The sequence below is a fragment of the Ictidomys tridecemlineatus genome, chromosome 1 (assembly GCF_052094955.1).
Source record: "Ictidomys tridecemlineatus isolate mIctTri1 chromosome 1, mIctTri1.hap1, whole genome shotgun sequence".
Lineage (NCBI taxonomy): Eukaryota > Metazoa > Chordata > Mammalia > Rodentia > Sciuridae > Ictidomys > Ictidomys tridecemlineatus.
The window spans coordinates 51,270,610-51,396,964 of NC_135477.1; the positions used below are offsets into that span (position 1 = coordinate 51,270,610).

General features: G+C 54.4%; 2 protein-coding genes and 1 long non-coding RNA gene across 9 annotated transcripts; 2 read left to right on the forward strand and 1 right to left on the reverse strand.

The window, feature by feature from the left end:
- The first annotated feature begins 14,361 nt into the window (after positions 1-14,361).
- Positions 14,362-18,376, forward strand: Prf1 (perforin 1). The gene is made up of 2 exons (XM_005325944.3): positions 14,362-15,324; positions 16,459-18,376. The coding sequence occupies exons 1-2, from the start codon at positions 14,783-14,785 to the stop codon at positions 17,585-17,587; spliced, it is 1,671 nt and encodes a 556-aa protein (XP_005326001.2). The 5' UTR covers positions 14,362-14,782; the 3' UTR covers positions 17,588-18,376.
- Positions 18,377-33,338: 14,962 nt separating this feature from the next.
- Pald1 (phosphatase domain containing paladin 1) lies at positions 33,339-96,455 on the reverse strand. Of its 7 annotated transcripts, none has more exons than XM_078040964.1 (20): positions 96,323-96,455; positions 67,285-67,498; positions 64,998-65,100; positions 63,828-64,007; positions 62,274-62,438; positions 61,359-61,519; positions 61,156-61,231; positions 60,371-60,522; positions 59,949-60,048; positions 59,719-59,817; positions 57,928-58,023; positions 57,511-57,639; positions 56,827-56,970; positions 56,591-56,746; positions 56,132-56,314; positions 54,990-55,130; positions 54,733-54,804; positions 53,989-54,129; positions 36,628-36,783; positions 33,339-35,060 (listed from the first exon to the last, which is right to left on the reverse strand). In XM_078040964.1, the coding sequence occupies exons 2-20, from the start codon at positions 67,467-67,469 to the stop codon at positions 34,908-34,910; spliced, it is 2,592 nt and encodes an 863-aa protein (XP_077897090.1). In that variant the 5' UTR covers positions 67,470-67,498; positions 96,323-96,455; the 3' UTR covers positions 33,339-34,907. The 7 variants fall into 7 exon arrangements, with proteins under 7 accessions (XP_077897090.1, XP_077897091.1, XP_077897089.1 ...); XM_078040965.1 differs by lacking the exon at positions 96,323-96,455 and adding an exon at positions 95,684-95,807; XM_078040963.1 differs by lacking the exon at positions 96,323-96,455 and adding an exon at positions 95,302-95,570.
- Positions 96,456-97,737: 1,282 nt separating this feature from the next.
- Positions 97,738-109,524, forward strand: LOC144375557 (uncharacterized). Its single transcript, XR_013435617.1, has 2 exons — positions 97,738-99,057; positions 109,360-109,524. It is a non-coding gene; the product is annotated as an uncharacterized LOC144375557 (long non-coding RNA).
- Positions 109,525-126,355: the final 16,831 nt, after the last annotated feature.

Here is a 126,355-nt window from a genome sequence, read left to right on the forward strand (position 1 = left end):
TTAGGAAAGAAAAATATTTTTTTTCTCTTTTTTTATCAAGTTCCTTGTGAACATTTTCAAATCTTCCTTTTGTCCAATAATCTCATCTCTCCATTTTTATAATCCTGACTTAGTTTTACAGATTCTGTCGTTTTAAAATATTTTTACTTCATTTTGAAATATTAAATTAAAATTTCAATTGTAGGCATGTCTTTCTAGAGAATTCCATTGCCTGATGACCTGTCACTTGTGTCTAGGTAAGTTTTCCTGACTCCTCAGTGGGGAGAAGGGACAAGGATTTCTTGGCCCAGATTCACGACTCTAGAGCTCCCTCTAGAGTTCCGAAAACGTCTTTAGAAGACGCTCTGGAAACTGCTCCTTACCCTCCTGCTGCCCTGCACAGTCTTGGTCCTCGCCCAGACATGTCTCCTCGGTGTGAAGCTTTGCCCCAGAAGGGATATTCCACAGGATACTCAAAATTTTATGAGGAGCCGGGCACAGCGACACACCCCTATAATCCCAGCAGTTTGGGAGGCTGAGGCAGGAGGATCGCAAGTTTGAGTCCAGCCTTCGCAACTTAGTGAGACCCTGTCTCAAAATGAAAAATATTAAGGGCTGGGGATGTGACTCGGTGGCAAAGTGCCCCTGGATACTATCTCTAGTACAAAAAAAAAAAAAAGATTTCATGAGGACATTTCATGGGTTGTTGGAAGGATTCATTCAGATTATGGAAATTAATTTACATATTCAGATTATGTGAATTAATTTGCTGACTATGGCATTAATTTGTATAATTTAAGTTACTTCTCCAAATGCCTAGAAAAGAGTGAGTATTCATGCAGGATGCTCATAATAATCACAATTACCAATTTCCACCCATTTGCACCTCCATGCTAGTGTGGCTCACGGGCACCTGCTGTATTCTTGGGTTTGTTGTTGTTGTTGGTTAACTGGTTGATTTTGAGTTTTGATTTTTGAGACCCAGACCTGCTATGTTGCCCAGGGTGGTCTTGAATTCCTGGTCTCCAGTGATCCTCCTGCCTCAGCCTCCCAGGAGCCAGGACGCCAGGTGTGCACCATGTTCGTAAGGTGCTCTGCTTTTTCCCAGCTCTCTGCACATCCAGGCGCTGTGGCACACACCTGTGATCCCAGCGGCTCAGGAGGCTGAGGCAGGAGGGTCATGAGTTCAAACCAGCCTCAACCACTTAGTGAGGCCCTAAGCAACTCAGTAAGACCCTGTCTCTAAATACAATACAAATAGGGCTGGGATGTGGCTCAGTGGTCCCTGAGTTCAACTCCTGGTACCTCCCCCCCCCAAAAAAAAAGCCAAACAAACCATCAAAAAACCCTCTGCACAGTCTCTACCACCTGCCAAGCCTCAGGAGCATCTTATTCTGATGATATCAGTGGATTAACCCAGCTCAAAACAACGCCTCCCCTCTCTGGACCAAAACGTCTCCTTAACTGAAAGCCTCGCATCCCAAACCTGTGTGATCTTATGCCAGGGACTTGATTTGCCTTTAGATGCTTCCTTCTGTGCCAAGCCCTTCACGCGCATGGCCTCACTAATCTCCACATCCACACCCTGCGTCACAGGCACTGTTGGGTGGGTACGACTGCTGGTCTCACTTTACCGATGAGAACATGGAGCTTAAAGAGGTCAGGTACTCATCCAAGGTTGACTATTAGTGGGAAGTGGCACAGCAGGGATTTTGATCAGGCATTCCGACTCGCTCACCCCTTAGGGCAGGAACCCTGTCCCGTGTGTCTTTGTGGCCCTCCCCATCAGCACCAGTAGTCGGGTGTAGTAGGTGCTCATTAAGCTTCCTCAGAGAGCAGTGTGCACACTGCACCATGCTGGTCAATCACACAGAGCTGTGAGCCTCCAGGGGTGCCTTCTCCAGCTGAAAGCACATGGGAAGCTCTCAGGCCCTGCCCCGTGTCTTCCAAGGAGTCATTAGTCAGCCTCTGACTCAGAACTTCTTCTTCTTTTTTTTTTTTTCCTTTTTAATTTCTTTCCACTCAGTTTCAAGTTCAAGGACACATTTATGTTTTCACAAGCCCTTGGCCACTAGTCATCTACCAGGAAAACCCCCAGACGTGGCCAAGTACAGCTGGACAGCCAGACCAAGGCAGACCTCAGAACATTCACAAAAGTCTTGAACTCTGCAATCTGAGGTGCCACTGTCACGGAGCGGTCACAGACCTACTGTGCCCTAACAAAAACATGGGAAGCTTGGGAGCTGAGCCATGAGTTAGAAATCCAGTTTTTCCAGGCATTGAAATTTCCCTTGAATGTGGATTTACTAGATGGTTCTGTGTGCTGGCCTTCGAGGCGAACACTGGCCCCAAGACAGAAATCTGAGCTTGGTCCCTGCTCTGCTACTTGTTGGCTGTGTGATGTTGGACAAGTACCTCTTGCTGGGTCTCAGTTATTTCATTAAAAAAAAAAAAAAATTAGAAGCCAGGCACGGTGACACATGGCTGTAAATCCAGCTAATGTGGAGGCTGAGGCAGGAGGATCTCAAATTCAAGGCTAGACTAGCAACTTAGAGACCCTTGTCTCAAAATAAAAAATAAAAATAAATAGAAGGGGGTGGGGTCTGGGGCTGTGGCTCAGTGCCTTGCATGTGTGAGGCACCGGGTTCCATCTTCAGCACCACATTAAAATAAATAAATAGACAAATAAATAAAATAAAGGTACCGTGTCCATCTAAAAAGTACTTTTAAAAAAATAACTGGGTGGTATGGCTCAGGGACAGAGCACTTGCCTAGCATGTGCGAGGCTCCTGCGGCGTTCAATCCCTACAACCACAAAACAAATTACAGATAATGACATTCTGCCCGTGTCACGACATAGTTAAGCAGAGGTGAAATACTGTAGGCAAAGCTCTTGTAAAATGTGAATTCTGTGCTCTGAAGTCAAGACAGGAAGCACGGGAGCCAACTGGGAAGGCTTAGGCTGCCTCTGTGTGTGTGTGTGTGTGTGTGTGTGTGTGTGTTAAGAGATTAAATCCAAGGGCGCTAAACCTAGCCACACCTCCAACCCTATATATATATATATATATTGTCTTTGAGCAGGGTCTAAGTTGCTTAGAGTCTGGCCAAGTTGCTGAGGGTGGCCTCAAACTTGTGAGTTTCCCGTTCAGCCTCCCAAGTCGTTAGGATTAAGGTATGCACCACTATACCTGGCTAGGCTGCTTTTTTTTTTTTTTTTTTTGGACCTAGAATTGAACTCAGGGGTACTTGACCTCTGAGCCACATCCCCAGCCCTATTTTGTATTTTATTTAGAGACAGGGTCTCACTGAGTTGCTTAGCACCTGGCATTTGCTGAGGCTGGCTTTGAACTCACAATCCTCCTGCCTCAGCCTCCCAAAGCACTGAGATTACAGCTATGCACCACGGCCCCTGGCTTAAGCTGCCATTTTAAAAAGCATTTCTTTCTTTCTTTTCTTTCTTTTCCTTCCTTTCTTTCTTTCTTTCTCTCTCTCTCTCTCTCTCTCTCTCTCTCTCTCTCTCTCTCTCTCTCTCTCTCTCTTTCTTTCTTTCTTTCTTTCTTTCTTTCTTTCTTTCTTTCTTTCTTTCTTTCTTTGCCGGGGATTGAACCCAGGGCCTCATGCAAGGGAGGCAGGTGCTGAACCACTGAGCTCTACCCCAGCTCTAGGCTGCCATCTTTAAGCAGCTGTGAAGGAACCGGGCAGCAAATGGGTAGGTGGAGAAACCAAATGCATCTGAGGTGGAGAAGAAGAAGAGACAGACGTCTGAGGTTCGAGGAGGAGTAAGAAAGGACAGGAGGAGGGCGGCCTGGTGTCTTTCCGCTCGCCTGAGTACCAGCAGCAGTCTGGAGGTTCCTACAGCAGGACGTCCTTAGAGTCTTCCTCGCTATTTCCACTCATTAAAAACAGACCAAAGTTGCTGGGGCAGCGGCACACACCTATAATCCCAGAGGCAGGAGGATCAGGAGTTCAAAGCCAGCCTCAGCAACTTCTCAAGGCCCTAGGAAACTTGGCAAGACCCTGTCTCCAAATAACATCACAAAAGGGCTGGGGTGTGGCTCAGGGGTTCAATGCCTGGTACAAACAACAACAATAAAAAAAAACCCTAAAACAAACGCAGGTCTCTTAGTCTCTTCAGGCTGCTGTGACAATGAGTACCAAACAATAGGACTTTGTGGGGTGGGACAACAGGCAATAGAAGCTAAGACCATTCCACATAAAACTGAATAGACACTCAAAAGGCTAATATTGTCAACCAAAGGATAGACCGTAAAGAGGACCTGTTTACTGGAAAAGGGAGTCAAGAAAGAAACTTGTTTGTTTCAGTCTCGAATCTGAGGGGAAGCAGTGTCCCCTAAACATCACACCCACGGCCGCCTTGTCACTCATCTGAGGTTAGAATTTACACCACCTGCATTGGTCACAACGTGCCAAGCCAAAACTCGAGCATAAATAGGTCTGTGTGTTGACAAAGCTGGGCGGCGCCTCACCACGGCAGATGCAAACCTGCACGTTCTCCTGCACTGCGGAAGGGCAACCAGGAATGAGCTCACAATCTAAAATATGAGCAAAACATTCAGGGAACCCAGCCACGGATGGGGGGAGTCTGCCAAAATAATAAGATAAAGAAGTGGCTGCACCAAAGAATCCAGATGTTGGCCTGACGAGGTATAAAATCTAAAACAAATATGCTTGAGTGATTTTAGATTTAAAAAATACATACAACATAATCATGAACTTTGGAAAAGAAGGATACACACAGTTTGCAAATAAAAGCTATTCATTGTGCCAGGTGTGGCGGCACACACCAGTAATCCCAGTGACTTGGGAGGCTGAGGCAGGAGGATAACAATTTTGAAGCCAGCCTGGACAGCTAGCAAGATCCTGTCTCAAAATAAAAAGTAAAAAGAGTTGGGGATATAGCATAGTGGTAAAAGTTTCAAGCTTAATTCACACACACACACACACACACACACACAATATTCATTGAAAGTAAAAATGATTTAGACAAAAATCTGGAGGTTTGGCCTTGTAGGTGAAACTGAGGGGAAACACTCTCACAGGGTAGGAGTGAACTAGTGCCAGCCCTATGAAGCCACTCACAGCAAACTTATGCACAAAATTGAAAATGTGAAGGATTCTGACCTAGTAGTTCAACTCCTGGGAACTCATTCTACAGATATGCCTGTGCGTATCCAAAATAAGGTATCTCCAAGGTCATTCATTGCAACATTGTGTTCAAGCACAAAAGACTAAGGACAATCCAACAACCCTCCACCGGAGGCTGGGATGATAAATTATGATGCATCCCTACGATGAAATACAATGCAACCATTTTTAAAGAAAAATAAGAGGATGAGGAAAGTCTGTGTTGATAAGGAAAGATCTTCAGACTTCATATGAAAAAACAAAATCAAAGCATCGAGCCAAAATATATGCTTCCTTTTGTACGAGAAAGGGGTAAACTAAAAGTTATTTATACTAGTTACTATTTATACTTACATCTGTATGAAAACTCTGCGTGAGGACACAGAAGAAACTAGAAAGAGAAAAAGAAGAGCAGAGGCCCCTGCAGAGGTTCAGGGGGGAGGCAGGTTCGGGGGGGCCGGGGGCGCCCTTCACCGGGTAGTGTTTACATTGTTTTGAGTTTTGCATCTTTGTGAATGAATTTCCTGATTTTAGATTTCAATGGATAAATTAATAGCAGATCAGATGCACTGGAAAGGAAGAAAGTGCCACTTGGAACCAAGAACTGGAGAAAAATAATGATATTAGTGAAAGAGGAAAAGTCGAAAATAAGAAAAGAGTCCAACAGACCCAGAGGGGAGCACGCACAGGCCCTGCGTGCTTCTGCTTGGTCGTCACAAAGGCCGAGACACAGGGTGCGGCAGACAGAACACAGGAAGCCATAACGGCCAAGGTATTTTTCCAGAATGTTGCATGATGAGACTCCTCCGATTCAGGAAGCACCACAAATCCCAGACAGAATAAAATTAAAGAAATGCATCACTAGATACAGTCTTTGTAGTTGAATTTCAGAAGACCAAACCTGAAGAGATCTTAAAAGCAGCACTGCCTCCACCAACCCCTCAAAAAGCAAGAACCCCAATTCTCCATGAAGGAGTGATAAACCACAGCAATAGAGGTACAGCAACATCAAGGTGCTGGGAGGTGTGAGCCAGGAACACCTTCAAAGTGTACAGCCAAAATCAAGATGCAAGAGCAAAGGTGAAGCCGGCCACGCCGCTGACACCTGTAATCCCAGCCACCAGGGAGGCTGAGGCAGGAGAATCCCAAGTTCAAGGCCAATCTCAGAAATTTAGTGATACCCTGTCTCAAAAAAAAAAATTGAAAAATTCACTGGAGATGTAGCTCAGAAGTAAAGTGCCTTTGGGTTAATTGAAAGAAGGAAGGAAGGAAGGAAGGAAGGAAGGAAGGAAGGAAGGAAGGAAGGAAGGAAGGAAGGAAGGAAGGAAGGAAGGAAGGAAGGAAGGAAGGAAGGAAGGAAGGGAAAAGAAAAGAAAAAGGGGTGAAATGCAGGTATTTTAGGCAAACAGGAACCGAGAACGGGAGCTCCCACAGATACTCAATGAAAACGCATCTAAGGGATGTGCTCTAAGAGACAGGAAGATGATTTGAGCAAAGACATTGGCAAATGTGGGGAGTTACAAACCAAGCTCTAACTGTGTCTGGTAACAGTATGAATAATTGATTTCGTGGAGGAAAATTAAGATAGAACAAAAATAACTCTCAAAATGGAAAATTTGGTTAACAATATCCTGGGGGGTCTTCTTATCCCCAGGCAGGAGAACAGGGGTACATAAATTTAGATTTATATGTTAGCATTTTTATGGGTAACCAAAATAGAAAGAGAAAGGATGGAAATTTTTAATTTTTAAAATGTTCAATGGAGCCGGGAGCAGTAGCACACGCCTGTAATCCCAACAGCTAGAGAGGCTGAGGCAGGAGGATCACAAGTTCAGTGCCAGCCTCAGCAACTTAGCGAGGCCCTAAGCAACTCAGTGAGACCCTGTCTTTAAATAACTTTTTTTTTTTAAGGGGCTGGGGACTTAGCTCGGTGGCTAAGCACCCTGGGTTCAATCTCTACCAAAAAAAAAAAAATTTAAAAGTTCAGTAAAACAGAAGGCAGGAAAGGAAGGAGGACACAGAAAGAGAAAGAAAATGAGGAAAAAAATGATGGTAAAAAACAAGTTCTGAGAGAATAATAAGTACCATAAAGTTAGATGGACTTAATGCACAGTTCTTTTGGCCACTCCAGACAAAGGACAAAACAAAATCCTACTAAGTTTAACAGAGACCCAGCTAAAACCGAAGAACACAGAGGGTTTGGCAGTAAGAGAACTATCTCCATGGTGAGGACTAATCAAAAGAAGGTTGGTACACTTAAAAATGGTTAGGGTGGCAAATTTTATGTTATGTCTGCTTTATTTATTTGTGACACTGAGGATTAAACCTAGGAGGGTTTCACCAGCTGTTTCCTATTGTTTATTTTAAGACAGGCTCCTGCTAAATTGCTAAGCTGGCTTCCAACTTGAGATCCTCCTGCCTCAGCCTCCTGAGTTGCTGGAATTACAGGCCTCTGCTGCCATGCCCAGCTATACTTTATCACAATGAAAAGTAATAGTAGGGGAAAAAAAGTTGGGATTGTGTTATTAACATCCGTCAAAATAGAAATTCTAGCAAAAAGCATTACTTGAGATAAAAAGGGCCACTCGTAATGATAAAAAAGTTCAACTCACCAGGAAGCCCAAACAACACTAAACTTACTTAGTAAAGCAGCCTCGTAATTCATAAAGCAAAAATTGACAGAACTACAGCTGTAGGAGAAACCAGATGCTCTCCCTTCATCGTGGAGAACTGAACATGACTCTCTGGGTAACGAACCTATTAAGAGTATTTAGATTTGAACTTAGAACCCTCCATCTAAAAACTAGCAAATATATATTCCTCTCAAGGAGCACTTTAAAAAAAAAAAACTGAACACTCCGTTGATCACAGAGAAAATTTCTACAAATATCAGAAGGGAGGTCAGAGAGACCACCTGCTCTGAGTATCGTTAACTGTTAGAAATTCACAGCCAAGAGGTAGTGCTTAAAATTCCCTGTGTGTGGCAGTCACTGGGGAGGCTAAGGCAGGAATATCACAGGTTCGAGGCCAACCTAGGCAACCTGATAAGTCTCTGTTTCAAAATAAAAAATATAAAGGAATGGGAATGGAGCTCCAAGGTAGAGTGCTTACCTAGCATGTGCCAGTCCCTGGGTTCAATCCCTAGGATAACAGAAGTTCCACAAGAATACCAGAAAAAAGAAAGAAAGAAAAAGAAATTAGTCAAATGGGAAATGATGCTAGAATAGAAGGGATCCGTGAAGGCAAGAATAGGCTCTTTGATAAAACTAATCCAATGTATAAAAATCTTTGGCAAAATTATTCTAGAAACAAAAAGAAACATCATTAAAAATGTATCTGGGATCAAAAAGGGAGCATGGTGCTGGGCACAGTGATGCACACCTGTAATCCCAGCAGCTTGGATACACACCTGCAGCTCTGGAGGCTGAGGCAAGAGGATCACCTGTTCCAGGCTCAGTAACTTATCAAGGCCCTCAGCAACTTAGCAAGATCCTGTCTCAAAATTAAAAATAAATAAATAAATAAAATGGGCTGGGGATGTGGCTCCGTGGTTAAGCACCCCTGGGTTCAATCCGCGGTACAAAAGAAGGAGCAAGCACCACTACTGATTCAGAGTTTTTTTTAAGACAGAGAAAAACCATCATAAACAATTTTAAGCCCATAAGTGTGAAGTTCAGACAGACCAGAAAATTTTCTAGAAGACCATAACTTGCCAAAACTAATAACAGAAAGAGAGAGAGAGAGAGAAAGAGAGAGAGAGAGAGAGAGAGAGAGAGAGAGAGAGAGAGAGAGAGAGAGAAAGGGAACCTTAATAGAATTATAACCATTGAAGACATGGACTCAAAATCTACCCAACTACCAGCAGAATGCCATCTTCTATAAAACCTTCCATGGAATGGAAAGAAGATTCTTCAACTTCTTCTGAGACTAGGGGGGAATGGGCAGAATGTGGGTAACACCTAGGAGTGGGGAAGAAGAACATCTAAGCTTCAGAAACCTGTCAAGAAAAGGGACCAAAGAGTTATCTGGGGTGAAGAAAACAGCATTTTCACCACATTTGGGGTCTTTCGGGTGTGTACATTAGTTACCATCTAAACCCTTTGTTTGCTAAAGGACCCCTTGGTGACAGTTCCCAGATGTGGTTTACGTCGTAAGCAGAGTCCACACAAAGAGATGCGATCCAGATCAGTACGTCCCTCAAGCGTTCTATGGATTGTCTCATTCTGTTGTTGCTATTGTAACAAAATACCTCGGACTGGTGTTTTAGACCATTTTCTGTTGCTATCACAAAATACGTGAGGCCAAGTAATTTAGATAGAACAGAAGTTTGGCTCACTGCCGTGGAGGCTGGGAAGTCCAAGTGCATGATGCTGGCATCCACTCAGCATCCGGTGAGGGCCTCTTTTGCTCCAGCATAACGCAGCAGAGGGCACCTTGTGGCAAGGCAGAGCGAGGGCATTAACTTGGGTCTCTCCTCCTGTTCTTAAAAGGCCACTAATGTCATCATGGGGGCCCACCATGAGGACCTTATCTAATTCTCCTTACCTCCCAAAGGCCCCACCTCCAAGTACCAGTGACATATGACTTTGAGAATTAAATGAATTGCTATGGTTTGAATGTTTGCTCCCCAGCACATGAATCTGGGAGAACAAACATTTAAAGCCTAGTAAGTAGGTGATTTATAAGAACACAAGTTTATTTCTCACAGTTCTGGAGGCTGGGAAGCCCAGACCAAGGCACCAGCAGGTTCAGCTCCCAGGGAGGGCTCACTCTCTGCTCCACCAATGTCACCTCGTGGCCATGTCCTCACGTGGCCCAAAGCAGAAGAACAAAAAGCAACTAACAGATTGCTTCGAGCCCCTTTTATCTCAGATTTATCTCCTAAAGTCTCCCCACTTATTATTATTGCATTGAGGATTAAGTTTTAATATGAATTTTGGAAGATGTCAAAGCCATAGCCAATATCTGTGATTTTCTATCAAGATAGAAATGCTGGGGCTGGGGCTGGGGCTGAGTGGCAGAGTGCTTGCCTAGCACATGTGAGGCACTGGGTTCTATCCTCAGCACCACATAAAAATAAATAAATAGATAAATGGTTTGTGTCCATCTACAATAAAAAACAATTATTTTTTTAAAAATTGAAATTCTGAGTGATGTGGCTCAGTATTAGAACTTGCCCAGCGTGCTCAAGGCCCTGGGTTCTGTTTTCCCTAGCAATATGCACACACACACACACACACACACACATACACACACACACACACACATACACACACACACACACACACAAATTGCAACCTTAAAAGGATCAGAACCATTTGGAAAACCACATGGAAAAGAATGAAATTGGATGCTTTTCCATACACAAAAATGAACTCCAAATGGACCGTAGATCTAAAACTGCAAAACGGTTAGTAGAGAACATCAGAGTAAATCTCCATAGCCTTGGGTTAGACCGAACCTTCTTAGATATGACTAAGAACTACAAGAAAAAAAAAAAGAAAATAGATACATTGGACTTCATCAAAATGAAATATGTTTATGCTTCAAAAGGACACCATCTAAAAAACGAGAATGCCACTCAGAATAGAAGAAAATATTTGCAAATCATATATCTGATAAGATTCTAGAATCCAAAACATAAAAAGAACTATGAGAGCTCAACAATAAAAAGACAACTCACTTCAAAAATGCACTTCAGGAGACATTTCTTCAAAGAAAATAAACAAAAAGCTCAAAAGCACATGGAAAACCATGTGCCATTAACTGTTAGAAAATTCAAATCAAAACCACAAGGAGATACCACTTTATACCTACTCAGATGGCTGTAATAAAAATGACCAATAAGAGTGGGAAAGGAGGTGGAGAAATTGGAATCTTCACATGCTGCTGTTAGGAATATATGGAAAATAGTTTCTAAAACCGTAAAAACCCAAGATTTCCACGGGACCCAGCAATTCCACTCAAGGTACAAGCTCAAGAACAATGAAACAGGTTCGTTCAGCTGGGCACGGGGGCACCTGCCTTAATCCCAGCAGCTTGGGAATCTGAGGCAGGAGGATCTTGAGTTCAAAGCCAGCCTCCACAAGTTAGCAAGGCCCCAAGCAATTTAATTGTTGCTAAACCCTGTCTCTAATTAAAATATTAAAAAAGGGTGGGGATGTGGCTCTGTGGTTAAGCACCCCTGGGTTCAATCCCTGGTACCAAAAAAAGGAAGAAAAAAAAAAGAAAGAAAACGTATGCTCACGCAAAAACTTGAACACCAATGTTCATAGCAGCATGATTCATCATGCATAATAGCCAAAGAGTGGGAAAACCCCAAAACCCATCAACTGATGTGTGAATGAACAAAACGTGGTCTATTGGAACAGTCAACCGTGAAAAGCAATGAAGTACTGACAGAGCTACTGCACGGATGAAGCTTGAATGTTCTGTTAAATGAAATAGCCAGACGCGAAAGGTCACATGTCATAGGATTCCATTTAGATGAAATGTCCAAACTAGGAGAACCCATGGACGTGTTGGGGGGAAATGAGAACTGACTACCAACAGGAACAGGGGAATCCTTTCAGGAGTGATGAAAATGTTCTAAAATTGATTGTGGCCATGGGTGGACAGCTCCGGGAACAGGCTAAAAACAATGCATTGAGTCGGGGACTATAATCGGGTGAATATACGGTTTGTGAATTATATCTCAGTAGAGTTGTTTTAAAGGACATGTGGATGGTGTCTGGCAATGGACAAAGTGTGTCCTTGTTGAAACTTGTGTCTCTGAGGGTGACTGTGTTTAATGCACATTTCAAGCACAAGGTTGACCTGGACAGGACGGCCGTCACCAGAAGCCAAGCCCACTTATCATCCTGGATGTCAATGGGGCTCTTGGATGGGCAGCATCCACACCATCATAGACACCAGCCACTGGACACCTGCCAAACGCACGTCTCGTCATGAGTTGGAAGGATTCCTGGGGATCTCCATGTTCTCCCTTTGATTTGATAGGTGAGGAGATCCAGGCTCAGCAAGGGCTTAAAGTGTCTTGTCCCACAGCAAGTTGCCCGTGAGGCTGGGACGAGAGCCTGTTTCGAGCCTCGCTTTCGTTTCCTATAGATTTTGGCAGGGTTTTCACGGGCGTTCCCGCGGCCCTCCTCAGATGTCGGAAATGAAACTCCTCCCAGCCCTGGTGTCTGAGCCAGGCCACGGGCCGGAGCTGGAGGGGGTCAGGAAGCCGCAATCTCTGGGAGAAAAAGGGGAGAGGATGGGGCCAGTTCCGAGAAGGCAGTGTGAGCCCCTGTTCCCGTCAGAGCGGGGATGCAGGGGGGACAGAGACTCAAGGGATGAACCCCAAGACGTGACCCATGACACACGGTGTCACACGTGGTCTGAGGCTTGTGGCTATTTTTTCCTGTCACATACACAATTGGAAGTACTGAGAACTGACCCCCCCACTCACCCCTGTGTCCCACCTCAGAACCAGTGTGCTTTGGCCCCCCAGAAGGTGACCTGTGAGTCACTTGCCCCATGGAAACCTCCCCCGCCCTGACCTCAGGCAGGGCAGAGTGGAGGAGCCGGGCCCCAGCCTTCCCCCTGGGATCTCGCAGCAGGGCCTGCTGGGCCCAGGACAGGGCTGGCACGAAGGGGTGGGCAGGAAGTGGCACCAGCTTTGGACACCTTTTCTCCTCCCTGCTCCAGGAGCAGGGGACAGTCACATATGTGGACACCTTCTGAGGGCCAGGCACAGTTCTAAGCACTTGACACGGATGGACTTGCCTCTTCTTCACGGAGGCCCGAGGCCAGCCGGCCCTAGGCACCTCTGACGCAGGTCAGAAGGGGCAGGGCTCACTTGGCGTTGAGTACAGAGCCCTGTGGTACCTCCCCGGGTCCCGTGGCCCAGGCTTTTGTGGCAGATGAGCCTCTGGCCTCTCGGCTTGCTTCCTGCGGGCTGTCAGCAGGGCCGGATGAGGAGGTGATGACAGGGTGGGTGCTGGGGGACCTGTGGCCACAGCTGGAGGTGGGACAGGAAGCTGAAGTGATGTGACGTGGCTGGGGCAAGCCTGCCTGGGGGGCTGACGCCACTATTTCAGGAGACTCCGGTGGCGGGGAGCACGGCGGCCCCGCGGCAGTTTCTCGCAGGATTCCAGGTAGGGCGGAGGCGGGGTAAGGGCTGGGGGTCCTGGGTGGGAGGGAATGGCTGCTGCTCTCAGGGAAGCCAGGGGAGCAGGAAGTGCCCTGACCCGTGAGATACGAGCTCTGGGCCTCAGAGGGCCCGGCCTCCCCTCACTGCCTCCCTGGGCAGCCTTGGACCCACTCTGGCCTCAGTTTCCTCATTGTGGAGTCGCACTCATGGTCTCCAAGAGCCCCTCAAGCAACAACTAGAGCTTCTGAAAACAAATGGCCAAGAGGACAAGCCCGGGTGGAGACCGAGATCCGGGCTAGGGTCACGACAGAAGCCTGTGGTCCCCTGAGCGGGGTGCCTGGGGGGACTTGGGAAGCTCCCCTCCCCTCTGCACCCCCTGAGCCCTGCACGGTCCTGGAATTCCACCTTCAAGTCACCCCTTTGGGTTGGGCATGGAAGGCTCCACGTAAGGGACATTCCTGTCCTCTATGACCCCCTTTTCTCAGAAACTGAGGTCCCTGCAGGCACCAGAGAGAAAAGGCCCCTGAGGAGCTCAGGTCACAGGGGGATAGAGAGGAGATTCCAGCCAGCATCCCAGCAGCTCAGGAGGCTGAGGCAGGAGGATCGTGTGTTCAAAGCCAGCCTCAGCAACTTAGGGAGGCCCTAAGCAACTCAGTGAGACCTTGTCACTATATAAAATATAAAAAAGGGCTGGGGACGTGGCACAGTGGTAAAGTGCCCTGGGTTCAATCCCCAGTACAGAGAGAGAGAGAGAGAGAGAGAGAGAGAGAGAGAGAGAGAGATTCCCGATCATAGGTAGGCACCAAGCCATCTCAGAAGGAGGGAGAAACTTCCAGCCAATGTAGACAACAGGTAGGTCTCTGCCAGACGTCCAGGAGCTTGGTGGGGAGTGCCGGAGGGGAGACCCGGGCACCAGGAAGGGTGTGCATAGCAAACCCAAGGGCGTGGGCACACACAGCCCCCATCCGTTCCCCCGTCTACCCACCCCCACAGCGTGGCACATCATGCCTCTCCAGTGAGGCTCGGAGGGAGACCCCGAAGGGAAAATGGGGAGCGCCAGGGCATGCATGGCCTCATTTCTTTCCCGGTTCTGTTAAGGACTCGGTGGGAGAGACGGGGACGGGAGCTGGAGACACAGAGTGAGAATCAGGTGGAAGAGGGCCAGCAGTTCCAGAGCCCAAGAGGAATCTTCTCCGGAATCCAGACTTGGCAGGTCCTCAGGCTTCCAGCTACTCTTCCCTCTTCTGAGACCAGAGCCCCGTCCTCACCAGCAGCAGTTGTGTCCTGGGGACACAGACATCCATCCAGATTCCCATTAGGGAGCCCTGCTGGATGCCGGGCTGGGCAGACACACTCCCTGGGCCTGTCTGCACCGAGCTGTAGAACTGACGCAGCTCCGGCATTCCGTCATTTAGCAGAATCCCTGCCCTTCCAGGGATCCCCACTGGTGGGCAGAGAACACAGCCACCCTCCCTCCCTCTGCCCGGGGTCCCAGAGCTCAAAGCTCCCTGTTCCCACAGCTCCATGGGCACCCAACTTCTCTTCCGAGGCATTCTCCTCCTGTTGCTGCCCCGACCTGCCCCAGCCTCCTGCTACACAGCTGCGCGATCAGAGTGCAAGCAAAACCATGACCCCGTGCCTGGCGCGCTGCTGGCTGGGGAAGGTGTGGACGTGACCAGCCTCCGCCGCTCCGGCTCCTTCCCCGTGGACACACACAGGTTCCTGCGGCCCGACGGCACCTGCACCCTCTGTAAAAACCCCCTGCAGAAGAGCGCCCTGCAGCGTCTGCCCCTGGCGCTCACCCACTGGCGTGGGCAGGGCTCCAACTGCAGGCGCCAAGTAGCCAAGGCCAAAATCAGCTCCACCGAGGAGGTGGCCCGGGAGGCGGCCTCCAACATCAACAATGACTGGCGGGTGGGGCTGGACGTGACTCCCCCCGAGCCCAGCAGCAACGTGCACATGTCTGTGGCCGGCTCGCACTCCAAGGCGGCGGACTTCGCCGCCCAAAAGACCCACCAGGACCAGTACATCTTCAGCACGGACACGGTGGAGTGTCGCCTCTACAGGTGAGGGCCGGGGGTGGTGCAGGTGATGTGGACGAGGACGGGGAAACCCCGAGGTCCATCTAGGAGCTCTGGAATTGCAGGATGGGGACTTGGAGGCTGCTCCCACCAGGAGGAAACCAGAGACCTGGTTCTCAGGCTTCAGGTGACAGCTCCTGGGCCTCTTCCCATCCAGGAGGGCCACTGAGAGCCCAGGCAGAGGGAAAGTGAGCAAGACTGTGCCTGATGCCCTAACGTGGTACCAGGGAGGTGTGCCGAGAGCCCACCCACCTCCTTCCTGGGCACTGCCAGCCTCCCATGGGGTCCTACCTGGATAGGGACAGAGACCTGAGACCTGGCTGGGTCCTCCCTCCTTATTGCTGTGTGATCTTGGGCATCTGAACTGGGCCTCATTTATCCATTTAACCAATATTCACACCTGGCTCATGTGTCAGGGCGACCCGACTAAGCAACAGCGGTCCATACTCCAGCCCCCATAGAACAGGGAGCCTGGGACACAAGTCCCACACCAAGCAATGGCCACCCGAGTCACTCCTCTGATTTCCCGGGCCATGAGTCCTCCACAGTGAGGCAGGGCACCTCCTGCCTGCATGGCCAGAGCAGTTGGGAGCCCAGGCCCATGAGCCTGAGCCAGAGGAACGGATGAGTGAAGGTTCAAAAGCAAGATGGGAGCCGGGCGCGGTGGTGCACACCTGTGATCCCAGCAGCTCGGGAGGCTGAGGCAGGAGGATTGTGAGTTCAAAGCCAGCCTCAGCAACAGCGCAGCACTCAGCAACTTAGTGAGACCCTGTCTCTAAATAAAATACATATTAGGGCTGGGGAGGTGACTCAGTGGTCGAGGGGCCCTGAGTTTAATCCCCGGTACCAATAAACAACCATAAAAAAGCGAGGTAGAGACCATCCATGCTTTTATAACCAGAAAATACAATGCTTCATTTAATGAGGCAAGACCTATGTCACGTAGCTCATCACCAAGGAGCGATAGTGCCCAGAGCTTTGGCATTGGAGCCAAGGGCACTGAGTTCAAGTCCTGGTTGTTCCCACGCACACTTGAACTCGGGAGGTCTTGAAGGAGTTATTGAGTGGGGAAAACACTACCCACCCTCGGGCTCACCTGATGTTCCTCTCTCCCCACAGTTTCCACGTGGTGCACAGACCCCCACTGCACCCTGATTTCAAGAGGGCACTTGGGGACCTGCCCCCGCACCTCAACACCTCCACCGAGCCTGACTACCTCAGGCTCATCCACAACTACGGCACCCACTTCATCCGGTCCGTGGAGCTGGGTGGCCGCGTCTCAGCCCTCACGGCCCTGCGCACCTGTGCACTGGCCTTGGATGGGCTCACGGCCGACGAGGTGGCGGACTGCCTGGCTGTGGAGGCCCAGGTGAGCATCGGTGGCCATGCCGAGTCCTCATCCGAGTTCAAGGCCTGCGAGGAGAAGAAGCAGCGGCACAAGATGGTAACCTCCTTCCACCAGACCTACAACGAGCGCCACTCCGAGGTGGTCGGCGGCCGCCACGCCTCCTTGCGAGACCTGCTATTCGGGAACCAGGCTGGGCCCGAGCAGTACTCAGCCTGGGTGGCTTCGCTGATCAGCAGCCCCGGCCTGGTGGACTACAGCCTGGAGCCCCTGCACTTCCTGGTGGATGGCCAGGACCCGCGGCGGGAGGCGCTGAGGCAGGCGGTGAGCAACTACCTGATGGGCAAGGCACGCTGGAGGGACTGCAGCCGGCCCTGCCCGCCTGGGCAACAGAAAAGTCCCCATGACCCGTGCCAGTGCGTGTGCCACGGCTCAGCAGTCACCAACCAAGACTGCTGTCCACGCCAGAGGGGCCTGGCACAGCTGGAGGTGACCATCGTCCAAGCGTGGAATCTGTGGGGAGACTATGGTAGTGCTACAGACGCCTATGTGAAGGTCTTCTTTGGTGGCCAGGAGCTGAGGACCGGCACCATATGGAACAATAACAACCCCAGATGGATGACTCGGCTGGACTTTGGGGATGTGCTTCTGACCACAGGGGGCCCCCTGAGGGTGCAGGTTTGGGATGCAGACAACGGCTGGGATGATGACCTCCTTGGCTCCTGTGACCGGTCTCTAAGGTCTGGCTCCCACGAGGTGCAGTGCCACATGAATCACGGTCACCTGCAATTCCTCTACCAGGCCAGGTGCTTGCCCCACCTGGCTGGGGGAACCTGCCTGGATTATGCCCCCCAGGGGCTTCTGGGAGAGCCTCCAGGGAACCGCAGTGGGGCCGTGTGGTGAGGGCTCAGGCTTTATCATTGAGGTGGCTGAGTTTACAGGTCAACCCCGAGGTCCCTGGCCCAACTGTCCCAGCCCTCCGACCTTCCAAGCCTGGCAGTCACTGGTCCACAGACTATAGCTCCGGCAGGGGTTGGGCAAAAAGTCAGCAGACTGTCCCACGGGCTGCTTAGAGCTCATCTTTTAAAACCCTCCTTGCAGCCATTTATTTTTTACTTTTTGGTACTGGTGATGGAACTCAGGGGCACTTTGCTGCTGAGCTGCATCCCAAGTCCTTTTTCATTTTGAGACAGGGTCTTGCAAACTTGCTCAGGGTCTTGCTAAGTTGCCAAGGCTGGCCTCAAACTTGTGATCCTCCTGCCTCAGCCTCCCAAGACACTGGGATTACAAGCGTGCACCACCACACCTTTGCTCTTTGTCTCCCTGCTTTATCTCTAAGACCAAGCAAGGATCGCCGCGACCTAGCTCGCTGCACACGTGAGGCCAATAGATAGGATATATATGACGGTGACCGTGATGGTGGTGTTGTGGCAGAGGAGACAATGGGGACAAAACCACCTCTAGAGCCAAAATTCTACATCAGCAACCCATACGAAATGGGCAGGCAGGTCATGTAAACTGCTTTTCTGCTTTTGCTGGAAATGTGGAGGCTTGAAATATTTTACTTTCCTTGTAACCCTCCGGCTTGAGAAAAAGCAGCATGAACTCAGTGATAAGTGGCCACAGACATTCAGTTCCCATCTGGAAGAAAACAGGGACAGGTGAGGACGGTGGTGAATGAGCAAGTGTGAGTCTTATTTATGGGTGGGGTGGGGGCGGGGCCGTGCTGCAGCTCTCCTCCAGCCAAACCCTCCCAGGTGGAAATGTGAGCCCAAAACTTCCGGGTCTTCTCATTTTCTAAAGCAATCATAAACTCCAACTTGATTGCTCACTGTGGCAATTCATCTCACTTTGTACGCTTTGTAAAAATAAACCTCTCTGGGCAAATGTGGTACAGGTCCAAGAGACCATATTCTCAGGCCATCACGGAGCCGGGGATTTTCATTCAGAAAACTCTGCTTCCCACAGAGCCCGTTCGCGCAGGCTGAAAAAATCTCACAACGCAGGCGGGCAGTGCAGTCACTCCAACAGGGTGGTCTCTGAGGGCTTCCGGGCCTTGCTGTGCAGAAAACCTGATCTCAGGGTCTGATGTTAAATAAAGTGGTCTTTTTTTGGGGGGGGTGCCTAGGGTAAAGGCCTCAGTACACAGGCCCATGGAGTTGGGGGGCAAGGTGCAGGGCAGCTCTGTAGCTGTGGTAGGACGTGGCAGAACAGCGTCAGGGGGACTCAGGATCGGCCAGAGCTCCCCACGCTATTTGATACTCCTGACAAATCGCTCTCTGAGGTTTGTGGAGCACCCATAACTCAAAAGCCAAGTAGTGACCCCAAACCCCCAGGTTGGGCAGGAGGAAGGAGTGAGGCCTAGAAGCCTGGTAGAAACCACGGTCCTTCCACGTTTCCATCCACAGCCACACACACAGACAAGAACACAGGAGGGACCTCGAAGTGTCACTCGGGCTGTGACTGAAGCAGAAGTGTCGACCCCACCCCTGGGGGAAGGTAGAGCCGTGAATCAGGGTGGGGCCTGCTGGGCCAGCCCGGCTCCCTGGGCCTCAGGGTCTCCACGAGGACCCTCTTCCCTTCCTTCCCTCCTCTCAGGCCTGCTCTGCAGGTGCTGGGGAAGGGGTGCTGAGCGGTGGACTGGCTGGCCCTTCAGTCTCCCAGGTCGGGAAACCACAGCCCGGAAGCAAGAAGGGGTTGCCCAGTGGTCAAGGCGGAAGTTCGTGGCAGAAAGAACCAGGTGCCTTTGAGTCCTGGGCGCGTCCCTCTGAGCACAGCTTCAGAAAGGACGATGGGGCCGGGAAGGAGGGTGGTTAGGGAAAGGGACTGAGGAGGCCAAGGAGCTGCTGTCGTGGGGGCGCAGCTACGATGGAGCCCTCAACCCCGACTCAAGACCAGCAGGACATTTCCAGCTCCGTCCCACAAGGGTGTGGGGCCGCTGGGTCACACCCAGAGCCCAGGTTTGTTTGAAAACTCGGACACCTTCCATTCGGCCCCGTGAATTCACTTGGTGAAAATAAACCCCTGCAGAAAACACGGGAGAAGCCAAAGAGAACTGGGCTGCGGGTCCCCACCCTGCAGCAACCCAAGGGGCAGGCCTGAGCCCCCTCCCTGGGCAGGAGACACGGGGGAGGGGAGAGACCAGGGTCTCTGTTTCCCTGTGTCCTCTGCAGGTGGACTTGGGCCTCCTGCTGGAGTCTGGGAGGCTGCTGGGCCTTTATCCTAGTTCCAGGAACTTGCCCTCAGCCCGCCCTTGTCACTCCAGGGGTGACGGAAGCTCTGCAGCTGCAAACCCCAAGTGGCTGCACCACTACCCCTCTGCTCCCACGGTCCCCGACTCCTGTCACTGCCATCTCTGTAACTAAACCCTGTGCAAATTGCTGTAGTGGAGTCTGCCACTGGCTGCCCACGGGGACCCTGAGTGTTAGTCCACTCCCTGAGCCCCGGTGGAAAGTAGAGCCCGCCTCCCACAGAGGCCGACAAGGCCCAAGTCTTGCCTCCCTGCACCCGAGCTCCCCTGTAAGTGGGAAGTGACCCAGGGCTGGGCCACCAGTCTGAGGCTCTGCTGCAGGTGTGGGATGTGCTCAGAAGCAGGTGCTGAAACCAAGGAATCTGTGCAGAGACACAGTGAGGGACAGCGGAAGTGTGCCAGGAGGGTGGCGGATCAAAGGCACGGTATCCCACCACTCAGCATGGGGGGCCACTGGAGCGGGGTCCCCCTGGGGAATTCCAGGCGCTGATGGAGAACACGTACCCCAGAGCGCCCCACGAGGGCAGGGGAGCTGGGGTACTGACACCCCTTGCCCTCAGTCCTTGTGAGGGGGTTCTGGGGGAGGCATTCATTCCCACAGACTCCCGGTCCACCAAAGGAGCAGGTGGAGAGGGTCCAGCAGCCAGAGAAAGCCCTCAGCCCCGCTGAGGGTGTGAGTCAGGGAGTTGTGCTGGTCTTGCTTACGGCCATGAAGGCAGGCTGACATGGAGCCCCTGGAAGCCAGAGCTGGAGCGTGGCAGGAGGAGTTCCTGGGCCAGGGGCTTCAGGCCGCTGGTGACAACGCCCAGAGCTTTCTGCTCATCAGTGTCCCCACCAGAGCAGCCCTGAGGCAGGATTTGGTGACACTGTCCTGGAGGCTCGGGCTGTGCAGACATCCTGGTGACGGAGTGCTCAGTCCATATTCTCGGTGACTATTTGTCATTTAAACTTGACTTCTATTGCCAGCAACTAAATTCCTTGCTGCTTCAACACTCCCATCCCTTTACACTGGTCCTCCTGCCACCATGGTGGGCCCATGTCCTTAGAACTAGCACTTACCTGTCCCCAAGCACCTTCCTCCCCAGGGCATGAGCACAGAAGGGAGGGAACCATTTCTAGGTCCCATCATTCAACTGATGGCCACTAAGAGCCTCCCATGGGCCAGTTCCTAGGCCCCCAGTGACCAGCACATTATGCAGAGCATGCGCCCTTGAGCCCCACGTTGGATGGGGGAATGGATGAGGACATGTAGGAAGATACCAGAGTCAAGGTGACATCCTGGGAGGGAGCTCGGGCTGAGTCGCTTTCCTCTCTTTTCAATCACACACGAACTCGCACACAGGTCAGGGACATCTCCTAGACTCGGGGCCGGCATTGATGACAGTGTTTGTTTTTTATTTTTTTACACATATAGAGCACAATTTTTCATCTCTCTGGTTGTGTACAAAGTATATTCACACCAATTCGTGTCTTCATACCTGTGCTTTGGATAATGATGCCCATCACATTTCACCATCATTTCTAACCCCCTGCCCCCTCCCTTTCCTTCCCACCCCTCTGCCCTACTTAGAGTTCGTCTGTTCCTCCCTTGCTCCCCCTCCCTACTCTAGTATGAATCAGCCTCCTCATACCAGAGAAAACATTCAGCATTTAGTTGTTTGGGATTGGCTAACCTCACTTAGCATTGTCTTCTCCAACTCCATCTATGCCATATTTTTTTTTATCCATTCATCTATTGAAGGGCATCTAGGTTGGTTCCACAGTTTAGCTATTGTGAATTGTGCTGCTATAGACATTGATGTGGCTGTGTCCCTGTAGTATGCTGTTTTTAAGTCCTTTGGCTGAAGATCTAGGGGTGGGATAGCTCGGTCAAATCGTGGTTCCATTCCCAATTTTCTAAGGATTCTCCATACTGCTTTCCATATTGGCTGCACCAATTTGCAGTCCCATCACCCCTGTATCAGTGTACTTTCTCCCCTATATCCTCGAAAACTCTTATTGTTGTCTGTCTTCATAATAGCTGCCATTCTGACTGGAGTGAGGTGAAATCTTAGAGTAGTTTTGATTTGCATTTCTCTAATTGCTAGAGATGATGAGCACTTTTTCATATATTTGTTGATTGATTGTATGTCCTCATCTGAGAAGTGTCTGTTCAGGTCCTTGGCCCGTTTATTGATTGGTTATTTGGGTTTGTTTTTTGAGTTCTTTATATACCCTAGAGATTAGTGCTCTATCTGATGTGTGAGGGGTAAAAATTTGCTCCCAAGATGTAGGCTCTCTATTCACCTCATAGATTGTTTCTTCTGCCGAGAAGAAACTTTTTAGTTTGAATCCATCCCATTTGTTGATTCTTGATTTTAATTCTTGTGCTATAGGAGTCTTATTAAGGAAATTGGGGCCTAATCCCACATGATGGAGATTAGGGCCTACTTTTTCTTCTATTAGACAGAGGGTCTCTGGTTTAATTCCTAGGTCCTTGATCCATTTTGAGTTGAGTTTTGTGCATGGTGAGAGATAGGGGCTTAATTTCATTTTGTTGCATATGGATTTCCAGTTTGCCCAGCACCATTTGTTAAAGAGGCTATCTTTTCTTCAAAGCATGTTCTTGGCACCTTTGTCTAATAGAAGATAACTGTGATTCAGCATTTGCTTTTTAACTGGTTGCAGGGTACCTTTTTCTCCCTCACACACCTTCATGGTCTCTGGGGGCTGTGTCAGTGTCTGACGAGCAGCTGACAAGCTGGGACAGTGAGCCCGCCCCCCTGACAGGTGGACAGAGCTAGTCTAGGTTGGGGGGAAGCTGGGGATGGAGGGGCTCCTGCAGCTCTGAGAGGCGGCGGCTTCTCTTACCTTCCTATTACTCTAAGCCTGTCTGTAGTGTTCTTCATTCCCCCACATCTGTCACTTCTACACTATTTGTCCCCCTGTCCTCATAATGATGGCTTTTCCAGCCCAGGTCACTAACATGGCTTGCTTGGACTCATCTGCCTGGGGCCTGCTCCCTGATCTCCAGGCTCCTGTCTGCCCCCACCTCCACCCGACCCAGGGATGCCTGCACTTGCCCCTCTCCCCTCGGGGCCCATCCAACTCCATCGCTGCCTGGAGACTGCCCCCTGGGGCCTGTTCTGCCTGCCCCCGGCTGGACGTGCTGGGATAGCCTGTGCGCCCCATTAGGCCTCCCGAACCTTCGACTGACCACTGATGAGAGTTGGCATAGCAACACGCAGCTCCCACCCCGTCACCAGGAGCTAACTCCAGGGCAGACCCCACCCTGGCTCCCAGAGCCCTCCACTCCAGTTGCCCAAGCGGTGACCTGCTGGACCATCCCTGTCCAGCTTCCGCCCCCTCTACTGGCATTTTCTGGAATAGCCTCCTGCAGAAACGACTTGCCCTGGAATTCCTGACCCGGGCCTGGCCCTGGGGAAACCAGCGGTGGCCCACAGTGACCACGGCATTGCTTTGCTGAAAATTCCTGATTCCTGTGGCTCTTGGGATAAACCCCTCATGTGAGCCGCAAGCCCCACCTGTTGACCCTGGCTCTCAACCCCACCTCCACCTCACTGAGCCCAGCCTCACTGAACTTGTTGTATCCTCCTTTGGTCACACCCTTCACACTCTGACCCTTTGATGATGTCTTCCTCCAGGAAGCCTTCCCTGACTGCCAGGTCTAGATCATGGCCCCCTTCCCCTGCTTCTGCAGGCCCCAGCATTTTCCCTCTCAGCACCATTTCTGTCTTATGTGTGGTTGAATCAATTAGTCCAGCATAATTGATTGGCATATATATATATTTTTTTCTGGTACTGGGGATTGAATTTAGGGCACTCGACCACTGAGCCACACCCCCAGCCCTATTCTGTATTTTCATTAGAGACAGGGCCTCACTGAGTTGCTTAGCATCTTCTCATTGTAGAGGCTGGCTTTAAACTCATCATCCTCCTGCCTCAGCCTCTCGAGCCACTGGGATTACAGGCGTGCACCACCGTACCCATCTGATTGGCATAAATTTGATGAATGAAAAATATTGTGTGGATGACCAATGAGTGGATGAACAACCCCACCCTGGAATCTTCCAGCCTCTGCTTGGACCCTCCTAGAGAGAGCGCATTGCCTCCCCAGGTAGCGGGTTTGCATTTGGAAGGTTCTGGCCCCTGGAGGTGCTCCGGGGTTCTGTCTGCCCCTGTCTCCAGGAGGGTGGGGCAGGAGGAGCAGCAGGCCGAGTTCAGTCCACGCAGCGGTCTCTGCTGGCTGTCCTCTTGTGAAGCAGTCCCAGAGGGGTGCACACCCCTTGGCTGGTGGGGCCGCCCACCCCCTTCCCTGTCACAGTAGAAATGAGAACTTCTCGTGGAAGGAGATGGCTTCCCTTTGTGGCTCCTGACTTTTCTCATTAGAATCTGTCATGGACGGGAGTCAGATCCATCTGGGCTACCTCTTTCTCTGGGCAGAGCTGATGTCCACTTGGCCTCGCAGGTTCTGACCCCGGGGGGGGGGGCAAGATCCACCCTAGCTGTTAGTGGGCCCTCCCCTCTCTCCTGCACTGCCTGATGAGGTCCTTCCATGGCCGGGCTGGCCACAGCACTGCCCAGGTGGGTAGGCAAGGAGAGGGAGGGTCTGGTGTGGTTGGGACCAAGGTCGCAGGCAGGATTCTCCTGGCTGGTTGGGGTTAGGGTTAGCTGCACAGAGACCTCTAGCGACTCTCTTGAACACCTGGCAACCCGTCGAGGCGCTCCTCCAGACCCCAGGGCCCAGCCCCAAGTTGAGGGGGTGGGAAGAATGGTTTCCATGCGGCTTCTAGTGGGCCCCAGCCCCTGTTCTCTAGCCGTCACATACTCATGAGCAGGGCCAGTGACAGCATCTGCACCATTTTCTCACTGGCATGGTGGGCACCAGGCCATCCTCCTGTGCTGCGAAGGCCCCAGGTCCTTTGGCCTTTCTCTTCCCAAAGGCCACACACTGGACCCCAGCCAGCCAGGACCAGAACCACCCTGGTGGTTTTGCCAGCTAGAATCAGACTTGTTTGCCGTGGAGCCTCCACAGCACATCTGGACTCCCAGTTCATCTCCACCACAGCTGGTTCCTTGTTTCGTCTTAAAAGGACAGTGACGTCATCTCGCTGGCAGGACACTGGATTTTCCCCTGGGAAACCCAAGCTGCTGGTGAGACTCCGCAGTCGTGGAACGAGGTCGACCCGGGGAGGCACCTTGTCTCCTTCTCCTTGCTCCTCGCAGGAATCGGCACCACGGGGTACTGGGATCTCTGCCCGAGGTCCTGCCACCAGCAGGAAACAGAAATTCAGTGAGGACATCCTGGCAGCCCGTGTCCACCCTCCACCAGGAGACGGGAGTTCGGGGCTCCATGTGTTTTCGTTTTGTGAAGCACTTTTCCAATTTGCAGGAATTGTGGGCGCCCTGGCTCCTCCCCGTCCCCTCCACTTCCTGCTGTTTCTCACAAACAGCAGAAGAGACAAACCAGCAGCGTCTCTTGAGAGGGTTTTAAGCACCATTTAGGTCTTACCTCCTCTAGTCTTGCCAGCAGTGCTCTGCGGCAGGTGCACATCTCTCCTTCCTGGAAAGGAAGTCGCCCAGGATTCTGAAGCTTCCCCTCGCATCTTGGTGGCGAACCTTCTCCACCAACCCCTGGAGGAATCCAGAAGTTTCCCTACCACATTTTGCACTGCCTCCCCTAGGGCTCTCCTTTGTAGGTTCCATGACCTTTTTCAAAACGATGCTGCAGGGTGACTGCAGAGGACCCACCTCTCAGGGGGAGCAAGGTCCCATGCCACCTGGCCACTTGCTTCTCTTAAAAATGTAAAATATAGGGCTGGGGTGGTGGCTCAGCAGTAGAGCACTCGCCTAGCACATGTGAGGCCCTGGGTTCGATCGTCAGCACCACATAAAAATAAATAAACAAAATACAGGTATCGTGCCCAACTACAACTAAAATAAATAAATATTTTTAAAAAGAAACTTAAAAAAATGAGGATATAGCTCAGTTGGTAGAGTGTTTGTCTTGCATGCGTAAGGTCCTGGGTTCAATCCCCAGCACCAAAGGAAAAAAAAATGTCAAGTACGCATAACATTTACCCCAAGTGTGCAATTCAGTGCCTTAAATGGAAAATGCTGTAGCCCTCACCTCTATCTAGACCCCAAATTTTTCATCATCCTCAAAACAAAAAATGTGTACCCTTAAACTTCCCTCCAGCCCCTGGTGATCTATTCTATTTTCCTCTCTGTGAATTGCCAACCCTGGATACACCATATAATGGAATCATTCGGTATTTATCTTCCATGCCTGGCTTATTTCACTTAGCATAATGTTTCCAAGATCCCTCCGCATTCTTGAATGCATCAAAATTTCATGTGTTTGGCTGAGTAATATTCCACTGTGTGTCTACTCCACATTCTGTCCATCCATTCACCCTTGGTGGACACTGGGCTTGTTTCTCCCTGAGCTGTAGTGGATAATGCTGTCATGAACATTGTTGGGCCAGTATCTGTTTCAATCCCTGCATTCAATTCTTTTACACATATCTCTAGGGGTGAAATTGCTAGGCCCTATGGCAGTTCTGTATTTAGAACTTTGAGAGTCCACCAAATTGTTCCCTGCCACTAGCTTTTGAGCTAAGCTCTCCGTGTCTGTCTGTGCCCACCATCGCCCTGTCAGATCGGGGCCTGAACACAGGTGCAGTCCTCTGGCACTCCTGCCAGGGCGACAGCGACTCCAACCTTCCCAGCCACGCCCCACCCCTCCCTCACACCCCGCCCTGCAGGAGGGAGGATGGAAAGCCGAGACCTCAGGATTCACATAGTAGGTGCTCAATAAATGTTGCTAAATGAACGAGTGAATGTTGACAGGTATTTCCACCCCCACTCTGCACAGGACCGTGAGCTCACAGAGAGCAGGGACCATGGCCTGTCCACCTCAGTGGCCCCACCAAGCTGGTGTGAAAGGGAAATCCAAAGTGAATTCAGGTGACTGACAGTGGAGGAGAGAGTGACCAAGGTTGGGGGAGGTGCAGGTGCTGAGGAAAGTGCGAGGGGAAGGAACAGCAGAAGGAGGGGAGGAGGACGGGGTGCAGACCCGGGGACCAGAGCCCTGCTCCTGGTACAGGAAGCCAAGAAGAGCTGCCCTGGGCTCCAGCCTCCTCACCTTAGGGGGCTTCCCTTTGCAGACGAGCAGCTGCTCTCCACCACCCAGAAAGGCCAACTCTTCCCCCCTGTCCCTGGAAACCGTCCCACAGCTTAGGGAGCTGGTGTTTGGGGGAAGCAGGACTTGCTCTGAGGTCCCTGCCCCCGAGACTCATCCTCCACGTCATCAAGGTGGGGAAGGGGCTCCCGGTGATGCTCTGTTTGTTTTTACCTTCATCTCCCTTTGCTTAAGTGCCGGCCGTGGGACTGGACCTGCGTCAATATGCATTATCTCATCTGAGTTTCCCGAGAGCCCCATGTTACAGATGAGGAAACCGAGGCTCAGGTCTGATCACTTGCCCAAAGTCCCTCAGCTATTTAGTTGCTGAGAGAAGTGGGATGTGAAATAGTGGTGTCTTGTGGCCAACGGCACTGAGTAGGTCTGCAGCCTGCCCCAGTCCACAGTGCCCTTCGGTCTTCCCTTAGCCTTGGCCCCCATGCTGCAGGACTGAGGTTGGGCCCAGGGACCCTAGATGACTCTCCTTCCTGTAGCCAGGGCAGGGGGCTGTTCCGCCCTTCCCTCTGCCCTTCCCTCCACCTGGAGGTTCCTGGCCCCCTGCTTCAGGCGTCGGGAAGTGACCCCTCCCCACAGTGTGCAGCCCACAGCTCTCCCGGGGTCAGAGCTGGGGCACCCTGTGAGCAGCCCCAGTTCCTGTGCCCTCTCCTGGGCCACAGGAGGTGGCCAGGTGGACCTGGGAATCCCAGGGAGCCTAAAGGAAATGTCACCACCATTTCTGGCAGGCTGACCCTCCTTCTCTGTCACTCTGACTGCTGGGTGACAGGAGAGTGTTGTGGTAGTTCTTTTTGGGTGCCCAGGGCAGTAGAGTTGTCTGGACGTATGACACAGGGACGGAGTAGAACTCACTCCAACTGGGACCCCATTCAGGAGGGCATCTCGCTCCGGCCATGCAGACTGGACCAGAGGCCCCTCCCTTCTTTCCCACAGCCTCCCCTGCCCCAACCTGGCTGCTAAGAGCAGCCAGCGGTTAGAGGCCGCCCGGGAATGCCCCTGCGGAAGGTGTCCAGCGGGCTGGGTGCCCCTTCCCACTGCTGACAGAGCAAGCTGGACCGAGGAGAGACGGGCCTGTGTGTAAGCCAGGCCGGCCGCCGGCACGCACATCTGCTTTTGATTTGGAAAACCAAACCAAACCAAACCAAGGTTTGCAGAACCAACCACCAGTCAGACGAGACGGCCAGGAACCACTCAGCTCTCTTAAGAACCCAAGAGGCTTCCAAGCCCTTTGCAGACCATTTTGACCATGCAAATTTGTTTATTAAACAAACCATGCAAATGGGTTGGCTCGAAGGCCAGGAGTGATCACGGGGCTCCTTATCTGAGCTCTAGGTAGGTGCTGCAGGAAGCCAACTTCGAGACAGTAGCCGATTCCCATCATCCTGTGTCAAGTATCTGAACATAACGTCAAGACTTGACTTGGACAGATTGAATTTCTTCCCCTTGGCCCTGGGGATTGAAACCAAGGGCGCTTAACCACTGAGCCACATCCCTGGCCCTTTTTGTATTTTTTTTAGAGACAGGGCCTCACTGAGTTGCTTAGGGCCTTGCTGAGTTGCCAACACTGGCTTTGAACTCGTGATCCTCCCGCCTCAGCCTCCGGAGCACTGGGATGACAGGCGTGCCCCACCCTGCCAGCTGCTTGCACAAACTTAGTGCCTTAGATTTTCCCTGCATTTCTTCCCTAGTCATGTCTCCCAACTAACCCGAAAAGCATTTGCCTGCTCTTTGTCTTCGTTGTATCAACAACATGGGGCAAAAAGATCCATTGGGAAGACGGGCCTTCGCAGGCCCAGGTGTGTGCTGGGCGGTACTTGCTGGGCGCCCTGAGGCAAGGGGCTTCCTCTTTGAGTCTCGGTTCCTCAGGCACAGCTTGGCCACAGGAACAGCAAAACAGGTGAGGGGTGCAGAAGCACTCGTAGGGAAGAGGCCTGACTGGAGGCAATACCCGGGAAATGGCCACTGCTCAGGGGGTGACACCTGTCACTGAGAGCTGAGAAATCCTGCCCTGCTCAGAGGAGGCAGCGGGAGGAGGCAGTATCCACTCCATGTTGGAGCTGAAGAAGCAGACGGGGAGGGGTGGAGAAGGTGTCCAGTAAGGCTCTGTTCACCCAGGAAACACTGGGGACCCTACCGTGTGGGGTGTGTGGGGACACAAAGACGGACACCATTAGTACTCTGCTGCACCCGCCACCCCACCAAAGCCCCACTCCCCTCCTCAGCAAACCTTCCTGGAAAGCTCTTCAGGGTGTTTTCACCTGAGTGGCCTCATGAATACGGAAGAAACTGAAACCGTCATAAAGATGCCTTCCTAAAACCTGCCTGCCCATTGCAAGGGCTCCATGAACCATCCAGCCACAGATGAGCCAAGAGATGGAAGCACGGTTCCAGAACACTGAAATGATACAGAGCCGCCCCACACCTGACTTATAAGGCCACCACAGGCTGACCACAAAACTCAGGATGACAAAAGGGGGAAACACTTGGAAACATAGATGCAAAAGTTCTAATTAAAAAGTTCTGATTCAGCAATATGTCTAAAGAATAAAACATTGACCAAGGAACACGCATCTAGGAATATAAGGGTTATTCAACCTTGAAAAACTTGTTAATGTCCATTTCAATATTAACATATTAAAAGAGGGAGCATATAGTAGTCCCATGAGTGGTAAGAAAACATGGGTTTTATTTTGTTTTATTTTTTTGCAGCGCTAGAGAGTGAACCCAGGGCCTTGCACATGCGAGACATGTGCTCTATCCCTGAGCCACAGACCCACTCCAAGGTTTTTTAATATTAACAAACCAGGAATTAGAGGAAATTTCTTTATCATAAAGGCATCTAAACTAAGTCTAGATCAAGAATCAGAGTCGGTGATGGAGCATTAAAAATATTCTTATCATTAGACTTAGGAGTGAGGATGATCATTATTTCATATTGTGCAGGAAGAATGAGCCTACATAACAAGAAAAATACTGAATATAAATAGCAGAAAGAAATTAAACAGCTGAGCATGGTGGCACATGCCTGGAATCCCACCTGTAGAGAGACTGAGGCACGAGGATAAGTTGGAGGCTAGCCTCAGCCATTTAGTGAGACCCTGCTTCAAAATAAAAAACAGGGGCTGAGGTTGTAGCTCAGCTGTAGAGAGCTTGCCTCGCATGCATGAGGCTCTGGGTTCAATTCCCAGCACTACAAAATAAAAATAAAAATAAAAAATAAAAGGGCCTGGGGCAGTAGTAGAGTGCTTCTGCATTCAATCCCTAGTACCACTAAAAAAAAAAAAAAAAAAGAAAGAGAGAAAGAAAATAGTTATTATTTCCAAATAGTACAATCATCTAGTTCCAAATTTCAAGAATTTTTTTTAAAAAAAACCTGTTAAAGTTATTCAGCTTAGGAATATGGCCATATTTAAAAAAATTTTTTTAAATTACCTATCTCAACAATAATGAGTTAGAAACTGTAATAGAAGAATTGTAATCACAAAAAATCAATTTTAAAACCATAAAAAACTCCATGAGAAATCAGCAGGACTTATATAAGAAGAGTGTTGATAACTTTCCCCAAAAGACACAAAAGAAACCTTAATAAGCACAGGTGGGGATGGCCACCTTCCTGGGAGACGTGATATTGGCTGAGCCAATAGATATTGAATCGTTTAATGACACCATTAACATACCAACGGGATTTTAAAATACAAGTCAGTTGATTATTCTAAAATCCATTTGGAAATGACAGCACCTGAGAACAGTAGGGAAGCACAGAAGGAAGGGAGTTGCGACAGGAAGGCGGAGGAGGGGAGGCCGAGAACCTGAGGACGCTGGTGACCAGCACAGGGTGTGGACGGCTCCTGGCCTCAGAGACCCCGAGCAGCTCCCCTGCGCACTAAGACAGCGGCTTGTCAAAGGTTCCTGGGGCCCAGGGGCGCCCGCTCAGCTGTGGTGGATGTGGATGCAGGCATACGACGTCATTGTCCCTCAGCTGGTTGTCCCCTTCTCGAGCTGCAGCCATCTGTAGCCTCTCCCTTAAGTTCCCTAGTACTTAGGACTCTTCTGGTCACTCACTGAAACACCCAGCGTGAGCTCGACGGGGCCTCGCGGCTGGCTGAGTCTCTGCCCAGCCCTGGGGGTCAGCACGCAGAAGGATGGGGTGCGCAGGCTGGCTCAGCCTGGGTCCTGCCCCTCCAGAGCACCGAGGGGCACACGGTCCCTGCGAGGATGACGAATGCTAGGGGCAGTGACAACTACGCATCTACACTTCGAACCCATGGATGGGGGGGGACCCCAACACAGGACAGAGGCTGTAGTTCAAGTAGCGCAGGATGGTGGTTACTAATGATGGGCTAATTGCAGATCCACTTGGAAAAAAATCATATTTTCTATCTCATGTCATTCACAGGAATCTATTCCAGAAGAATTAAGAAACTTCACACACACTAAGAAAGCATTCAAAGGAAACGCAGAATATAGGTAAGAACTTGCCAGACTATCCCCAAAATGTTTCCTCTTGGGCCTCTCCCCAAATTACCCCAGCTCCCACATTTCCTAGAGGGTTTGACAGTCTCTCCCCCATCACTGGAAATGGCAGAGAGGCTCCCCACACCTGGAGTTGGCTCCAGCAGCCGCCCCTGACTTGAGCAAGGGCTGGGAACCAGAACTCTAGCTGCACAACAGGATGAGTTACTCGGGTCTCGTCGCAGGTTGAACACGAGGAGGACTGGGAAAGAAGTGCAATACAGAGCTGGACAGACACGTGCTTAACAAAGAACTTCACGAAATAAGCCAATTGTTGATCCAGAAATGGGTCAGCCCCAGGGTGGACTGGAATGGAGGGGTGGGCTGGAAGGGAGCACGTGTGTCTGATGGTGTTTGTCTGTTTAGTTGCAAATGAACACAATCAATACCTTTATTTATTTTTTATGTGGTGCTGAGGATCAGACCCAGGGCCTCACACATGTGAGGTGAGTGCTCTAACACTGAGCCACAGCCCCAGGACCCTGGTGATGTTTTAAAGCTAAAAATAAATACAACAAACAAAATAAAGTGTCGCCATCCTAAAAAATCAATAAGATAAAGGGAAAAAATAGCAAAAGATCATATGACTCAAGAAAGAGAAAATATAAATGACTAATAAACATAAAACACCTGTGGACCTCACCACAGCATCTGTTACAAAGAAATACAAATTCAGCCCAGCGCAGTGGCCCACGCCTGCTATCCCAGCAGCTGGGGAGGCTGAGGCAGGAGGACCGTAAGTTCAAAGCCAGCCTAGGCAACTTAGTAAGGCCCTAAGCAATTCAGTGAGACTCTGTCTCTAAATAAAATACAAAATAGGGCCGGAGATGGGGCTCAGTGGTTGCCTGCCCCCCAAGTTCAATCCCTGGTACCAAAAAAAAAAAAATTTGTGCATTTTTGGTAGCTACATTTTATCTCAGAAGTAAAAAGTCTAAATGACCACAAAGTAAACGAAATGCCCTAGAATAAAGGGATTAATTTATCAAAGTTATTAATTATCCACACAATAAAATTTATAAAACCACAAAAATGTTTCAAAGGCAATCGGGCACATGCCTATAATCCCAGTGGCTCAGGGGGCTGAGGACGGAGAATCTCAAGTTGGAGGCCAGCATCAGAAATTCAGTGAGATCCTGTCTCAAAATAAAAAATAAACGGGCTGGGGCTGGGGCTCAGTGGTAAAATGCCCATTTTCAATCCCTAGTACCAAAAAATAAATAAAACCAGAGAGTAGGGCATAGCAATGGGAACAGAGAATGAAGAGGAAGTGGAGGCTAAAGTCCACCTTCCTTTTTTTTTTATATTTATTTTTTAATTGTTGATGGACTTTGATTTTATTTTTTATTTATTCATATGTGGTGCTCAGGATCGAACCCAGTGCCTCACACATACTAGGCGAGCGCTCTACCAGTGAGCCCCAGCCCCCACCTTCCTTTAAAGGAAGCTTGTCGAGTGGCTTTATGGAAGCATGACAGCCTGGGGTGTCCAGTGTGAGATGGGAATGAATGATGGGGGACGGGAAGGAGGGAGAAGGATACCTTAAAAGCCACCTTCTCTAAGATCAGGAGTGCTAATGGCAGTCTCTGCGCTCAACTCTGTGCAGCCAGCCTCCCTTTGAAGAGGCAGGGTCCCCAACTTGTGTCTCCTCTACAATATCTGTTTCACACTAAAGATAAACCAGCAGCTGGGCCCACTTCACATTTAAGCTGTTTTTAATGCCAAAAAGCTCTATACAAAAAAAAAATAATAATAAAATCACAAATGATTCCTCACAACACCCCTGTGAGGTAGGTAGGCAAGTATTATTCTCCCATTTTACAGATGGGGAAACTGAGGCAGAGAGGTGAAGTGATCGGCCAGTGGTCCCAGCACAGCTGAAAGTCAGGGTCAACCATGAGAACACAGAGATCCCTCCCAGTGTAGCCCCAGTCTCTGACTCCTCAGCTAGACCTTGTCTGCAAAGAAATTAAAATTTTTGAGTACATGCAAAATTATAAAACAAATCTGAAAAGGTAGTGAGCAGACATACAGTAGTTTTGCAAAAATAATTCAGCTAACAGGGTCCCCACTTCCCAACACTGGGCACAAGTGGACAGCTTTGGCCTCCTCTCTCCCTTTCATATATGGCAGCCAACGAGAAGGGCACCTCCTAATTTTCTGCAGATGGGCATGAGCTCCCCAGAGAGGCCTCCCTGGCCCCATGGCCAGGTGGGAGGATAGGCTCCTCACTGCCCAGGGCCTAGATTTCAGCAAACACCAGCCTCCAGACAGAGGAGAGGCAATCTCAACCCACACGGCCCTTTCTGTCACTTCTCCGTGCCGCCTTTAACTGGGCGAGGTAGCTCCGGTGACCTGCCTCAGCAGTGTCTGGCCCTTCCTGTGGCTGGGGAGACAGCTCAAGGATCTCTGCGAGGACGGTCTGGAATCAGGTGACCCTCCTGCATCCTTGGCCCAGTCCCACATTCCACGGTTCACCAGGGCTGCCCCGGAGCCTGTTGTGGATCCGAAGTCCTTGGGGCTCCTGCAGCAGCAGGTGGGGCCATCTTGCATGGGTGGGACAGGAAGGAGGAGCAGAGGGGCCGCAGCCCCAGGCTCTGGCTCTTCCGCACCTGCAGCCCAGGCTGCTGGGCAACGGAGCAGAACTTCCTGCTGTGCTGGAAACTTCTTCCTCTCCTAAAAGGGATTTCAAGCTGGTTGGGGACCTCCACCATCCTGCCAGCCCCAGGGGAGTGGGAAGGAGGGAGAGGAAAGGCCCCGGCAGCCCAGCGTGGCACCTTGTCCTCCCAGTGCCCCAGGCTGGGGACAGGCAGGAGACACAAGAAAACTGATCAATCACCTGGAGCACTGTCCCCTCACCTGGGGCAGCCAGGGACCCGCAGCCAGGGACCCACAGCCAGGGCTCAGGCGGCAAAGGGGAGGGTGAAGAGAGCCGAGAAAAGAGGAAGAAAGGAAGGAGCAGCCCCGCAGGGCTCAGAGCCACTGAGAGGGACTGGAGAGGACGGAAGGTGGCGGTTAGCTGTGGGCCCCGGAGGGGCGCTCCTCGGAAGCCGAGTGCCAGCAGCCTGCAGGTGTCCACCCTGTCGTTCCCTGGAGGCTCCTCCACGTGCCTCTGGGTTATGAGGAGCGGCTGTGCCGGCTGCATGTCCCACAGGAAGCTCTCTCCCGAAAGGCTCCCGCCCAGGCTCTCCAGGCAGCCCCCAGGGCCAGTCCCGGCCAGAGACACTCAGGGTCCCCCCAGCCCTGCAGGAGAGGCAGGGAAGCCCCTACGGGAAGTCCCCAGCAGCAGAGGGCTCAGGACCGAGGTTCTGCTCCTGCCACCGGTGTCGCAGCCTCGAGAAGGGCTGGTCCTCCAGGCTCTCCAGCTCCGGGAAGCCCAGCCGGTCCAGGATCTCATAGATGCCGGCCTTCGATGCCACCTGGGGAGGGGCGAATAGGGCAGTGTGTCACGCCCTCCTCCCCTCAATGGGCCCCGCGGGTCTTTGCGCCCCTCTGCTCACTTCCCTGAGCCTGGCTTCCGCCCAGCAGCTCAGTGGCCTCTACTCGGGAGGGCACAGGGGGACAGAGAGCTGCCCGGGTGGACCTCTGGGCACCCCAGTTGGGCCCAGGGAGAGGCTGGAGAAGGCAGAGGAACCCCTGGGCTGCATGTCGGGCTCCAGGCCTCTGCACCCACAGCTCCCTGGACACTCAGCATGCGGCCCCGCCACCGAACACCAGGTCAGGCCCAGGCTAAACACCCAACAGCCTTCCCCTCCTCTCTGCCACCACCCTGGGGACTTAGAGTAAGTGGAATACGGTCCTTCTTTCCTCTCCCTGGGCAATGCTCACCCCCAGGCACCCTCCCAGGAGAGAGGGGCTGAGGGGTCCTGGGGCTGGGGCCTCGGTCCTGCTCAGACCAGCAGCTCTCCCTCCTCGGCATCCCTCCCCCGCACCCAGGCTCAGCTGGGAGGGGCTCCAGCTTCCTCCCAGCTCCTGAGCCCCGATATCTTCTCCCAAGCAAAGCCCAAGACAGAAACCTCCTTGTCCCCACCCTCACGCTTCCACCCATCTCGGGGGCTATAAGAGGAAGCTGAGCCCAGGCACGTCCACAGGGTGGCCCTGGTGTCCCTCCAGCTCTTGCTGACCCAACACCCACCCAAGGGCAGGAGGGCTCACTTCCTGTGCTTCCCCACCACCATGTCCCAAGGACCCCCAAAGGCCTGTCCTCAGCAGTCCCCCTGACTGCCATCTAGGGCTGCAGGGGTCTCCCTGCCTCTGCGCCCCCGCAGCTCTGAACCTACCGGCACCCCTGCCTGAACCCCCACACCTTCCTACCCACTCTGGCTGGATGGCCAGCAGCTCCAGTCCTGAGTCTATAAATTAGAGTCACCCGGCCTCTCTGGTGAGCTCGGGTGGCCTGGCTTCCTAGCAGAGGGTAACTGTAGGCTGCTCTGCTGAGGGGGAAGGAGCCCGTCTCCTGACCTGGGGGTGCCAAGGCGTGAACAAAGTGTCTGTCCTAACGATGACCTTAAACAAAACTCCTGTGTGCTCGGTCTCCTCCTGAGCACACGTGGTGGGCTTGGGTCTGGCGGATGGCACTCAGTGTACCCAACGCCACCTTCTGAGTGGATGCCAACCACTAAGGTTATTCCCACTTTAGTGCTGGGACGGCAGGCTTGGAGAAGCCACCAATTTGTCCAAGGTCACAGCAGAAAGGAGGTGGGGGCAGGGACACCACAGCCCTGCCCTTCACCCAGCAGGGACCAAGCGAGGGCTGAAATGATAATGGGCAATAATGATGTGCCCAAGGCCCTAGCCAGCCAGCCACGGGCCACCCGGAGCAGGCTCCCGGCCCAGCAGGCGGCCGCCGCTGCCTCCCATGGGACCTAACTCATGCTGCAAGTGCAGAAGACCCGGGGTAGGACAGATGACACAGTGCCCCCTCCTCGGGGTAGCGGGCCACCAGGTCCCCACCGGCAGCACACAGGGACAGGACCGGCCTCTCACCTCCCGCATCCACGTGCTGAAGGGCCTCTGCCAGGAGCCGGCCTTCTCCAGGTGGAGGTAGGCATTGAAGAGGATCAGGTAGACGTAGCGCTCCAGGTACTGCGCACTGCGCAGCCGCAGCCTCCGCGCCTCCTGCTCCTCCTTGGCGGCCTTTGCCTGGAGGAGAGGGCAGGCCGGAATCAGCATGGGCCCCACTGCCCCCCACAAACACGCACGCCCCATGCCCTGAGCCCCGGGCAGCTGGCCTGGCACCCGGCCCTCTCACCCCCCACAGGCTCCACCAGGCCTGCCACAGGTCTCTGATCCAGGAGAGGATGTGACACAGCAGTTGTCCCTCCACACAAGCCTCAGGGGCCAGAGGGGTGGGGTCTCCCAACAGCTGGGCCACAGCTGAAAGTGCTTCCACTCCAATCAGAGCTGGAGTGGGCCTGCCCAGGGCCTGGGGACCAGCCCAAAGCTCCCAGGGTCCTGTGAGGCAGAGGGCGTGGCCAAGATGGCTCCCAACCCCACCGAGGTGCTCGGGCCCTGGGGACGGAGGCATGGGGGAGGGCAGGGTGTGCCAGGAGGAGCCAGGGGGACAGGGCCGCTGCTGTGATTCTCTGAGTAACTCCAAGACCCGCAGGCTGGGCTCTGGCCCCAGTCCTGCCATGTAGGCCTCAGCCCCTGAGATTCCAGGGGGAGGGTCTCTCAGTAAGGGGAGGAGCAACAAAGCACCTATAGCCCTCAGAGAGCCACCCGGACCCCTCCTTCGCAACAGGGCACTGGGACGCAGGGACAGGCAGCAGGCCCTGCCTGCCCCCAGAGGCTCCTGGTCTGGTGGAGGAGGTGGGAGCCCCTGAACTACGAGACAAAGGGTGTCCCAGGGGAGGTGGCACCCAGGTGGGTCAGGAAGGACAGCGGGCACATGGAGGCAGGAAGAGGACCCAGAATATGTGCCCACAGGGTGGACAGAGGAGGAGTGGTGGGGGAGAGGTGGGATGGGGCCAGACAGGAGTGAGGGAGACAATCCAAGACTGGACCCAGCACACAAGGGGCTGGAGCGGAGTCAGGAGAGGTGGCATGCCTGTCATCCCAGCAGCTCAGGAGGCTGAGGCGGGAGGATCAAGAGTTCAGAGCCAGCCTCAACAACAGCGAGGCCCGAAGCAACTCTGCGAGGCCCTGTCTCTAAATCAAATATGAAAAAGGGCTGGGGATGTGGCTCCGCTGCTGAGCGCACCTGGGTTCAACCTCAGGTGGGCTGGAGGTGACTCCGGGGTTGGGAACGACCCCAAGGCTCCCTGAAGGACAGTGGCTGCAGCAGCGAGGATGCTGAGTTCTAAGGATGGACGGAGCCTGTGCTCGAGAGTCCATTTTGCATAGAAATCAGGCAATAGACCCAAAAAAGGAAAAAAACAATGTTGTTTTCCCTAAATGCAAACCGCAGCCACCACAGGACCACCGCCACCTTCATCACAGCGCAGTGAAGAGGTGAGCACACCCCCCCTCAGGCTGCCTCTACCCTTCCCCAGACGCCACCCCAGGCCTGGAGCCCACCTGGAAGCCCTTTCTTAGAAAAGGGAGGAAGCCACCCACAGCTCCGCTGGGCAAGAGCCACTTCAAACCACTTTCGATGAAAAAGCCCAGAAGAAAGGTCCTGTGGGCACAAAAAGCTCTAGGTCTCGGCTGGCGGTGGACACAGCCTGCGCCCTCTGTGGCCTGCTCCCATGGGGACAGAGACCTGCCTGTGCCAGGACTGGGCCTGAGGAGGATTCGGGTGGAGGCGACAGGGGCTACTTCCGGGTCCTACGGCAAGGGTAGAATTATCCTAAATCCAGAGCTCTGCGCAGAGAGGTGCCGGACACCCAGGGAGTGCTGTGGGCACATCCTGTGCAGTCACAGGGCTGTGATTTGGACCGTGACCGTCTTCCTATCAGAGCTCACGCTGCCTGGGCAGGAGTGGCAGCCACCTCCTGGGGATCAAAATAGCGCACATGTTTTAAGAGTTTTCCAGTTCTCCAGGCTGTCATTAGCTGCACTGCAGTGGGACAAGCTTCCTCGTCTGCTGAGACGGAGCCTAAAATAGAACAGGGTCACCAGAGGCAGCCAGGACTCTGAGCACTTGAAGCCCCTCACCCCTCGGGTCTGCCTGGCCTGAGGCAGCCCAGCACTGCCAAGGTGGCTCTCTTGACGCTCTGCTCTTTGCTGGGCCACCAGGAAGAGGCCCACCGAGCAGGGCTGGGAGCCCCCAGGTTGACACGCTGAGCATGTCACACCCAAATCGAACGATCGGACCCTGACATTCTCTCAGAGCAATCCCATGCAGGAGGAGGGCCTTCCTGTTTTGCAGCTGGGGCTCAGCAAAGTTAAGAAGCTGCCCAAAGTCCCAGAGTTCTGCGCTGCTGGGCATGAACCACACGTTCCAGGTTCTTACTCTGACCTCTTTACCAGGGCCAAGCCAGCCCCTCTTGCCCTCCATCCTCTGGGCCTTCTCCCACTCTGTTCCTCCTCCCTGGAATGCCCTTCCTCTGCCTGGCCGTGCCATGTGCAGCTTGTCCCTCCGGGCCTGGGGCAGGGCCCCTGAAGCCTGTTCTGAGTCCCCCACCCTGACCCTCCACGGCCCCTCGCTCTCAGCCTGAACCTTTTCATCTTCATTCCACAGTGAGGACCGCGTACCAAGGCAGGCTCTGCCTCCCTAACCACAAACCCAGCGGCAGGCGCTGGATTATAACCACTGCCCCCTCCGGGGCCAATCTGTAGCAGGCGCTCAGGTGGCCAGTGACACCCCTCCCTAGGTCATCTCCTGTCCACAGCACCCAGTAGCACCCAGAATTGGGATCCTAGGCAGATGCTGGGACCCCCGGTTACAGCTCCACGCAGCCGCCTGGGAAGCACCTCTGTGGGTATCGGTCAGGCCCCAAGAGACCCCCACACACTCCCCAGATCCGCCACACCAGTTTGCCCATCTCAGTGGAATGATGTCCTCTCAGCAGCTGGGGTTGAGTCGAGACCCCTCCTTCCCATCTCCCCCCGGCCCCACACCCACAGTCAGGGAAGCCCACTGGCTCCCCTTTGAGAAGTTCCCAAGGCCTGCCTCCCGCTGTCCTGGTCCATGACAGCCCCCGCCTGGCCGCCCTGCACCGACTCCACCCCGTTGTCTATTCTCAACACGTTGGCGAGCATCTCTGCTCCAGACCCCACAGCGGCTCCCCTCTGGTTCCCCTGTGCTCGGAGTGGAAGCTGAAAGCCCACACGAGGTCTGCCTCCTGGCAGTGAACCCTCTGACCTCCTGCCCTGCCCTCCGGCTCCCTCGCTCTGCCCCTTAAAATCACCAGGCTGCTCCTGCCTCAGGCCCTCTGCACACGCTCTGTCCTCTGCCTCAGATGGTGGCATGGCTCCACCCTCACCTCCTCCCAGTCTGTCCAAATGCCACTGTGGTTGAGCCCTGTCTGCCCACCCTACACAAAACTGCAATCCCCTCCCCACCTCCTCACTGCTTCAGCTCCCGCGTGACGTCGCTGTCCACCAAGCCACAAGTCTCCCCCCTCGGAGCACAGACTCCCCCAGGGAGGGACTGTCTTCTATCTGTGGCATTCCAGCACTCCGCAGTACTGACACTTGGAAGGCAGGTGCTAAATGCTCAGTCGATGGCCAGCGAGGGCTGGGTCTCGTGTCTCCGTGAATCCCAGCCTCGCAGGGTGCTGGGCACGGCCCGGCCCACACCACCCCTCTGCTTTCCAGAACAGGGGAGGTCGGGGGTGCAGTCCTGCCATGGCCACCTGGAGAGCCGGCAGCAGAGCCCACACAGGAGCCACAGCCTCCTGCCCACGCGTGGCTTGCCTGGCCAGAGCGGGCCCAGCTCAGGCTCGAGGAAGCAGGAAGGCCAGCCAGCGAGGCCAGGCCCAGGTCCGTGCCAACAGCCAGACTCTCCCTTCCCCATCCCGAGCTCCCCCGTCCCCCACCTCACCTCCTGAGTGGGAGGACACAGGAGCTGGTGGCCTCTGCTCCCAGCCCTCAGAAAGGGCCAGGGCTGCAGGGCAGGTCCCCGCCTTCCCCCAGGACCAGGCCAGCCTCTCCTCGGAGGGCGAGCCCCCCCACGCCATCAGCCCTGTCCTGGGGGCTTCCTCTGGCACTGCCTGGCACCAGGGCCTGAAACAGGAGCTTGCTGTACCCGGGCCTCAGCCCACGTGGGCACGGTTTTCCAAGGACACCATATTCTGTTTCTTACTGACAGTGAAGTCACCGACCTGGAGCCAGGCCTCTCTGCCTGCTGTCCCCAGAAAACCCCGCCCAGAGCACCCCCCCCCAGGTACACGGCTCCACCCAACACGTGACGCCCCCCTCCTTGTGAATGACCCCTCAGTGAGCCTGGGGTCGGGCACCCTGCCCACACGCCCTTACCCACTCCCGCCTCACAGCGTCAGGGCTGGTCCTCGCCTCCGCTCTTCACAGTGAAAGAGCAGGGCTAACGACCCCAGGTGACAGGGGAAAACAGGACCAGAGGCCACAGCAACATGCCAAGGCTGCTCAGGGAGTCACCGGCAGAGCTGGGCCTGGAACCCAGGTTTCCAACCACCCCCGGGGCGCGTCTCGTCTCTGGAGAAGAACCTCGTCTTGGACGACCCACAGCGGGGAACCAAGAAGGCACCAGGCAGCCCAGGTCTCCAACACCCTGACCAACCTTCCACCTGCTCCCTGCAGACACCTCTGGAGCCCCGGCTGCGCCAGGCAGGTCCTGGAACCAGGCTAGGGGAGGCTGCCTCTGCAGCAGAAGGGACAGCAAGAGCACAGGAGGGTCTTCCTGGGTGGGGGTTGGACCCAGGGCCCCAGGGGATGCTGAAGTGGAGTCTAGACCCCTCCAGTCCCCAGCAGGAGGGGACGCTCCTGCTCAGCCCAAGACTGGAAGGCAGGGAAGCCAAAGGGCTCGCAGCCCACACTCTGCACATGCATGGAGGAGCACACACATGCGCACGCACACGCGCACACGCACGCACACGCGTGCACACACAGATTCTGTTCCAGTGGCTGCCCTGACCCACTGGCTCTGTCCTGGGCCGAGTGGGCAAGCCCAGGAAGCAGCCTTTCTTCTGTCACTTTTGGTGGGACCCTCACAGCACTCCAGGGCTCCTCTAGTTGCCCAGGACGGGCCCTGGAGACACGTTACCTTTCGGAAAGGTGTCTCCAGGGAACAACTTTGGCCACTCCAGGGTCTTTTGTTGTTGTTGTTGATAGACTTTTATTTTATTTCTTTATAACTCCAAGGTCTTAGAGAGGCTGACAAAGACCCCCATGCAGAGCCCATCTTGCTTACTTTTTGGGGGATGGGGGAGATGCCAGGGATTGAACTTGGAGGCACTCAACCACTGAGCCCCATCCCCAGCCCTATTTTGTATTTTATTTAGAGACAGGGTCTCACTGAGTTGCTTAGTGCCTTGCCATTGCTGAGGCTGGCTTTGACCTCACAATCGTCCTGCCTCAGCCTCCTGAGCTGCTGGGATTACAGAGTGCACCCCGTCCGGCTTGCTTATCTCCTTCAAGACCTTAGTCCTGTGGCACTGGGCCGACTCACTGATGCCCAGCAGCTCCTCTGTGTGCAGACCCCACACCAACCCTGTGGCGCACCCGGGAGCAGCTGGGGGCTTCCCCGCTAACCCTTCCTCTTTATGCTACCACAGAATGGTCCCTGGCCACAGCAGTGCAAAGAAAGGACAGGCCAAAGTGTTGGCAGAGGGGCTCCGGTCCTGTGCTCAGCCCTGCATTTCTGCCCAGTGAACTGGCCTAATGAACCTGTCCCACTTCACCAGCAGCCTGAGGCCCAGCAGGAACAGAAGGTGGGCCTCAGGAAACTGCTCCCAGTCACACAGACAGCCTGCACACACTGCCTCTCGGACTGAGGGGCGGGTTCGGAGGCAGGGGGCTCACCGGGCAGGCGCAAGGGCCCGGGACCTTCCACCCCTGCCCTGCAAAAACAAAACCCCCCAAACCTACATCTGAGACCAAAGGCCATGCCACGCCCCCTCCGTGGCTCGTCCTCCGTGGCTGCCTTCACCTCAGCTCCTCCTCAAACTCCTCTGGAGGAAACAGGGGACTCAGAAAGCTGCTTCAAACACAGAACACCGAGAATTCACGCCCCGGCCCACACAAGGGAGGTGAGGCGGGCATCACCGATCCCAGCAGGGCTTCCTCCAAGGGCCCTGACCTTGGTTTATGCCACAAATGTCTCCCCTTCCCAGGCCCAACAGGAAACGACTGCTCCACAGACTGTGTCACTCTGTGGGCCTGTGGCCGTCTTGGCCTCCCCTCAGCCTGGCCCGTCCGGCCCTACCTCACCAAATGGCTTAGTCCAAAGGGTTTTCTTTCTCTCTTTTTTCCATTTGAGGCAGTTCTTAAAATTCCCTGAGAACAGCACAATGGCACGTGCTTGTAAGCCTGGCAACCCGGGAGGCTGAGGCAGGAGGACCATAAGTTTGAGGCCAACCTGGGCACCTTAGAGAGGCCCTATCTCAAAATGAAAAATAATAATGATAATAAAAAGGGCTCGGTGGTAGAGTGGCCCTGGGTTCCATTCCCAGGGCCACCCCCCACACACACACACATTCCCTGAACATTCTGGTTCCTCACACAGCCAGGGTGACCAGGCTTGGCCATCGCCATGAACAGTGGAGAGGGCATCACTGTTGGCTGCAGCCCCCAAAGCCAGGCAAGCCTGAGTCAGGATAAAAGAGGGACAGAGACTGTCATCCCAGGGCGGGTCCATCCCAGTGAAGACTGTCTGCGGGTTCAGCCTGCCACCTCCATGCCAGCCCTGTCCTGCGGCCTCTGCTCTGCAGCCTGAGAAGAGCCAGGACCGTGGCGTCCCCCCCACGACAAGCTAGGGGAGGGGAGGAGGAGGTGAAGCTGGCCCCCCGGGGACAGGGAGGCGCAGAGAGGGCCGCATCCGGGAGCTGGGTCTGGGTCTCACCTTCTCCCTGCCACCCCCAGCTGTGTTCCTGGGCACACTCGGCCTAAGGACGGAGACCTCTCTCCCCCACAAATGCAAGACCAGAGCTAAGGGGAGCCTGCCTGTCGTCAGACACCAGTGCAGAGTGAGGACCCGGCTGCGAGCACCCGGGACTGGTGCTGAGCTGCTGGGAGACGCCGGGCCCTGGCCTCCAGCACTGGTCTGCAGCCGCCCCTGGCTCCCCCTTCCCTCACCATCCAACGTCTTTCCCTGTCCTCTGAAGACAGGGAAATCCAGGGGAAAAGCAACCACCTGCCTTTCTGCCCCAGAAAGGGTGGTCTCTCAGGAACTGTCAGTTAATTGCCACAGTTAATTAAAGAAGAAACGAGGAATGAGCCGATCACCATTCTGCAAATTACGAATGGCCATCCCCCCATTTCTTTTTAAAGCAGTACTAGAAATTGAACCTAAGGAGACTAGACCACTGAACTGCAATCCCAGCCCTTTTCTGGTCCCGTTAAGTGGCCCAGGCCGACCTCAAACTGAGATCCTCCTGCCTCAGCCTCCCAAGCCACTGGGATTATAGGCTGCACCACCACACCGGGTCCTGCAAATTCCAAATGAAAGAAGAAATTCAAGTGACGTACACCAAGGACACCAGTCACAACAAGTGCAAGGGCAAGGCCTCCAGGCCCTGGCGCCACCTGTAACTCTTCCATCTATTCCAGACAAAGATGGAGCAGGAACTGGTACAAGCCTGTGACTCCAGAAGTCTACAGGAGACAGAGGCTGAGCTAAACCCAGGATGCCACTGGCAAGGTCAGCCTCAGGAAGCCTGGTGGGATGACCAGCTGCTCCCAACAATGTGATCCAGGGGAGAGGGAAGAGAAGAGCTTTTGAGATGAAAAGGGCCTTAGGCGGGGGAGGGCTGAGTGGTAGATTCCTTCCCGTATTTAGAGGCCCCCGGGTTCCCTCCCAGCCCCCAATAAGTAGGCAAATCCACGAGCCTTAAGGGCCAACCGACCATGTGTAACAGGTGGCTCTCGTGTGGACCTGCTCCCAGGACAGACTCAATGAGGCCAGTGAGCAAATCTCAACACTGACTCAACATCTGATGATAAGAAACTGCTGATTGTTTTAGGGGAGACACTGGTGTCCTGATTATCCTTTTTCAAAAGATCACCTTGTCTCTTTTTTTTTTTTCTTTTTTGGTACCAGGCATTGAACCCAGGGGCACTTAACCACTGAGATACATTCCCATTCCCTAGCCCCTCTTCATATTTTATTTAGATCAGGGTCTCACTAAGTTGCTTAAGGCCTTGCTAAGTTGCTGAGTGCCGGGTTTCTGTTCTCCCGACTAAAACTCAGGGGTCACTCCAGGTAAACTGGGCTAACTGGGCTGCGCAAAATAACCACACAAGAGACACAAGTACCTTTTTCTCTGGGGTAGCTGTGACGGCTCCTCTGACCTTAAGGGTCCGCAGAAAGAAAGAGAGCGAGAGCACGTGCTGACCCCTTTTATTGAGGAGAAGCTATTCAAATGAGGCACGGGGTCAGGTTTCAGGGGCTGAGTCTATCTTCATGATGTCCACTGTCAGCAGGTTGACTGACACCTGGGTAGGCCACACCCAAGGCCACAGTAAGAGAAGGGAACACACACAAGGCACTTCCATGGAACGTTTTATCCTAAACAGGGCAAGGGGTTATATTACAAAGGAACAGGCGAGCAAAGCTTCACCCATGGGGCTGTAGGAAGACAGTCACTGGAACCCTAGAAGAGCGGGGCAGTCTAGCAGCATGGATGCCTGACCTCACATTGCCCAGCAGGGGAGTTAACTCAGTCACGTGCAGAGGCTGGTCTCCCATACTGAGGCTGGCTTTGAACTCTGGGTCCTCCTGCCTTAGCCTCCGGAGCCACTAGGATTACAGACATGTGCCACCACACCCAGCAAGATCACCTCTTTAGGGGCACATGATGAAATATTTACAGAGGAAATGCTGTGCAGGCAGGCACTTGCTTCACAGTGACCCATGCTGAAGAGGAGGTGATGGGGACCTCCCACAGCCAGGAGGTGGCATACTAGGGCCCCTGGGGCTTTCCACTTTGAAGTTTTCTGTTTGAAAATTTCCAAAATAACTTTTTAAAAATAAAATAAGTTTCTACCTTTCAAGGTAGTCAATAATTATGACTACTATATGGCTACTTTTAAAGGATCAGCCTTCAGACATAATCCCCGTGGGGCTGGGGCTGGGGCTCAGAGGTAGAGCCCTTGCCTAGCACATGCGAGGCCCTGGGTTCCATCCACATAAAAACAAATGAATGAAAATAAAGGTATTGTGTCCAACTACAACTAAAACAAAATGAATAGATAAATTTATATAAGAAGGAAGGAAGTGATCGCCACGGGTAAAGGAGCAGCATGTACTTGGACACCCCACCCCAGGAAACACCTGGAAAGGCCATCCACAGAGGAACCGCAGGGGACACAGGACATTCCCACAGGGCTGCAGGTTACGTGGATGTTAGTATGACACAAAGACCCTGCAGGGAGAGACCATTTGTGCACCGCCCCTCCCGGCCCCCAGAAGGCAGGCTCAGCTGGCCTTCCTCGCAGGCCCAGGGCAGGCGGGCAGGGGGTGGCCACGCTGGGGAGCCGTGTTGAGTGACACCACCCGGGTGCGGAATCCCGGGGCCATCATAATCCCGCCCACCAGAGAAGGTACGCGCAAGCGCACAAAGACCAGACAAAAAGGCAAAAATTGGATGCCCACAGGCCCCGGGGCCCTGGAGGCCCGGCTCTCCAGGGCCTCGCCACGCTTTCCGCAGGCTTCGGCGACGCTGCACTGCCCACAGCTCTACGCCAGCCGCCACCCGCCATCCGCCGGCCTCCCTCTTGCTCTCCTTGCAAGCCCGCCTGGAGTGGGGTTCCCCTCTCCCACGGGGCAACAGTGGCCGCACCCCCACTGCCTGCCCCCGCCCTGCGGGGCCTTCACTGCTGGAAGCAAAGGCCAAAGGCCAGGGGCTGTGCTCCCCCGCTCCTCGCCAAGCCACCTTCACAGCTGCTCAGAGGTGCTGAGGGGCGGAGGGCCAGGGAGCCAGGAGCTGCCTGCAGTTAGGGGCTCCGAGTCCCTAGGCTGTGATCTCTGGGGAGGACACTTCAGGCGGACAGTTCCCAGGCAGTGGAGCTGACGGAGGTGACGCCCAGGCCTGGGCTCAGGGCCACGGCCATCCCGAGGCTGCAGGGAACCCCAGAGGGCTGACCAGCACCCCGGCCACTGTGTCCAGAGAACTGCAGACCCACTGGAGGTCACCTAGGGACCTCCGGTTTGAAACCAGAGACAGAGGTGTGAATGAATAGCCAGACACCTGGGGAGACCCAGGGCTGTCCACTTCTGGAGGAGCGGTTCCCTGGAGGGCAGCCGAGCTGCTGCCCCACTAGAGCCTCAGCAAACCCTTGCCGCCCACGAGAGCAACGCGGAGGAGACCCCAGGGTCAAGAGCAAAGTGGACAGGAGACAGTTCGGGGGTGAGGACCTGGGCCTCTCATCCTGCTCTACCACCAACTCGCAGGGGACCTTGGGCACTCTGCCCTCCCACTCCAGGCCCCCGGCCTCATCTTTAAACAGACGCCAGGTCTCTCCACAGCCTTTCAGCACTGGATGCTGAGGGTCAGCGGGGACATTGTGAAACCAGGAGGGACCCCCCTGGGGCACTGGCCTGGGGCACCCTCAGAGCCCTCCGTGCTTAGCACCTACTAGGCATGAGGCAAGTCCTGCTCCTCTGGTCCCCAAGGACTTCCTCATGCCACCCCATGGGAGGAGCAGTATCGCCAGCAGGTGGGAACACAGGCGGTCAGAGGGTCTCCCCTCCCATGTACAGAGCTGGCCTGAGGCCCCTTCTAACCTGGAGGCAGCTGGGACCACGCAGGTCATCACCCTCACCTCAGGCAGGACCTAGATCCAAGCTGGGACACGCAGGTCACCTTGGAGGAGGCATTCGGCCTTTCTGGCCTTATAAAGGAGACAGAAGCCTTGTGGCCGGAACAGCAATCCCCAAGCCCAGGCCCTGGACCGGTTTTCCTGGGGCCACCAGAAATTAGAGACATAAACATTTTCAAGGCTTCTATTCTGACATGACATCCTTCTAACTTTTTTGTTACTAAAATATCCTTTTTCTCTTTTGGTGGCAGGGAGGGTACTGGGGGTTGAACTCAGGGGCACTTGACCACTGAGCCACATCCCCTGTCCTACTTTGTATTTTATTTAGATCACAGGGTCTCACTGAGTTGCTTAGTGTCTTGCCATGGCTGAGGCTGGCTATGAACTCACGGTCCTCCTGCCTCAGCCTCCTGAGCCACTGGGATTACAAGTGCCAGGCAAAATATCCTTTCTTTTATGATAAAACACCAACTGTATTAGATGCTAACTGGGGTTTTAAATGGTTGATTCCTCTAGGAATCCCAGTGACTCAAGAGGCTGAGACAGGAGGATTGTAAGTTCAAGGCCAGCCTTGGCAACTTAGTGAGGTTCTGTTTCAAAATAAAAAGGGCTGGGGGGTGTAGCTTAGTGGTATAACATCCCTGGAGAGTACCCAAAGAACATGTTTGTATCCTCCTTTTCTTTAAAAGGACGTATTAAACAAAATTAGACACTAGCAATCCTAAGGAAGTCCTTTCTTTAAAAAAAAAAAATGGTCTGGGATAATCAGGCCATGGCTCAGTGGTAGAGCATCTGCCTGGCTCGTTACCAGAAGAAAGAAAGAAAAAAAAAAAGTAAGCTGCTCTGTGAGACCCAAGCCCTGGGCTAAGGTCCCTTCCAGGTCCTGCCTTGTTCTCTAGCAGCACTTCCAGAATCTGCGACTGGGTGACCGCAAAGATCTCCCTGCTAAAACTCCTTGGATCAGAACCATATGGAATTTCTGTCCCCTTGTCAAATGTTGGCAATGAATTAGTGACAGCCTCAACAAAGTGGCCTTATTTGTCCGGCCCCAAGCCAGGTCTCCTGCCCTCCCCAAGCCCAGGCCTAGAGGGCGCTAGTGAGGAGAAAAACCTCCTGCGTCCCTGTGCTAGTTGGCCCTGGCACAGAAGGGCGAGGCTGAGCCCTCCACAGGCCCAGGGACATCAGCAGGGGCCTGTCAGGGGAGGAAACCAGGACTGCGCTCCAGAGGGCCTTGCCTGACCCCCAGGGGAACTCGAGCCTGACACAGCCTTGGGCGAGACTTAAACCTGGAGCTACAGGAACAAAACCCTGGTTAGACCTTAGGGCCTGCTGCCTGCAGTGGCCTGTCAAGGGTTTTGAGATACAACCAGCTGTGACTACTGGAACCCAGAGCTCTAGTCCAGCTGGAAAGTTAGTCACATCTTTCTTGTAGAGCCCCAGCTGACAGCATCCCGGAGGAGTACAGAGGACACGGCGCCATGTTCTGGGCACACAAAACCATTCCCAGGGTGGGACAGAGAGCTGGACTCCAGCACCTCTTCACCACGGCTCCCAGCTGTGACGGGAAGGGCAACAACAACAACAGCGGCCACTGTGGCCAGCAGGAATCGTGCCCGAGTAGTGGGAGGCATTCACGCTCCTCACCCGGCCTCACCACGCCCCCGTTCACCAGGTGCCACGATGGTCCCACCTCGGGGCCAAAGAACCTGGGCCATGAGTGTTTCCAGAAGAGACTCAAACCCAGATACTCCAATTGCCCAGCCTCCTCTCTCTCCATGTGATCCCAGAGAAGGTTAGGGAACTCCCAGAATTGAAATATCTTGTCGACATGGAGAGAGGATGCCAGAAAGAGAACTGTGTTACCCTGATATCAAAATTAAGCAAAGGCTTCACAAGAAAGGAAAACGCAGACCAATAATGCTTATGAATATACATACAAAAATCCTCAGCCAAATGCTAGCAAACTGAATCCTGCACGTATGTGTTCAGTCACAACGCCACGACTACAATCACTTATCCCAGGAATATAAGGCTGGTTTAACCCCTGAAAATCAATAAACCAACATGCTGTGTATCAATAGAATAAATGACAAAAATTATATGTGGCCCACCCACATCATGGAGGGTAATATGCTTTACTCAATTTCTGTTAACTTAAGTGCTAATATCACCTAAAAAAAATATTTTCACAGAACTATCTAGAATAGTATTTGACTAAATATCTGGATATCATGGCAATACCTAAAATTCTGATACATAAAATTGAGCATCACAAAAACATAGGCATAAATCTTCATGACCTTAGAGTAGGTATGACATCAAAGCACAAGCAACACAAGAAAAAAACAGATGTTGAACTTGGTCAAAATCAGAATCTGCTGTGCACTAAAGGATCTTATCAAGAGAGTGAAGACGACTCACAGAATAGCAGGAAATTTTTGCAAATGATACCTCTGATAACAGATTGACGCCCAGAAGATGTAAGAATGTCTAGACTAATGAACAAGGCCTACTCAATTAAAAATGAGCAAAGGACCTGAACAAACAACTCACCAAGGAAGCTATACGGAATGATCAATCAGCTCATGAAAAAATGCTCAACCCCAGTGGTCAAGGGGGAAACGGAAACCAAAACCATGACACCAGTTCACACTTCACACCCAGGAGAATGGCAAGAATCAAAAAGAAAGACAAGGGGTTGGGGTGTGGTTCCGCGGTAGAGCGCTCACCCAGCAGGCACAAGGTCCTGGGTACCATTCCCAGCACCGCGAAAAAAGAAAAAAAAAAAAAAAACCACAATGACTAATGTGTTGGCAAGGACAAGGACAGGGAGACATCAGAACCTTCACACAGGGCTGGTGAGGATGGGAAACGGTGGAGCCACTGTGGAAGACAGTCTCAAAGTTCCTCCAAAGGTTGAACTTAGAGTGACCACAGGATCCAACCAATCTACTCTGAGGCTGTATTATTCTGATTCATAGTTTTGCTTTCCATTTACAGTTACTGGGTCATAATTTGCACTCCAAAGTGGGCTACAGAAACTAGAATTTCTTCCCCAAGGGAAGTCATAGAAACTATATAGAAATCCTAACCTACCCTTGATAGGTAGCGGAACACAAGAGCCTTCTCGTTCCAGAGGGTGTCTGGAGGAGTGCAGCCCAGAAACATCAACAGGAGAGCAGAACACACAGCGCTGGGGTCCCCTCCCAGCCTACAGCAATGCTGCCCGTGCACTAAGGCCTCCGGAAAACCCCAAGGACAGGCCACTGAGCACATGGACACTCCTGGAAGGTGATGCCCACGGAGGACCCGGAAGCTGCATGTTCTTTCTCCCAAACCTCAGCCCGTGCCTCTCTGGGCCCGGGAGCTGCTCCAGCCATTCATTAAGCCCAAGGAGGAGGTTGTGGCGTTTATTTCCTGTCCATCAAAAGCTCAGTTGAACCCCTGGGGCTCATGAGTGGCAGGAAGGGGAGGGGACAGTCTTGGAGCTGAGCCCTCAACCCGTGAGATCTGGTATCTCCAGGTAGATCAGAAGATGCCTGGCTGGTGTCATCTGCACCGAGTGTCGTGGTGAGAACAGAGGGGAAAATGGAGCTTTTTAATTTTTCCCCCACACAGGCGTATCTCCAAGATAAATGAAAACATGCCCACACAAATACTTTCACACAAATGTTCACAGCCCACGACTCAAAACAGTGAAAAAGCGCAAACAACCCAAATGCCTGTCAGCTAATGAGTGGATAGCCAAAACACGAACCTTCCACACAATGAAATGTTATTCTGCACTAAAAAGAAATGAAGTAGCCAGGTACAGTGGCACACGCCTCTGATCCCAGCAACTCAGGAGGCTGAGGCAGGAGGATAAGTTCCAAGCTAGCCTCAGCAACTTGAGAGACCTGACTCAAAATTTAAAAACTTTAAAAAGGGCTGGGGGTGTTTCTCAGTGGTTATGCACAGCTGGGTGTAATCCTCAGTACCAAAAAAACCCAGAAACCTAACTAGAGTAGGCAAATCCACAGAGGCTCAAGTAGACTGGAGATGTGGGGCTGGGGGAGGAGAGACTGCCAGCAGGTAGGAGGTTTCTTTCTGGGGTTCTGGAAATGTTCTACACTTGATAGTGATGGCTGCAAAATTCTGTGAATGTACTAAAACCATAAAATGGTAGACTATAAATATGCGCATCGCATGGTGAGTGAACCGTACCTCAATGAAGCTGTTATAACAAAGAGGAAGAGCAAGAGACTAGGGCAGCTGGTCCCCAGTGAGGTCCCAGTCTCTGGGAGCTGTCAGACATCCAGTCCTAGAATCAGAGACCCTGGAGTGGGCCCAGCTTAGCACGGGGCCCAGGGGCCTCTGAGGGGCACTGAGGGTGGAGACCCTGCATATGGGATGTGGTTCTCAGCCTTAGTTACAGCTGGGGAATTTGAAAACAAGACCTATGCTGGCCTCACAGCAGACCAACCAAACTGAACTCTCCTGGGATGGATCCCAGGCCTGGGTATGTTTTAAAGCTCCCAGGTTAACCTCCTGCGCAGGCAGGCAAGGCCCCGGCACTGGGGCATGTCTCAGGCTCCCCTCGCTTCAGCACCTTGAAGAATTGACCAAAATTTAGCTCGCTGACACCACCTGGTGGTTACACCAGAGAATGACTCCACCCTTGGCCTCTGACCCCTCCAGGGGCCCCGGGATGAGGCTGGGGATCCCCATCCTCCCACTGCAGAGGTCAGCACCACTCTGGAACTGGGAAGGGGGTGGGTGGCCTGGTGGGAAGGACCCACAACACTCCCTGCTCCACCCTGTGTGTCTCTCACAGTGGACATCCTGGGTGGCAGGACTCAGAGGCCTGAGTCAGGGATATAGAGAAGGGGACTCTTGGCAGAGTTCAGCCAGCATGGGGCGGTGTCTGTGGTATTTTGAAGCAGGACTAGGTATTACCCCCAACCCTCCCCACTTTTCCCTAGTACTAGGGATTGAACCCAGGGCCTAGCACATGCTAGGCAAGCACTCTACCCCTGAGCTGCATTTCTATTTTATTTTGAGACAGGGTCTCAAAATTACAATACAGGCATCCACCGCTGTGCCCAGTTTTAGCCACCCCCTTTGGACTCCCTGGGCCTCTAGCTGCAGAAACATCTGGAAGCCTGAGACCTTTGCCCTCTGCCAGTGAGTTCTTCAAGTGAAGGAGCTCAGCCTCTTGACTCGGTGCTGCCACCTGGTGGCAGCATGAGAGACCAGGGCGAGTGGGACCCAAAAGTCACCCAACAGAAGCCCCGGGGTACAATTTAACCACAGGCTCTGGAGGAAACACGTGTGTCTTACCAAAGTACACCAAGTCCACTCCAGAAGCTCCTTATCCACCTTCCCCTCCCCACACTGGCAGCCCCTGAAGTCTGCAGAACCCTCTCCCAGCTGACCTTTGATCTTATCTGACTCCCCATGCTGTGCCTGCCCCAGGACCCTGAGCAAAGTCTGGATCACTCTGCTCATGTGTCCCACCTGCAGGCTGAGGCCCGGGGCTGGCTTGAGGCTATGAGTGGAAGCTGTCCCTGAGAATCACAGACCAGCAGCACAGAACCCGAGCTGGCACCACCCACGGGAGCTCTCACCCCACCTCTGGTGGCCCCTCCCACCCGAGCACCCCACTGTCTCGGCAGCCAACCCAATTCCCAGGCCGGGGGAGCACAGAAGTGGGCAGGTCAGTGCACCCCACTGAGGCCTGAGGCTGCAATGCCCAAGTGACCCCTGGTCCTGTGATGGCAGGTGGGTGAGCCAAGTGTGCCCAAGCTGGGAGCATGGGGTCCAGAGGGCTGGACACAAGGGCACACTTAGATAGGATGAAAATCCATATTTTTACATGAAATCCAAAACTGTTATAGAAACTTCATTTTTATAATTTAGTGAGTTGTTCAAAATTAATTTGTGGGGAGGGAAGGGACTGAAATGGAGTTGGATCAAATTCCATGCCTGAGTGATTCTGTCTAAGTGAACCCAACTACTCTGTGTAACGCTAATGCTCTAAGGAAAAATTCATTTTTAACTGAGCAGACCAAAGAAAGAGGCCAATGGGGGCCAGGCCCAGTTCCAGGGCAGCACAGACCGTGTCCTGGGGGAACTGGTGGGTAAATGCTGACCTGCTGGGCCCGACAACCACTCCCAGGCCCTGAGGACCCTGCCATCTACCCGACTCTGATCCAGGCACACGGGGGTCCCCATATCCACAGAATACAGAGTCCACACGGGGCCCGGGTAGGTGCTCTGCCTGGCCTCATTCTCCATGGGCCCCGGGGCAAAGCGGTCAGGTGTTTTCCGTATCACCCCTGCACACGCCCCAGGGACAGGATCAGGGAGGTTGGGGGTTTCCCTTTCAGGGATCACCTCTGCTTCTGGAAGATGGAAACGTGACCAAGAGCAGAGGGCGAGCCTACCATACCGCCAGCCACCTCACACCCCATCAGCCCCATAGGGGCTGGGCACATCTGGAAGCACACCTGGGCAGGTGAGGCTCACCTGGCGGTAGGTGCAGATGATGATTTCCCGCAGGTGATAGTGCATGGGTGTCATGGTCTCGCTGACTGTGTCCAGCGCTGCATCCACCTCCTTCTTCATGTGGTGCCCATCAGGCAGCAGCTGCACCACGTCCATCACCACCTGGGCCCGGGGAGCGGGAGGAGCACACGAGAGACAGTGGGGTGGGGTCCCCAGGCTAGGCAGCTGGCTCAGCCCCCTCTGAACGGCCACCCCAGCCTGAGGCCAGGCCCTGGCTGCAGAGCCCTGCTGGCCCTCTCTCAGGCAGGGACTGACAAGGTGGGGTCCTGTGCCTCTCAGGCCAGGCTCCCAAAGTGTTGTGTTTTGACCTTTGGTTTCTGCTTAGGGGCTGTGCCCAGGGCCTCGGACCTGCCGGTCAAGCCCTCCACCACTGGGCCGCAATGCATGCAGCTCACGTTGCAATTTCTGCACAGTTCTTAACATGGGTACCGAGACTCTAAAAGGCCACGCACTGTGATCCTTTTTCAGCACCCCGACCCGAGGCAGGGGAAGGACCAGGGCAGTGGGGCCCACGCTGGGTCCCAGGCGCCTGATGGCGGTCTTCAACCTCACCCAGACGAGGACATGTCCAGTGACCCGCCACAGGGCCCCGGAGCCGAAAAGAGGAGACAGCAATGGGGAGAGCTCTGAGGAACACCCCCAGACCCACCGCAGGCCTCCTCTCCCCTCCCCAGACGCCCCCGGGACCCCGCGGGGCACACTCACCTGAAACTCTCCCTTGGTGAACTTGGCGTCTGGCACACTCACCAGCTCCTCCTCACCCACCTCTGGGCAGCCCTGAGGGAGCACAGCAGCTGACCTGGAGCACCCAGCCTCCCTCCCCCCGGCCAAGGCCCTGCGGGGGTCTGCCAGGACCCAGGCACTGTCTGCTCCCTGTGGCTTCCTGCACGGGCAGCGTCCCCAGGACTCCAATGCCCACCACCGCCAGGCAGACCCGTCCTCATGCAAGAGGCCACACGTACTTGGATGCTCCAGAAGGCCAGCACGGCCACCACCATGGCCGTTGTGGTCCGGCCCTGGCCACTGAGGCAGCTGAACACGAAGCCGGAGCCTGGGTCCTTAGCAAGAGCAGCCCGCAAGGCCTCCAGCAGGCGATCGAAGTCCTGGGTGGGAGGGCATAGCTGAGGGTGGGGCCTCCCGGCTGCTCCGACTCCCGGCATGACACCCCCTCAGACGGCAACCCCAGGAACGGCCCGGCCCACAGCTTTGCAAGTGCGCACATGCGGCTCACTCGGCACCGGAGACCGCGTGTGTGTGAACCGCTGCACCCTGGTGCAGTCACACCGTCCCCACCCCAGGGACCGGATGTGTGAGCAGACACAGCACCCCGGGGGCTCCACCTGCCCACCCCCACCCAGCAGGTCATGCCAACCCGGGTCCTGCACCCCTGCCAACCCAACTGGACGAGGCCAGGCCCCCATGCAAGGGCAAGGTCCTGAGCTCAGACTGCTGCTGCCCTCAGCCACCAGGGGGCCACACACGACAGGCAGGAGCCCTCAGCAGGGACATGTGAGCCCGGGTAGCTTTGAAGCGTGTCCAGAGGCGCACTGTGATCCCTTCACAACACACGTCAGGCACACACCACGAACACACCCACGTACCTTACCTACAGGCTACCCCTCCTAGGAACACACATCTGTCACGAAGCCACAGCGGCCACACAACACTGCTTCAGTCACACTAGCCCGTCACGATGTTCTCCTGCACGAACCCCACGCAGCTCCCCTAAACCCCACCTCTGCCTCCCAGATTCCACAGAACCTGCCAGGCACACGTCGGTACCCTCCACAGGGGCCCCATGCCCCATGCACACGCCCATCAGACACCTGCACATCCTGTAACACGCAGCACACACGAGAACACTCACTGCAAAACGTGATCAGTATGTATGTGTCCACACTCACACACACACACACACACACACACACACACACACACACACCGAGAAAACGGTGTGAACGAGCCTCTTGGGCTAAATCTCAAGGCCTCAGGAGACAATGTGAGGCCCAGTGCTGACTGGGCTGGTCTCCCCTCCCTGAGCCAGGCGTGGAGGCAGGGGTCACCTGGTGTGCCCCCAGCGGCCTTGGCCTGCCCGGCCCCTCACCTCCTCTCGGGGGGCACAGAAGTCGGGCACGGGGATGCGGTGGTAGGTGAGACCGGGGCAGGCTCCGTGGTGCTGGCTGAAGACCTCCCGCATGGTGAGGCACGTCTGGAACCGGGGGCTCGGTGGGCCCTTCGTGTCGGGGGACGTCGAACTCAGGTGGGCCTTCAGCTGGGTCTCCAGGGCCTGGCACAGACAGACAGAGGGAGAGGCTGCTGAGGCAGCCTGCAGCCAGCCACCTTGAAGGGCCACAGCCTGCTGCCTCAGTGACCAGGCTGGCGGCCAGGGGCTTCCCTGCCCCCCAGGAGCCCTGGGGCAGGAGTCCTCAACCAGCAGCTCCTGAGCCGCCCCTGAGGCCCTGGTTCTCCATCTGTAGCAGGAACAGGGGGCTCCCGAAGACCCTCCTCAGCCAGTTCCAGAAGGCTCCAAGGCAGGGAGTCAGAGCAGGAGCAGGAAACTCACCTCCAGCTGGTCGGGGAGCAGCGCTGGCCGGGGCAACGGCAGGCTGTGGGTGTGGCCATCACACTGCAGCACGGCCTCCTGCCGCAGGTTGACCCAGACCACCTGCCGCAGCTTCCTCTTGGCGTCAGTCAGGTAGGCCAGGATGCTGCCCAGGGCCTGGGGGCGGAGGCCGTCAGTGAAAGGCCCAGCCACACCCTGCCCGCCCCCATGTGGGGCCCAGACCCCAGGAGCGTCACCTTGGCGCTGGGTTGGGCTGTGCCATAGATGGGCATGCGGGGCACTCGCCGGAAGTTGGCCACGTCCATCTCCCTGATGGTGCTGAGAGCATCCGGAGAGACCAGGTCATCGGCCTCCTGTGGGGAGGGCACCGAGTCTGGGACCTACCGCAGCCAACCGCAGCCACTGAGGGTCAGAACCCGCCTGTGGCCCAGAGGGGGGCTCCACCTCCCCCGCGGACAGAGCCCCTCTGCACACCCAGAGCTCCCCCAGCGCCCCAGTGGGGACAGGAGCCAGGGCAGCCGCTCCCCAGAGGAGGAGGCTGAGCTCAGAGAGAGGAGCTGGGACCAAGGGACCGCGGCCCAGCACCCCGCCTCCCTCCAAAGTACGCAGGTCTGAGACTCAGAAAAGGGACAGAACAGTGGCCTGAGGGGCTGCGGTCATGGCTCGGAGGTAGGGCGCTCGCCTGGCGCGTGGGAGGCCCTGGGTGAGACTCTCAGCACCGCCCATAAATAAATTAATTAATTAAAGGTCCACTGACAACTGGAAAATAAAATAAATAAAAAGGAAGAGAGGCCCGATCCTGGGGCCTGAGGAGGCTCCTGCTCCCAAGAGGATCCTGCCACCCCGTGGGCCACGCTTGCCCCAAGCCCGCAGGGTCCCCCAGCCAGGCCCACTCCCACTCCCTTCCGCCAGCCACTCACCAGGGAGCCCTTGGCCATGAGGTCCCTGGGGACCGCGGGCCCTGCGGGGCTCAGTGTCACAGGCAGGCGGTAGAGCTCAGGGTGGGCGCAGAGCCAGCGGCTGAAACTGAGGGCAAGGGCCAGGGGGTACTGCGGCCCGAGGCGGAGAGACGGGCACTCAGGCGCAGCGCCGGCCAGCTCTCCGCCCACCCCAGGAGAAGGCCAGCACGGGGACCAGAGCGCGGCGAAGGAGGCCGGATGGCGCTGTCACCACGGCAGAGGCCAGAGGGGTCAGGCCCAGGAACCACCCTCCCACGGGTCCCTGGCTTCCGCCTTCCTGGGGACCAACACAGCACCTGCGCCCCCACCCAGCTCCGTGGGGTCCCTGACACCCATCACTCTATGGGGGGGGACATGTGGAGGAGCCCCCAGCCCCACCTGCTCGTGGAGATAGTAGTTAAACAGGATCAGGTAGAAGTACCGCTCCAGGCTCCGCAGCGCCCTCTGCCGGACGTCATGCTGGCCACCGCTTCCCTAAAAAAGGGCCAGCAAGGGAGGGCAGGTGCTAAAAATGGGGTTTCTCAGGAGCCCACTCTCCATGCCTGGAAGGATAGGAGGAGTTCAGCCTGGGGAACCCCAGAAGAGAGTCTCCCTGCTTCATACCACAGTTCTGCCAGGTTGGAAGTTCTCCTGTATGTCTAACTCTATCTCATTTGCTATGGTTACCGGTGGGGCCAGGAGAGGGGCTGGCAACCACACCAGGCCCCGCAGCTCTGGTGCTGACCTGCTCTCAGCCTGGGGGGGCGTGGGGGCTACCGAGCTCTCCTCCGAGGCCACCCCCATCATGTCCATCCTGTTCCGCGTCCTCTGTGCTGCAGGATCAAGTGTTCAGACCCTTTCCTTTCTCCAGAGGGGGCCTTCTTTAAGAACCAGGGACCTGAGCCGGGTGCAGTGTGACCCGTAATCCCAGTGGCTCAGGAGGCTGAGGCAGGAGGATCGTGAGTTCAAAGCCAGCCTCAGCAAAAATGAGGTACTAAGCAACTCAGTGAGACCCTGTCTCTAAATAAAACCCAAAATAGGGCTGGGGAGGGGGCTCAGCGGTTAAGTGTCCCTGGGTTCAATCCCTGGTACCGAAAACAAACAAATAAATCTCAAGACAAAGACCAGGTAGCCCCACGGGGACCAGCTAACGCTGTAAAGTTACAACAAGCAGAAGGTAAACTGTGTGTGAGGGCAACTCAGGCCCGAGAATCCAGACACCTGCTCCCAGAGCTGTGCCGAACGGTGGTGACCTCTTCCTGACTTCTCAATTCTGTCAGAGAGCGCCCAGGGCCCAGCAGCTTCCAGAAGCTGAGACAGGACCACATCCTGGTCTTGACAGAGAGACCCCAGGAGCTTCATTCCTGAGGGGCGCTGCCGTATGCTGGATCTCCAAAGCCCCCCACAGGCCCCTGTGCTATAGGCTCGGTCTCTTCCACGTTTAAGAAGTGGGCCAGGCCAGGTGTGGGGAGCCTTGTCCGTAACCCCAGTGACTCAGGGGGCTGTGGCAGGAGGAGCGCAAGGTTGAGGCCAGCCTCAACCACAGTGAGACCCTGTCTCAAAATACAAAATTAAAAAGGGCTGGGGCCATGGCTCAGTGGTAAGCTGCCCTGGGTTCCCTGCCCAGCACAGGGCGGGTGGTGAGGGGGTAGGGAGGGCTATTATGAGTGGGAGGTCTTTAGGTCACGAGGGTGGGACCATGGGACCCCCCCCCTTGGCTCCCAGGCCATGACATAAGCGGTTTTGCCCCACACATTCCTCCTGACTCGCCACAGGTCCAAAAGGAACAGGGCCCTTCCATCATGGACTGAAACTTCCCAAATGATGATCCAAAGTAAACATTTTCTCTTTATAAGCTGATCGTCTCAGGTATTTCATCATAGCAGCGCGAGGCCAATGCAGGAACTTGAGGGATCTGGGAAGTGTCCCAGCTCAAGCCCCAGCCCCTGGCAGCTCCCTCCATCCTGTTTATCCTCACAGCTCAGGGACCCGGTCAGGGAAAGTAAACTTCCCCTCTTCCTCGGCCTTCCTGCAGGCCAGCACCCCACCTCCCCTTCCTCTGGAAACTCCTTTTATTGTGGGAGAAGCAGCCAGAGAGGCCGATCTCAAAGAAGCGGGTCACAGCGCTAACCAAACCTGGCTGCGGCCTCCCAGGAGGCAGAGGCCCCGAGCCGCCTCCCTGGGCCTCACCTGCGTCCTGCTCTGGGTGGCTCCCAGCTGTCGCTGGCCCTCCAGGACCTCCTCCTTCAGATCATGCAGCTCAGAGCAGGCGGCGATGGCCCTGTCTACCTGGAGTCAGGGACGGGCAGTGAGGAGGACAGGAGAGAGGACAACGTCAACAGAAGACCATGGGCAGGGAGAAGGCGTGAGGAGGGGAGGCCCCCTTGCCCGCTGCCCGGCCCTGCCCGCCCCTCACTCACCTCCTCCACCACCTTCCTCCCCTGGGGCGCGGTGCAGAGGAAGCTCTGGACCACCTGGAACTGCTCCAGGGGCAGCGGCCTGGTCTGCGGAGGGACGGCCCTGACAAGGCGGGAGGTTAGCCACTACTCAGGGCTCCCTAAGGCTCTGGGACAGCTGTGCTGCCCACTGTCTCCCCTCCCACTGCCACTGGGAAGCAGGGGACTGTAGGCTCCTCCTGGATCCCCAAGGGCATTTCTCCCACTAGGAAACTGAGCCCAGAGAGGTCAAGTTCCTCTCCCCAGGTCACGCAGCAAATCTGTGACCAGCCCCAGCTCTGCCCCTAGGTTCCTGGATGTGTCCCATCATCCTGGGCAGCCCTGTCCCCTCCTCTCCCCTGCTCATTCCCACAGCCCCTGGGGACTCCGGGTCCCAAGCCACTCACTCTGGCTGTGAGATCGTCCCACTGTGGTGAAACAGCACGAGGGTGCCCAGCACCATGCCCAGGTTGGTCCTGCCCACGCCTGACTGGCAGCTGAAGAGGAGGGCCGGGGGAGGCCCGTGGGCGTCGTGGAGCCGCAATAGGCTGGGGGTCTCCTGGGAACAGACCGTGGACAATAGGCTACAGTGTGACCTGGAGACCCTGAGGCTGCCTCCTGTGCAGATCCACAACCCGACCTGCCCCAGGAGGATGACCCCTTAGAGGGACTCTGGAGCAGGGCACAGGGGGCAGGTGCAGGGGCTGGAAGCGAGAGCTACTCAGAGGGCATCGGGCCTGTGTGGCACCCGCTGTGCCTGCAAGTTAAATAAGGCAGCCTCTGAAGGGCTGACCAAGGCCACCGAGCCCATGAAACCCCAGCTAAGAGGCGGTGCAGCAGGAACGGCTGTGTCCCCCAAGGCCATGAGGGACCTGCGGGCTAGAGAGGCTGGGGGGCTCTCCAAGGCCACACGGCAGTCAGCAGCCAGGCCCCCGGGCTCTGTCACTAGAGTGTGTGCAGATACACACCCACACACAGGTGCACACACAAGCAGAGACCCAGAGAGTGTGCACACTCACCCCAAAGGGACAGACACACACAGGGTGCTGCCCCGTGCAGCCCAACTCACTGGGTCCCCACACAGCTCAGGGCGAAGCCCCCCAGGGAAAGCCAGAGATCCTGCGCCCTCAGACCCCAGCCCTCAAGGCCCCTGTCCCCACATGTCCCCAGCACTGCCTCTGCCCCCATTTACCCTGATGACACTGACGAAGGCGTTGAGCTGGGCTTCCAGGGGGGCACCCTGCTCAGGCAGGGGCAGGCGCTGGTACCTGCCAGGTGAGGAGGGCCTCATCAGGAAGGCCACCCACCCGCCCTGGGCACCCCGACCCCCATCCCCATGCCCGACCTGCAGATGGCGAAACTGAGGCCACAGCTGGAGGACTGGCGCCCTGGTACCTGTAGGTGGGCTGCAGGAAGAGGGGCCGCTGGTACACCTCCTTGGTCACCTGCACGTCATCCTCAGCCCGGACGGTCACGGCGTGGGGCTCCCCCTGCAGGTCCCCCGTGCTGTGGTACACGTGGTAAGTGTTCCCGCTCAGCCGGGCAAAGTCGTGGATCTAGAGGGCAGTGTGAGGTCACAGGGACAACCTGACCTTCAGCCCCTCCTGGATGTCCCAGCTGACCTCTAGAGTGACCAGCTGCACAGGCCTCTCTTCATCCAGGAGGGAACCCCATGTACCCTGCCTGGGCGCCTGAAGGGCTGGGGGCAGCCAGCTGTGCATCAAGCTGCCAGGACGGGTGAGGTTTGCTCAGCTGGGTGGGTGGCTAAGGCCCGGGGAGGCAGGCGGCCAGGAGGGGAGGCAAGAGGCCGGGAGGGGAGGCAGGAGACCATGTCACCAGTTGGGCCTCGCCTCCTGCCCTCTGGAGCCTAGGGGCACGTGACTCCACCTTCCCCCGACACTCTCCTGTGGTGGGCCCACTGCCTTAGAGACCTGCCAAGTCTCTGTGCTGTGGAGGGCAGCAGGAAGACTTGGGTGTCTCAGAGATGGGCCAACAGAGGCCCAGAGGGACAGCGCCCGCTGGGCCCCACAGCACAGGAGGGGACCAACTCTGCTCGTGGGCTCCCTAGTCCAGGGCTCTTTAGGGCCCCCAGACCCTTTTCTAAACAGGGACGTTGAACACAGGGGAGAGAAACAGGCTGCAAAGGGACAGCCACAGAGAGGCCCGAAGAGGAAGACCTGCCTCTGGACACCTGGGCACCAGCCTTACAGACAGTCCCCCCACCCAAGCAGAGCACAGAAGCAAGGCGTGGGGCCGGGGAGAGCCAGGCGGCCGCCCCAGGAGAGTGCCCCCACCCCTCTTCCACCTCACCTCCTTCTGGATGGTCAGCTCCAGCCTCTCCGCCTGGCTCCCAGGACCCAGGCCCCGGAGGTTCTCATGAAGGTTCTGCTTGTCGCGAGGTGTGTAGGACACGAGGTCCTCGCCAGCACGCAAGAACAGCACGGGCTCCTCGCGCACACAGAAGATGACGCACTCCTGCCGCGAGACGGCCACCCGTCACCAGGCGGGGACCTCGCCCTGCGCAGCCTCTGCCCGGCCGCTCCTCTCTCCTCCAAGGCCCAGCACCCACCCTGGACCCTGCCACCCGAATCCTCCCCGACAGACAGCTCAGTCCAGTCGCCTGCTCCACCACCCAGTCAGCAGGAGCCCCCCAGGGCCAGCGTCCTTTATGGCTCTCGGGCTCTCCAGTGCAGAGGCCTGCTGTGTTCCAACAGGAGAGCCCACAGTGCCTGGACAGGACCCCAGATAAATCAGGGGCTCGATGACATCAGCTGAAGAAATGTCTGTCCCCACCCCGTGCCATCAGCCATCGAGCACCCACAGGCAGAGAGGGTGGGACTTCAGTCAGGTTGGGAGGGGAGCCACGGGAGCCACGGGAGCCCACCCGGCCCTGGTTCACGGGGCCTCCCCACCTACAGGGCCGCTCAGACGCTCCTGTCCTCTGTCCTTGCAGCCAGAGTGCTGCCCTGCCAGCTCTGTCCTGGAGAGGCAAACCCCACCTCCCTCAGGTAGGCAAGGGGAGTCGCTGAAAATGAGCACTTGAGCTGGGCGCAGCGGCTCACGCCTGCAATCCCAGCAGCTCCGGAGGCTGAGGCAGGAGGATCAAGAGTTCAAAGCCAGCCTCAGCAACTCAATGAGACCATGTCTCGGAATAAAATATAAAAAGGGCTTGGGGCTAGGGTTGTGGCTCGGTGGTAGCATGGCCCTGGGTTCTATCCTCAGCACCACATAAATATAAAACGAAGATATTGTGTCCACCTAAAACTAAAAAATAAATATTAAAAAAAAAAAAAAAAAAGGCTGGGGACGTGGTTTAGTGGTAAAACACACAGGCTCAGTCCCTGGTACAAAAAGGAAGGAAGGAGGGCGGGAAGGAGGGAAGGAGGGAAGGAAACAGGCACTTGGGGTCTAGCTGCCTGGGTTTGAGTCTTGGGGCAAAGCTGTGTGACCTTGAGCAAGTCACTATTCTCTCCAGGCCTTAGTTTCCTCCTCTGCAAAATGGGCCTGGCAGCTGCTCCCTTAGGGTTGACAGCACGATTCATGTCAGCTGCGATCATCTGGCATCTCTTGTGTTATGACCGGGCCCATGTCACCCTGTCACCCCCTCCCTTCCTCCTAGGCTCTCGGAACGGCTCGGAGTTCCCACATCCACACAGGACACACGATGAACATCTGGCGGAATTCCCAGCCGTCAGAATCACCCACCACAAGGACCACCATGGCAGGCAGTCGAGGCCTGATGCAGGCCCCGCCGCCTTCCCGGGCCTGTGGCCAGGCCCCTCCAGAGCCTCAAAGCTGCCCCTCCCTGGAGCCCTCCCTGGAGCCCTCCTAGGTCGGGGCTGGACTGGAAGCGGCCTACTTTACCTTGTGTCCGTCCTTCTGAAGTTTCTGGAGGACGCGCCTGAATCCCAGGAGGCTGGGCTGCCCCATGCCAAACACAGGGAACCCGCCGCGCCCTTGCCGGAAGTTGGGGGCCCCGCAGCTCTCCGAGGTGCCCAGCACGTCCACCTTCTCAGGAACATCCCGCACCAGGAAGTATCGACCCTGGCAGGGGACAGCCACAGCAGAGTCACTCAGGGACCCGGGGAATCTTCCACAGGCAGGGCTCTGCCCTGGACTCCAGGGGACACGGAGCAGGGAAGAGGGGGAAGGGACATGCTCTGCCCTGCATCCCTCTGTAGGCTCCCAAGACATCAGTGTTGGGAAGGTGTCCCAGGGCAGGGGAGAGGGAGAGACCACCCTCCTGGGAGCATCAGGAGGGTCCGGGGCCAGGCTTGGAGGAAAGACAGGGAGAGGGGTGGCTTAAGGGGGCTCCCCCAGAAGAGGGCAACGTCCCCGCCTCCCAGGGGCACATGTGGAGAAGGGACTCCAGGAGGGGGTCACATCTGTGGCACCTGATGAGCCAGAGCTCAGACCCTGCCCGGCCCGGCCAGCTCTGGGGTCCAACGGGAATGGCCAGCAGAGGATGGAGGAAACCCGGCCCAGCCCCCGGGCGAGAAGCAGGAGGAGCAGGAGGAGCCCTTCCCTGGGCAGAAAGAGCCCTGGACCTTCCCGTGCCTCCCGGGCCCCCAGCAGGCCCTGGCCTGGGACAGATGGGAAGGGGAGCCGGCACCCCGGGCTAGCCAGAACGTCCCGGAGCCGCTGTGGGCAAGCGCAGCCTGTCCCCATTCCCGCGGCTCAGCACCCGCTGCGTCCACCCCCTCCACCCAGCCAACGGGAGACCAAGACATCCGCCCGTGGCCTGGCTCTCTGGGCCATCCTTTACCTGGGCCCCCTAGTCAGACAAGTCCAGAACTTTGAAAAGAACAGAGGAGGCTCTCAGCTGGGGAGCCTGTGGCCACTAGGCCCATCTCCACTGCCTGGCACTGAGGAGGGAGGAAGGGGCCTGGCAGGGAGCGAGTGGGAACCACGGGGCGCAGACGGGGGGCAAGCTGCTGGCCTCTGGGAAGGGGTGAGGCCCTGAGGGAGGCAGGGGGGGGAGGAGGGCAGAGGAAGATGGGGGAGGGACCCCGAGGCGGGTAGGGCTGGCCTCACCTGCACCAGGTAGTGCTCCGGGGTGGCGTCCGAGAGGCGGCCCAGCGTGTAGTGGGCCTTGAGCAGCTCGTCATGGATCTGGAACTCCTCCCTGCAGTTGTACCTGCCAGGGGTGGGGTGCAGCCAGGTCAGACGTTTGTCCACTCCAGAGCCACAAGAGGCCACCCACCCCTGGCCCGCAGCTTCCCCTCTGGGGCACAGACTGCCCATCCTACCCCAGTGGCCACTGTCCCCTTCTTCCTCAGACACAGAGCCCAGAATTGTGGTGGGACTGGGCCGCCCCACTGTGGACTGACGTCCAGCCCCCATGCAGCTGGCTCTGGTCACGGGATCGGCCCTGGCCAGGGAGGAGTGGGCAAGTCCGGGGCCACCCCCAGAGGGAAGGCCTTCTGACCCAGAGGCGACAGCAGAAGCAGAACAGCATCCCGGGCCACAGGACAGAAGGTACAGCCCAGGACACTGGTGCAGACAGAGGGAACCTGACGGGCCGCGCAGCCACACCAGCCCAGGGGTCCAACGGGAATGGCCAGCAGAGGAGGGAGGTCCCCCTGGGGGGTCACCTCGGTACAGTGGCCTTACCCCCACAGGGGCTGGTCAGCATCACCCCAAGACCACACTCCCTGGAGGAACCACGCCTTCGGCAGACACAGAGACACTCGAGGGCCCCCGGGTAAGGCCACCCAGCATCCGGGACACAGAGCCACAGCACTGATGGTGACAGCACGCAGCAGGGCCTCCCAGAGTCTTGGCCTGGTGCTGGGGCCCCCCTACCAGAGGCCGGCCTTCAGGAAAGGCTGGGAAGGGCAGGGCAGGGCAGGCAGCACTGACAGGGGGTCTGGAGACCAGCCCCTGCTGCTCTGCCTTGGAGCCACCCGGCGGGGCAGGCAGGCCACCTGCATCCAGATGGGTCTTTGGCTCTGCTCTGGGAGGCATCCCATCGGGTTCTGCAGAGCTCCTCTCCAGAGGACGAACAGTGAGCACGTGGGCTCTGGGCACGTGGCCTCAGGGACAAGCGCTCAAGCTGCCATTGAAGTGACGAGGAGGAACAGTGTCCAGTAACAATCATGAAGAGGTGACGGGCAGAGTCAGCCTGCAGGGTGAGGGTGCCAGTCCTCCACCGCATGACCCCCAAGGGTCCTTCAGCCTCCAGCACTCCGCTGGCCAAGGAGGCAGTGCTCAGAGGGCCCCAGGCCACACACGGTGCCTTGAGCTGGGTCTTTACAGCTGGCCAGCAGCCATTCAGGGCCCAGCACTTGGTAAAATATTTGATATCATCTCTGATTACACTGATAAGAAAACTGAGGCCCAGAGAGGGCGAAAGGCTTGCCCTAGGTCACAGAGCACAGGATCTCGCTAAGTTGCTGAGGCTCCTGTCAGAACAGAGACTCCCTGCATCCCTCTCTGCATCCTCCCTTTATCCCAAACACAGTAATGTATTGTGATGACACCCTCCTGCCAGGCCCTGGGCCCCAGGCAGGTTTCAACCCTCATAGAGTCTCCACCAAAATTCTACGTGTACAGCGTATTTAATGCTCTGCTCATGGGGTCCCCTTCCCCACCGCCTGGGAGGCCCAGCTGCAGAGGAGCAGGGTGGACAGGCGTGGGGAGCGCACCTTGTCCAAGCCGCCCTTGGGGACAGCACGGGTGCCCAGCACAGCCCTTGCACAGGCCTTTCCGTTTATTTTCTTTAATATACTTTACCCTTTAGTTGGACACAGTATCTTTATTTTTTGAGGTGCTGAGGATCGAACCCAGGGCCTCCCATATGTTAGGGGGGCGCTCTACCGCTGAGCCACAGCCCCAGCCCTTTTCCTTTCTTATTTCGAGACGGGGTCTCCCTGAGTTGCTGAGGCTGGCCTCGACCCCGCCTCCAGGGCCAGAGCTGCCGGGAACACAGGCCCGCACCGCCACCACCCAAGGCCCCGCGTTGACCCATCCTTTACCGCACTTTGGGCCATAATTACCGACTTTGAAAGAAAACGTCTATATTCCATGTATCTAAATATATACACTTCCTTGGAAAATGTTTAGTCAAGTTATTTTCAAAGGGATGTCCCCTCCCGCCCCTCCCCTTTCTCCACACTCTGACGCGGAGGAAGTGGTAACAGGGGCTCAGGGAGTCACAGCAGAAACCCAGCTCTGCTGCCTGCTGGCTGGGCGTCTCCAGAAAGACCGCTTACCCTCTCTGGGCTCAGTGAGTTCGCGGGTATGAAACGGAAAGCCGCACCTCCAGGGGTTCCCGGGGGCGGGTCCTCCAGGACCATGGCCACGCCCACCCGCTACTCACGTGATCACGACCGGGGCCACCTTGTTGGGGATGATGGACTTGGCCTTGCTGTTGTGCACGCTCATGGTCTGGAAGGAGTGGACGCTGAGTGAGGGCCGCCCGTCCACCGCGCCGCCGCCCTGGAGGCCTTCGAAGGGGGCACCTGCCGGGACCGTCTGCTGGGCTGTGCTGGCCGTCGTACCCATAGTCCGCGGGCAGCCTCAGGACCCCAGACCTGCGGGCGAGAGGGTGTGCGGGGTGGGAGGGGCCTGAGGACTGGCAGGAGGGGACCGGCCGCCCAGGCCCTGCCACCTCCAGGGAGCAGGAGCGCAGACGGATGGGGCTCGGAGTCACAGGCTCACTGACCCCAGCCGTCAGCGGGCCTGCTGGTGCCTCAGGGAAGTTACAGACAGGGACAGGAGGACCGTGATCTTCACACTCCCCTGGAAAAAATAAGGCAATTGGGAGGGATTATCTGGGGTCAGCGGCTGAGGGGAAAGTACCAGGGCAGAGGTGTGCCGAGGCGGTGCCACTGGAAATGAAGGGTTTGGGGGACAGGGCGCAGGAGGACAGTCTCCTTAGGGGGTGGGGTCGCAGCACGAATCCACAGGTCCTCCTTGCACAGAGACAGAGGCCATGTCACCCCCTCTGTATCATTCCTCCAAGGGAGTGAGCAGGGAGACACCCAGACAGCTGCTTTAGTCCTCGACTTCATTTCATTTCATTGTAAGATTGCATTTCATCTTTGCAGCCGGAGGGCTGGAACCCGGGCCTGGCTAGTGCGCACTAGGCGGGTGCCCTACCACTGACCCACACATCCCCAACCCCTGTTATTTTTTATTTTGAGACAGGCTCTTGCTAAGCTGCCGAGGCTGACCTCAAACTTGAGATCCTCCTGCCTCAGCCTCCTGAATGGGATCCCAGGTGTGCGCCACAGCCCAGCTCTCTACACCGTGAACGTCATAAAGGGAGGCCAGCGTCACCCAGACCAGCAGAGCTCAGCAGGTCAAGGCTCCAAGGAGCATAGCCCCGAGCTTGCAGCAGCACCCAAGTCAACACGGCCATAGCAGAAGCCAAGGCCAGCACGCATGGGGCACTCTGTCCACAGGAGAGACCTGGGCCTGAGTCCCAGGGGCCGTTGGGCGCTGTCTGAGAACAAAATGCTGGAAAGGCCTGCCGCCCTTAACCCCCAGGTGCCCGGTGCTCCCCAGGAGGCGCTTCCTTCCCCCTGTGCTCCCGTCTTCTCCTCTGATCACGGGGCAGGGCTGGCATCTAGAGCAAGAGGACAGGGACAGCCCTCTGGAGCCGGGGACAGGGCTCAGCAGACAGAGAGCCAGGCCCTGGGAAGGAGGTGCTGGGAACCTCACAGAGGGCAGGAGACATGGACGTTCCAGGAGCTCAGCAGCCGCGGGCACCCGGGGACAGCCCCACTCTGCAGCCTTACAGACACTCCGGCTGCTTTCAGTGGGGCCCAAGGCCCGCGTCCCCAGGGGGGCTCTGTGCCCCAGCAGCACCTCCAGTCACCAAGGGGGTCACAGACCCGCACAAGGCCAGCCGCCCCAGAGCCACCCCTGACCCTGGGGTCTCCTGTCAGGGGTCTCCTGTCTCTCTGGAGACAGGACACTGACCACCAGGCTCACGGGCCCTCCCGGAGCCTGAGCCAGGCCAGCTCCTCTCCCTGAAGCCCTCCCCGTCTCCCCTCACCCCTGAAGCCCCAGGACAGCTCTGTGGAGAGCGCACCCCGGTCCCCAGGAGCCGTCCCCCTTCACCCCCAGTTCTCCCCCGCCTTTATTTTCCTCAAAGATGGTAAGAATGAGCCCCCACGTCCCCACACCAAAACACACGGTCAGAGAGGAGGAGGGGCTCGGTGGACCCCAGCTGGCTGTCGGCAGAGCGGACGGGTCCTCATGGCGGCTCTCACGGAACCTCCCAGACCCCTCCCAGCGTCCCGGGCCAAGGGGCCATGCATGGGAACGGGCTCAAACAGGGGAGGGGGCACAGGGAGAGGGCCAAGGGTGGACGCAGGAAGGGCCTGCAGGAGCACAGCTGGCCACAGCTGTCACCACTCCCACAGGGCGGGGCCCAACACCTCCACTCCCTGCTGGCCACATGGCCTCCCTTGCCCCCAGGCTCACAGGCAGTGACAGGCCCCGGCTGTGCCTGGAGGGGCAGCCAGGAGACCACACAGATGTGCCCAGCTGTGCTGCAGGGGGCGGGGCAGCCCGTGTCCCCTGAAAACTGACCCACCTCCAAAGTGTCGGGAGGAGGACACAACCCAGGGCCTCTGGGCCAGCCAGAGTGAGCCTCGCCAGCAAAGCCCTGCCTGCCGGTCACATGCTACAGGGACTCTACAACCTCTTCCCTCTCTCTGGGCCTCAGTGTACTAGCCACGAGTAGACAAGGAGGGACGGAGTGGTCTGAAGGCCTCTTCCAGCTGTGCGTTTGGTTCCTGAGACTGATGGTCCTAGTGGCCGTACCACTGCTGTCCACTGCCAGGGACAGTGGTCAGTAAGCTCAGGGGTGTGGGTGGGCACCCTAGTGCCCAATCCCTTGAGGGGATACTGGAGTGGCTGGAATGAGGAGAGATGTCAGAGGAGGGGCCACAGGCTGCACGGTTTGGACAGTATTGTCTGCCAGTCATCTCGTATCACTATAACAAACTACCTGAAATAATCAACTTAAAAAGAGAAAAGGTTTATTTGGGTTCCCAGATTTGAAGTTTCAGCCCATGGTGGGTTGGTCCCACTCTTTTGAGGACTGGGGTGAGGCAGGACGTCACGGCAGGAGCCCACAGTGAAAGAGTGCCAAAAGGAGGGTCTCTTGACCGCCAGACTTTCGTCATGGACTATCCCATCTAATCCTGACTGGGCCCCACAGATGCCGACTCTTACAACTCCATACCAAGTTCACACAAAACACCATTTAAACATGGACAAGACTCGAAAACTCATCTGGATGCCAAACAGGCTCATGAAAGGCCACTGAGCACCAGGAGCAGGGGTCACCTAGAATCCCAGCAATCAGGAGGACTAGGAGTTCAAAGCCAGCCTCAGCCACTGAGCCAGGCCCTAAGCAACTCAGCGAGACCCTGTCTCTAGACAAAATATAAAAAAGCTGGGGAGGGGGCTCCGTGGTCGAGTGCCCCTGGGTTTAAACCCCAGCACCAAAAAATACGGTAGAAGAAAAGGTCAAATAATGTGTTCTTAAAATCAGCTCCACCCACTCTTCCTGCCCTTTCAGTGTGGCTATTTGAAATGGCCCACGCGGCCCACGCTCCCTTTCTACTGGACAGTGCTTGAGTCTCCGTGGCCGGAGGGCAGCCCGGGGCAGCTGCAGGTCGTGGGCAGCTGCTGCGTGGGAGAACCTATCACAGCCTGTGACCACTCCCATTTTACAGAAGGAAAGGCAAAAACAGGATGGAGAGTGTCTGCAGTGATGTTGAGTGTCCAGCAGGGGCTGCGGCTGGGGGGTGGCCCTGGGGGTGGCCCTGGGTTCCTGTGTGTCTCGAGGGGCTCGTGGAGCCGGAGAGCAGCCAGAGAGCCAGCGTCGACCATCAGGCTCACTCAGGTGCTCACTGCTCGTTCAAAATTCTCCAAAATAAAAATATTGGAGTCAAAAGTTTTTTCAGAACTAAAGTTTTAAAAACCGATTTGGTTGAGCTGCCGTATAAAGACCAGGCGTCCACGGATCCCTCCTGGCTCCGCCTGGCGGCCTGAGAGGAAGCTGCGGGCCCCCAGGAGGCGCCCGGGAGCCAGGAGCCTGACCTCTGGTTGGTGATGTCCCCGCTGCGGCCACCTGGGCTTAAGAACCAGGGCCTGGATAAACACCCGGCTCCCGGCTTCTCCTGGAGGAGCCCAGGAGGGGCAGCCACGGGGCCGGGCCTCCAGGGACCCACCTGGCAACCCTGGCCCTCCCTGGCCCGAGTCCTGAGGCAACGCGCCCTGGTCCTGGACGGGCCCTGCTCCCCGTCAGGTGCCCTGGCGCCCCCAGCGCTTCTTCATTTTCCTGAGGCCTCTGAGCCCCCAGCCTCTGGCCACTCTCCTGGGAGCGGGCCTGTCCTTCCCCAGACCTGGGCCACACTTTCTTGGCATGCTGTGACCAAAGAGAAGAGGTGACCTGCCTCCTGTCCCAGCACTGCCCCTGAGCGGGCTCCTCCTCCCTGGGCCCTTCTCCTTTCCGGCCTGGGCTTGTGGCTCTCTGGCCCCAAGGCAGGACGTCCTGTTGGGGAAGGTCCCTGTGAGACGCTGCAGGCCCTGGTCCGGCCCAGCTGCCCAGCCAGGACCATCCTCTATGCCTTCATCCCCCAGAGGAGAGACTGAGCACATGGCCACCTTCCCCAGTCCCTGCAGACACTTGGGGCCACGTGATGAATCCGAGTAACAGGACATGCGAGCAGTGTCACATGCCAAACTCCAGAATCCTTCCTCATGAGATCTTTCCTCCCTTCTTCCATCCTGTGCCTGGAACCCAGATGTGATGATGGAAGGTTTGCAGCCATCTTGAACCACGAGCCCATGAATCCACGCCCCAGGAATGGTGGAGATCAAGTTCCCCAAAAAAACCGTGGAGCAGAGCCATCGCACCAGGCCTGCAAAGCTCTGGGCTCGGACAGGACAGAGAAATAAACTTCCATCTTGTGTAAACTACTGCTGCTTGGCTTTTCCTATTACTTGCAGCCAAATCTAATCCTGACTAATGCACCCTGTTATTTTTAGGTTTGACCCTCAATGACCACATGCCGCATGGCCACAGGACAGGGCTTACTCCTTTCCCCTCATGCAGAACGTCGAGTTTCCCTGCCAGTGGACAGGCCGTGCTGTGGGCGGTGGGCCACACGCGGGCGGAGAGTCCCCAGGATCCAGGAGCCAACTGTGAGGAGGCCACAGAGCAGAGGAGACAACCCTGGACGCCAGGGCCTGGTGGGCAGCTGAGGAGGCGCAGCTGCGAGGCCATGAGGGCACCATCCACTTCTAGGTGTGGCACAGGGGCTCTACCCAGGATGCCCCAGAGATCTAGAAAGTTCCACGGAGCAGAACATCTGCTCCACGCCAGACACAGACATGGCCCCCACCACTCCACAAGGCAGAGAAAGGCCCCAGGGTCTCCCCACCTAGGACAGAGCCTCTCCTTCCCTCTAGGGACCTTCCGAAGCCAAGGGAGGCCCCGGGGAGCACGCAGGTGCCACCTGGCGGGACTCCCCCAGGACGGAGCAGGCGAGGTGGGACCCCCGGGGAGCACGCAGGTGCCACCTGGTGGGACTCCCCCAGGACGGAGCAGGCGAGGTGGGACCCCGGGGAGCACGCAGGTGCCACCTGGTGGGACTCCCCCAGGACGGAGCAGGCGAGGTGGGACCCCGGGAGCACGCAGGTGCCACCTGGTGGGACTCTCCCAGGACAGAGCAGGCGAGGTGGGACCCCCGGGGAGCAGGCAGCCAGTTCTGGGGAAGGCGCTCTCTCCTGAGCTTCGGTCCCCAGGCAGGCAGCTGGGACCTGGGGACCCATTCCCGGGGAAGGGGCCGGAGAGCGTCCCACCAGCTCTCTCCCGGCAGCGACCAGGTCTGGGTTCTCGGTGGCCGACGGGAACTTACCCTTGAACCCACTGAGGACCTGCAGCCTGTGTTCAGTAAGTGCCCGCCTCGCTCCCCCACTCCAGAGGCTGCCACTCCAGGTGTCCGTACTGAACTAATCTCAGTCCCCGTCTCCAGAGCAACCCTGAGGAGGCAGCAGACCAGCTGTTTCCCCATTTAGCAGGTGGGAAAACCGAGGCTCGGAGAGCTCACCTCCTAACGCGGCGACGCCCGGGGCTCTCCCAGGGCATCAGCCCTCGGCCCCACCTCTCCCTGGGAGCCTCCCCAGCTTGACAGACAGACACCACGGCCTAGAACAGGGGCTGGCAGAAGGCGGACAGGCCCCCACAGGCCCCTGACATCCAGATGCACAGGGTGGGTAACAATGGAGCTAAAAATAGGCCTATCTCGGGGACAGTGGGGGAGGCGGAGTGGCCAGCTGCAGGAAACATCTGCCTGGGCTCCAGAGCACACTAGAGGAAGTCACCGTGCCGCAGGGGTCCTCACTGGCCCGGGGCTGGGCGGAGGCACGGAGGCCCTGCAGGGCTACACCAGGGCAGGGCCTCAGCTGAGCCTCTCTGCCCCGGTCTCTCCCCCCACCCCCAGTGCAGGTTCCTGACCCCTTGGGCACCTTGGAGCCGCCAGAGACAACTGACAACTGCCGAGACGCTCGTCTGCCCTGTTCCTCCTGTTCTACAGAGAAGGAAAACGAGGTCCAGAAGTCCCCAGAGAGCAGCCGACAGTCACAACGGAGGGGTCAGGGCCAGGCGTCCCCTACCTGCAGGGACCTCATGGTCCCCTGCACTTCAATAGGTGTGGCCTCCAGGGTCCAGGAAGACCCCCCAGGACCAGGCTCTCCTGCTCCAAGGAGAAGCTCACCAGGCAGGGGACACAGGTTCAGCATGAAGGGCTACTGCTTCCTCCGCAGGGGGCAGCCCCGTTCTGAGCCTGTGGGTCCCCTGTTCCCACCCCGTGCAAAACCCCAGCACGGAGTTAGGGTGAACTTCTTACTGCTCCTGGCAACATCAACAGACCTTTGCAAATAATTAAAAATAATGCTGGGCTCAGGGTGCACACCTGGAATCCCAGCAACCCTGGAGGCTGAGGCAGGAGGATCACAAATTCTAGGCCAGCCTCAACAACTTGGTGACTCAACAACTTTGAGACTCTGTCTCAAAATAAAAAGGGCTGGGGATGTGGCTCAGTGGTAGAATATTGCTGGGCTCAATCCCCAGTAGCAGAAGTAAAAATAAAAAATGTTTTCGAATAATAAAGCAGAAGTGTATCTTACTGGGCCACAAGTGGAAGTGTCTGTATAAGGCAGCCCTTTGCCTTGAAGATCTCTGGAATGTCCACAAACAACAACCTGGGCAGCCCCTCTGCGGGGCCAGCCTGGCCAGTCTTCTTCCAGAATGGAACAGATGCGCGGTTACTTTTGCTGCCAGGTGGCAGATGAACCAAATCTTCCCGCCTGGCCCTTCCTCCTTGCCCCTCCTCTCCACCCAGCCCACTCCCAGCCTCCCCTCCTGGCTCTGGCCATGGGTGTCCCCAAGGCTCTCCAGGTTAAGGCTGAAGCTGGTCTTCAATGGCATCCTGTAGCTGGGCCAGCGCTTGGTACAAAGTAGCCACTTCCAAAAAACCTGGAAGCCGTTTCTGTTGTTCCCTCTTTGGTCCTGGGGACTGCCCCAAAGGCACGCTCCCCGGGGCTACCTTCCAGTCCTTTTGATTTTTTAGTTTGAGATAGGGTCTCACCAAGTATCTGAGGCTGGCCTCCAACTTGCAATCCTCCTGCTTCAGCCTCCCAAGTCGCTGAGATTACAGTCATACCATACCCAACCCAAACTGGGAAGGTTAAAGAACAGATGAAAAACAGATCCACCTTATAGATGGATGTGTTCTGAAAATAAATGAGACCACACCACAGTTCCTGGGTGGAACTATGCTGCCCAGGGCCTAGATGGCAGCACCTGCTGACCAATGGCAACTGTGCGGGGACCACCTTGTAGAAACGCTGGATGGGGACGCTGACCCAAGTCCCACACCGTGGAGAGGCGGGAAGGTCAACGAGGAGAACACAGGCCAGAGGCTGTGAGTGCTAGAGACAGGGGAGCAGCTCTGGAGTCTCCCAAGAGCAGATCCCACGTGGGAAGAGGGTCGCCTGGCGCGGACCCTCCGGTTTCTTCCACTGAGTCACGCCCTCTCAGAGGGGCCCAAAAAAGGCACCTCCAAGGTCCCTGCCCCTGGCCCACTGCTGAGGCCTGACCATGGCACTCTGAACAGGGTTTCAACCCACAAGGGATGGGTGGTGGTTGTTTTTTGGCACCGGGGATTAAACCCAGGGCCACTCAACCTCCAGCCACACCCCCATCCCTGCTCACGGAGTTACTGAGGGCCTCGCCAAGAGCTCTGAGCTCACGATCCTCCTGCCTCAGCCTCCGCAGCCCCTGGATTACAGAAGTGTGCCACGCGCCCGGCCCAGATGATGAGTTCTTACCCTAAATGGCTCTCGTCTCCACTCTCCACATGGCGCTCCCCGGGGTTTGTTAGAGTGGAGGACAACAGTGGCAGCAGGTGATGTGCACCGGGCCCAGAGAGGACAGGCACCCGCCCGCCAGGGCCAACCACGGTCTAACTCCAGATCCGCGCACCCCAGGGGTCCCCAGCACCCTCCCGCCAGGGGTGCAGGAGGCCAAGACACCACCTTCCCAGTGGGATCCCACTTGATGGCAGGAGAGTCTCCACGAGAGACCCTGCTGGACACATGGCAGGGCCCCAGCAGGACCGGTGACACGGGGGGGGGGGGGGGGGGGGGCTGCACTTGCCGTGGAAAACGTCATGCGAGGGTGACCTTGCAAGGCAGTAAAAATGATCCGTGTCACGGAACCTCAGCCCCAGCCCACGTCTGTTTGGGATTCCAGGCGATGGACCGGGGGGTGCAGGAGAGCACTCTGGGGTGACCGAGGGTGCCAGGCGGGGGGGGGAGCACCACTGGGCACCGCTCCCCTGCTCCCCCACTCCCCTTGAGATGCCTTCTCCAAAGGGCCGCAGTGAGCCTGTCCCTCAAGGTCAACCGGGTGAGAGCTTTCCGTGGGAAGTCAGAATTCTGGAAAACCTGGGCAGCCGCTGCGAGTGTGACGGCACCCCAGGACAGGGGTTTTCAGTGACAAGGGTGCCGGTGCTAGCAGTGATTAGTGGTACAACTGCTGGAAACGGCGGCATGGCGTGTGTCCACACGCGGAAAATCTGCAAAACCCCGTGAGCCGGTGTATTCCCGACAACGGATGTCTTGTGTTAGAAAACCATCTAAAAGAGACAGTTCAACTTAAAATCAGCAGACTACAGTGACGCAGCCACATCCATGTCTACAGCAGCTCAATTCACAATAGCTAAGCTACAGAACCCACCTAGGTTACCGTCAACAGATGAATGGATAAAGAAAAGTGTACATATACACAATGGAATATTACTCAGCCATAAAGAAGAACGAAATTATGGCATTTCCTGGTAGCTTAAAGAAGAATGAAATTATGGCATTTGCTTAGCATGTGTGAGGCACTGGGTTCAATCCTTAGCACCACATAAAAATAAACAAAATAAAGGCATTCTGCCCATCTACAACTACAAAAAAAAAAATTTAATTAAAAAAAAATAGCACATCACAACATCCTGACCACCCAATGCAGAGCAGATGTGAGCACCCAGCTGGTACTGGGCAGACATTAGAAGGACTTGCAAAAATGTAAAACAAGGCCACTCTTCACCCTCCTCTTACTGTCCAGGAAAACAGTTATTTTTTAAAAAATGTTTTATGTCAACGTATGTGTTTAGCTTTAGTGTGTTCTGCCACACCGGGGATCAAAGCCAGGGCCTTTCACGTGCAGGGCAGGGCTCTATCACTGAGTAAAAATAGAATTACTATTTTTAAAATGACTTTATAAGCCAGGGGCAATGGTGTACGCCTGTGATCCCAGCGGCTCAGGAGGCTGAGGCAGGAGGATCAAGAGTTCAAAACCAGCCTCAGCAAAGGCCAGGCACTGAGCAACTCAGCGAGACCCTGTCTCTAAACAAAATACAAAATAGAGGTGGGGATGTGCTCAGTGGCCAAGTGCCCCTGAGGTCAATCTCTGGTACCCTAAATAGATAAATAAATAATAAAATGACCTTAGAAGTGTTCTCCTGTGTATGCAGTTTTAACCTTCCCCCTGGGCTGCGGCTCCATCCCAGGAGCTCTTGTGTGCTGGGCTACTCTACCTCTGAGCTACATCCCCAGCCCTGAACGTGTGCTCTTGACCTCGGGCTGCCCTTGTCTGGCATTTGTTCCCAAAGAAAATATAGAAAAGTGAAAGATGATCTATTATAATGGAAACCAGGGAACTGAAGGAAGAGAATGTAAGTAAATATTTGTATAATCTCAAGCCAGAAAAAAGCTTTCTACTGAAAATGCTAGAACTTAAATATCAAAAGACAGACTACATAAAAAAAGGGTCCTGGTCCTGGTCCTGGTCCGGGTGGTTTAGCTCAGTGAGAAAGCACTTGCCCACCCTGTGGGAGGTCCAGGGCTCAGCCCTCAGCACCCTTAAAAAAAAGAAAAAGGCTGAGACTGTGACCGATACAGAAATCTAACAAAAACAAACTACACAAACATGCTTTAACATATTTGCATTATGGAGCATACTCAATAGATGGCTTTTTCAAGTGAACGGGAAAGAGTGCAGCTGTCCCTTGGACTCTGTAGGGAATGAGCCCCAGGACACCATCCTCCTTGGGGCTAAGATCCACGGAGGTGGGACCCTCACAAAGTGGCAGTCTTGCCTCGTGTGCATGGGGCCCTGGGCTCAAGCCCAGACCTTGAATCCTGTCTAGATCCAGTTTTCCTGCTTTACCACGGCTGTGTGAATCCATGAACGTGGAACCTTGGACGCGGAGGCCGACTGTGCATCTTCACAGTAAAATGGAGCAGAAAAGCCAACCAACCAACAAAATAAAGACAGGGTGGGGTGAGGTCCAGGAGTGGAGGAGCGTGCTCAGCAGGCTGGAGAGCCGGGTTTGATCCCCAGAACCACAAACCAACACACAATTTTTAAAATCTAAATGAAAAAAAAAAAAAAGAGGGAGAGAGAGAAAGAAGAAATAATGACAACGAATGTGAAAACAATTTGTCACGTGCAGTTTGTCAACTGCAGGGAGATGCCACGTGTCTCCTATCATCATATTAGAGGTAAACCAAGGCAGAAATGCCCAGTGTCTGCCTGGCGTTGGGCAGGGCTCTCCCAAACATCCAGTGGGGCATCAACCCGCACAGCTCTCTGGAGGCCAATCTGGTGGTGATTCTAAACTACGTTAAGATTGTAGGACACTGGGGCTGGAGATGTGGCTCAAGCGATAGCGCGCTTGCCTAGCATGCCCGAGGCACTGGGTTCGATTCTCAGCACCACATAAAAATAAAATAAAGATATTATGTGTCTACCTAAAAAAAACTAAAAAAATTAAATATTAAAAAAAAAGATTGTGTGACACTCTGACCTAGTCACTTTTCAATTGATTTATTTGGTGTGGATGGTACCGGAGATGGAACCCAGGGGTGCTCTAACACTGAGCTATATCTGCAGCCCCTTTTTATTTTAATTTGAAATAGGATCTCTTGAAATTGCTCAGGCTGGCCTCAAACTTGCAATCCTCTAATCAGGCTTGGTACATGCCTATAATCCAAGTGACGCTGGAGGATCACAAGTTGGAGGTCAGCCTCAGCAATTTAGCAAGATCCTATCTCAAAACAAAAAGGGCCGAGGATGTAGCTCAGTGGTAGAGTGCCAAAGGATTTATTTCACCCCCAGTTCTGAAGGAAAAAACCACTTGTGATCCTCCTGCCTCAGCCTCCTGAGTAGCTGGGACTGCAGGTGTGCACCACCACGCCAGACCTCAATCAATTTACTCACAAGAAATCATCAAAGATATGGCCACACCTAGTCCAGTACAGTTTGGTTTGTATTTAGTCAAACACTGGAAACATCTTTTATGGACACACTGCAGGCGTCACTACGTAGCCATCTGATAGAGCCGCAGACGCAGGTCCCTGACAGAACCTATTACAAAAGACGGCCAGGAGTCCACCTACCCAGAACTCAGACACAGGCAGGCAAAGCTCTTCTGTGATGCTGAGTCGGGGAAGCGGTCAGGTGTGCAGCAGAAAGGAGGGGACACTGGCGCCAGGGCCTGGGGCACTGATGGGACTCTTCTGAGGGGTGAGCCCTCCACACCAGCCATGTATACTTTGCACAGTCACCAAGCTGCACACCTGTGCAGTGTGTACCTTCCTATAGATGTGGAAGTTCAATTTCTTTGTGTGTGTGTGTGTGTGTGTGTGTGTGTGTGTGTGTGTGTGTGATGCTGGGAATTGAACCCAGGGCCACGTGCATGCAAGGCAACCTACACCAACTGCACTATGTCCCCAGCCCCTGGAACCTCAATTCAAAGTTTCAAAAAAACAAGCTCACAGTTTATTTACCAGCACATTCTTTTTTTTTTTTTTTTTTTTTTTTTTTATTATTTATTTTTTAGTTCTCGGCGGACACAACATCTTTGTTGGTATGTGGTGCTGAGGATCGAACCTGGGCCGCACGCATGCCAGTCGAGCGCGCTACCGCTTGAGCCACATCCCCAGCCCCTACCAGCACATTCCATGTATGTATTTAGTTTAATTTAAAAAAAATGTCAGGAGAGGTGGCGCAGGCCTATAATCCCAGCAGCTCAGGAGGCGGAGGCAGGAGGTTCGCAAGTTCAAAGCCAACCTTAGCGGGGCGCTAAGCAACTCAGTGAGACCCTGTCTCTAATAAAATAAATAGGTCTGGGACGTGGCTCAGTGGTGGAGTACTCTGAGTTCAATCCTGTACTCAAAAAAAAAACCACCAAAGCATTTTAGAGTTTGTCCCATTAGAAAGGGTGGGGGAGGTGTCTTGGGTACAAGTGAGTACAGACAGTGGGAAACATCTGGAGGGACGACTCCCAGGGCACCGTGGGGCAGGGGTCATCTCTGAGCAGGCAGATCAGGACGATGTCCTCATTTCCCTGACCTTGTTCTGCTTTGCTCTGTTCTGTTGTGGGGCTGGGGACAGAACCGGCCGCCTGTGCGAGGGAAGCGCTCCACCCCTGAGCTCCACCCGTGTTTACTGAACTCGCCAGCGCGGCCAGCGAAACCAGCCACCACGGTCAGCACCGACCTCACAGCCAGAGACAGGGCCCCACGGGGAGGACGCTCCCAGGTTTCCAGGGACGGAATGCTAAACCTCCCTCCGTGGGAAAACCAGGACGTTCCTGGCAGAGGGCAGGGGACAGGTCACCAGCGCGCCCCTGCCCCAGAGGCCTGGCCTTGGCCTTTCTGAGCCTGGTTTCCTGCAGGACAGTGAGGACCAAAGGAGGCCGTGCTGGCCCAGCCTGGCCAGGTCAGTTCTGTCACATGCAGATAGTCCCATGTCCCCAAAAGAAATAAAGCCCAGGGAGGTCAGGCCACTTCCTCACCTTTCACCCGATTTGTCCCCAGAGGTGACCCCAGGACAGTCCTAGCACACAGAGCCCTCCACATAATTGGAGTGTGGCCAGAGAGCTGGGCCCTGGTCACCCCTGGAAAGTGTCACCCCCTTCTGGGCCTTGGTGCCTGGAGTGAAAGGAGCAGGCCGCCCTTGCACTTGACCTCAGGTAGCCTCCCTCAAGCCACGCCCATCAGCCCCACCAACTACCCTGGACCCCAGCAGGAAAGTGGCTGGCTTCTGCAGACAGGAAGTGGCCTTGCCGGATGAATGACAGGCACATTCCACCCGCAGCCCCCACCTGCTGGTGACCTGCAGGGTCCTGGGAGCCAGGACTGAGTGGGCACAGAGGCCAAGGAGGAAACAGGATCTGCTGCGGAAGGCCAGGCACACGGCAGACCCCTGGGCAGGGAAGTGACTTCATTTCACACTCTGTCCTCTGCGCTTCCGTCCCTGGCACTGGAGGGACTTAACCCTGAGGGGGCCGCGCTCCCCAGGCTCTGGCCTGGAGGCTCCAGGCAGCCAGGGAGAGGAGACCCAGGCTTCCTCCTCCGCCACTGTTTCTCCCCAATCCACAGAGGAGGGAACTGAGCCCCCCAGGCTGCACCAGACAGAGCTGCAGCCTCCCCACTAGACGGAGCTGCACAGGGAGGGAGAGGCTGACCTGCCACCAGGAATGCGGGGAGGGCTTCCTGGGATCAGAGGCAACCATGCGGGGCCAGGAAGGATGAGCAAGGCTGGGCAGACAGGAAGAGAGGAACAGCATTCTGCCCACAGGGAACAGCGTGGAGAGAAATGCTGCACACTGTGCAGAGGCGCCTCGGATGCAAGAAGGGATCTGTGAGGCCAGACGTGAGGAAGGGGTAGGCTGGGCCGAACCTGAGCGCCTGGGAGACCACGCAGGAGGTTAGGGCTGCTCTGCAGGGGGTGACGTGCCACCCTGGCCATGGCAAAGAGGCGGTCATGACCATGGCCGGTGTCAACCAGGATGGCATAGAGGAGGCAGCAGGTAGAAAGCTGCCGGGAGATTCCTCTGGGGCCCAGGGCTCGAGGCCTCACCAGACCCCCACCAGGCCCACGGCCCCCACCAGGCCCACGGCCTACACCAGGCCCACGGAAACTTGCTTTCTCTGTAAAAAAGAAGTCTGTGTCGGCTGTCAATCACGAGGCCAGGCGCCGAGCGCCAGGCTGCCCGGTTCCAACCTGGGCTGCAGCGCCAGCAGCTCTGCGACCCCGACGGCAACGCTGGGCCTTTCTGTGCTTGAGCATCCTCCCGCCACGCAGGCTAGGCGGCCGCATCCCAGAGCATAGCCAGGTTCGGAGGGCCATGTAGCGGCCCAGCTGACCCTCAGGGAGGCTGAGAGAGGACGCCAAGACCACGTGGCAGAGAAATCATGGCACCAGGAAAATTCAGGTGAGCCCAGATGCCAGGCCCCCCCACCCACCAGGCAAAACAAGCCTGGTCCTGAGACGGCAGCCTGCCAGGCGGGGCCCAACAGAGCAGCGGGGGGCAGCGCAGGCTCCGGAAGGGAAGCAAACGTCTCTCCCTCTTCCTGTTGCCACTCCCCGCAACCCTGAAGCTCCCGATGCTCTGTCCAGGGAAAGTCCTGCCGAGAGTGGCATCCTGCCTCGCCCACCCTGGGCCCAGCTGCCCTGCCAGCCCTGTGCAGAGGCCCAGACCCCTGCAGATCCCGGCTCAGCCAGCCCGGGCAGCTGGGGCTCTCCACAGAAGCTGCCCGGGCAGGGCACCTGACCCAGGAAGATGGGCCTCTGCTACTGCCTCAGCACCCATCAGCTCCACACTCTGGCTGAGGAGTCGTGATAAGCAGGATCCCAGGAGATGACTCCGAGCAGGAGGCTCAGGGAAAGGCCAGCCAATCCTGTGCTGGGGTCAGGAACACAGAGCCAAGGCCATGCAAGCAGGCAGACCTGGCATCCAAGTCTGGCTCACCACTGACCTGCTGTGTGACCTTGGCCAAGTTATGAACATGTCTGAGCCTGGTTCCTTTATCTGTAAACTGAGGGTAATGTTGACTTCTACATCCTAGGGACATGGCAAGGATTACAGGAGACAATGTAGGGAAAGGGCCAGTACTTAGTAAACATCAGGAAATCTTATTTATTCCCCTCCCACCATCAAGCCGACCCCCTCTCTCAATCCTGAAACGTGAGATGTCAGAAGAACAATTACATCCCTCAAAAGAAGGAAATTCTGACACGTGCAGTAACAGGGGAGGGTCTGGGGGACATGCTGCCCAGTGTTCCAGTAAGTCAGACACAAGAGTAGAAAAGAGGTGAGTGGGGACAGTGAGACAGGCCCCCAGAGTGGTCACTCCCCCCGGACTGAATCAGGAGGGCAGCCTGCGGGAGGAGGAAGGCCGGCCAGCTCTGCCGGGTCTGGAATCTCAGTTTGGAAAGATGAAGAAGTTCTGGAGGTGTCGCCATGGTGACGGCTGGCACGCTAATGTAAATAAATATGCTGGACGCACAGATTCAGTGTGAATTTTTTATGTGTTTTATACATAATAAAAAACTAAGATGTCATTTTAGGACTTTTCGTGATGCCCATGCTATGCCTGTGTCCACCCTTGGAGAGTCCAGGGCTGAGGCGGGACAGAGGTGGCGAGGCTAAGGGCACCATGGGGCAGGGGCTGGGGCCGCTGGGGACCCAGAGCTGCCTCGGGGGCTTTGTGAGGAGGTGGCCCTGGACCAAGCGGGCACCAGCCAAGGCGTGCCCGCGTCCAAGGCAGCCACCTGCACCTGCGCCCACCAGGGACACAGAGAGCAGCCCCGCTCGGACCCACACAGGTGCACACACGCTGCCCCAGGCCCAACCAACACAGCCCCCCGCAGCCCCCCGGCACCCACCAGGGAAGGCAAACTGCGGCTGGACACCGTCTCTGGGACAGGAGTAGGGACAGGCGCAGGGGAGGAAGAGGGGGAAGAGGGAACTGCTGCTCACTGGGCACACGGACAGCCACGGGACCCCGAGACATGGCCCTGCGAGGCCCTCGCGCTCCAGCTGGCCCACCTGACTTTCCCTAAATTTTGAGACAGAATCTCATTAAGCTGCTTAAGGCTTTGTACGTTTCTGAGGCTGGTCTTGAACTTGAGGTCTTCCTGTCTCAGCCTCCCAAGTGGCTGTGCTTACAGGCGTGCACTACCACACCCAGCTCAAATCTAAAATTTTTTGAGCCCCAAGTGGAAAATTCCACCACAGATCTCCTGTGACGGGCTGAAGTCAAAATGTGGGCGCATAAAAATACTTTGGGCTCTGTGCACGATGTATATATGAACTCAAGTGAATGTCAGGCTTAGATATGATTCCCATCCCCAAGTTGTATGCAAATGTTTCTAATCTAAAATCTGAATTCTTCAAAGGCTTCAAATCTAAAACTTTTTTTTTTGGTACCAGGAATTGAACCCAGGCAGTTCAGATGATGAGTGCTGGAGCGGTACATGTGGCAAAGGAGCACTACACAGCAAAGAAAAGGAAGAGACTGCTGACACATGCAGCGGCACAGGTGGGGAGCGGACATGGGGTGAAAGAAGCCAGGTTAAAACAACTCACGTGTATTACCCATTTATACCAAACCCAAGGACAAGCAGGTGTGGTCCTCAGAAGGAGGTCGGAGAGGCCACTTATGGGGAAACAGTTGGGGAACAGACTGGGAAGGGACACCAGGGAGCCTCTGTGCTACCGGAAATGCTCTACAACATGACCTGGATGAGGGTTTCAGAGACACACCTGTAACCGTTCATCAAGCTTCGACCTGATTTACAACCTGAAATTACACCTCAGTTAACAAAATAAAATAGAAATAGCTAAAAACCCCACTCTCCTTCTCTGAGGATGGTAGCGAGGTGACTCTGGAAGGCTGCATGTGGCAAGGCCCTGGCGCAGGTCAGGTGGCGGCTACGAACAGGACTGGGAATCAGAAGGACCAGGGCTCACATCTGAAGCTCCTTCGGCCTAGATATGGGATTTCTTCCCTTTTTCTGATTTTGCTGTTGTTGTTGACCAGATTTTTTGAATTAAAAAAATAATCTGTCCTTACTGTCACAAGTCACAGATGTAGAAAGGTCTGCACCCTTCCCGTCACCCTCCATCCACTCCCCAGGCTCCTTCTGCACCTTTCCTAACCAAAAGGCCGGCCAGGAGTGTAGTGCACACCTGTGACGGGGCCGGAGGACCCGCAGCAGCCCAGCGAGGCCCTGTCTCTAAATAAAATGTGAAACAGGAACCCCTAGGTCCAGTCCCACACATGGGAAAGGTGGGGGTCTTGGGGTCTCTCGGTACCCAGGGAGGTCTCGCATTTGAGCAAAGTTCTGAAGAAAGCGACGTGGCACGCTATGGGGCGTCCCAGGTGAAAGGGACAGTCGAGGCCAGGTCCTGGGGTGCTCCTGGCGCACTGAGCAGCGGGTAGGAGCCTGAGTCTGGATGTCGGGTGGGGCTGTTCTGGAGGACAATGGCTGACACAGCAAATAAACAGGGAGCCACCGGGCGGCCTGGGACAGAGAAGTGCCCTGATCTGACCCTGTGGCTCGAACAAGATCACCCCAGCTGCTGGTGAGAAGAGGTGGCGGGGACAAGGACAGAAGCCCCCAGAACTGTTCAGCACCTAGTGCAATAAATACAGGTGGCGCTGGGTGCTGGGGTCAGCACCTGGGCCCCGGAAGGGGCTGGGGCTCGTGCTAGGTCCACTGGGAGGTGAGACCAAGGGGACCTCCTGACCCCTCGGTGCTGCAGTCAAGAAAGAGAGCCGCCAGGGGCAGCGGAGAGGGAGCGGGCGCCATCAGCCCTGGCGGGACAGGCGGAGGGAGGAGGAAGTGTGGGCAGGGCTGGACAGACAGACGGAAGGCTGCGGTCTCTACCCGGCTGCAATCACAGAAGGAAGCGGCAGGCGCTGCGGTCCCCGCAGAGAAACAGGAACCCGGCTTGAGGTTCGCGGGGGTCGCTCTGGAAATCAACGCCAAATACAGAGGGGACAGTGGGCCCAGAGAGAAGGGCGGACACTCTGCAGGCCTCACCGCCCACGGAGCCCAGGCCAAGGCCAGGCTGTGGGGCTCACAGGCCCCTCCCCAGACACAGAACTGAGTTCTGCAGGAGCACCTCGTTTAGAACCAGGAAGGCCACATGGGCCCGGGAGGGGGCAGGCAGCCGTGACCCTGCCTGGCCTACGGCTCCCACCTGTCACCCCGAACACGGTCTATGGGCTCAGGGTCCCCACCCAGCCTGGGAGTCCCCAGGATCCCCAAAGGGTGACACAGAACTCTGGGTTTCTAGAGGTAAAGCATGACTCAACCCAGAGGCCACGGATGTCTGCTTAGAGGAGCATCTGGTCTTTTTAAAGTGAGCTGTAATTCACATACCATAAAACTCACCTTTACACACACAACCCGACGGGCCTTAGTATGGTTCAGAGTCATGCACCCTCACCACCATCTAATCCCAGAACATCAAACTCAAAGAGCAAAACACAGAACACACGACCCAGCACATTCACCCTGAGATGTCCAAGAGCACTGAAAATAAGCACCCAGGGCTGGGGTTGTGGCTCAGCCGTAGAGCGCTCGCCTAGCACGGGCAGGACCCAGGTCCGATCCTCAGCACCACATAAAAATAAAGGCATTGTGTCCATCTACACCTAAAAAATAAATAAATGTTAAAAAAAAAAAAAAGAAAAAGAAAATAAGCCCCCAGTCGAGTTGGGCTGGGGATGTAGCTCAGTTGGTAGAGCGCTCGCATGCACAAGGCCCTGGGTTCATTCCCCAGCACCACAAAAATAATAATAATAATAATAATAATAATAATAATAATAAGCACCCAGATACTACCATGTGATGCCATAGCGGCCAAACACCTACTTTGAACAGCCCAAAAGTAGAAATACGCCAATATCCAGCAACTGATCAAAAAATGAACAAACTGGGATCTATCCACACAACGGGCAGTTAAGGTCCACCAAAAGGAGCCAGGTCCTGGTACCCTGTGGCTGGACCTTGAAAACACTATGCTAAGTGAAAAGAGCCACATAAGAGCCAGCCACAGGGGCACATATCTATAATCCCAGCAGCTTGGGAGGCTGAGGCAGAAGGATCTCAAGTTTGAGGCCAGCCTCAGGAACTTAGCAGGGCCATAAGAAACTTTGCAAGACCCTGTCTCTAAATAAAATATGAACAAGGGCTGGGGATGTGGCTCAGTGGTTAAGCACCCCTGAATTCGATCCCCGGTACCAATAAGAGGAAAATAAAATAAAAATGCTTCACTGTACCTTGTATGGGTTTCCAAAACCAAAAGGTAATGAGACAGTCCTTGGCCACCACCATGGCACCTCACGCACCTGCACTGCTGAGTGGTGAGGGCCGAGTCTGCTCCTGTGTTTACCATCCAGCTCCTTCTCCATGAAGGCCACATGACACCATCGCATCCAGCACAAAGAAAGGTGGTGGTTCAAATCAGAAAAGAGCGGGCGGGGAGGGGAATCGGGCCACCTCATCCCCAAGGAGCCCGGATGTGGCCACTTCAAAGGGCAGCCTCCCGGCCGTCAGGGCCGCACTCGTGTTGAGAACTGGGAGGGTCCACCTCTGTGCCAAACTGCTGACTCCCACAAGAAGTGGGTTTAAGAGCTTCCCGGATTTCAACAGTGCCACTGTGCTGCCCGTATCTGCAAACCAGCCACAGGCTTCCAGGTTCCCAGTGAAGCCCGTTAGACGGACACCGGGGACTCCACACGGGCAGCCTGGGCTCAACCATGAGATCCAATGACCCCGGGTCACCCAGTCAGCCCAACAGGGTCAACACTCCTGTGCAGTGGGCAGAGGAAGCAGAGGCAGGGGCAGGAGAGGCCCTGGGGCAGGAGAGGTCAGGGGCAGGAGAGGCCCAGGGGCAGGAGAGGCCCAGGGGCAGGAGAAGCCCAGAGGTCGGGTCCTCTGATACCAGCCTAACACGGCCAGTCAGCTCAGGCACGGTCCCTCCAATGACACCAGCACTGTTCACTGGAGATCAGCTGACTTTCTAGTATTTCATCATGTTTTGATTTTGCTGGTTTTTGCAAGGTGGGGGGGTGGGCCCCAGGCCCCTGTATGCTAGGCAAGCGCTCTAACGCTGAGCTCGCCCCCAGCCCCCTTGGGTATTACAGTTACACAAAAACTGTGAGTCTAAGGCATCTACACTAGTCTTCTACCTATTTAGCTTATATTCCAATATAAATAATGTAAATCAATGAGTTAGGGTCCCCCTGTTTAAAAGGGGATCCACAAAAATCACACACACACACACACACACACACACACGCTGCATTTATATAAAATGTGGAAACTGTGCAAACCTATAAAGACAGAAAGCAGACTGGTGGGCTTGGGGGGGGGGGCTTTTCTCCCAGGGAGCTTTCTTCCTCTTCCACCTCCTCCTATAAGGTCCCTGAGCCCAAGGTGAGACCCTAAGTTACAAGACGACCCCACCCTGGGTGAGCAGAGGACTGCCCTGGAATGTCACAACACAGGATTCCTATCTCCTGGTCTCCGTTCATACAACGGTACTAAGAGACACTACTTTGAATTATTACATTTGGAAAAACCATGAAAACAAGCAATGTCAGGAGTGGCAGGAAATGGGTTTCGCTTATACACCATGAAATGTCAGAGAATATGCATGACAATGTCTGTTCAGAGTCTGGCCCTGACTGGCTGGGGAGGGAGCCTAAAAATCTAACACGGTGGTGCATGCCTGTAACCCCAGCAGCCCTGGAGGCTGAGGCAGGAGACTCGAGAGAGTTCAAAGCCAGCCTCAGCCACTTAGCAAGGTCCTATGCAACTCAGCGAGACCCTGTCTCAAAATAAAATATAAAACAGGTCTGAGGATGTGGCTCAGTGATTAAGTGCCCCTGGGTTCAATCCCCGGTACCAAAAAAAACAGTGTTTTAAAAACAAACAAAAAAAATCTCAGCACAGCCAGGTCCCTTCCTCCAAAAGCCCCAGACAGGCCAACCCTCTGCCGTCCACAGGCCAGGCAGGACTCTCCAGGAGGCCGGCGGCACCACCAGTAAGGGACTGGCAATGCAGTATTCTCCAGGCTTCAGAGGGCGTGCAGCACGGTACTCTTTTGCCCTTGCACAGGGCAGTCCCAAGACTCCTAACAAATCGCTCTCTCCTGGGGCCTAATTCCTGTGTCACTTCACAGAGACAGGAAGAGGAAGCCCCTGCAGCTGGCTGCTGCCTGGGGTCAGTGGATACACCAACAGACCCCTAGCCACACATTCACCAGCCCCCACCTGTAGGGGCTCCAAAGTCCAGGAGCTCCTGCAGCAAACTCTGCCCTGAGGGTGGGGAGGGAGCCCCACAAACACGGACACCACGCCCCTCAGGGTCTTCCAGGCCTGCCAATCAGAGTCCTGGGGCTCCGATGGAGGGCCACCCAGAGTGGGGTCAATACCCAGAAATACCAGAAAGGACAGGTGGATGCCTTCTGTTCCAATGTCTCCTCCCTGAGAAGCCTGCTCTACTGACTAACCACCTCCAGGAGGCTTCATCCTCCTCCCCCAAAGCCTATGGAGCCAAGGCTTGGGGCGGGGGAGCTGGACACCTGACCACATGCCCTCTGCACCCCGAGCATGGAGAAGCAGCCCCCAGCATGTGGGTGCAGACCTCCAATGGCAGGGCGGGGGTCACTCCCCAAGACAACGGCCAAATGAAAAGAGCAGGTTGCACAGCCAAACCCTGTGTGACCTCATGTACACGCTAAAACCAAAAATCACACAGATTCATGCAGAGGTACAGGAAAAAAATACCAAGGGCTACTGGACAGACTGCTGACAGCATGTCCTCTGGGAGAAGAGGGCAGAGAGAAGAGGGCAGAGAAGGAGTCTCACATTTTACTTTTGTCTTCCTGAAGCTGCAACTTGAATCTTTTATAAAGACAATTATTCTACAGTTTTAACATAATAATTGCACACACTGGAAAACTACTCAGCAATTAGAAAGTGGATGGAGAAACAAACAGGCAGCAATGTGGACATACTAAATGCCACCAAACTGTACACTTTAAAATAGTTACTTTTGGGCTGGGATGTGGCTCAAGCAGTAGCGCGCTCGCTTGGCGTGCGTGCAGCCTGGGTTCGATCCTCAGCACCACATACAAACAAAGATGTTGTGTCTGCTGAGAACTAAGAAATAAATATTTTTTTAAAAATAAATAAATAAATAAATAAAATAGTTACTTTTGCCAGGTGTGGTGGTGCACGTCTGTAATCCCAGCTACTTGGGAGGCTGAAGCAGGAGGATTACCAAGTTCAAGGCCAGCCTCAGTCTCAGTAACTTAAACCTTGACCCAAATTTTAAATTCTTTTAAAAAGTGAGGCGGGGGGAGGGCTGGGGATGTGGCTCAAGTGGTAGCGCGCTCGCCTGGCATGCGTGCGGCCCGGGTTCAATCCTCAGCACCACATACAAACAAAAATGTTGTGTCTGCCGAAAACTAAAAAACTAAATAAATAAATATTTTTTTTAAAAAGTGAGGGGGGGTGAAGGGTGGTGCCTGGCATGTTGCTTAGTAGTAGAGCACCCCTGGGTTCAACCCCCAATACCACCAAAAAAATAATATGTAAAATAAAACGGCTAATTTTATGTTAGGCAAATTTTACCCCGATTTAAAAAAAAAAAAATCAGGCAGGCAGGGAAAAATTATTGTGCCCATTTTGCAGATGAGAAAATTGGGTTCAGAGCAGGCAGTCAACTGCCAGACCAAGGCTTCACCCAACGGCTCAGGCCACGCTCAGAGTCTCATAGAGATCTGCTCCCGAGGGATCTGCAACTCCAGGGCAAGCTCCAGGGGGGGTCCTTCTCTCTGGGGCTACTGCAATCCACCGCTTCCCAGCAGGCCTTGGAGTAACCGGGCAGAGCCTCCTGCAGGGGCCTCCAAAGTCCATGAGCTCCTGCTGGAGACTCTGCCCTGAGGGTGGGGAGGGAGCCCACCCCCCTCAGGGTCTCCCAGGCCTGCCAATCAGAGTCCTGGGGCTCCGATGGAGGGCCACCCAGGGTGGGGTCAATACCAACCTCTGGGGTCCTAGGATAAAGGGTGACGTCACCACAGGGTGGCCATCAGGATATATCCACTCTTTGGGACAGCAGGAGAGGAGTTACTTCCTTCACAAGGTTCTCCAGTTCCAGGAAAAGAAACAGAGGAAGATAAGTTTCCCTCCATGTTTTCCAAACACAATCTTCCAGAATGCTCAAGGGTCCTCCACTCTGGGACAAGGCAGCGGGACACACAGCCTTCAGGTGGACAGGGCCTGCGGCTCAGCAGGATGCAGAGGCTGGCAGGATCCCAGGTTACCTGAGGACACCAACCCCTCTCCCCCAGCAGGGCCGCGCCTTGCAGTCTCTTGGCCTCAAGGCCATTTCCAGGGGGACCCAAAGCCCTCCCACAGCCCTCCCAGCAATGCACCTCCCTCCTCCCTCCTCCCTCCTCCTGAAAGCCCAGTTCCCAGGAGTCCAGGGACTTCTGCAGTAACACAGCCTGTTCCCGAAGTCCCAGGAGTCTGCAAAGGTGAGGGGGGACCTCCCTGCAGAGAGCTCATGGGGCAGAGCGGGACAAGCCCAGGCTGTTCATGGATTTCCTACAACTGGAATAGGAACGGCTACAGCTCAGCTCCGAGGGGTGCCAGCCTGGGCCGGGGCACTCTGACGAGAGTCACAAGGCATCTGGGTTCACTGCACGCACAGGTCCTGGAACGTCAGGTTACGGCCAGTCCACGTGCAGACTGCAGGCCCCCGTTCCAAGCCTCCACGAGACATCACCCTTGGCACGCAGGTCCCTTCCCCAAGGCCAACACAGGCATAGGCAGCAGGGACACCAGCACACGGGGCAGCAGCAGGGTGTGACATAAGGTTGGCATGCGGGGAGCTCACCTCTGTGAGGGGAGAGGGGTGAACCCAGGGTCAGGGACCCCAAATCTAGATGCCATCCAGGCTCCTTCCCCCACATGGCACCACACACGTAGTCCTGTCCCTCGGGTGTCACAGGTCTCTCCTCTGCTGAGAAAACATTCCTCACGCCAATATCGGCAGCACCTAGGGCTGGGGGTGTCGCTCAGTAGTAGAGCTCTTTCCAAGCATGCGTGCGTCAGTCCCTGAGTTCAACTTCCAGTACCACCCAAATACCACCAATAACCACAGCACCCACTGTCACGCCTAACGTCTAATGAGCACACCCTGCGCCAAGTAACCCAGGCCTCTCGGCGCACTACCTCCTTTCACCCTTGCCACATTCCTCTAAGGGAATTCTCATCAGGCACAGAGAGGTTGTTTGCCACCCGGGGCCACACAGCTAGTGAGGGAAGGTGAAGGACTCCAGACCCTGGTGGTCAGCCAATGCTCTTAGGTCACTACAGGTCTCTCAAAGGTAGAAGATGGGGAGGGGACGCAGCTGTCACAAGTTCCGAGTGCTTCCTTGGACTACATCCCCACAGCCACAGGCCTAGGGAGGGAAACAGCCCTCTCCCAGGCTGTCTGCAGCTCCCAGGCCCACCCCTGTGCCGTGTGCCAAGTGCCCAGCTTTAGGAGGCCTAGAAGGCCAGTCTGAAGCCCCTGGCCTAGACCGGGAGAGGCAGGAGAGGCACAGGAGAGGCACAGCTGCCCGCTGGGAGCTCAGAGGCATGATTTGGGGCTATTCTTAGCGCACCACTGGCTCCTCTCCCGGAGGCCCAGCAGGCGGCAGGCCCAAGCTTCCCCACGCCCGGCCTGCCATTTCCTGACCCTATGTGGAGGTCCCCCTGGGCCAAGGAGGGGCTGGTGGGCCCAGAGAGAGGACAAAGCACACCAGCTTTCAAATGAGAAGTCCACACAGCTGCCAGCCCACCCCAGGCCTGGGCCAAGTCCCCTGGGCCATGCATCTGGCTACCAAGGAAGCCCAGGGGAGGCTACATTCAACACCCCACCCCGTGATGACTGGGCACCGCAGGCTTTCCACCCTCCAACATCCCCCCACCCCTGGGGCGTTACTGGTCCCCCTGTAAAGACAGACAACTAAGGCCTTCAGTGATTTGTCGAAGGTCACACACGGAGTTAATCTCAAACCCAGCGAGCGCCCAGGGTGGACAAAGACACTCAGCTGCCAGGTTAGACCGAGGAGACAGTCTAGAGGTTAGACCAGCCAGGGGTAGGGGGTCTGTCCTCACCCAGGGTTGGGGGAGGAGCCCATGCGGGGCGGGGGCAGGCAGTGGCCCTCATCACTGACCTGCAAGCTGGGTTTCAGGAGGAGAACCCCACAGTCAGGTTCCTCCTTATACTGGGAGAGCAAAGAACCGTTGAAGCCGCTCACCCAGGCCAGGCAGCCACACTCAGGAAGCTCCCAGAGGCCCAGGGAAGACGGGAACCAAAGGCTCAAGGAGGCTGGCGCAGTGGTACATCCTGGAATCCTAGCAACTCCGGAGGCCGAAGCAGGAGGACCTCAAGTTCAAAGCCAGCCTCACAACTTAGCAAGACCCTACGTAACTTAGAGAGACCCTGTCTCCAGATAGAACATAAAGAGGGCTGGGGATGTGGCTCCAGGGTTGAGTGCCCCTGGGTCCGATAACTGGTACTAAAAAATAAATAAATAATGGTTCAGGGCTGGGGTGTGGCTCAGTGGTGCAGTGCTTGCCTAGCCCGCGTGAGGCACTGGGTTCGAGCCTCAGCACCACATAGAAATAAATAAAGGTCTATCAACAACTAAAAACAAATAAATAAAATAAAGGCATTCTGTCCATCTGCAACTAAAAATATTTTTTTTTCTTTTAGTAACAAGTGTTTTTTTTCTTTTTTTTTTTTTTTTTCTAAAAATATTTTTAATAAATAAATAAAGGTTCAAGGAGGTGCTGCAGGTGCCCCTGGCATAGACCCTGCCTTTAGGGAGTGGGAGGTCAACTGTGGATCGCAGTAAAATAGGAAACGGAGCTTTTAGGGTCCTCAAACCCCAAAGTGGGAATTTAGAAAGGAAACCACACCACAGAGCGCCGCTGTCAGACCTTGGTCTGCGCTGTCAAGGGCCACCCCTGAAGGCCCACAGCTGACTCTACATCAGCCAAGGTACTCAAGCCCCGTGTATGTGCCCCTGGGTCCTGTATCTGCAAATGTCAGCTCACATCCACGTGCTCTGCTAGGCCCACCTACTTGTCTGCTTCCCATACAGGTAGGTTCAAATCCCCGCAAAGACAGACAGGCAGCGTCTGTGTCCCTGGGTCGCTTGCTCATCCCACAGTCGTCCTGGCCTGTTCTCCTGTACCTGTGTCCACTTCCTGTTTCTGAACCTGGGCATGCACACACGTCCCATGCCCACACAGGCGTCCCCACCTGTGCCTGGGAGACCCAGGTCTGTGTATGCCACCTGTTGGAGGTGGGTGAGTATGTTCACTAAGTTACCACAGTGCTGGCCAAAGGCGTAGGGTGAGCTCAGCAATCCCCGTTCCCAGAACAGCACCCGAGGCTGGGCACACACACTACCATCTCGGCACAGTGTTCCAGAAAAGCAGATACCTGCCAGGGATGATGAGGGGGTGCAGAACCCTAGAGACAGCAGAACCTCACAAGAGGGAGGGCAGAGTTGCCCCAGCCCCCATCCGCCGCCATGCCAACACCAAGGAAGGAGAGCACCACAGACACACCGTGACCCGGGGCCTGTCTGCACTCACCGGAAACCCAGTCTGGCCCAGAGCCTCCCAGCCTCCCAATCTCCCCAGCCCCCAGCAAAGGAGGCTTTTCAGAAAGGAAGTGAGGGCTTCCTCCCATGTACCTCTGAACCTCTCCCAGGGCTGGCTCTAACCCCAAACCTCAGGAGCCCCAGGGCAGCTGTGAGAGTCCTGTGCCCAGCCTGACCAGAGAAACCAAATGGGTTTCTAGACCCCAAAACAAAATCTGGAAATGAGGGTGGGGCATAAACAGACAGAAGGATCTCCCGGACCCTCCCCCTGCTCCCTGTCCAGGCAAGAGTCCTGATCACCAGCAGGTAATCAGGAGGGGAGTCTGTCCTGGGAACTCCAAGGCACATCTGCATTGGCTGCTTGAGAAAAGCCATCACCCTAGTGACCCTGCAGCTGAAATCACTCCCCTAGCCATTACCAGTGTGGGGCTTCTGGGCATTTCCACTGTTACTGGTCCAGGACAGGTATCCTTCTGTGTACGGTGACTAGACTACCCAGACCCTCCCACCACCTACGGCCTCCCCAGCATAGCCCAGAGCCTGGCACCTAACAGGTGCTGGGTCACGGGGTTCCGGTTGTTCTGCAGAGAGCCCAGGAGATGGTACCTGGACCTCTGGTTGGGACAGCAGAGATGCCCAGAAGCTTTCCGAGGCCAGGAGGCATTTCCTCTGTCTCTGACTCCCCCCAAGACAACCATGCTGGCCACTGAAGGGGCACCACCATGGTGGCCACTTTAAGAAGCCCTCCACCAGGCTCCTTCTGAAAGGTCGCTGCCACTTCAGGAAAACTCTCTCAAGTTGAAAATGGACCCTCCTAGGAGACTCAAGCCCTCAGAGGAAGCGGGCCAGACGGAGCCAAGAATCAAAGCCTGTGCCCACAGCAGCCTGCGGACTCTTCCCCTGTGTGTGGACCTCAAAGCCCCTAAAGATGAATCGGGGACGCCATCTCGGGGGATGAGGGGCTTCTCTCCCTTCCACATCTCAGGTCGCTCAGCTCGCAGGCCCAGCCATGAAAAGCGGAGATGTCGCCTGTCTACTGCGACTCCAATCCGAGGGAAATCTCAGGACAGGGGACTGGCCCAGTGACCAGACGTACAAAACGACCGGGTCACCACCAGCCCCCCGTCGGCCTGGGAGGCATCCATGCCGCGGGGCTGGGTGGGGGCCCAGGACCCTCCTCTCCGGCATGGGGGGTCTGAGCAGCCCCGGGCTGGGCTGGGGCACGGGGGACCCGGGGCCGCCCTCCCGTCGCCACCCCCGGCCAGCTGCGTCGCTACCTGCCAGCCCGCGGCTCCAGGGGGCATCCGCGCTCCGGCGGCCGGCTCGCTGCGCCCGCACTGGGGGCGCCGGGGCAGGCAGCGGCGGGGGGCGCCCGGCGCGGGCTCCGGCTCGCGGCCCCCGACTTCCCCGGCCCATCCGCGGGCCCCGGAGGCTCCCGAGGGCAGGCCGCGCCGGGCCGAGCAGGCGACACGGGACAGCCGAGTCCGACGGCCAGCGGAGAGCGCAGCCAGCGCGCCGCGCGGCTCCCCGCGCCCGCGTCCCCCACGCCGAGGGGCGGACCCCGCCGGCCGCCAATCACCGCCCCGCAGCCGCCCGGCCGGCGGGAGCCCGCGCCCCTCCGCGGAGGGGCGGGGGGCTCCGATTTAAAGACACACTCACCCGAGCAGGTCGCGATGGGCAGCCCCGAGGCGCGAGTCCGGGGCGGGCGCGGAACGGCGGCCCCACCTCCCCTGGCCTGCTTCCTCCCTCCGCCCGCCCGCCCGCCCACCCTCGGCGGGAGGGAAAGTTTGGGGCGGGGGAGTCTGCCCGGGAAGCCAGTTCCTCTTCCCTCCTGTTCAGCTCGATTCCTTCTGGAAGATACGCCACCCCGACCTACAGCCTCCCTGGCTCTGGGAGAAAAGCAAATGCTACGGGCGCCACACCCCCTCGAAAACCACAGCTCCCCAGCAGACCGGCGTCTCTGCTTTTTAAAGGCAGGCCGAGCCTCGGCGGAACCGAGACGAACATCTGGGCTACGGAATCAGCCTTGCTGTGCTGTGCGACCTGAGCCCGGTGCTTGCCCTCTCTGTGCTTCAGCCTCTCTAGGTTTCTCAGGATGAACACATAAAGAGCACACCGTCGGCTCAATCGTGGTTTTCTCCTAAGCTCTGGACTCCCGAGGAAAGACGCCCCCCAACCCCTAGAGGCGAAAGAGAAGCAGGAATTTGGGGAGGGAAGGAACGCTCCTCCCTCACTCGGTGGCTCCAAACGCTGAGGTGCCCAAGACCCGGACTCCACCTGCCGCGCCGCTGGGCCCACCTGCATGACCCCTGGGCCCAGGCTGGAGCTAAGCTCTCCAGCCCCCGCGGTCACCCACGTGCGTTCCCTCTCACCATGGCTTCCTCTCCAGGAGTCTGGGCTTTGTTGTGTTTGTTGAGTCACTTCCTCCCTCTCTCTCTCCTGCACTCTGGGGAAATCCTCCTTCCTCACCTGTCACTACCTGTCTTACCCCCAATCAGAGCCCAGGACGAAGACAGTGCAAGCCCTGGAGCTCAGGGAAGGGGGACACACAGCCTTGGGTCTTACCAGACTTCCAGCACCTAGGGCTCAGGCTTCCCTGGGCCACGTAAAGAGCTAAATATTTTATTATCCCTGTTTTTTGTTTTTTTGGTACCAGGGATTGAACCCAAGGACACTGAATCACTGAGCCACATCTCCAGCCCTTTTTTATATTTTATTGGAGATAGGGTCTCACTCAGTTGCTTAGGGCCTAGCCAAGTTGCTGAAGCTGGCTTTGAACTCATGATCCTCCTGCCTCAGCCTCCCAAACTGCTGGGATGACAGGCGTGTGCCACCCTGCATGGCTATTATCCTTGTTTTTGTTTTTATTTTTTTTTAATATATTTTTTGGTTGTTGATGGACCGTGATTTTATTTATTTATTTTCATGTGGTGCTGAGAATCAAACCCAGTGCCTCATGCGTGCAAGCCAAGCACTCTATACCACTGAGCCACCACCCCAGCCCTTATCCCTGTTTTAATGGATGAGGGAATGGACCTGAGAAGATCTGACCTCAGCTCAGGCCTTCTCCAGCATAAGAGGTGGCCGAGAGGCAGAGAAAGCACAAGACTGGCCTTGAGAAGCAGACCTGACCTTCACGGTCCAACAGAGCTGGGCTCAATTCGGCTCACAGTTCACCAACTGTCTGGTCTGGGGAAAGTAAACAGACTCACCGACCTCCAAGTTCTTCACCCACCAGATGGCTCCATCCTCCTGCAGAGAGGTGTGTGAGGAGCTGGTGAGCTGGGCACCTGCGGTCCAGGTGCAGTGTGTAGTGCGGGGTAGCGCTCCATCTTTGGACACAGTTCCCTTCCTTCCATATCCCATCTCAGATGCCCCAACTGATGCCCCTGCCATCCTATGGATGCATTCCAGAATAATGTGCCCCTCGTGGCCAGGACTAAGATAGGAGCAATCACACACACAAGCCCACACATTCTCACACACACACACACACACATACAACATATATGCATATACACACAAACAGCACACACATGCACATACACAAATGTGCATAGGCAAACAGGTACCCCAGTCCAGTAGATGTTGGGGGGGGGCCTGTGGATGTTTGTCTCTCTAGACTGAGCTCCTGTAGGATAAAAGCACATCTGACCTGTCGTTGGGTCCCCTGAGCGTGACTGGCACATTTTCATTCCTTTGTTTGTATTCACCATGCACACAGTAGGCCTTCTTGTTTCACCCAGCAGAAAGGTCGAGGGCAGAGATATCCTCAGGAAAACCAGCCACCTCAGGCCTTCTGGTTCCAACAGAAGCTTCAGGGCTCGGCTGATAGGCCGAGGGACAGGTCACAGATTGCATCTAAACCACACTGCCCAGCCGTCCCAGCACCTCCACCCCCAGGTCCCCAGAGTTTGCCAAGTCACTGCTCAGAGCAGAAAGTCCCGCAGCCCTGGCTGTGGGGCTGGAGCAGAGTGGGGCAGAAGGAAGAAAGCCTTGGGGACCAGATTCCCACCCGGGCCTGAATGTTGGGAGCTGCCCGGGACAGGAGAGTCCTAGGAACTGGGGCAGGTGGTTGAGATCATATGAACTCTGTCCTTTCTTCTGGTACCAGGCCAAAGGGGAGATAAGTCAAGCCAACTGGAGCCTCTCAAACTGGAGCCACGGCTCCTAAGAAGAGCTCAGAACAAAGCCCCAAATCCCAAGAAAGGGCTGGGGGTTCCAGAATAGGACACAGAAAGCAGAGGGCTCAGGACCCACTCACCTGCCCAGCACCCCCAGCCCCCAAGCACAGCACTGAGACCTCCCTTATCACCTGCAGAAGGCCGGGGCCGCGGGTAGCTCTGTGCAGTGCTGTGCTGTGCTGAACACGCCTGTGCTTGTGTGGCTCATGTGCAGACTCGGTGCAGGGATGTGACTAGGGACTGCACGTTTGTGCAAGGATTCAGTGAGAGTGGTGTGGATATGTGAGCGGGCGTGTGTGTGTGTGTGTGTGTGTGTGTAGCACACACAAAGCAGCCCACAGTCCAAACCCAGTCCAACTGCGGCTGCCAAGAATGAGGTGATAGGGCACCTCATCACCACAGTGACAGAGCACTGCCCGGCATGCACCAGGCCCTGGGCTCCGGCAAGGGGGGAAGATGGGCGATTCTAGTCCTCCGGCTTCCAGGAGTCCCCTCAGCCCAAGCAAGGTGCTGGTGCTCTTGGGGAGAGCTCTCTAGTTTGGTCCTTTGGCAGAAACAAGAGCCGTGGAACTGCAGATCCCCTCGTGAGAACGCTCAAGCTGAGCGCTGTCACCTGACAGGCGCAGACGATGCACAGGAAGACAGGAGCTGCGCTCCAACCTGCAGAGATGGGACCTGGGAAAGACCAGGGACAGGCCCTCCGCTCTGCTCAGCCCCTGCTCCTCCCCACGCCTGCCAAAGCTGGGGGACTCGGGACCAAGGAATGGGTGACGCTAGGGCCAGAGCTGGCCGTACCCTGCTCCCTGAAACACAGTACTGCCAAGGACCGAGACCACGTGGGCCCTCCAGGTGGGCATCTTTTTATTTATTTACTTATTTGTTTTCTGATACTAAAATTGAGCCCAGAGGAACTTAACCACGAGCCACATCCCCAGTCCTTTCGAAAAAAAAATAAAATAAAATAAATAAATATATATATATATATATATATGTATGTTTAGTTGTAGTTGGACACAATACCTTTATTTTATTTATTTTTATGGGGTGCTGAGGATCGAACCCAGGACCTCGAATGTGCTAGACACTCTACCACTGAGCCACAACCCCAGCACCCCCAGCCCTTTTTTAAAAATTTTTTATTTAGAAAAATAAAAAAATTAGGCTCTCACTAAGTAGCTTAGAGCCTCACTAAGTTGCTGAGGCTGACATTGAAACTTGCCATCCTCCTGCCTCAGCCTCCAGAGTTACTGGGATTGCAGGCGTGCGCCACTGTGCCCAGATCAGCTGGGCCTCTTGGAGCCTGTTGTTTCCCCCTGAGCCCAGTGGTCTCTGAGCCCCAGTTAACTTGTCCCTGCCACCTGATTCCTGCCCCAGACAGACCCCTGGCTGTCCAGGTCATCCTCCTTTCCAGGAGGACCACTGCCCCAGCTCCAGGATCAAGCCCCGGGGTTTACTCAGCCCCAGTCCAGGGCAGGTGTGGGCCTGGATCCAGCCTCTGCAGCCCCATGGAACACTGTTCTTTAAGGACCTGTGTGCCTGATCCTGGATGGGGGGCACAGAGGGAGCTGGGCCTGGCCCTGCCCTGCCCTGCCCTGCCCTGCCCTGCCCAGCCCTGCCCAGCCCTTGAGGTGCTCAAAGACAAGTAAATGGACCACTTCAGAGCAGAATCTTCCTGGCAAGCAAGCGCTCACCCATTCCTAGGATTGAAGGAGGGGAGCTCCTGGGACCTGGGAGTTTGTGATATGAGGACCCCTGGGAGGCCTGAGATGAAGCAGGTCAGCTCGAGATGGAGTAGGTGCCACGCAAGGGCCCTGCCAACTCCACAACATGAGGGGGTTTGTTCAGGTTTCTGCATGCAGCAGACTTGAGTTTCAGTTCAGTTTCTGCCATTTAGCTGTGTGACCTCAGGCAAGTCATTCAACCTCTCTGAGTCTCAGTTTTTACATCTACAAAATGGGGATAGTTATACTTACCTTGACTGGATTTGGAGATTAAATGAACTGACAAATGCAAAGCCCTTTACAAACAGCTGCTTTCAAGGAAGCCAGGCAGAGCAGTATCCGTGCTGATTATGAGCACGGGAAGACTCCTCTCTGAGGTGCCATTCACCCCCTTACTTCCTCTCTCCCTAGGCAGCCCTTGCTCGGTGCCCCCTGGGAACATGCAGACAATGTCCCACCCCCACTGCTGTCAGGAAGGAGTGCCCAGTGGCCTTCTGCATGGTCTCCTTGGGAATCCCAGGCCCCGGACACTGAGGATAATGAGGAGGTGGGAGGGGGCTGCCAAACCCTGCAGGGGAGCCCATCCATCCCCGAGTGAACAGGCTCCGGCCCCCCACCCTCCCTCTCCTTTAAATAACCCAGATCTGTTGCTCAGTTGTCTCCAGGCAACCCCACGGCAGCTCCCAAGGACGCCTGGCGCTGCCAGAGCCATTTATGAAGATGCTGCAGGGAGGGGGGGGGTCAGGGAGGGGGTCGACGGAGCCTCCAAGGGGCCTTCATGTGACAAGCTCCCAGTCCCCAGGAACGGAGCTCCTGGGTGACACCCCCCTGAGCCATGGGCAGGGGTGAGTGTTTGCTTGCCAAGAAGATTCCAGGGGGGTTAGGCCCCCCCAAACTTACAGGGAAGATCCTGGACGATGTGAGACTTGGGACACACAGGAGCCCACGCAGTGCCTTGGGAAGGTCACTGGCCAGGCCACCTCCCTCTCTGAGCCTCAAAAAAACCTTAGTGCTACAAGATGGCTTTGGGGAGGGTGAGAAGGAAACACCCCCACCCTTTTTGGTAGCACGTGTCCATTTTGAGAGGTGGAGCCTGGCTGGGCCTTGCGGCCTGTGCCTGTAGTCTCAGCCACTCAGGAGGCTGAAACAGGAGGCTTGCAAGTTCAAGGCTAAGTTCAGCAACTTAGTGAGGCTGTGAGCAACTTAGCAAGGCCCTGTCTCAAAATAAAAAATAAAAAGGGCTGGGGGTGTAGCTCCAGGGTTAAGCACCCTTCGGTTCAATCCCCAGAACCATTATAGAGGAAGAAGAGGAGGAGGAGGAGGAGGAGGAGCAGCCTGGGGAGGCACACGCATGTGTGCAAACTGACAGCTGGACAAGGCTCCTCCGTGTTTTCTGTGGTGAGCGACTGGAAAACCGAAAGGTTTGTCCACCGAGAGAGGACTGGCCACAGTATGGAGCCCACAGAAACTAGAAATATCACACGGCTATTTTAAAACAGAAGGCAGATGTATGTGGGCTGGGGAAAGCTATCTCTAGCGTGGTGTCAGGGTCTGGAGGTGGACATGGGGGACGGTCAGGGTGGTGGAGTCCAGGATAGTGGAGTGCTGGAGGCTGCCAAGGTGCCTGTGTCGAGGAGAGTGGACGACAGGCCTAACCACCCAGCCAGGCACACACACAGAAGGTGGAGCGGCCGTGGAAACACTCTGGGGCGAAGGTCAGCCTCGCCGCCACTGGTGGAGAGACACCACTGGTGGAGAGACACGTGCAGAATGCCAGCATCGCTTTTTTTTTTTCTTTTCTTTTTTTTTTTTTTTGGTACTGGGGATCGAACTCTTTACCACTGAGCCACATCCCCAGCCCTATTTTGTATTGTATTTAGAGACAGGGTCTCACTGAGTTGCTTAGGGCCTGGCTAAGTTGCTAAGGCTGGCTTTGAACTTGCAATCCTCCTGCCTCGGCCTCCTGAGCCACTGGGATGACAGGCAGCCACCACCACATCTGGCTCCACAATTGCTTTTTTTTTTTTTTTGGTGTGTGTGTGTGTGTGTGTGTGTGTGTGTGTGTGTGTGTGTGTGTGCTGCTGGGGATGGAACCCAGGGCCTGGTGCATGCCAGGCAAGCACTCTACCAACGGAGCTATTTCCCCAGCCCCATCAGCCCTTTTTATTTTTTTATTTTGAAACAGAGTTTCACTAAGTTGCTTAAGGCCTCACTAAATTACTGAAGCTAGACTTGAATTTGTGATCCTCTTGCCTCAGCCTCCTGAGTTGCTGGGATTACAGGCGTGGTCCACCAGGCTTGGCTCTATTTTTAAATAATAAAAAATTAAATCATATTTAGATTCATAGGCTCAATTAAGTTATATTCCAGATCAACCTCTGGAAGTTTCCCAAGAGGACCTATCCCTAGAAGGGGAACTTGGGCCTGGGACAGGAAGGTGACTTCCCTTCTACTGTCCTTTTGTACAGATGGAATTTTTTATCTCATGCACTTATGATATATATTTGATTATTAAGCCATTTTTAATTTAGGTTTGGAGCACTTTTGTGTATGCAGTAATGTGGAAAATAGCATGATCAATTCTGTGAACCACCGACTAGATGTAACGCTGTCGAGATTCGCCTCTGGGGCTCCTCTACCCTGTCCTTCTTTTGGTTTTCTTCTAAAGCAACCAGACCTCACAGCATGTCACCCCTCCCTGTGTCAGAATGCGGGACCTGATGAAGGCAGTGCACAGAATCAAAGCCTCAGAGGCCAGCCAGTGTACCCTGCCCCACCTGGAGGAAGCCCTGGACTAAGTCCCCTGAGGCTAGTGGTCACCTGTCTCTGCTTGACTGTTCCCAGGGACAAAGAATTCATTACCCAGCCCAGTCTCTTTCTTTGTCCTCAGGACTGAGAGCTAGTCTTCTCAGAGGGGACCAATACTATCCTACCTGCCTCTGCAGGCACCCAGCAGAGACAAGGGCTACTCGAGGTCACAGGGAATGGCCCAGTTCATCTCTGTTCATCTTGAGAACAAACAGGCTGTGCCCTGTGCTGCACGCAGGAGGATCACAAGTTCAAGGCCAGCCTCAGCAACTTAAAGAGATACTGTCTTGAAAATTATTGGGGCTGGGAATGTAACTTAAAGGGTCACCAAAGCTCTGCTGGAAGTCCACTCCAGGCACCCCCAGGCCAACAGAGACGAGCATGCACTGTCCTGCAGTTAGGAGTAAACCTGGAGCCAGGACAGGGCAGTCGTTCCCCGCCTGCCTGTGTGCCTGAGTCACCCCTGAGCCCTGGGTGGGCCTGAGTAGCAAGTGTCTGATGTTCAGCTCCCAGGCATCTTCTGGCTGCACCAGGATCACAGACCCTTAGCCGTCCGTCTGTCCCAGGCTAGAATATTCCCAACTCACCAGCAGGGGCCTGGGCCATGCCAACTCCTCTTAACTGAAGGATGTCTGGCAGAGGTTCAGCAGGAGCACACACAGCCGGCCAACCCCAGGGGGGCTCTCCAGGGCTTGAGGCAGTGATTCAAAGCTCACCTTCAAGGTGGGCTCTGCAGTCAGGTAGCCAGGTCTGAATGCCAGCTCTGACCCCTCCCAACCACGTGCCCTGTGGCAAGTGAGTCTCCCTGAGCCCTTTTTATTTTTTATTTTTAAATATTTATTTTTTAGTTGTAGGCAGACATAATATCTTTATTTCATTTTTATGGGGTGCTGAGGTTTGAACCCAGTGCCTCATGTGTGCTAGGCGAGCACTCCACCACTGAGCCGCAACCCCAACCCCTTATTTTTTTATTTTATACACAGGTCTCACTAAATTGCTGAGGCTGGCTTTGAATTTGTGATCCTCGGGCCTCAGCCTCTGCAGCCGCTGGGTGTGCACCAGGTGTGCACTGAGTGTGGCAGATACGCCCCACCAAGCCCTGAGCCCTTTTCCTCATCCTCTAGAGGGTGGTGCCCAGTCCTGCCTCACTGGGTGTAAACCACGGCAGAGTGAGTTCTCAGGGTCTCTCCCTGGTCCCTGGCTGCCTCCTGCCCTGGCTCTCCTCACACCAGTCCACTGTGCTCTGTCCTCTACATGATGTCCACGAGAAAGCATGGGCAGGGCTGCTCTCAGAGCCGGCAGGGGAGGGTCTCTAAAGAAACACCGCTTCCTTCCAAGCCATCCTGGTGCCCATCCCTGCCCTCTTCCTGGGCCAGGCAACCCCTCTCACCAAGAGGGAAATAGGGGCAGACCTGATAGCGCTGTGACCAGATAGGGTCCCTGACCAGGCTTCGAGAGACCGAATCCAAACCTAATTCCTGTCTCCCCTGAATCCAACCTCATTCCTGTCTCCCCATGCCTGCACCAGGCAAGTCCAGGGACATCCCTGGGCCTTGGTCTCCTCATCTGTCATCTACCTTGCACATAAACACCAGGTACTCTTTTCAGAACCTATCTGCAGCAGGCGGGTGGACAAACTGTCCACCTGATGGAAGGTGACAAACTTCAGACGACCGTGGAGACACTGTTGGAATGAGTGCCTGAGGTCAAGGCCACGGGGCTCTTGTGAGGATTTAAGCTAACTCCCCACCTGTTATGGTTTGGATCAGGAATGTCCCCTGGGGCTCCGGGGACAGCAGTGTCCACGAGTTGGGCTTCGGGAAGCGATGGCATCGCGAGGGCTCTGATTTCTTTGAGGGATTAATCCATCGAGGGAGTCATGATGGAATGGACTCATGGGAGTTGGAGGAAACTAGGAGGAGGGGCCTTACTGGGGGGAGGGTAGGTCACTGGGGCAGGCCAGTGTCCCACCACCTAGCCTGCTGCCTGACAGATCTTGGCTCTGTTCCACCGTGACCTTCTGCCATGATGCTGTGCCTCACCACAGCCCAGAGCAACGGAGTCAGCTGACCATGGACTGAAACCAGGAGCCAAAACGAACCTTTACTCCTTTAAATTGACTTTGTCGGGTATTTTGTCACAGCAACCAAAAGCTGACTGATACACCACTTCACTCCGGAGTCCCCCTGCGGGGCTCCTAGCCTTTCCTGAGTGCTTCCCAAGTGCTGGGTACCACGTTGGACTTCAGAGTCACCATCTCATTCCTCCCCAAACCCCAAGGCATTTTCCATTACTATTCTCAATTTACAAATGAAGAAACTGAGGCCCAGAGCCCTTGAGGAATCTGCCCAACCCTCCCCCAGCCTAGAGCCCTTATGCCCCGCCACCAGCCTGCTGCCGGACTTGCATCGCCCTGTGGCAGCAGCTCACCCCCTTGGAGACCGCCTGCTTTCTGCAGAATCCTGCAGGGGGGAGGGGAGTTAGGTCAGCCTCCATCCTTCTTCTCACATGAATTTGACACCCACTTCCCAGTCACTTCACACACACACCCACACACACACACACACACACACAGGGACCACCAGAACACACAGACCTCCTCCCAGGGGTCTGCCTCTCAAATATTTGAGAAATGCCATCTCCCGATGGGCCCAGACCTGCAGCTCAACACCCCGGGGCTCTCCAGGACGGTGGGAACCTGCAGGACCAAAAGAGCCGCCATGGTCCTTCTACCCCCAGGTGCCCCTGAGGGGGGTCTCTTCCATGGGGGTCAGCAGAAGAATGAAGGGCTTCTCTGTCTCACCCAGCCACTCTGGTACTGCCCAGAAGCTCCTCCGGGCTCTGACTTCACACCTAGCTGGCACTTTACATGGAGAGACCCCCCCCCCTCCCAGCCTGCCACCTGTCACACTCTGCACTCCACATCTTTGAAGAGGCAGAAGGAGGCAGGGAAATGGCTGGACTGCTGGAGGCTGCCTGGGGAGGGGAGGCGGCCAGGGCGGGGGTGGGCAGCCAGTGCCAGGCCGGAAGGAAAGGGGGCAGGAAAGCCCCGGGTCTGGCTGGGAGATGGAGCCCTGGGTGTCTTCTCTCCAATTCCTGTCTTTTCTCTTCAAATGAGTCCACGTTCTCTCACTTCCTCTTACCAAGGTCTCTACCATCGTCCCCCGGGGGAAAAATCCACAATTAAATAATTAATGTAAAATAATGATAATTCGTGTATGATGGGGATGAAGTTTCAGTCTGGGGACTGAAAAAGTTCTGGAAACTGATGATGGTGACGGTTGCCCAATCCGAATGCACTTAAAGCCACTGTAGCATTGAACCATTAAAAGTGGTTCAAGTGTTAAATTTTATGTTCTGTATGTTTTACCACAATTTTAAAAAAAGCCCCCAGAATGAGAAACAAAACAAGACAAAGCCAAAAAGACCTCCCCAAGAAGAAGTCCCCAGGGGTCCTGAAGTCAGGCCTGATTCTGGAAGATCAGTGTGCTGAGATGGGGACCCCACACGGCGTACGCAGGGGAGCCTGGAACCCAGACAGTCCCCAGGGAAAGGGGCATGGCCAGGCCAAGGGAAGTCAAGAGACCCCCCAGCCTCAGCTCCAGGGTGCCACCAGGGCAGAGCTGGCTGGCCCCAGGACACACAGAAAGTTGGTCACAGAGCTGAGCTGAAGCCTGAGTGGATCCAGCTCTGAGCCACGCTGGGGGGGAAGGAAGGCTGTAGGGCTCCTCCTGCCGCACCTCAAGCCTCGGAGGTCCCCTAAGTCCTTCACTGCACCTTTGCAGCCTGGCCACCAAGCCTTCCCCACTCCCCGGACGGCAGCATGATATCATGGAGGGGGTCAGCCTTCGGAGTCAGACAGGCCTGCCTGCCTCCTGGCTGTACCTCGTAAGTATGTTCCTCAGACTCAGGCCCCTCCTCTGTAAGATGGGTACACGGAGGTGGAATTGCACGTTATCTTCAGGATTGCAGCAAATGGCATCATACCTATGGAGGACCTGCCACATAGTAGGTGCTTAATAAATATTCTCTCTCTTCCCTCCCTGGGACCCAGGACCTTCTGCCTAAAATAGAGTCAGCAGTGTCCCCCTCAGCCACTCCCAGGTAACTGGGTTAAAATCATTCCTTCTCTGAGCCTCAGTTTCCCCACCTATAAAATGAAAGGGTAGAATGAGAAGCTCCTCCACTGGCTCCTATAATCTATTAAAACTCAATGCACAGTTTGTAGGGCCTGATTGGCATAAGAATGCCTCCCACAGCTTTATTCAGAGCAGACAGAAACTTGGAAACAGATGTTTATCTAGAAAAGAATGGAAGCTGGGCATGGTGGCGCACGCCTGTAATCCTAGCAGCTCAGAGGCTGAGGCAGGAAGATTGTGAGTTCAAAGCCAGCCTCAGCAACTCAGTGAGATCCTGTCTCTAAATAAAATACAAAAAAAAGGGCTGGGGATATGACTAGTGGATAAGCACCCCTGGGTTCAAGCCCCAGTACCAAAAAGAAAAAAAGATAAAAAGAGAGACAGACAAAGGGAGAAGAATGGATAAATAAATTGTGATGGTGTCTTATCATGGAACACTACCTAGCAATTATAATGAATGAACTGCCAATATCAGCAAAACATCATCGGTCAAAGTCACAGAACTAATGATGAGTGAAAGAAGCCAGATTCAAGGGTCATATAAGATTCAGCTGTGGACAGTAGCCCATGCCTGTCGCTGGGAAGTGACTTGGGAGGCGGAGGCAGGAGGATCACAAGTTCAAGGCCAGCCTCAGCAATTTAGAGAAACTCTTTAATTAAAATAAAAGAGCTGGATGTCTCTCAGTGTAGAGGGTCCCTGGGTTCCATCCCCAGCACACCAGCCCCCACATACACAAATTAATTAAAATTCTGCAAGTGTGGTCCTTCTCATGGCCTTTGAGCTTGCCGGTCCCTCTTCCTGGAATGCCCCTCCTCCAGGGCTTCCTTCTTTCCAGTCGGGAAAGGCTGCTTCCTTGGAGAGGGTTCCCTGTCCCCACCTACGGGGCCCCTGGGTCCCCAGCATGGCCACTCATTACTGGCTGTTTTCCTTGCTGGTTTGCTTCTTGCTTCTTGTCATCTCCTCCACCAGGACATGTTCTCCTGGGTTCATCTTGTTTCCAGGTGCAGCTGTTCCTGGCACATAGTAGGTGCTAAAGACATGTTTGTGGACTGTCACTGCAGCAGGTGAGGCTATGTCTCAGGACTGCATTCCCCTCAAGCTGGTGAGAGGGGATTCATTTTCTGCTTTTTTTGTTCACCCCACAATCATCTGAGAGAGGCCTACTAGGTGCCAGGTGCAATCTGAACTTTCTGGGCATCGTGCTGGTGCGGAGGAGAAAGGCCCACATGGGACCGTTCTAAGTGGAGTGTGAGAAACAGGCAAGAGGGCACGTGCCCAGGGCTCCGGGGACACCCAGAAGTGAGAGGCAGACTCAGGGTTGGCTCGGTTTGTGAGTTCCCAGGCCCAGGAGCCAGGGTGTGGTGGCAGCTGCAGCTGAGCAGCAGGAGGGCCTGTGCTTTGGCAGGAAGCCACCCCCTCCTAAAAAGCCAGAGAGCTCCGCCAAGGCCAGCCGCTGGCCCGCTCGTAAGCCTGGTCATCTGTTACCATAACAACTGTCCTGCCAAGCCAGTGCTGGATGCAGCAGGCACAAAGCCAGGGGGGCGACAGGGCATCGGCCAGACCCTCCTGCTCTGGGGGGACGCATTCTAGCTGGGTCAAGGTGCAGTTTGTGAGTTATTTTTGGACTTTTTTTTTCCACATGTGTATGTGTATGCAAGAGCCCCGTGCCACAGCGGGCAGCCTCTCATCCAGCTGGGATTGGGGATTCCAACAGGAGGGAAAGAATTGTTCAATAATAAAACCTGTCATTTCCTGAGCATTTATTACATGCAAAACACTGTTCTAAACATTTTTTTTTTGTACCAGGGATTGAACCAAGGGCACTTAACCACTGAGCCACATTCCCCCTCCCTTTTTTATTTAGAGAAAGGGTCTTGCTGAGTTGCTCAGGGCCTTTGAACTTGAGATCCTCCCGCCTCAGCCTACACAGCTGCTGGGATTAGAGGTGTCTGAATACTTTGGATGTCTTTCCTCACTCTGGCCTCCCAACAGAGGCAGGAGCTACTCTCAAAGAGGTGGAACCTAAAGCACAGACTGGCTAAGAAACTTGCATGAAGTCTAACATCTAGCCAGCCTTTGAACCAGGATTAGAACCAAGAGATGGGCTCCAAAGACTTGAGGGCAGCCTGGAGGAGTGGTCTCTCCCTGGGCCAAGGCAACTTCCTCCCACGCTACTGTCTGAGCTCTGCCCAGCTGGGGAACAAGCAGTTTACATCAGACCTTCAGCTTCAAGTTGCCCGAGTCCCTACAGGAGAAGCAGGTCCACAACCATGAGGCCAAGTCTCACAGAAGCCAGGGAAGTGCAGAGGGCTCTCTGGGGCAGGAAGGCAAAGAGGCAGCCTGTCCCCAGCACCTGCCATTTAGACCTCAGCTCTCCAGTCTGAGGACTGACTTGTAAAAGAAGCCCAGGTCTCGGAGGCCACCTGCTGGACGGATGGCAGTGAGACCAAGCCAACCTCTCTCATCCTCTCCCTCATGACAGGTGCTCCTGGGTGCACACCCTGGTCCTGGAACCCGGATGCAGAGCAACGTCGTCCCCTCAAGGGGCTTTTCCATCTGCGGGAAAGCAAAGAGTAATCCACAGCCCTGCAAACGAAGCCACGGTTACAGCTATCAATAAAGGCCCTGAACAGAAATATGAGGTGCAGTTAGGGAGTGTGAGGTGGGTCTTCTTCAGACAGCCTAGCAAGGGAAGGACTCTCCCAGGAAGTCAGATTTAAACTAAGACTTGCCAAGCAGGGTGGGCGAAAGGGGGCTTCCAGGCAGAGGGAACGGCCAAGGCAAAGGCCCTGAGGTGGAAATAGCACGTGAGGGTCCAGGGACTGAGAGAAGTCTGCAACAGCTGGAGAGCAGGGAGCTGGGGTGGCCAGAGACAGGAGAGAGAAACAACCCTGTTCCAGTGCCTCAGCTCCTTCCGGGAGGCAGGGGGCAAGCAGAGAGGTCACTACAGTGGTCCAGGAGAGGGACAGTGGTGGCTGGGAGCAAGGTGGAGGGAGACCAAGAGGAGTGGGTGGATCCTAGAGACCAGGGTCCACAGGGCTGGTGCAGGATGGGCGGGTGTGGGGCTGGGGAGGCAGGACCCAGGGGTCTGGCTGAGGGCGCAGGCGCAGGGGAGGAGGCGAGTACTTGGATGAGCGCAGTTGAGACACCTTCGAGAAAGCCCAAGAAGATGCGCAGGGAGGCACGTAGCTGGGTCCAGAGGGCCGAGGGGTGGCCTGAGGCGGAGAAAGGGAGGGCGCCCTAGGCATCAGGCTGAGGGTGGGGGAGCCTTAGGGTGGCGGAGACCCAGAGGAGCCAGAGCAGAGCGCAGAGGGGAGGGGACGGGAGCTGGCGCAGTCGGACGGTGAAAGAAGAGCCTGGCACAAAAGCCAAGGGGAGGGGAGATCTCAGCTGTGCCAAGGCGGCTGCGAGGCCCAGCAGAGCTGGAATCAGGCTGGCAACCAGAGTCTCCCACGGCCCAAGTCCCAGCGGAGCGCATGGTGGGCGGGGCCAGGAGTACACAGAAAGGAACGGGGTGAGGAGTGACCACGGGGTGGGGGAGGGGCAGGGAGTGTGGGGGCCTGACCGTGGGCAGCTGGGCTGTGGAAGAGAAGACCGCAGAGAAGAGCTGGCTGTAAAGAGGGGCGCCAGGGCTTGCTGGTGTGCATGGATGGAAACAGCTCTTGGGGTAGGGGCTCAAGGGAGGGGAACAGAGGACTTGGGCAGAATTGCGACCGCTTTCCAATGCCTCTTTCTTCTGTTCCTTCCACTTTCACCCTGGTTCCTGAAGTCCCTCCTATAATCACTACCCTTTCCTCAATAAGGGACACGGAGCCCCAGAGACAGGCCCAAGGTCACAGAGGCTCTGCTTGAGTTTGCTCCTGGCACAGCAGGACATTAGAAGTCTGACCTATTTGGACTCATTGGAAGCCAAGAATCTTGCCAAGGTCCTGTGAGCACATTGACAGGGTCTGGATGACCTTCTCTCCCTGCCAGGCCTGCACAGGCCAGTCCCAGAAATGTCCAGAGGACAGCAGACAGACTAGGTATAGTAGACCCCTGATCTGAGGTGTTGCTTTCCATGGTCAACTTGGTCCAAAAATATTAAATAGAAAATTCCTGGGGGCTGGGATTGTGGCTCAGCGGAAGATGACTCGTCTAGCATGTGTGAGGCCCTGGGTTCGAGCCTCAGCACCACATAAAAACAAATAAACAAAATTAAAGTATGAAAAATAAAATACTAAAAAAAAAAAGAAAATTCCAGAAATGATCTATTTCTCAGTTTTAAATCACATGTCATTCTGTGTAATGTGATGAGATCTCCATCCTACTCTGTCCTGCTCAGGACGGGACGTGGGTTCAACCTTCTATCCAGCATGTCCACACTGTCTATGCTACCCTCCCCTTCGTTACTCAGTGACTGTCTAGATCATGAGATCAACTCTGGTGGTACCATGATACCACAGTTCTTGTGTTCAAGTAACCCTAGTTTTACTTAACATGGTAATTGTTCTCTTATTAGTAGTCATTGTTATTAATCTCTTACTGTGGCTATTTCATAGATTTTATCATAGGTATATATTTATAGGAAAAAACACAATATATACAGGGTTGGTACTATCCTCAGTTCCAGGCATCTGATACTTGGGGGTCTTGCAATGTATCCTCCACAGAAAAGGGGAGGACCACTGTACTGCCAAAGAGATCACTTTTGATGAAGCTGGGGTCTCATACAGTTGGAGAAGGGGCTTTTAAAGAAAAAGAACACAAAACACAAAGACAAAATTCGGTCATGTTTCAGCCTGGCTTCCATGGCACACACCTCTAATTCCAGCTACTAGGGAGGGTGAGAGAGGAGCTTTGCCAGTTCAAGGTCATCCTCAGCAGTTTAGCAAGACCTCCTCTCAAAATGAGAAATATAAGCAGGTGGCGCAGGTCTGTAATCCCAGCTGCTTGGCTGAGGCAGGAGGATCATGAGTTCAAAGCCAGCCTCAGCAATTTTTAGTGCTGCCCTAAGTAACTCAGTGAGACCCCGTCTCTAAATAAAATACAAAAAATAGGGCTGGGGATGTGGTTCAGTGGGCAGGTGCCCCTGAGTTCAATCCCCAGCAACACCAACAACAACAAAAGGGAGAGGAGAGAGAGAGAGATCAAAAGGCCTGAGGATGTAAGTGGGTGGTCAAGAACTCCAAGTGGAGGGTAGGGCTTCTTTAGCCTCAGGGTAATTGTGCCTGGGACCATCATGACCTCCAGCAAAGGACATCACCTCTCTGAGCCCAAGTTTCTCCATCATGAAGGGGCAGCAGTAATCAGAGGAAAATGGAGTCATTTGAGCACCTAATGAGATCACAGTCCAAAATGTCTGTATCAGGAGTCCGGGTGCCTGTGTGCAGTGACTATGATAAATCGGGCTCCTGGGGGCTGTGGGAGTGCGCAGAGGGCTTCTGCCTCTCCCTGAGCCCACTGGCGGAGCCAAGCCGGGTCCCTGGGAAGGTCCTGAACAGTCTCCTCTTTCCCAGACCCCCACACTTTGATGGCACTTCACAATTTCCCAAGCAGGCACATCCCACCCCTCCGCACCCACAGCAAAATGAGGCCACTGGAAGGATGGGAGGAGACACTTTCCGCTGATGGCAAACCCGGGGGTAACCTTCACCCGCGGGACTGGCCCAGAGGGAAGCTCGATACACAGTAGCCCAGCTTCTCGGGAGCCCTCGGCGGGGCCCGGAGGACGGGGGAGCCGCCACCGTGAGCAGGACCCGCAGAGAGCGCCAGCCGGGGACCCACCCCAGCCGCCTCACCCCACACCTGCCCGGTGCTCTGTCGAGGACACTCACCGGCCGCCCCCGTGGCCAGGGCCTCTAGCTCCGCAGCCGCCCTGCTAGCTGCAGACTGGTCCGTGCGCCCTGGGCGCGCTCTCCCTACCCCCGGCGCGCTCACCTCCCAGCTGCGTCGTAGGTCTTGCCAGGGCTTCAGCCTCCTCTGGCACCTCGGCCTACAGTGCCAGGCGTCCCGCCAGAGCACAGCTGGCAGCTCGGGGCACCGCCCGCTCATACCTTTAAGCCTTTGGCTGCCAACAAGAAGCAAAGCCGCTGGCGGGCATGCACGCTAAGGGACACGACTCCAGGTCCATCCTCCTTGCTTTGCCTCGGCCACCTCCCCCATCCCTTATTGATTGAGCACCTATTGTATACATAGGGCACTGAGGGCTGGGATCCCTAGGCGTTGTCTGTGTTTGTAAGCTTACAGTGTCAGAGGTGCTAGGCTAGCGGGGGAGGTGTTTGGTGTAAAGGGCGAGAGATGGCTGAATGGGCTGGCTGGCTTCCTGAAGGAGGTCCTGAGGAATAGCATTATTTATTTGTAGATGGTGGTGAAAAAAAAAAAAAAAAGAAAAGCTAATTAGCCTGGAAATACGTTCTGGTTCCATGAAGGAAGCAGTTTGCAGAACAGTGTGAGTCTTGTAAATGAAAAGATACATGCGAACAAGAATGCCTAAGGATGGGAAACAGGATACACCCCAAAATGTTAACCATGGTCACAGCTAGATCATGAGGCTACAAGGGATTTTTCTCTTTCTCTATGTACTGTTTTATAGTCTGCAAATTTCCTACTGTGAATTAATGCATTAATTTTGTATTCAGAAAATCGCTGTACAGGACAGACAAGTACAGGGACAGAGTTGGAATCATGCCCGATGTGGAAACAGACTCAACAAAGTCACCAGGCATGGTGTCACATGCCTGTAATCCCAGCAATTTGGGAGCTGAAGCAGGAGGACTGCAAATTCAAGGCCAGACTCAGCCATTTAGTGACAACCTAAGCAGCTTTTGAGACCCTGTCTCAAAATTTTAAAAAATAATAAATAAAGGAAGTTGGGGGCTGGGAATGTAGCTCAGTGGTAAAATGCCTCTGGGTTCAATCCCAGGACTAAAATAGTCACATGCTGGGGGTGGGGGGTGGGGCTGAGAGGAGCCCTCATAGGCCCTAATCTGAACACCCCTCCCACTGTCCACCTCTACCCTCAGAGCTTTTTGGCTGGACTCCCCTACTAAAGAGGATTTTCCCAATAGAGCAGGTACCCCTAAATTTCTGTTACCAGCCATTCTCAGGACCTGGGTCAGATACAGGAAAAAAGTCGTGTGAGCTTAGCACTTACTAGGGGGGAGAAAAGAGGGCACTGAGACACACACACACACACACACACACACACACACACACACACACACACACGGGGAGGATGGAAACAGGAGCTATAGGACCAGGTAGGAGGGCAAGGGCCCCGGGAGCTGAGACCACGCTGGGAAGGTTGGGCGGGGGTCTTGGCTATTTGTCCCTTCCTGACTGATGTGGGTTGAGATCAGAATCAAAACAGATGTAGGCTCCAATTCTAGCTCAGCCATTCAGTGCCCACTCCATCTTGGGCAGGTACTTAAGCAATCCCAGCCTCAGGGTTTTCATCAGTAAAAATGGGATTAATTAGCCAGGCACAGGACGCCCACTTAACAATCCTAGCAATTCAGAAGGCTAAGGGAGGAGGATCCAAGGTTCAAAGAGAGCCTCATCAATTTAGTGAGGCCCCAGGTAACTGAGAGAGACCTCCTCTCAAAATAAAAAGTAAACAAGGCTGGGGACGTGGCTCCCATGGCTAAGCACCCCTGGGTTCAATCCCTGTACCAAAACAAACAAAAAAACCAAAAAAACCTACAGAATACAGCATGAAAGAAATGCCTTGGAGTTGTGCTTGGGACAGGTTACCCTGCACCTAGTTTTGGAGGCATGTGTCCAAAGCACTCGGCACTGTGCCTAGCACAGATGTGATATGGCCTGGCTTCTGACATTTTTCCATCTATGGAATGGACACAAACTTGGCACAGTTCCTACCTCACCCCTAATTCCCACGTGTCCAGAGGTTTGCTAGTAGCCCCAGAATAAAAGGAGGCTCAGCTCAGAGGGTGTTTGCTCGGTGAGAATGTATTCTCACTTCCAGAGAATTAGCTGCTCAGTGAAGGGCTTCCTGCCCCATGGGCCTGCGGTTAATCGTATTAGCTCTCCCAGGCTTCCCTGCATTTCCAGCCTGGTATGTGCATCTCCCCTCAAGCTGCCTTTGAAGTCCAAGGCCCTTTGATGTGAGTGGGGGATGCACCAGCCTAGGGATCCGGGAGCCCTGTGGTCAGTGGTCCACAGGGCACTGGGCTTTGCAGAGTCTGAGATGCAAGTGTCCCGCATCCTGACTTTGGAGTCAGACTGCCTGGGCCCCAGCCCCAGCACTGTTATTAAACTGTGTGTGCTTTGGCAAATCAGAAAGCCTCTCTGAGCCTCAGATTTTTCCTCTTTTGAAAGAAAACAAGAGAAACATCTACTTTAATATAAAATAAAAAAATAAACGAGGCTGGGGACGTGGCTCCGTGGTTAAGCACATCTGGGTTCAATTCCTGTACCCCCCCCAAAAAAACCCCAACAACCTACAGAATACAACAATACAACAAGACTCCCTGGAGGGCGAGGGTTATAGCTTAGTGGAAGAGCCCTTGCCTAGTCTGCACAAGGCTGTGGGTTTGATCCCAGCACAAACAAGAAAAGGCTCATGGAAAGGGCAAGAATTTCTGAGTCCTACTCCAGACCCACCAAGTCTGTGGACTACCTTAATGCTTTCATAGTATATTCTACTAAGCATACTTGTATTTCAGAAGTATAAATACACAAACTTAGAATATCAAATTTAATTATGAATCCAGGCACGCCAGAACAAATTATACATACACCCCAAATTATACATACAATGCCTGTGATCCAGCAACTCAGAAGGCTGAGGCAGGAGGATGACAAGTTTCTCAGGTCAGCCTGGGAAACACATCAAGACTCTGCCTCAAAACAAAATAAAAAGGGACTGTAAATTTCTTTACTCTAGGGCTGGGGTTGTGGCTCAGTGGTAGAGAGCTTGCCTAGTATGCATGAGGCACTGAGTTCGATCCCCGGCACCACATAGAAATAAATAAAATAAAGGTACTGTGTCCATCTACAACTAAAAAAAAAATGTCTTTAAAATATTTCTTTACTCTCACAGGGCACATGGCTGCATGCCAGTAATGCCAACAGCTGGGGAGGCTGAGACAGGTGGATCAAGTTTGCAGCCAGTCTCAGCAATTTAGCAAGGTGCTAAAGCTACTCAGTGAGACCCTGATTCTAAATAAAATACAAAAAAGGGCTGGGGATGTGGCTCAGGGGTTAAGCACCCCTGGGTTCAATCCCTGGTACCAGGGGAAAAAAAATCTTTACACTCATTAATTCTATAAATTTTGAATAATAATTCTTAAATTTTCAGAGCTCATTCTATGTAGGGATAGAGTTGTAGCTTAGTGGTAGAGTGCTTGCCTAGTATGTACAAGGCTCTGGGTTCGATCTCCAGAAACCACACACAAAAAAATGATCGTTACATTTAAATTCGTTTTCAGTTTCAGTTGACAATTTAAAAGTGTTCAGGTTGGGGTTGTGGCTCAGTGATAGAGCGCTTACCTTGCATGTGTGAGGCCCTGGGTTTGATCCTCAGCACCACATAAAAGTAAATCAATAAAAATATTGTGTCCAATACAACTAAAAAAACATTAAAAAGTGTTCATTTTGATTTTTTTGTGTATATGCATATAATCATCTCCACAATCAAGATAACATGTTTATCACCCCAAATCTATCCCTCTGCTCATTCCTCCCTCTTCATGCAACTCTTTTTCTTTTTTTAAAGAGAGAGTGAGAGAGGAGAGAGACAGAGACAGAGAGAGAGAGAATTTTTAATATTTATTTTTTAGTTCTCGGCGGACACAACATCTTTGTATGTGGTGCTGAGGATCGAACCCAGGCTGCACACATGCCAGGCGAGCACGCTACCGCTTGAGCCACATCCCCAGCCCTTCATGCAACTCTTGACCTGCTTTCTGTCACTATACATTAGTTTGCATTTTGTACAACTTTATATAAATGCACTTGGCCAAGATGTACCACTTGTTGTCTAGCTTCTTTTTGCAGAGTCATCATTTTGAGAGTCATCCTTAGCACAGGTATCAATAGTTCATCCCTTTTTACTGTCCGGTGGGTATTCTAATATATGGATATAGCACAGTTTGTTTCTCCTTTCACCTTTTAACTTGAATATCCACAGACACATGGGTGGCTTTAAATTTTCAATTATGTGTATATATGAAATAAACATTTGAATTATATATATATATATATTATGTGTATATAGATGTGTGTGCATATGGCTGGGACCACTGCTATACCCCTAGTCCTTGAATAATATAGATTCTTTATTATTTTATTTTATTTTATTATTACTGTGTGTGTGTGTGTGTGTGTGTGTGTGTGTGTGTGTTACTGGGGATTGAACCCAGAGGCACTTTATCCGTTTTTAGATGTACATGATAGAGTGTATTTTGACATATGTACTATACATACATGAAATATAACTTAGGATCCCATTCTTGTGGTCGTATATGATGTGAAGTTATATTAATTTTATTGAGCAAAGGAAAGTTATGTCCAATTCATTCTACTGCATTTCCTGTTCCCATCCCCAATCCCTACCCTTCCTTCCCCTTTGTCTAATCCAATGAACTTCTAGTCTTCCCCCCACCCTCCCTGATGTGTTAGTATCCATATATCAGAGAGAACATTCAGCCCTTGGTTTTGGAGGATTGTCTTATTTCACTGAGCATGATATTCTCCAGTTCCATTCATTTAGTGGCAAATACCATAATTTCATTCTTCCTTATGGCTGAGTAATGTTCCATCGTGTGTATATACATCACATTCTCTTTATCCATTCATCTATTGAAGGGCACTTAGTTTGGTTCCATAGTGTGGCTATTGTGAATTGAGCTGCTATAAACATTGATGTGGCTGTGTCATTGTTGTATACTGATTTTAAGTCCTTTGGGTATAAACTGAGGTGTGAGATAACTGGGTCAAATGGTGGTTCCATTCCAAGTTTTCTGAGGAATCCCCATACTGCTTTCCAGAGTGGTTGCACCAATTTGCAGTCTCACCAGCAATGTATGAGTGAACCTTTTTCCCCACATCCATCCTCACCAACATTAATTGTTGTTTATATTCTTGATAATTGCCATTTTGACTGGAGTGAGATGGACTCTCAGTGTAGTTTTCCCTTGAAGGTACCAGGAATTGAATTCAGAGGCACTCTAGCACTGAGCCACATCCCAACCCTATATTTTATTTTATTTAGAGTCAGGGTCTCGGGCTGGGGATGTGGCTCAAGCGGTAGCGCACTCTCCTGGCATGCGCATACCAACAAAGATGTTGTGTCCGCCGAGAACTGAAAAATAAATATTAAAGAATTCTCTCTCTCTCTCTCTCCTCTCTCTCTCTCTCTTTAAAAAAAAAAAAAGAGAGAGAGACAGGGTCTCACTGAGATGCTTAGGGCCTCAATAAATTGTTGAGGATGGCTTTGAACTTATGATCCTCCTGCCTCCGCTCCCCTCTACCCCCCATCCACTAGAATTACAGGCCAGCGCCACCTTGCCCTACTCAGTGTATTTTCAATTTGCAGTTCTCTAATTGTTGACCATTAGTATGTATTTCTTCTGTGAAGTGCCTGCCCAGTTCCTTTGCCCATTTATTGACTGGGTCATTTGGTTTTTTTTGGTGTTAAATTTTTGGAGTTCTTTGGATAACCTAGAAACTAATGCTCTATCTGAGGTGCAGGTGGTAAAAATATCCTCTCATTCTTCAGGCTCTCTCTTCACGTTCTTGATTGTTTCCATCCCACTGCTATTTTTTATTTAAGTAGGGCCTCACTAAGTTTCTGAGGTTGGTCTCAAAGTTGTGATCTTCCTGCTACATTCACCCAAGTCACTGGGATTATGGTGCATTACCACACCCAGCTGAATGATATATTTTTGAATATTAGTGCTTTTCTTTTGTCCTGGGGATTGAACTGACGTGTACTTTACCCTAGTCCTTCCTATTTTTTGAGACAGGGCCTCACTAAATTGCTGAAGCCGACCTCAAACTTGTAATCCTCCTTTTTCAGCCTCCGAAATCGCTGAGATGACAGGCATGCAACACCTCGCCCAACTAACATAATGCTTTTTGAAAATGACAAATGTTGACTGAAGCAAAAAAAAACTTAAAAGAGTAGAAATAAATAGATCTAATAAGTTTTAAGTAAATGATTACAGGATGACCTTCATACGTTTCTGTCACTTATACTTTTGAAGTCATTAAAACTTAAAAGGGCACTTTAAAAAGTGCACCATGACTTTGGGACCCCTTTATCCGTGGTGCCTTGAGTGATTCTTATCATCAAGCGACTTTGAGAGACATAAGTTAATTGTGCACGGTCGGGGCCTGGCACATGGTAAGCACTAGGTGCTCAGTGTGTGTTCTTAGCCCTGATTCTTGTGTGTACCCTGCACACACACACACACACACACACACACACACACAGGTCCTTCTCCCAGCCCCAGGCTCTTGGGGACATCAAGCTTCAGCTGAGCCTCAGCACAGGGATTCTCACGGGAGGGACGGAGGGAGGTGGGAAGCAGGAGGCAGAGGGCCCTGGCTGGGCTGTGGGAATCTCTGAGAAGCTTCCAGGGTGGGAGGAGAGGGCATTCTCCTGGTGGTCTCTCTGTTTGTTTCACAAAGCCCTCCCATTCCACGGGGTTCCCAGGCCTGGCTGAGGCTTCACCTCCTGACCCTGTGGGAAGCACAATCTGGGCTCCCCCAGGAGGGGCTGGGGAGGACAGCTGGCCATGGAGCTGGAGGAGCCTGAGCTTCTGAGGCAGACAGGGCTGGCCCTTAGAGCTGGGCCATCTGGGGCCAGTCCCGGGTGGTACACCCAGCTCAGGTCACAGGACGGTAGAGGCGAGAAGGCGCCTGAGCCGTGCACACAGAAGGTGCCACAACATGCAGATGTGAAGCGCAGACACTAGTGTGCCAAGACGGGGCACCCTCCCCCTGCTCAGGAGAGGGAAGTGAAACCAGAGGAAGGTGCTGACCTGACTCTTATGTCCTTTTGGTGGCCACTGGGCCAAGACGCGCCTGCCTTGTCCTCACAGCTCACCACTCTGCCTCCCAGTACAGGCGCTGGGCTCCATGGACCCGCTCAACACACAGGGACTGAGCGCTCCAGTGGGTGAACTGTGCTGCGGGGCCTGGAGGGGTGGCCTAGTGGGGGAGCACTTGTCTAGGCTGCATGAGGTGGGGGGCCAATCCCAGTATCATAAAAAAAAAGGAAAAGGAGAAGGAGAAGAAGGAGAAGGAGGAAGAAAGAAGAAAGAAAAAAGAAAGAAAGAAAGAAAGAAAGAAAGAAAGAAAGAAGGAAGGAAGGAAGGAAGGAAGGAAGGAAGGAAGGAAGGAAGGAAGGAAGGAAGGAAGGAAAGAAGGAAAGAAGGAAGGAAGGAAAGAAGGAAAGAAGGAAGGAAGGAAAGAAAGAAGAAAGAATAAAGAAAGAGAAAGGAAGAAAGAAAGAAAGAAGGAAAGAAAGAAAGAAGGAAAGAAGAAAGAAAGAGAAAGGAGGAAAGGAAGAAAGAAAGAACGAAAGAACTGCTATAGCAGGACATAGTGGCACAAGCCTGTCATCCTATCTATTCAGGAGGGTAAGGCAGGAGGAGCTCAAGTTCAAGATCAGCCTGGGATATTTACTGAGACCCTGTCTCAAAAATTTTTTGAAGTTGTGGGGGTGGGGGGGCTGGGGTTGTGGCTCAGTGGTGGAGTGCTCGCCTAGCACGGGCAGGACTCGGGTTCGATCCTCAGCACCACATAAAAATAAAGGCTTTGCGTTGTGTCCATCTACACCTAAAAAATAAATATTTTAAAAAATTGTTTTTGAAGTTGTCAATAGACTCTTATTTATTTTTTTTATTTATATGTGGTGTGGAGAATCAAACCCAGTGCTTCATACATGCTGGGCAAGTGCTGTACCACTGAGCCACAGCCCCAGCTCCCCCACTGTCTCAAATTTTAAAAATAAAATCGAAAAGGGCTGGGGATGGGGCGAGGGTTGTGGCTCAGTGGTAGAGCGCTTACCTATCATGTGTGAGGCCCTGGGTTAGATCCTCAGCACCACATAAAAATAAATAAATGAAATAAAGGTATTGTGTCCATCTACAACTAAAAAATAATAAGAAATTTTTAAAAAGGGCTGGGGGGCTGGGGATGTAGCTCAGTTGGTAGAGTGCTTGCCTTGTGTGCACAAAGCCCTGGGTTCATCTCTAGCACCACAAAACAACAACAAACAAACAAACAAACAAAAAAAGGGCTGGGGATGTTGAACTGGGCAGAAAGGAATCTGGCTTAGAGCCCAGTGTGAGGGGCAGGGACAGACTGAAAAACAAACAGCACCAAACAAAACAAGTTACTGTGCTGCCGTGGAAGCCTGTGGAACAGGTGAACAGGGTGATGTGACAGAGCCCAGGAGGTTTAAGGGGATGATCTGGGAAAGGCCTCTGTGTGCAAGGGACATGCCTGGGGACATGACAGCATCTAGTCTGGGCTCCCAATTCAGAATGACCCAGGGCAAATCCCAGCACTACCACCAGGTAGGTGGTCCCCTGGGACAAGATATTGACCTGCCTGAGCCTCGGTTTCCTCACCTGTGAGATGGAATCTCACGCTGGATCTAGGACTGACAGGAGGGTAAGTTAGGTGACACAACCACATTATGGTTCATGCTAATAAAATAACAGAGTGCAGCTAGCTCATCCAGACAGGGCCAGGTGCCCGCAATGTGAGTCTCGACTTCCTGATCCCAGGGTGTCTCTCTCTCATCCAACCCATAACAAGGGTCTCAAATGCACTCCTTCTTCAGGCTAGGCCAATAGGCGTGATGAGTTAGGGAGTGGGGGGGGGGGGGACAGTGGCACACTTAAGAGAACAGGCCCTGCCAAAAGGAAGCAGCAACCGGTCAGCTTTAGGGAATGCTCGCCATGCTGAAATGAGGGTTCAGAACTTTCCATTCCTCCAATAATGCAAAACAGAAGCAACGTATTTTATATAAAATCTTAAGAATTTTCATTGTTGGTGATTTAATAAAAACTAAAAAACAGCAGGCTTGGTGGTACATGCCTGTAATCCCAGAAATTCAGGAGGCTGAGGCAGGAGGATCACGAGTTCAAAGCCAGCCTCAGCAAAAGTGAGGCTCAGCAATTCAATGAGACCCTGAAATACAAAATAGGGCTGGGGATGCAGTGGCCAAGTGCACTGGAGTTCAATCTCTGAAAAAATAAAAAAAAAAATGAATAAAAGAAGGCTGGGGACTTAGCTCATATATAAAATGCCCCTGAGTTCAATCCCCAGTACCACAAAAATAAAATCAAATAAAACCTGAAAAAACACAGTTGGGGACAGACAAAAAATACTGCTGTCAATCAAGCCTGGGCTGCAGACAGTTCATTCCCTCCATTTGCCAAATGCCAGGCCCTTTGCTTAGTGCTTTGGAGAATACAGAATAAGCCAGGCAAGAAGATAGGCAAAAAGACAGGTTCTGAGTCCCCAGGAGTTTCGGGCCAGCAGTCCTGCTGTCTCAGAAACGCAGAAGGTCTGGGATCAGAACATGAAAGAGGGAGACCACCGGAGGAAGGCTTCCTGGAAGACCCCTGAGCTGCATATTCTGTGTAAATGAAGTCGAGGCACAATCATCTGGCAAAGGAAGAGCAGCTTGGAGCTTCAGGTGCAGGCAGGTGATTCTGCTGGGCTGAAGCACATCTGAGGTCAGAGGGGTTTGGAGAGGAGGACTAGAGACTGGGGCTCATCTCTACCTCCAGGTCACAGCCACAAGTGCCCAGCAATGGCCTGGACAGTACCTCTCAAGTCTGAGTGTCGGCCTAGGAAACCAGCAGTGTGGGCAACAGAGAGGGGTACACACGGTGCCATTGAGGGGACCGTTCATTGGCTCCCGCCACAGGTCCCAGCAAGTGATGTTTGCTTAGGAAGCCGGGGCTGAGGCTTCAGAGAGAAATGAATGGGAGCCATCCCGACTTCTGGGGAGCTTGCTGTTCTGTGGCGGTCGCCAAAGGGAGTTTGGACAACTGCTCTAGGCTGCTTTACTTTGAAGGGGACTTTGCTAAATAGCTGAATAGCTGTGGGGTAGGTGGGACTGGTTTGTAGAGGAGGGAACTTTTTTTTTTTTGGTAGAGGGATTGAACCCAGGGGTGCTTAACCCCTGAGCCACATCCCCAGCCCTTTTTATTTTGAAACAGGTTCTCCTTAAGTTGCTTAGGACCTCCCTAAATTGCTGAGGCTAGCATTGAACTTGCCGATCCTTCTGCCTCAGATTTGGCAGCCCCTGGGATTATGCATGTGTCTTCACACCCAGGGAGGAGGGAACTTTTAAACTATGTCATAAATGAGCAGGAGACAAGTAGAAACAGCAGGAAGAGCCAGTGAAAGGCAAATGTGTGGGGGAATTAGAGAGTTCATTCAGGAATTAGAGAGTTCATTCAGGAATTAGGAGTTCATTCAGGAATTAGAAGTTCATTCAATCACTTGGCAAACACTTATTCATTACCCAGGTGCATGCCAGGAGCTGGGGTAGACACTGGAGGGTTGTGACAAGATGAATGTCCTCCACTCTCCAACCTGTTGTGATCTAACTCCTCCTCTATGGCTTCCAGAATGTAATACATACAGCCATTCCTAAGTATCCATGGGGGATTGGTGTCAGGATCTCCAAAATCTGCAGATGCTCAAGTCGCATACAAAATGACACAGTATTTGCATATGACCTATGCACACCCTCCCAGACACTTGAAGTCATTTCTACATTACTTACGATACCTAATACAAAGTAAAGATCGGGTAAACAGTTGCTCTACTATATTGTTTCCGGGACAATGACAAGACACAAAGTCTGTCCGTGTTCAGCACACATGTGACTGTTTCTCTCCAAATATTTTCTCTCCAAGGTTGGTTACATCCACAGATGCAGAACACTTGGATACAGAGGGCTGTCTGTACATGAAGGCAGCTGGTGTCAACCCGGCTCATTAAATAGGTGTGCTTGACTCCCTGAGAATCTGGTCTGAGTTAACACAAGTAGACTCACTGCATATGCAGATTTGTTCAATGAATAAATAAATGAATAAACAAACGCGACCCACATTATGTTCTTTACACACGTTTCCTACTTAGGACATTTCTGTGAGTAATATGTTATTATAGATCTCCGTTTTACAGCTGAGCAAGCAGAAGCTTCAAGATGGTAAGTGTCCTCACCCTGGTGAGAAGTGAGGTAGAAGAATCCAGACCCCACGTCCTGGAGACCTAACCTGAGTTGAAGCAGGCAGCCATGCCACATCAGGGAGGGTTCCCCAACAGCCCCATGGAAAGCGGTTGAGAACAGCCAGGGACTTTGCCCTCATCCTCCATCCAGCTGGGATGAGCTCAGAGGTTATCTCCCAGGTCAGGTGATGCACTGGTCAGTTTGTCTGGGGCAGGGAAGTGAGAAGGTGCCACTCCCCACTTGGGAAAAGGACACTCACTTGGGCTCTTCCTTGCAGGAAACAGACCCTCAAATAATTAGCCTCCTTTAAGATTGAGAAGGATGACTGTGAGCCTCTGTCTCCAAGGGCACCAGAGACGTGAGTTCTCCACAGGGCCAGACCCAAGGAAGCTTCAAGATGGATGAGCTTTGTCAGACAGTCCAGTTGCTCTTGCTGGTCACAGAGAAATTCCAGGCCCCCTGCTCGGCTGTGAGCCAATACACATCAGAAATGAGGTCTGTCTGCAGTGACCAGCCCTGGGAAAGGCAAGACTTGAAAGATCAAATACTCTTAGAGGATGAGGAGGTGGCTCAGGTAGAGCACTTGACTAGCATGTGCATGGCCCCGGGGTTCCAACCCCAGCGCAGCAAAAAACAGAAACAAATAAAAGACCCCGTCTTGGTGGAAGGCACCTACTCACCCCTCATTTAGCTAATGGGGAAGCAACAGGGGAAGAAACAGGAGCTGGGCAACCTGCAGTCCTGCCCTTCACATGCTGTTCCCACTCATAAATTTGTGTTCTTGAGTAATTTACCTTGTTCCTTCTGAACTTCCGCTTTCTCATCTCTGAAGCGAGGACAAGGATAAATTCTGTAATTTTTAACTCAACTATGGAGCACCAAACTATGTGCCACCTTGTTCAAGGGACACAAAGGGATGCAAAAACCTTTATCCTTAATTTCAGGAAGCTTCTATCAGGATGGAAAGGAGAAGCTTCATTTCTTTGGTCTCTTCTCCAGTGGACAAGGCTGCCCTGGGTGGATCTGCCCTGTTTACAGCAGGATTGCCAGGATTCCAGGACGGATGGTGATCTGGGAGCCCTGGGTTGCGGAACTGACTCTGTCTCCTGTTGGAACCCCTCCTGTGGTGCCATTTTTGCTGTCCCTGTCTGGGCTAAAGGACCCCACAGGACTAACCACAGCCTGTTTCTGATTTATATGTGCATATGCTGAAGGTAATCTCTGCCTCTGGGAAGGGGTCTGATTCAGAGGGCCAGGTCTCCAAATTCCTAGTGAGCACCCAGGTTAGGGATATTGGACAACTAAGGACACCCTTAATCATCCCCAAATGTATAATCCTTTATAATTATATCGGCTTTCAGAGCTTGCAAAGTATTTTTACATTCATTTCCTTTAATCTGCATGGGAGGTGGTATCTCCAGCTGTTTTACAGAAGACAACTGAATTTAGAAAGGGGAGTTACAAACTGCAAGTAGAACCCTAGCCCACCCAGGTTCCTAGAGCAGCTAAGAATCACTGGGGTGCTTGCTAAATATGTAAATTGCCACTCCCTCACTCCAAATTCTAATTCTGAATATTGGATGGGATTCAGTAATCATGAGTGTAACAAACATTTCAGGAGATACTTATCCTCTGGCAAGTCCGGACACAGTGGAACTTATGGATTTACTTCACACAGGTTTTTTGGATCCGGATTTCATATATATCAGGAGAACGAGATGAACGGGGCAGTCCCAACTTTGAGCAACCCACAGATGGTTGGTGTGCAGACTGACCACAGACTACCGTTGGAACCTCAGGCCTCTGATTCCGGAGCAGGGCCCTGTCCAGCTGGGTGGGTCAGCCCCTCAGGAGAACCCAGCCTTGGAACTCCCGGGTGAACCTGCTGAGCCTCTTCCCATTTTCTAACCCTTGCTCAGGTCTGATCCGTTGTTCTTTGTTTTCGGCTGGAGGCATCCTGTGAAACAGCAGCCGGTATGTGGACACCTGGTGCTGAGTCTTGCACAAGGTCAGCTTTCAATGAAAAGGAGGAGCAGGGTGTGGAGCAGCAGAGAGAAAGCCCAGCAGTAGGAGGAAAACAGACCGGCCGGCAGGAATTTACATTTCTTTAAAGGTGATTCCAGTCCTGCCCTTCCTTTGGGAGGGAGCCCAGGCAAGGCTCACTCCCGTGTAGGTGAGGTAAGCAGGGTCCAGGGAGATGGAAGGGAGGGGGCTTGAGGTCTCCTGTGGCCTTGCCACCACTGGGCAGGGACTACAGGACATGGTA

What these genes read in the sequence shown, in the direction of transcription:
- Prf1 (XM_005325944.3), top strand. Translation starts at nt 14,783, where the DNA reads ATGGGCACCCAACTTCTCTTCCGAGGCATTCTCCTCCTGTTGCTGCCC. An exon ending in GTGGAGTGTCGCCTCTACAG is followed by an intron (nt 15,325 to 16,458) that starts GTGAGGGCCGGG and finishes CTCTCCCCACAG; the next exon opens with TTTCCACGTGGTGCACAGAC.
- Pald1 (XM_078040964.1), bottom strand. Translation starts at nt 67,469, where the DNA reads ATGGGTACGACGGCCAGCACAGCCCAGCAGACGGTCCCGGCAGGTGCC. An exon ending in TTCAGAAGGACGGACACAAG is followed by an intron (nt 62,439 to 63,827) that starts GTAAAGTAGGCC and finishes GTCTCGCGGCAG; the next exon opens with GAGTGCGTCATCTTCTGTGT. An exon ending in CCTTCGTCAGTGTCATCAGG is followed by an intron (nt 60,523 to 61,155) that starts GTAAATGGGGGC and finishes GTCTGTTCCCAG; the next exon opens with GAGACCCCCAGCCTATTGCG.